The sequence below is a fragment of the Apis mellifera genome, linkage group LG15, assembly GCF_003254395.2.
Source record: "Apis mellifera strain DH4 linkage group LG15, Amel_HAv3.1, whole genome shotgun sequence".
NCBI classification, from domain to species: domain Eukaryota; kingdom Metazoa; phylum Arthropoda; class Insecta; order Hymenoptera; family Apidae; genus Apis; species Apis mellifera.
The window spans coordinates 3,440,233-3,584,411 of record NC_037652.1 but is presented as its reverse complement, the minus strand read 5'-3'; the positions used below and the strand labels follow the sequence as shown (position 1 = coordinate 3,584,411).

The 144,179-nt window shown below is 28.6% G+C and overlaps 10 protein-coding genes and 4 long non-coding RNA genes across 33 annotated transcripts in view; 6 read left to right on the top strand and 8 right to left on the bottom strand.

The window, feature by feature from the left end:
- The window catches only part of LOC726228 (protein bride of sevenless), an 8,322-nt gene extending 5,269 nt beyond the window's left edge, over positions 1–3,053 (bottom strand). Inside the window, exons 1-4 of one of the 2 annotated variants that reach the window (XM_026445520.1) lie at positions 2,655–3,052; positions 956–2,508; positions 638–766; positions 34–531 (exon numbers count right to left, since the gene is read on the bottom strand). In XM_026445520.1, coding sequence (XP_026301305.1) covers positions 34–531; positions 638–766; positions 956–1,115 — 787 coding nt within the window. In that variant the 5' untranslated portion in view covers positions 1,116–2,508; positions 2,655–3,052. Of the gene's footprint in view, positions 1–33; positions 532–637; positions 767–955 lie in introns of both variants that reach the window. The other variant, XM_026445521.1, reaches the window with a different exon arrangement.
- Positions 3,054–4,712: 1,659 nt separating this feature from the next.
- Positions 4,713–15,063, bottom strand: LOC408544 (lysyl oxidase homolog 4). Of its 3 annotated transcripts, none has more exons than XM_006560641.3 (8): positions 14,580–15,063; positions 13,244–13,444; positions 10,478–10,765; positions 9,963–10,169; positions 7,965–8,262; positions 5,879–6,007; positions 5,442–5,565; positions 4,713–5,216 (listed from the first exon to the last, which is right to left on the bottom strand). In XM_006560641.3, the coding sequence occupies exons 1-8, from the start codon at positions 14,788–14,790 to the stop codon at positions 5,094–5,096; spliced, it is 1,581 nt and encodes a 526-aa protein (XP_006560704.2). In that variant the 5' UTR covers positions 14,791–15,063; the 3' UTR covers positions 4,713–5,093. The 3 variants fall into 3 exon arrangements, with proteins under 3 accessions (XP_006560704.2, XP_392090.4, XP_016772223.2); XM_392090.6 differs by having other exon boundaries at positions 13,298–13,444; XM_016916734.2 differs by lacking the exon at positions 13,244–13,444.
- Positions 15,064–23,253: 8,190 nt separating this feature from the next.
- On the top strand, positions 23,254–44,160 carry LOC410632 (G protein-coupled receptor kinase 2). 2 transcript variants are annotated; one of them, XM_394109.6, is made up of 7 exons: positions 23,254–23,647; positions 33,726–33,821; positions 37,156–37,513; positions 38,028–38,934; positions 39,149–39,286; positions 39,601–39,729; positions 40,008–44,160. In XM_394109.6, exons 1-7 carry the CDS (start codon positions 23,596–23,598, stop codon positions 40,101–40,103), a joined length of 1,776 nt encoding a protein of 591 aa, XP_394109.3. In that variant the 5' UTR covers positions 23,254–23,595; the 3' UTR covers positions 40,104–44,160. The 2 variants fall into 2 exon arrangements, 1 of the variants encoding a protein (XP_394109.3); XR_001705752.1 differs by lacking the exon at positions 40,008–44,160 and having other exon boundaries at positions 38,028–38,938.
- On the top strand, positions 25,233–29,050 carry LOC102655028. Its single transcript, XR_408793.3, has 3 exons — positions 25,233–26,708; positions 26,784–27,877; positions 27,989–29,050. It is a non-coding gene; the product is annotated as an uncharacterized LOC102655028 (long non-coding RNA).
- Positions 44,161–49,924: 5,764 nt separating the features above from the next.
- Positions 49,925–79,690, bottom strand: LOC411772 (Y+L amino acid transporter 2). 5 transcript variants are annotated; one of them, XM_026445665.1, is made up of 14 exons: positions 79,046–79,205; positions 77,574–78,405; positions 72,278–72,378; positions 68,120–68,367; positions 66,562–66,808; positions 56,214–56,339; positions 54,272–54,410; positions 53,494–53,617; positions 52,977–53,177; positions 52,569–52,643; positions 51,675–51,834; positions 51,499–51,591; positions 51,110–51,165; positions 49,925–50,283 (listed from the first exon to the last, which is right to left on the bottom strand). In XM_026445665.1, the coding sequence occupies exons 3-14, from the start codon at positions 72,300–72,302 to the stop codon at positions 50,281–50,283; spliced, it is 1,497 nt and encodes a 498-aa protein (XP_026301450.1). In that variant the 5' UTR covers positions 72,303–72,378; positions 77,574–78,405; positions 79,046–79,205; the 3' UTR covers positions 49,925–50,280. The 5 variants fall into 5 exon arrangements, with proteins under 5 accessions (XP_026301450.1, XP_006560701.1, XP_026301448.1 ...); XM_006560638.3 differs by lacking the exon at positions 51,110–51,165 and adding an exon at positions 79,407–79,671 and having other exon boundaries at positions 50,040–50,283; positions 79,046–79,211; XM_026445663.1 differs by lacking the exon at positions 49,925–50,283 and adding an exon at positions 79,407–79,690 and having other exon boundaries at positions 50,978–51,165; positions 79,046–79,211.
- A 3,077-nt stretch (positions 79,691–82,767) lies between these two features.
- Positions 82,768–83,437, bottom strand: LOC102654909. Its single transcript, XR_003306157.1, has 2 exons — positions 83,378–83,437; positions 82,768–83,110 (listed from the first exon to the last, which is right to left on the bottom strand). It is a non-coding gene; the product is annotated as an uncharacterized LOC102654909 (long non-coding RNA).
- Positions 83,438–85,388: 1,951 nt separating this feature from the next.
- On the top strand, positions 85,389–91,492 carry LOC727591 (RRP12-like protein). Its single transcript, XM_006560635.3, has 23 exons — positions 85,389–85,686; positions 85,765–85,939; positions 86,162–86,288; positions 86,357–86,539; positions 86,637–86,796; positions 86,864–87,042; positions 87,244–87,479; positions 87,581–87,748; positions 87,831–87,939; positions 88,045–88,209; positions 88,286–88,407; positions 88,464–88,578; positions 88,650–88,886; positions 88,948–89,174; positions 89,267–89,390; positions 89,496–89,781; positions 89,868–90,025; positions 90,096–90,358; positions 90,450–90,607; positions 90,721–90,900; positions 90,974–91,093; positions 91,170–91,332; positions 91,402–91,492. The coding sequence occupies exons 1-23, from the start codon at positions 85,551–85,553 to the stop codon at positions 91,490–91,492; spliced, it is 3,882 nt and encodes a 1,293-aa protein (XP_006560698.2). The 5' UTR covers positions 85,389–85,550.
- A 501-nt stretch (positions 91,493–91,993) lies between these two features.
- Positions 91,994–93,150, bottom strand: LOC409355 (glutaredoxin 3). The gene is made up of 2 exons (XM_016916846.2): positions 92,985–93,150; positions 91,994–92,632 (listed from the first exon to the last, which is right to left on the bottom strand). The coding sequence occupies exons 1-2, from the start codon at positions 93,032–93,034 to the stop codon at positions 92,011–92,013; spliced, it is 672 nt and encodes a 223-aa protein (XP_016772335.1). The 5' UTR covers positions 93,035–93,150; the 3' UTR covers positions 91,994–92,010.
- Positions 93,151–93,925: 775 nt separating this feature from the next.
- Positions 93,926–102,783, top strand: LOC551213 (lymphocyte cytosolic protein 2). 2 transcript variants are annotated; one of them, XM_006560637.3, is made up of 9 exons: positions 93,926–94,160; positions 95,181–95,243; positions 95,950–96,008; positions 98,161–98,732; positions 98,855–99,201; positions 99,286–99,427; positions 101,525–101,698; positions 101,833–101,971; positions 102,186–102,783. In XM_006560637.3, the coding sequence occupies exons 1-9, from the start codon at positions 94,077–94,079 to the stop codon at positions 102,331–102,333; spliced, it is 1,728 nt and encodes a 575-aa protein (XP_006560700.1). In that variant the 5' UTR covers positions 93,926–94,076; the 3' UTR covers positions 102,334–102,783. The 2 variants fall into 2 exon arrangements, with proteins under 2 accessions (XP_006560700.1, XP_016772360.1); XM_016916871.2 differs by lacking the exons at positions 93,926–94,160; positions 95,181–95,243; positions 95,950–96,008 and adding an exon at positions 97,008–97,298.
- Positions 102,784–104,276: 1,493 nt separating this feature from the next.
- On the top strand, positions 104,277–109,098 carry LOC551825 (nuclear hormone receptor HR96). Of its 2 annotated transcripts, none has more exons than XM_006560098.3 (5): positions 104,277–104,876; positions 105,200–106,554; positions 106,634–106,850; positions 106,946–107,365; positions 108,913–109,098. In XM_006560098.3, the coding sequence occupies exons 1-5, from the start codon at positions 104,739–104,741 to the stop codon at positions 108,946–108,948; spliced, it is 2,166 nt and encodes a 721-aa protein (XP_006560161.1). In that variant the 5' UTR covers positions 104,277–104,738; the 3' UTR covers positions 108,949–109,098. The 2 variants fall into 2 exon arrangements, with proteins under 2 accessions (XP_006560161.1, XP_624213.3); XM_624210.6 differs by lacking the exon at positions 108,913–109,098 and adding an exon at positions 107,443–108,789 and having other exon boundaries at positions 104,281–104,876.
- Positions 109,099–109,313: 215 nt separating this feature from the next.
- Positions 109,314–112,930, bottom strand: LOC551847 (N-acetyl-D-glucosamine kinase). Of its 4 annotated transcripts, none has more exons than XM_006560099.3 (7): positions 112,780–112,930; positions 112,028–112,138; positions 110,806–110,890; positions 110,570–110,668; positions 110,188–110,440; positions 109,745–110,043; positions 109,314–109,676 (listed from the first exon to the last, which is right to left on the bottom strand). In XM_006560099.3, the coding sequence occupies exons 2-7, from the start codon at positions 112,111–112,113 to the stop codon at positions 109,335–109,337; spliced, it is 1,164 nt and encodes a 387-aa protein (XP_006560162.1). In that variant the 5' UTR covers positions 112,114–112,138; positions 112,780–112,930; the 3' UTR covers positions 109,314–109,334. The 4 variants fall into 4 exon arrangements, with proteins under 4 accessions (XP_006560162.1, XP_006560163.1, XP_006560164.1 ...); XM_006560100.3 differs by having other exon boundaries at positions 112,028–112,196; positions 112,780–112,906; XM_006560101.3 differs by lacking the exon at positions 112,780–112,930 and adding an exon at positions 112,624–112,761.
- Positions 112,931–113,319: 389 nt separating this feature from the next.
- LOC413755 (attractin) lies at positions 113,320–135,829 on the top strand. 4 transcript variants are annotated; one of them, XM_016916691.2, is made up of 13 exons: positions 113,555–113,768; positions 116,253–116,364; positions 128,399–128,746; positions 129,359–129,540; positions 130,062–130,453; positions 131,148–131,743; positions 131,873–132,356; positions 132,694–133,105; positions 133,208–133,351; positions 133,422–133,571; positions 133,657–134,044; positions 134,237–134,468; positions 134,972–135,279. In XM_016916691.2, exons 1-13 carry the CDS (start codon positions 113,702–113,704, stop codon positions 135,215–135,217), a joined length of 3,753 nt encoding a protein of 1,250 aa, XP_016772180.2. In that variant the 5' UTR covers positions 113,555–113,701; the 3' UTR covers positions 135,218–135,279. The 4 variants fall into 4 exon arrangements, with proteins under 4 accessions (XP_016772179.2, XP_006560159.2, XP_016772180.2 ...); XM_016916692.2 differs by lacking the exon at positions 116,253–116,364 and adding an exon at positions 127,617–127,724 and having other exon boundaries at positions 113,651–113,768; XM_016916690.2 differs by lacking the exon at positions 116,253–116,364 and having other exon boundaries at positions 113,320–113,768; positions 134,972–135,829.
- Positions 119,665–125,057, bottom strand: LOC100576173. Of its 4 annotated transcripts, none has more exons than XR_003306176.1 (4): positions 124,349–125,057; positions 122,521–123,140; positions 121,023–121,602; positions 119,665–120,474 (listed from the first exon to the last, which is right to left on the bottom strand). It is a non-coding gene; the product is annotated as an uncharacterized LOC100576173 (long non-coding RNA). The 4 variants fall into 4 exon arrangements; XR_003306175.1 differs by lacking the exon at positions 119,665–120,474 and having other exon boundaries at positions 120,746–121,396; positions 121,482–121,602; XR_003306174.1 differs by lacking the exon at positions 119,665–120,474 and having other exon boundaries at positions 120,746–121,602; positions 124,349–125,056.
- On the bottom strand, positions 125,147–127,294 carry LOC113219282. The gene is made up of 3 exons (XR_003306177.1): positions 126,712–127,294; positions 126,270–126,581; positions 125,147–125,633 (listed from the first exon to the last, which is right to left on the bottom strand). It is a non-coding gene; the product is annotated as an uncharacterized LOC113219282 (long non-coding RNA).
- Positions 135,830–144,179: the final 8,350 nt, after the last annotated feature.

The window sequence follows — 144,179 nt, the reverse complement described above, 5'->3', positions numbered from 1 at the left end:
ATCGATACAAAAATGTAAATAAATATATATCACCGTCCACGCTCGATCCATCGAGAGGCAACGCTATCCAAGTTTTCCTCGACTCCTCCAGCCTCTCCCCTCTCTCTATCCACTGTCTAATATCGTTCCTGCGCCCGATCACGGCGATCACCGCCTCCGCCTCGTCCCCCCCTCCGAACACCTCCAAACTGTCACCGTAATTTTTCACGCAAATACCCGCCTCCCTCGCCGTGTCCAGGAATATGTTCAACGCTGGGTCGTGGCTGGCCAACAACAGATCGACGGTCTCGAACCTGGTGCTCATGTAATGCACCATCAGGCTGATCAACGGCCTCGTCAAGTTTTGCTCCTCGTACGTGGCGATTGGCGAGACGCTGTAATTGCGCAACGGTTCCATTATCGTCGCGTACTCGGTCGGTAATAATATTCCCATGTCGTAGCGGTCCGCCCGGCAATCCGCGTCCACGGTTGTCTGCAACGCTTGTTTGTACACGGTCGTCTCGTCGAAACAAGTGTCGAAGATCTTCAAACCTTTATTAAATTGATCAAGTAGTTGTAATCTGATAGATGTATATGTATGTATGTGTATATATATATATATATATATATATATATATATATATATATATTAGTTTACCCAAGGAGAATCCAGGGATGAACTCGTGTTTGTTCAACAAATGAACCACGTATGAGGCGGTGACGACTTCTTGCAAACCGGTGTCGCTCGTCACGTTGCAATAAGGCCCGTGATTGATATTCAAGAACACTGAAAATGTATATAATATGTATAAAATTATTCCCTATATGTATATTCCCTATATATAGAAAAATTGGATTGGTTGAAATATTTGATGTTCGTTGTCGAGGAAGAAAATTTATTTACGTTCCAAGTAATTTTTCTAATAAAATAACGAGTCTCGTTACACAGTCCGTGGAATATTGGATCCTGTTTTACCTGATAGAACGGCGTCACCGGGGATCTCGAACAAACTTTTGCTTCTCGAGCACGTGCTCGGGTCGTCGAGATCGTCTTCTGTCCCTAGGACGGTGCGCAGCGCGGCAAGAAAAGTCACTAGAAACTCGGGGGACACCATGCTTCCTCGAGACAATTTCATTACACTTCCCTTCTTCGAAACGATACGAATTTCTCGCCTTCGAATCCAAACCAGAAGAAGCGTTTGATCGATAATCGTTCGTTCAAAAGTTGGGGAAAGTTGTTCTCCTAGCTCGAAGCGAGGATCGAAACGCCATTGTCGGCCAGAAATCGAAATTTCGATCAATCTATTCTCCTATTCTCTCGGATTATTCCCTCTTCCGTTATTCATGATTTCGCCTCGACTCCTCCCTCAAGAGGAGTCTTTTGAGAGTATCCTAGGGAATATCCTAGGGAAAATGGCGGCAAGGATTAGGACGATTCGATCCAACGCGATAAGGATCGAACTGTAATAACGTTTATAGTGGAACGTCGTTTCGCGATTATCACCATTTTATTGCTCCAATATTGCATATATATATATAATCAATTTATTTAGATCGATACTTTTTCTTCATCTTTCGATACGACGAGTGAGTCGATGTCACGTTTCTCGATAAATGTTATTTATTTTTTTCTTAAAAGTTTAGAATTTAGAAGAATTGGATAATACCAGGTATCGACCAGGTTTCTTGTTGTAGAATTTCGTCGTAAGTGTTCCTCCTCTTTTCAAGTTTGATAATCTCTTTTTCTTAATTGTAATCCGATTTCGTGAGAGATGTTTGGATTCGATCAAATCCTTCTTTTCGAACGAGTGGATTTTTCGATCGAACCATCCAAAAAGGCTTTGTTACTTTTCTTTTTTTTTTTCGAGATTCGATTTTATTAGAGGGAGAATGAATTGTTTATCTTTTGGTGTTTGGAGTTTTACGATGGAAGATTTATCGATCTCTGGAGGCAGGACGATACAAGTTTGATTAAGTTCTCTCTGTCGAAACTTTTGTACTTTGCTGTTTGGAACATTGGAATTCAATCAAATAAATTTATTTCTTTTCTTCTCTTTTTTTTCATTGAAATTTGACTAGTAAGTTTTCTTTTTTCTTTGAAATTTATATCCAATTAATACAATCTTTCTCCATTCTTTGTTTTATCTTATTCGACATAGAAAAATTAAAAATTTCGAATAATGAATCAAGATGATACAATTTTTGGTCTGATTCTAGCTTTATCCCTTATTTTTCCATGTTTAAGAAGATTGATCTCTGTCACAACACTGCTAATCTTTAACACGTTGCCTTAACCTTAACTCAACATTTTTCAAACTTATTCAATTATTAATTTTTTTCATCGTATAGAAACGTTTTACTCGAAAAGAATCGATTTCGAAAAAATTAATATAAAATATCTCTTCAACAAATCGACAAATTTGATTCGTACTGGATTGATACAAATAGGTTAGTTTAGTTTCCTTCTCGCAAACGACTCGCTATCGATCAACTTTCTCGTTAAAAATTTACTCCACCTGCTTATGTACCCTGTTACGATTCATAATAAGAACACTGCTATTATTACTTTACAGAAACTAAATATCAAACAAGATATTATTCAAAACCTTTAACGAGTTCCTTCCAGATATATATTATAACTACATTAATTAATTCCCATCTAAAAATAAACTCACCCAAATATGCAACTTAATAAAATCTTCTTTTACCAAAATATCCAAAATACCAGGATCCTCCATCATCGATCCAAATAAATCATTTCCACCAATTTTATATATATACATATATCTACTATCAATTGTATCGATAAAAACCACTCCAAAGACCAAACCACTCCCTCTCCAATTCTTCATCCAGCATCACGAGAAGAATCAAGATCACGTTTCTCTCATTCTTTCCCTTCTCCTCCCTTGTATACATTACTATCACTCCATCGTGGTGAGGCAAAGTTCTCGGCCGAACTACGACTGACTGGGCCTGGTTATTTTTCGGCTGCGTGCAAAAGTGTGACCGGTGGTGCGCTTTGGGGAGCAGCTGGCGCGCACTGCACACGACCAGCGGCCACCACGGAAGCCATACCGCGGGCCCTCTCTCCCCCCTCTCCCCATCTAAACGTATTACACGTTCAGTCACGTTGAGGTCTGCAGCCATTTAAGCGTGCAGCGCGTATGGCCTAATTGACAGCCGAGGCCTCTCGTTTCTTGACAGTGGCGAAGGGAGTAGGGCCTCTTTTTCTTCCCCCCTCCTTCCCTTCCCTCGATGATTCCTCGAAACAGCGAGGCCAGGAACTAGGTTATCCTCCTCCTAATTATTAATTCGATTTCAACAAGATTTATTTATCGAAATATTTTGTTTGGGATATTATCGACTGAGTTTTTGCAGATTTGAGAAATCTTTCTTATGAGAAGAGGTTTGTTTGTATAATATACTCCTAATTATTAAATTCGATTTCAACAAGATTTATTTATCGAAATTTTGTTTGGGATATTATCGACTGAGTTTTTGCAGATTTGAGAAATCTTTCTGTAAAAAGACTAGTTTGTTTGTATAATATACTCCTAATTATTAATTCGATTTCAACAAGATTTATTTATCGAAATTTTGTTTGGGATGTTATCGACTGAGTTTTTGGAGATTTGAGAAATTTTTCTGTGAAAAGACTAATTTGTTTGTATAATATACAATATTTTGTTTCATTTGAATTTTCTATAAATGAGTAATAGAAATTTTATTAATTATTCGAAATTTTGATAAAAGTCAGTTTTACAAATTATGGATATTGTAATTAATACTTTTTGAAAAGTATGTATTTTTTTATTTTTGGAAAATTGATATTGGGAGGGGGAAAAAAGAAAAAATTCGTACGATAAAAATTTTTTTATTTGCCTGTTTACAACAATTTGAGAAAATGAAAAGGAAAAATGGAAATTCTCTCTTTTGGAATTTAAAAAATGAAGAAAGGAAGAAGGAAAGTGGCTCGATCGACAATCAAGATCCCTGTTTCACGAAAGAAGCAAAACGAAATTATCAAATTATGAGCAATCGAAGGTGACGAGAGAGACAAGGTTGCTCGTTTAAAAAAAGAACTACGACCTAGTTTTAAAGGCTGTACAACCCCTTGTTTCCTCCAACGCCATTTTTCTACTCCAAATCCGATCCTCCGAGCGACGACACGAAAAACTGTTATCAAACGGAATTTTTGATCTGAAAAGAAAGAAGCACCTTCCTTCGTCTTCCCTTTAAAAAAAAAAAAATCTTCCTTACTTATTCCTTCGAGGAAAAAAAGAAAAAAAAAGAAAGAAAACAATAATCACAGTCGATCCTCTCTGACAGTGTAATAAAAATTCCGATATCGCCCTCCGGCTATTATCCATCCTGGAATTATCCCCCTCAATTAATGTATCAGTGTACAATAATTTAAAATTTAAATTTTAGACGAGAGAATCCATTCAGAAAATTAAAAAATTTTCACTCGACTCGGCAAACGACGAGTTCGCAATGCTTTTCAATCTTGCTCGACTGGTTGCGCGATCTAGGCGTCGATTTGTGTACAATGATAATGAAGTTTCGCCCGGAAATAAACTCGTTCCAATTTTATATTAAACGATGCACACATCCCATACAGCAAGCCATCTTATTCCTCGAGTATTTCATTTCAACGTTTCTCCTTTCAAGATTCAAAGTTGGTCCTGGTTTGCAGCTTCCTTCACGAAATTCTTCTTCTTCTCTCTCTCTCTCTCTCTCTCTCTCTCTCTCTCTCTCTCTCTCTCTCTCTCTCTCTCTTTCTCTATCTCTCAAATGCCTCGAATAAGATTCCACTTGATATTCGAGGATAACAAGGATCCTTGCAATCAAGAATTGCACTGTACATCTTTATTTGAATTATCACCAGATCGATTGATTTTTAACAAAAACGTATGAACATGAATTACAGTTTGTTAGAATGTTAAAATATTCTTTTTTTCTTCCTTTTAAATCGTCACAATTCTCACAAATTTATATTTCGAATCGATGGAATCGAAATTGTTGTATCGAGAGCGTGTCACTCTCTTTCTTACACACGATGACTTGACGTAACGACGGAGGAGGAGGGAGAGGAGGAGGGAGGGAGGATGTCAAGGACGACCCATGACGCAACTGTGCACAGTGGCGAACGATTCGGTGTAGAGGAGGCGGCAAATTGCCGCGTTATTGTCGAACGACATCTCGCCCACTTTCAGCTCAGGATTCACCCCGACCTGAAAAATATCGATCTCGATCAATCTCTCCTTCGAAATCGATGTCTCCGAGAGACGGAGACGGAGACAGAGGGAAGAGAATAATGGAGAATAATTATTTACAAGTTTGGAAGAAGAAATATAAGGAATCCTTCTTAATGGATCTCCCTCTTGTCTCTTTCTTGGCCGTCGATCAAAAACAAAGGTTGCTCGAAAAAAAGAAGAAGAAAGGGAGTAACACTCTACCTTGAAAATGTATTCCCCAGGGCGAAGCTCCGATATGTCCACCCACTGGCAATCGATGTTGTGCCTGTATATGTCGCTGCAATTCACGGAAATCCCTTGGTCACCGTAATTGGCGCATTTGTATCTGAAATCATGCACGCCGGTTTAATTGGCTGCCCGATTACAATCGATCGAGGATGATCTTTTACAAAGATCACGACTTTTGCAGAAAATGTACATATGTACATAATCTTTCTTAGAATCTAAGATCAAGAGAAACGTGTATAGAGATATAATAATAATTTGCAATAAGTTTCCAATTTTAGTTTCAGGTAAGATAAGACGATGTTTGAAATTGTTCGTGAAAGTTTGGAGGAATATTTGTGATATCTGCACGCAAGACACGCGTAGGAACACGGATCACTTTCACCCCTAACGAGTCCGCTAATTGCATTTACCTCGCCTCCACACCCGGCAGGCATTGATTGTCCTCCAGGCAGAAGGACGCTTTGTGCCCCTCCGCGAGCCTCGTCCCGTTCAGGTCCAACACGTCGAACGTGGCGAACACCTCCATCGAGTGGTAATGCCTGTCGTTAACAACCGTGGAATTAATGATCGAGGAAAAGAGAGAGAGAGAGAGAGAGAGAGAGTGTAAGACGATAAAATGGTTGGGAATCAGAAGGGGTGGGTATCGATTTTGGATAATAAAAATTGAGAATTCTGGAAGAAGGAGTAGAATTGTATTTATTTTGGAGAATAGTTTTGCAAAATTTAAATAATCTTAATTTACCAAAGAAATTTTAATGGTTTTTTAATACGACGTTTTCTTTTCGAATTCAATAACTTTCTATTATGAATTTTGATTGGAGAAGGAATTTTAAGAAAGTTTTTTTATATTTCGATTCTCCATTTGAGTGTATTAATTTGTCGAAGAGTTTGTTAATATTATTATTATTTAACCGACTGAATGCTCGATGATGGAATATTCGAGAGGGTGTTAATAGATTTTAATTGCATCTGCAAGAAATTATGTAAAGATATGAATTATAATTAAAAATATGATATAGTAAGAAAGCGCATAAATATTCGTCATATAAATCTCTTTCTTATTTTTCTAATAGATGTTAAATCGATTCTAATTTGGTCGAAGGAATTTTTGCAAAGGTTCGCATCTGAATTCGAATCGATTTTGGCCGACTGAGAGAACTTTTGCGTGGGTGTTAAAGGCACGAGTCTCGTAGATTCGTTGATCCAGAAGATGGCTCATAACGTATTACAAGGATCTATTTTAGCTGGAGAAATTGTCACAAGGTCTTATTTCGTGAAGCGAAGCGCAAATTTCGATCGATTTGAAGAAAAATTTAGTTATAGTTGATGGAAAAAATTTTTTTTTTACACGAATCCAAATATTTGTTAAATTAAGTTAACGAAACGATTGATAAAAAAAGAATTTTTTGATAATCCAAGATTTTATTGAGCTGATTGAGAATATTTATAGGTATTGAAAATAATTGATGATGGATTTCGATGATTTTTTTTAATGAATTTGAAAGTAATAATTTATAAAGTGACTATTTAATTTGATATTTGGAATATTGATTTCACTCGATTGGAAAATCTCGTTTCTTTTTTCGAGACTTTTTCATTAATCCAGGATGAATCATAAGTTTTTATCGAGCTTCTCAATATATTATTCGTGTGCTTGGAATCGATTTCGATGGAAATAAAGAGAAATTTATTGGAGGTAAATTGGCTCGAACGTTTTTTTCCCCCAACGTTTTTTCTGAATATTAACTTTAAATCAGTTTTAATAGCCTTTCGTAAAATTGTTAAAAAAAAGAAAATTATTAAATTAAATATTTCGAATCTTTTATATACGTATAATTTAAACATAGCGGTATAAGATAAATTTAACAAGGAATAGAGTCAAGAGAGGAAAAGCTTGTACGCAATTGATGTCGAATCATTTTCATTTTGAAGGGAACAAAGTTGAAAAGATTGAAAATCACGATAAGAAAGAGACCAGTTCAAGAAAGAAATATCAAAGATTTTTCTTGCTTAGACAGTTGGACCTTCCCATTTGATAATATTACAAAATTGTTTGTAATAATTTAACGAAACGATATCAAATTTTTAAAACTTTATAATTTTCAAATTCCAATTAGGAAGTTTAAAACTTTATTTTACAAAATTGAATAATTTCCTTTCATCTATCCATCGAACCATTCGAATAACGGTAAAAAAATAATTTCGAAAATTTCAAATTTGGAATGTCTGAAATTTAACAAGAGGAGAAAAAAAAATTTGCATTAAGAAAAACTGTCATCCTTTCTCTAAACAATTCGTTGATCGCAACTTTAACTCGTTTTAAAAAAAGAAAAATAATAACAACTTTCGTTTCATTGATCACTTTAACTCTTTTTAAAAAAAAGAAAAGAAAAAAGAAAAATAATAACAAGTTTGGTTTCATCGATCACTTTAACTCTTTTTAAAAAAAAGAAAAAAGGAAAAATAATAACAAGTTTGGTTTCATTGATCACTCACATATGGCACATGTGCCATTCCCAAAGGTGTTTTGGCACCGACGGCCGGAAGTCTGCGGTTCCTGCGTTCAAGATCCTCGCTGTGAATCGTAGGAGCCTCCTCGTCTCCAAGTGCCAATTTTCCGACTCTTTTTGAATTTTATATGCCTGCGAGGCGACGCAGTTCTCCTCCATGGCGCATTGTAACCAATACAACTGCCTGTCCTCGAGATGGGCCGTTCGCATAAGTTCTATGTGGTCGAACACTAGGTCAGGCATGTCTCGAAGACAAACTACGCTGCCCACGTTTTCCACAGGGCCTAAATCGTGAGGATTTTCACTTGGAATGAATTTTGAATTTTTTTTATATTCTTATCCTTTCCTTTTTAATCATATGCATACATTGATATAAAATTTATATCAAGTAGGAATATAATTCTAAAATCATTCTCAAAAATAAATCTTTGATTGAATATTTTTTTTTTTAATTTTTTATATTGATTCATCCAAAAAAAAGAAAAGAATAAAATTGATGTGTAAATAGAAGAGTTAATTATATTCTTCTAATTAAATATCAGAAGAGAGAATTGAAAAAATTCTCTAGCAAACAAAATTTATATTATTTAAAGAATAAAATTGATGTATAAATAGAAGAATTAATTACATTCTTATAATTAAATATGTTTCACGATTTAGAATTGAAAAAAATTCTCTAGCAAACAAAATTTATATTCCTATAATTAAATATCTTTCACGATTTAGAATTGAAAAAAATTCCCAAGCAAACAGAATTTATATTCCTATAATTAAATATCTTTCACGATTTAGAAACAAAATTTATATATTTATATTCCAGTAATTAAATATGTTTCACGATTAGAATTGAACAAAAAATTCCCTAACAAACAAAATTTATATTATTTAAAGAATAAAATTGATATATAAATAGGAGAATTAATTACATTCTTATAATTAAATATGTTTCACGATTTGAAAAAAATTCCCTAGCAAACAAAATTTATATTCCTATAATTAAATATCTTTCACGATTTAGAATTGAAAAAAATTCCCTAATAAACAAAATTTATATTCCTATAATTAAATATCTTTCACGATTTAGAAACAAAATTTATATATTTATATTCCAGTAATTAAATATGTTTCACGATTAGAATTGAACAAAAAATTCCCTAACAAACAAAATTTATATTATTTAAAGAATAAAATTGATATATAAATAGGAGAATTAATTACATTCTTATAATTAAATATGTTTCACGATTTGAAAAAAATTCCCTAGCAAACAAAATTTATATTCCTATAATTAAATATCTTTCACGATTTAGAATTGAAAAAAATTCCCTAATAAACAAAATTTATATTCCTATAATTAAATATCTTTCACGATTTAGAAACAAAATTTATATATTTATATTCCAGTAATTAAATATGTTTCACGATTAGAATTGAACAAAAAATTCCCTAACAAACAAAATTTATATTATTTAAAGAATAAAATTGATATATAAATAAAAAAATTAATTACATTCTTATAATTAAATATGTTTTATGATTTAAAATTGAAAAAAATTCCCTAGCAAACAAAATTTATATTCCTGTAATTAAATATATTTCACGATTTAGAATTAAAAAAAATTCACTAGCAAACAAAATTTATATTCCTGTAATTAAATATGTTTCACGATTTAGAATTGAAAAAAATTCCCTAACAAACAAAATTTATATTCTTATAATTAAATACGTTTCATGATTAGAATTGAACAAAAAATTCCCTAGCAAACAAATTCTTTCCATTATTCGATCCAAAAAAGAAGACAAAAATCTCAACGATATATACATATATATATAACAAAGCTGTGGCTCGTTAGTCAATCGACATTCCTCTTCCTTTTCATCGAAACCAAGAATCCGACGCATCCTCCACCCGACCGCATTTCTCATTAGTAGAACAAGCGTGTCGGTTCGTTCCAAGACCGTTCTCTCTCTCTCTCTCTCTTACCTGGACAATCGAGGAGCTTGTCGTGCAGACAATCGGTCAGACTGCTTTCGTTCCCGCGACACTGTACGCCGCTGATGGCCATGGGCGTCTTCTCCCCGCCGAAAAAGTTGGTCTGGACGGCGTCGGAGGCGTAACCAAGGCCCAATTGCCGGCAAACAACCGCGGCCTCGAACAGGGACCAACCATCGCCGCAGATGACACCCCAATCTTAAATAAAATTATCCTTTTCTTCCTCTCTTCCTCCTTCTTCCCTCTAAAATTTTTTTTTCCCCTCCTTCTCTCTCTTCTCGAACTTTGAATCGTGCGAGAACGAGATTAGAAAATATTCTTCTTATCTCTTTCCAAAGAATTTACATATTCTGTTATTTATAGAATTTTCTTTGAATCAAAGATGGATATCCCAGTCAATATTATTAATTACATCAATCTAGCTCAAAACTTGTCCAAACACGAAACGAGTTAATTCTCCAAGATCCAGGAGTTTCTTAAAAAAAAAATCTCGAATATCATCGTACCTGAATGGCCGAGCTTAACCTCCACTCTCCCTTCGCTGTGGACACGTCCCCCCGCCAGCCTTATCGCCACTCCCTGCTGATGTATATCCTTGATCCTCCGTTTCTCCGGCTTCCTCCCAGCCTTCGACCGCTCCCTGACCCCGTCCTCCGCTTCCTGTTGTTGTTGGTCGCAAATTACACCGGCCGCCTCGCCGCCCTCGCAGTCGGAAGCGCCCCATCCGTCGAACCTGCACTTGGAGAGCTCGTCCTCGCTCCCGTCGCAGTACACGTTGTCCATCCAATATCTTCCTGCAATTAAACCCTTTGAGAAACCCTGGCCTACCCTCTCTCTTGACAATTTTTCAACTTTATAAGTTCAATAATTTTTTTTTCTAATTATAATATATTATAATTATATATAAATATTTTAGATTAAATAAAAATAAATATAAATAAAAAGAAAAAATACAAATATACGTTTATATTTCTATGAAATAAATAATATATTTTAAAAAATAATTATAAATTAATTTATGTTAAATTTTTATACTGATAAATATAATTATAAATAAAATTATATGAATAAATAGGTTGTAAAAAATTAAAATTAATTTAAATAATAAATAATTATTTTAAATAAATTGTATTATAGTTTTTGAATTTATAAATTTACTCGTCAGGGGAGTTGGAAATTGGGAGAGGAGTTTTTAAGAGGGGAGAGGGAGATTGATATTGTAATCTTAAATTATACGATATAATGGGAGGAGATTGCAAGAGGAGGAATATTTAAATCGGTGTGCTGGTTTTTTCGACGACGAGAAAATAATAGGTAAAAGGTTATGTTATATCGTAATAAATTTTAGAATAAAATTTTAATTATTAATACAATGTTTAAAATATCGTTTGTTGTCGATCGATATTTCTTTGGACGGGCGAAAGTGGGAAAAAGCCCTTTCAACACCCCAATCAATAGGGTGGAATGGTTTTCACGTGACCACTAAGGCAGGGCAGTTTCGACCTCGATTAAAAGGAACAGGTGAAAGATGCTTCTTATCTACGGTTGGATACGTACGTGCTCCCTCGCATTTACACTAGATTAACTTATTGGATTATTTCGATGCGCAATGTTTCATAATAATAACACGTTGGATTCTGAGAGAAAATATGAGAATCGAGAGAGATAAATTTTTTAATTGATCGTTAATTGATCGGGCAAAATTAAAGGAATGGAATTACGAGATGATAAATTTGCTAGGATGCAAAGAATTTTTCTTTTTTTTTTTTTCCTTCGTGGAAAGACAGAGGACAGATGGATGAACGATTTGTATTTAATTGACGCTTTTTCCCACTTTTTCCCCACAAGCTTCGAAATAATCCTTTCTATTTTATTTATCAGATTGTTGCAGATGGAATGATTGAGTTTTTTTAATAATATTTCCATTTGTGTAATTTAATTGGGAATGATATTTTCTTTTTTAAATGAAATTTTAATTATTATTCGAGAAAAGTCTTCATATTTCATATTTTTATTATTAATTGTTGATTGAATATTTATATATTTGTTAAAATATATAAGGGGAAGGATCGTTTAAACAATTTTTTTTATAAATTGAAAAATTTATAAAGTTTCAACTTTTAAATTTTCAAATTACTTATTCCTTTCTTTTTTTTTAAATTAAATTTTTAGCTTTGCAATTTCCAATTCCCTTCCAAGTTGAAAGCTTTTTAAGTTCCAAAGAATAATAATGTTTTTACTTCGATTTAATAGCGAAAAAAAAGATTGCCAAAGAAAAAGTCGTTTCAGAGATAAAATACGTGATAAATGATTGTACATACAATAAACTATATATTTGAGAGAGAAGTTAGAAAATATCTATAAAATCTATAATAATAATAATCCAAATTACAAAGCAAATTTAGAAAAATTTAAGATAAAAATCTAAGGCATTCTAGATATCCATAGTTATCTACAATATTCTAAAAATCTATAAATTTAAGTTACACATGAGAAAGCTCTTCGAATCTATTCGAAAATTAACAAATTTAAAGTCATAAAATCTAGGGTATTCCAAAAATGTACGATAATAGTTTGTGTTACAAATTAAAAACTAAAAGAATTTATAAAATCTAGGATATCCTATTCACAATAATAATTAAATAATCATTTCGTGTCATACAACTTAATAATATTTAAAAATTTTAAAAATCTAAAAAATCTAGGGTACTCTAGAAATGTACGAGTTGCAATAACGATTACAATTCGTTTAAAAACTCTATTATCAATTTAAAAAATCTATAAAATCTAGGATATCCCATCCACAATAATAATTAAATAATCATTTCGTATCATACAACTTAATAATATTTAAAAAATTTTAAAATCTAAAAAATCTAGGGTACTCTAGAAATGTACGATAAGCTCGAGTTGCAATAACGATTAAAATTCGTTTAAAAACTCTATCATCAATTTAAAAAATCTATAAAATCTAGAATATTTTGTCCACAATAATAATTAAATAATCATTTTGTGTCATACAATTTAACAATATTTAAAAATTTAAAAAATCTAGGGAGATCTATAGAATCTAGGGAATTCCAAAAATGTACAATCAGACTTAATATAACGAAATTGGATTCGATTAAAAATTTAGAAAATTTAAAAGAAAGAATCTAGGGAAATAAAATCTTAGATAATTCCATTCACAATAATCAAGTTTTAAAAACGATAAATAGCAATCATTTGGGAATTGCAATCATTTCATACGCAACAACGTTTAATATTCTCACGTTTCTTTATCTCCTTCGAGAAATATCGGTTGAAACGAATAGGGAATATCTCACTTCTGGCCTGGCCAAAGTGGCCGTTCGCCGTCGGTTTAATTGCACCGTCGAAGCCTAATTGCCTGCAAACCACATTGGCCTCCAAGTAATCCCATTCGTCGTCGCACACGCTGCCCCATTTCCCGTCGTGAAGTATTTCCACGTTTCCTGCGTAACCAATCGAATTATGAGTTTGCACAAGCCGATTTTCCGGCTCCAACCGCGTGTCTTGCTAATGGCGGTATTTATGGGGTTGCCGTGATAATTGGCCATTTAAACGGTTGATCTTTCCTCCAGTGTCAATTACCTATATTTAGATTTGTACCGTTATTTTTCCTTCTCTTTGAAATTCTTTTACGATCTCTCTCTAAAAAAGTTATTCCTTTTTAGAGAGAGAGATGCCATACGATTTTTACCTTCCCTCCTTCCTCCAGACTTTCTAATTCCATGCATTTATTCCTGCCAAAATTAATAAAATATAAAAATTTTCAATAAAGATAAATTACCTAAAATACCTTCCTTTAATGTAATAATACAGAAGAAACCGACTAATAAAAAAAAAAAAAAAAGGGAAGGAATCAAAGTCTCGAAGAGAAAAATGGGTTCATCAGTTCGGAAGGAGGACGAAGAATCGGCGGAGAGATTAACCGTTTTCCGTTTTCTGCGAATAGAGAGAGAGAGAGAGAGGAGGGGGAGGGGAAAATGGACGAAACAGAATGGGGGATGTTAGGTCGGAATGTAATATCGAACGGAGGAGGGTAATAAAAATTGACATGCGAGCGTCCCTGGGACGGGTTCCATCCTGTTTTATGGCCCAATTTGACGTTGGCCGTCCCATCTCTCGCGTCTCGCGGTGCCTACGTGACGTTTCACTCACCATGACACACAGCCGTCGTCGACATAAATCATCCTCGAGTTGACCCCTTTTTAATCGCCGTTGCACTACTTATGCAAGAAATACAACTGATAAAATCGCGCAGTTTTCATGCAAGACGTCTATTAACGTTCAACGTTCAATCCTCCATGTGGAGGGGGGCCGATTTTATTTCAATCGCGCGATCCCATTGGCCGATCGCTTAGCGGGGCGCGAAATTTGAAATTTTTATTCCCGAATTTTCTTTCTCACGAACAGATTCAAGTTTTCGCGGAAAATAAATTTATACCGATTTTTCGGAAACTCTTTAAACTTGCTAAAAAATTGTTTTTCGAGAAGATTAATTTTAAAATCCTTCGAATACTTGTTGGAAGAGGAAAAAAAAAAAATGTTTCGATTTCGAAACTTGTGAAGAAGAAGAATCGTTACCTTCGTGCCCTCCATTCTCGCCGCCCACCAACTTCACGGCACCTTCCTGTTTCTTCAACTTGCGCAAATCCTTCTTCAACTTCTTCACCAACCTAGCCTTTTTCTCGCGAATCTTCTCGTCCCAAGTGTCGTTACTATTCGCCGTTGTGCGAACATCCACCATGATCGCCAAAATAATCGAAAATCCAATTATTAAAATCCTCCAATCCATCTCGTTCCCTGAGAGATTGACCGACTAAACCAACTTCATTCAAACCGACCAATCCTTCATTTCCTCTCTCTCTCTCTCTCTTTCTCACTTTTCCCTTCTTCTCTAAAAATCTTCGCGCATACTTTCAAATTTTTCAAGAAAGAAACAAGGACAGTCTTTTTCCTTTTTCCCCCCCTCGAGCGAGAAACGAGACCAGAGAGAAACGAAGTCGATGATTAAAATCGAACCGCACGTGTATTTCGTTTACCGTACCGCAGGCTACTGATGCGTGCCTCTGATCACGCGATGTAATATATTTGCTCCAGTTGTAAGACGAGCACACGCGTTCTCGAATGTTACGCGGTCGCCGCACATGGCGGATCGCTTTTTCCACCCTCCTTATCTCTCTCTCTCTCTCTCTCTCTTTCTTTTTTCGCTTCGTAAAATCCGTGGTCGAGCGATAATCCGATAACTCGAGCGCTGCCCAACCCATGCGATGGGATTACCAGATTTCGATCGACAGATCACCCTCGATCGAAGGAGGCTGCTCGTTGTTTCGATTTTCGACGATCTCCTCGACGATATGGATATATATTAATCCTTTTTGGATCTCGAAAGTTTCGAATTAAATTTTTAAACAACGGAGGGAACAGTTATTTCCTCGTTGAAATAAGTTACGAGTTAAATTGCACTGAATAAATTTCCGCAAAAGGTGTTTCAACAACGAACAAAATTAGAATTCATCCGATAATCGTGTTAAATCCGACTGCTGGTGTTAAGAAAATGGAAAAAGTTTCCTCCCAACTTTACAATTTCTATTCAATTTGAGCAATTAACTCGAGCCACGTTTTAAAATCCTTTTAAATTCTCTCTTAAAAAAAAAATATACAAATAATTTTGAATATTCGAAATTTTCGAAAGAATCTTTGTTGTCGAGAATCGTTATTTTTCGTTTAATTCCATGGCAGGTTATCGAGGGATGAGAAGCAGAAGCGCGCGCTTTTTCCCTCCCTCTCCCCTCAATCGTGGGGAGGCTCGTGTGTCCCGCGCAGCGGCAACTCGATCTCGGGAGAAAAAGATCCTCAGCTTAGAAAGCCTCTGCGGCCTGCGTGTATCCACGTGTTATTCGATACACCGGTCTCGTATGATTGACTCGTTGCACAATAGTCACTCTTTCCGATCGTTTACGAGCCGAAAAATCTCTTTTAAAAAAGAAAGAAAATTTTGTAAATAACAATTCCTATTTCTCATCGTTTATATTCATTTGTTAAATTTCCTTGACATTGCGTTCCTTCCTCGATTGTAAAAAAAAAAAAAAGGAAAGACCTTGAATAGATTGAAATTAATCCGAAAAGTCAACAGAGGTTGAAACGCAATTGAATTACAGGAATCAATGGACGTTCGAGGACGTTTTCTGATAAATTCAGAAATTTCCATCGGAGGGAAGAGAAGAGGGTCTCGCGTTCTCTGAAGATTATTGAAGGAAGCGGACCCCTTTGACTCGTCCACTTGATCATGACCTCACCGCCGAGGCGAGGAGGCTGGCGAAAAGAAGAAAAGGAGAGAAGAAATCGTATAATTCGAGTAACGAGGCAGCTTTTGACACGGTTCATTTACCGTCGCGTAACCGTGGCAAAACACGAACGAGCAATTATGAGTACGAGCTATTAGAGAGAGAGAGAGAATGGCCCAGGCCTAAATTCTTGACATACTTCCGATACCATCCGCCCAAGGGACTTAATTCGCTGGCTCGATTTCCAAATTTCCACGATACTCCTCTCTTCCAAAAGTTCACGATATTTTCACGCGAGGGGAATTCTACACTACTTGAGAAATTTCCACCGATCAACGTTTAATTAACAACTTTGCCAATTTGGCGAAACTATCACGGCCAGCTAATCATTCCATTTCACGGTTTCCTCTTCGTGTATAAAAATTAGAATTACTTTTATTTAAAATTGATTGGAAAATTATTTGAATTGAACTTCTGTAAATTTATTATTCGTTGATTATAAAATCAAATTTCCACTATTCGTATTTTTATTAAAAGAGAAATATGAACGAATCGTCATGTCGAAATAATTAGGGTAAAGTTGCATGAGATAGATTAGGAAATAATAATTGATCGAGTTCGACACCGAATAAAATATAGAGTTGTAATCATCTTTGAGAAAAATTTTTCCACTCGTGAAAAATTCCATTTTCCCTTTTTACTGGATGGAAGGATTATAAGCGGACAGAGATTTTCTTATCACGATGATAAATTACAAAATTGCAGTAGAACGAGGACCGACAGGTTGGTGCAAAAATGAAACGGTCTTTTTTTGTATCGCCGGCGACAATGGACATCGTAAATCGCGTTTCGCCACGTAATGCGCTGTATCACGGGTACACCGACCCGTCTGAATTATAGTTCTCGATGCCTTGTAACCGCAACCGCAACCATTAATGACATACGTGATTGATACTCCAGATGCATTGTTGCAAGCGTCGTCTGGTCGGACGTTGCTCACTTTTATTTAGTTTCTTTCTCTTTTTTTTTCCCCCGTCGGCCTGCCAAGGGGGTAATTTTCGAGGGCTCTGAAAGAATCGAAATTAGAGTCGGTCTGTAAAGGCGTGAAAAATACCAAGCATCTTTCTCGCCCGGTAATACATGCCGCGTCATCGCACCTTGGAGATTTCAACGGAAAGCCGATGCGTTGCTCTAGCATATTATGATTACGATCATCATTCTATGTTATTTCTTTTTCGAATCGAGTCTCGATCGGTTGCATTCACGGAGCAATCGTATTTTGAAAAGATTATAAAGACAAAGAGTAGCGCGGTAACGACGTTGATTTTCGCGCGAAATCACTTTACCGACGTGTACGCATCTGCAATGATAAATGATACAATTTTTATTTCTATTATTGTTATTGTACAACATCGTTAAATAATTCTTGATTGATCGAGTATATCGTATTATTTGTAATAATTTTGATCAATGTTTCTGTGTTTTTACAAAATATCGAGTACGAAAAATTGAAATTAACGAAACACGTGTTTAAAATTGCCGCGCGAACGATTAAATCAATATGGCGTCCACGAGGATCGCACCCGCAGTCGGTACACGAAGACGAGCCTAGGGACTCTACCACGCCCAATCGGAGTCGTCCGCGCGTCTATCTACGTCTTTGTCACACCTCCGCCGGGTGGAGGCGTCGTCCTCTGTATCCCAACCATGTCCCCTCCACCTAACCTTCTCATCCGTGGCGGTGCATCGCGGCTCGAGAAGGAGCATGCCAGTTAGTCGGTTTTTATCCAGCGGGCGGGACGGTGCGTGGCGGTCTGGTGCGAGTGGCAGCGGGTTCATACGATCGGACAGTACGAACCGTCCCTAGCTGCGTTCGTGAAACGGAAGAAAAATATCCACGGATCTTAACGGTCTCAGGGATTCGGAAAAGGCGTATCGTGCGCGCGTGTCGATCCCTGAACGATCAAGTGTGTACAAAGTCCTCGTGGCCAGGAAGGATCGAAGCTACCAGCAGAGGTGCAGCGGTCGGCCATTGCGCTTTCTTCGTGTCGCCGTTACGACCGCACGGTGCTCTGCTATCGGTGTGTGTTACATTATATCGGGTGTATCAAAACCATACGTGTTTTTCTTCTTCGCTCGGCCGGCCTACCCCCATGAAAAACATCGTAAGATCGTTTTCGCCCGTCTCGTATTTCGCGAAATGATATTGTACTGACTCGTGCCCATGACGTGCGAGACACGCTCCGTCGGTAACGGCGTCTCTCATTCCCATCTTTCTTCTTCTCTACTTTCTTCTTTTTCCTTTTTCGCATTCACGAAAATTTTAATTGTAATCACGCACCCATGTACACGTCGCATGCTATATCTTTGTCATAAATTCGTCTATTCCGAGATTTTATATATCGTTCTGCATGTGTTACCTCGTGTGACAGATTTTGAAAGCCGGCATCTCGTGATTGTTCGTACTAAAGTCACGTTTCAATCACGAGAATATTTAGGCGGGCTTCTGTGTGTCGTTTGGAATAATTCTTATCGTCCAAATATTTCCAAGTTTATAATCAACGGCCTATTCTTACTTCCTTGATCATTATGCGTTAAATCCATCTCGTTATATACTTTGTCATTAATATCATCAAACTCTTCCGTCTTTATTATTCTCTCGTGAGGAGGAACAACAATGAAAGAGAGATAGAAAAGGAAGAAAAATATACAGTAGTAATACCGACAGTGTCAAATTAAGTTGTTCGGTCGAAGTGCGGCGACGGAAAGTGTTTTCAGTCTGCGACGGACAAAGAGCCCCCTCTGTTTCTCCCTATTTGATTCTTCAATTTGATGCACGCGCACAAGAGGCATTTTGTGCACTGGGAAAACATGTGTCTGCCATTCTACAATACGTCTCGATTCGCGGGCAAAAGTTCCATCTCCCTTTCAATGAACTCGCCCGCGCTGCCATCGATGTTCATTGTCTCTTATTCAATCGCCCCTTTCATTGGCGAGTTACGAGCTTTCCGCGCCTCCTCGCGTTGTTACATCGCCGCGTGCTTTTTCATCGCATCTCGTCTCCAATTGTCTCCTTTTCTTTCGTCTTAAAACAAGGATATTGTGAAAATTCACTTGTTCTTGGGGGAGAAAAGCATTAAAATCGTTACTTTACTGTGATCTTTCCAATGGCTAGATATATAGGATTCTTGTCTGGAATGTATCGATAGTGTTGCATTGTTCGCTATTTACTTCTGCAAATTCTCTGACGCAAGCAACCATCAAATATAGGTAAACAATTTGCATCTTGACAATGGTAATTCGCGATTAAAATTTTCCATTAAATCATTTTTTTATATGTTATTATATTATTCGTAATTCGAACATAAAAAAATATATAGATATAAATCGATGACACAATTATTGTTTCTCTTTCTCAAATACAATTAAATTTTACTTAAGAAAATGTTTGTGTGTTTTTCCATTTTCTGATTTTTAAATATATAATGTGCGATAGAGAGAGATTAAATTTACATTTGAAAAAGAAAAATCTTTGTTTCCATAATTGTATATTTTCTGTATGCGTGATACGTTGTTGATAATTTTCCTTCCTATCCTTTCAAATCGTTTATACATTTTTTTTATAAATTTTTTATTTATTCTTTCCTTATTTTCCTCTTCGAAGATTTTTATCTTTCTTGAATTTTCTTTTTCTCAATTTTCTCTTTCCTCCTTGCTTTTTTTGCTTTCCTTAGTGTTACGTCTGTGATATAATCGTTACGTATAAAACGCATTACTGATTGACATGTCGTAGATGTTTTTAACAGATATCAATATTTCCCACGTATATACATGAAAGCATACATATGTATATATATATATATATATATAGATATGTGCAACGGTGCTCACCACGATTGATCGATTATTGGCAGTTTCTATTTCCACATATAATCCTTGCGAATCAATCGACAGAAAACAAATATCCCTTCGTAGCTTTGTTTCTCATATTCATAACTATATCTAAACCATACATGACGGCGACTATTTTATTCTCTTTTAACACAACGATGATTGTTTCAACGGTTGGTAAAGGAGAGTGATGAAGTAAAACGTTACGTGAATACATCGTTTTGGAAGGATATATAAAATTTGGAATAGAGAAAACTTATTATTTACGAAACGCGTGGGCAACTTCTACGTTTCACGGTTAGAAATACCAGTTTCATTCCTCGTCGTTCAGAACGATCAAGCAAGAACAATCTGTTGGATGATTAATGCGATCAAAGTTTTTCCTGAGACACCTGCATTGGGTAGTTGTGTGATATAGGACGTGTGACATCGTTTATACGAAAAGGGATATTAATATTACATCTAACTCAAATAATCAAATTGTCGACTCATCATTTAATATTAGAATTTTGTTCCAACTAAAATGTTATTTATTATATATTATTGATAATCGTGTTATTTTTCTAAAATAAATATATTTTATGTATACAGATATTATATTAAATTTGTCCGAAATTGATTAATAATAATAAATTTTAATAATAAATCAAAAAAAAAATAAAGAAACAAAAGAAAAAAATTTTAATTAATCAAAAAAGATAGGAGAAAATCAGGAAACTGATTATTTCTCTCACAATGATATTGTTATTATTATTAGTGTTTTTTTTCTCTTCGTTATCGTCATTGCTTACCGCTTCCTAATCCGGTTCTACGGTACCGGAATCGCGTCATCGAGAAAAAGCGTTTAAAACCTTTAACGATCTTCGTCGTTCCTCTTCCGCCGTCACCTTCCATCCCCCACTTCCCCCTTTTTTCGCCTGTTACTTAATTTAGAGTCCGTGTCGGGTTACCCATTCGTTAGCCGTTGCAGTTTAATAGGATTTACCGGTGTAATGCAGCAAGCCATAAGAGCCACTTTGATGAGAATCCATCTAGTTTGAATCTAATTCCACTGGAAGTCCATTCGACGACTATGATCGTGACTGGATTAGTATCGAGTAGTGTGGGGATATACAGGATATTATAATAAAGTTTGTTCTTATTTCGAATCTTTATATTCTATATTTTTACATTTTTAATATCGCATATTTTGTCTCTTCAACATACGTTGTGACGATTAACAATCAATGATTAAAGATATTATGTACGATAAATAAAAGATTTTTCAATCGTAAAAATTCTGAACATTTATATCCCAAGATTAAATTCTCGTACGAGCGAAATGTCTATTATATCCTCGATTTAAATATTTCCTTCTCTGTGTACTTACATATTTCCATTTCGTCGTGATGTACAGAAGAGACGCGTAAAGAGAAAGGATGAGAGAGATGATCGGTGGGAATCGAGCTCTGGAAAAAGTTATTAGATTACCGCGTTGGATATTACGCCGACGATGCGGTTAGTCTCGTCGTTATCTTTATCCCCGTAGCGCACCTGCTGCGCAAAGTGTTCACGCACATGTGCGCGCCTATAGTTTCGCATGCAGAACGCGCAACGGGTAAGTGCGTGTGTCTGTTGCGCGTTGTAGATAAATCGGCAGAGGCGCGAGGAGCATGGTGATTTTTTAAAATTCACTCACGCCACGCAAAGAAACGAACGACCGGCGCAGACGATCGAGATATCCTCTCGTTCCCGTCCCAAGGAAGCAGTGGCGTAGCAAACATTTTAAATAGTAATCGTCTTTCGATCGTCGTGTACAGTCGGCCATGTCTGTTCGAGAGGTTAGGAATATAATTTTGGCAGGAAACGAGGATTATTATTCTCAATATTCAATTCGTGTTGTAAATTAATAAAAATTTCCAACTTTGTTATCGTTAGCTACGCCACTGTGAACGCCCGCAAGAGTCCTTTCACACTAATAACGGCCAATCTGAAATCTCATTCTAGAATGTACATCAGGGATCGATGTAAAAGAGGAATACATTAAACGCTTCACGGAGCGGCATTCACACGAAAGGAAACTGGAAATTTACAAATAGAAAGGTATTCGTCAAAAGCACGTTATATACGCAGAACATAAAATCTCGATCCGTTTGCCAGAGCGAAGATTAAATTCGTGTTTCCGATACATGGAATTACAACGGTTTTTCTGTTATTCCATTGTACTTCGATACCGGTAATACCACTGTGAGATTCAATGGAGAGAAAGGAAGAAATCTGTGGGTGATCAGTCTTTCGACATTCACGAATCGACGATCGAAGACACGATCTGTAAAGAGGAATCTAGCGGATGCGCAGGCATCTCCCGCGCCGTCGTTAAAGTGAAAGGCGCCTTGCTATGTGCATACGAGTGTCGTGTCCGTACGTGAATCCGCAGAACACACGTGACATTTTTATGATGGCATGCTAACGTGTCACTAGGACCTGCTGTGGTAACGATTATTGGAAGCGATCGTTAGCGGTGTGTCTTGTGCACGATCCTCACTGCTATTTAAAGAGGACAGCACGAAGTATTGTCAGTTCAAAGAAAGAAAGAGACGAATAACGACGAATCATATAATAACGACATTTGTGATCACAACCACAAGTTTTTATCCTCTTAACGTGAATGCGCGTTACAATTGTGTATCATCTTCAGTCACGGGGTAAGAAAAAGAGTAAGATAGAAAGGTTACACAGCGTATAAAACAAGAACGAGCGCAGAGCATTCTGATTGTTTGATTCCGTAACTTACCGATTGCCGCATCTCCATGAAGCTTCATTTAACACGTTTCTTTTTTATGGATCGGAGAGAGTTACGATTCGAACACACGTAAATGCAACGATTGATACGGAAGAAGTTCGCTGGCACAAGTGTTTTTCGAGAAACCTGCTCCTTGACCCTGGGATTACCGTGGATCAAGGAAATCAAGATAAAGTGTGACAAGTGAAAAGTCCGGTTTCGTGTAACTCGTTTGCGTGCTTGCTATACATATATCCCGTGGCGCGCGGGAAACGTCGGCTTTTGACCGACAGAGGGGGCCAACGAACTCGAGTTCGACTCGATAGGTGGTTCCTACGGTGTCAGCGCGAAACGGCGGGACTTACGCCGGATAACCTCGAACCTCGAATTCGAGTTGAGTCGATCAAGCCGTCCAACAGCTTGTCGGCGTCCTTCCTGTTGTCCTTGGTCCTCGGTGAAGGGGGACTGATCGGCCCTGGTGGTGTCCTGGGGCCGCAGATGGGAGCTGGTCTACTGGAGCCCGACAGGGTGATCAACCCCGTGAAACGACACCAGCCGTTCCAACTTCCGCTCGAGGCCTACGCTCTTCCCCTTCTTGCTCGTCGCCCACCAGGTTTCTCCCCGTTGATTCGGCCGCATAAACTCGATCAAGCTGGAATTGATGGAGTTGGAGAACATTGTAGCAAACACTGTGTATCTCAAAGCGAGAGAAGGTAAGTGGTGTACAATTATTTGCCGTGTAGATAATTATATGTATTTAGAAATGTTATTCATATTATTTATTTGCCTCTTTCTTTCGCCATGTTTTTCTTTTCACATCGTGTGAATACTAACCTACCTTTACTACGAGCGAATAACACCTGTGATACTTGACTGGCAGTACTGTTATTACCGGAACTACTATTTGCGTATACACTATCTTTCCAATGAGGTTCTTCGTCGATTTAAGCGTCGTGTGTGTTTGCTTTTAGATGAACTTACGTTTATTTATAGCCTTCTGCAACTTTCAGGAAGCAATTCATATAAAAGTTCTATTATTCTCGATATCTAATCTTTTGTTCAACTTGGAGGTTAGCTTTTGTTAGTTTAAGTTAATAAAGAAGGATTAATCTTTTTTTATTATTCAATGTAGAAATTACAATTTTTATTCAATTAAAATCTAGTTTATTATCATTACAATTTCGATTATCGACCGGTAGATATATCAATTTCTAAAAAAGCATTACGAACATTAAAAGTTTTTGTAGTCGTATAAGAAAAAATATTGGTTAAACATCGCATTGAAAGTTACATAGATAGGGTTTCATTGTATGAAATCCACGTTCTGTATCATCAGCACAGACATTAAATTTCCGGTTCTTGCTCCATACATAACTTGTTCCACATTATCTTATGTAATTGTTTTGTTATGTTGCGATGCAATACTATTCTCTTGTACACTATGTGTTCCTTGTTGTATTAAACACCGTAATATCTTCTATGTACTATTGAAATAGCGGGCAATTATCATATGTAAATACAATCAAAAATATTTTATAACGAATAAAAGAATTATTAAATAGAACTATAAATTATTAAATAGCATAGATTTAACGATGTTAAAAATATATTTTGAAATTTTATTCGATATTAAAAGTTTATTGATATTTTATTCTAAATGAAATAAGTTTGAAATATTTTTATTGTTTAAAAGTATTAGTTCTATCTGTTGCAGTAAATTTCACATGCAGATAGATAAATTTTCATAAAGTACATTCCAAATTAAATGAGAAGATGATTCTAGGATAATAAATTCTAGGATAAAAGAATTTTTTGAAATTATTTTACATTAGGTGCTTTTAATAAATCTTTATTATTCAAATTTTTAGTGTCAGTGATATAGTAATTAATTAAAAAAAATCTTTATTTAAAAAATTCTTATTCGATGATTGAATATAAAAAATGAATTCATATTTCAAATTAACTTAACTATAATAAAAATTTCAATAAAAAATAACGATCGTTTCTTGGTCGCGAACTTTCAATAGAGCAATAAAGTAATACGCTTTCAAACTTTGAACATAAAACGTGAATAAGCAACCAAAAGAAAACGAAACAAAAATATATGGTAAAATTTTATATGAAAACTTGTTTTATTCGCGACAAACAGACCAAGCCGATGTTCCCACGGATATTTATTCGCCACACTCGAAATTACGTTACTATTAGAGAGGCTACTCCACGCTGAATAGTTTACATGCAAATGGCTTAATGGGAACTCGCGCCGGCACAGGATCCTAATTAAACTGTATACTTTACCTTATTACGTTCTTGCCCTTTGTATCGCGTGCAATAAAGTGCATCGAGGATTGACACGGGTTCACGAGCGTGCTCGCGCCCGTGCACTGTCGGTAATTGTAGATTTCATGCAGGAGCCTCGAGGCGGCGTTGTTAAGGAAGCTAAACTTTCTTTTACCTTAAAGCGTCTTACGATATCATCGCGGAATACTAATTAGACTAACACGACCGCACGAACTGATTACAAAAGTTTTCTTTTGCCGGTGTTGACGAAACTGTTTTGAACGAATTCTACACGTCTGTTTTGGATTGAGAAAGATTTTAGATTCGTGTTTGTGACAATCAAATATAGTGGAAATATTTTTGGTTAATAAGATTAGATTAGATTTTTATTGTGAAACTATTAATTGGGCGGTTATATTAGGATATATGGAATATGGAATAATATTAGTGTGGTAGAATTTATTTTTTTCTTATAGATTAAATAAATGTTTCTGATTATGGTTATATGATAAATGTGTTACCGATCAAATATGGCGGTAGAATGTTTTCGGTTAATATACATGATTAGGTTAGATTTTTATTTTATAGATATTTGCACAGCGAATTGTATTGAAGCATAATATTGATTATTATTTTATTTTAGAATTTATTTTTCGTTTTAAATTCAATAAATAAGTTTGGATAATCAATCATGATTATTAACCAAATATAGTATCATATTTGATCGTTGATTTAGATGATACGATATGTTTTTTATTTTTATCGTTATATATATTTTTATTCCATATTTTTTCTTTATTACAGTTATTCCCAGAATTAGGTTATCGTTATTTATATATTCTACTTTAAAGCCATTCGCATATCATCCATTAGTCAAATTTCCTAAAATTGATAACGCATAGCAATTTTTTAAAAGTTTCAACATGAAGTTTCTTTAAAAATTCTTCATAAATTTTTCATGTAAGATCAATATCAATTTTCGTTCATGCAATTTTATCATCGATGGGTTATTCTTCTTTTCAAATATCGTTGAAAAGAATGAAATATAGATATAATTTTTAAATTATCAAAACATTATAAATAGATTAAAAATACAAGAAGAAGAAAAACAAACTTAACGAAAGACAGAATTCTCTAACGAAACCAGAAATCATGTTTTCATTATACGAGCAACCCATCCCTTACCAAGCAAGAATCCTATCAGAATCTCGAGTCAAATTATCAAACCTCGATCCAATCCCATCAAACCTCTTTCACCGTGAAGGAATCTCCGCGAAGGGGAAGTGTGTTCCACCTTTCATCCGATTGAAATGCGATAAACCGCAGGCAAGGACGGGAATAGCGAGGATTCCATCGATTCGTTCGCGGGGAATGGGCGTGTTGCGTGGCTGCAGGCTCGAAGAAGTGGCGAATTTTAATTAGCGTAGTGCCAGCCGCTTTCTCACATCCTGTGACAAGGCTTTTTGAACGGAAAGGGAAAGAAAGAGAGAAATCGTAATTGATAGAAATAAGTGTATATTTTATAGTTGTCAATTGAATCTTGAATAACACGATTTTTTTTTGTTTTAGAATATTTTAAAAATACTACTTTCAATGTGCTACTTTCAACGTATCTATATTTTCTATCACAACAACCAATATTATAAATTATTAATGGCCAATAATAGCGTTTATATCTATCTAATTATTCATTGAAAAAATAATAATAATATAATAAAATAAAATCTCAGATTTATTACAATTACAATTTTTATCACATATATTGAATATTGAAAAAACTCACAAAAAAAAATGACATATATCTACGTCAGTGATTTGAATTCTACTTAACATTGCAAATAATGTTAATGCTAATCTTAAAATAAGGTTTTTTTTTTATCTTATATTATTCTAGATCATACAAGAAAAACGCAATAAAACTTATCAAGTTATTCTTCTTTTTAATTTTTATCATTTTACAAAAGAGCAATATTAAAACTATGGCTGGTTCAAGATTCAAGGTGTGAACCTTGATAGCCTATTATATTCATCTTTTTAACTTTGAAATATTGAACCACTCCCAGTTAATTATTGGAAAAGATGAAAAAAAAAAAGAACCATAAAATCAACAAAATGAATATTTATGCGCTTTTTATACAGATAAAGTAACAGAATGAGATTTTCGGTTAATAGCATTAGGTTATTGTCATTAAATCTTTTGAGAAATAAAATATTATAGGCAAATATACAGTATGTACAGTATGAAAGAGAAAAAGAGCTTGTTGCGTGGCCAAGGCAAAAGTAGGTAAATGGGCTCGCGTGATGCGCCAACGACGTCAATGGGCCTATAATCGCATCGTCTCACTGAACTTTATAAATATTATACATGTGTTTGTTCGTGCACGAAGGAGGAGTGGAGTGGAACGTTTGGGAGAATTACGTAAGAAATGCGCTCGGGTTAATTGCTAGCCGCGAGGGTGTCGTTTTCGCGGTACTAGTACTAATCTCTATGGGACGATGGATCGGGTTGTTGAAAATTGAGGTCAGAGAGTTGAAAAATGTAAAGATTTTGCTTTAGGGCGATTTCTTATTTTATGTGAAAAAAAAAAAAAGGAAAACGAATGATGCTATCCTGATTAGAAAGCTGATTTAAGATTTTTATAGAATTGATATCTAGGAAAGAGGTAAGAATTAAGATATTTTATATGGAGAAAAAGAGGAGTGAATAATTGATCAGAAAATTAAGTTGAAAAATTTAAATCTTTCTGAAATTAATATATCCAATGAATTTTTAGGATTTGAAAAGATTTTGTTTCAAGACTGGTTTGCTGAGATATTGAAGAAGAAAGAATAACGAGAAATGTTTGTATTTTCTTTGAAAAATTGATAAAATTTTTAAAACATTCAATTAATGGGGCAATCTTCATTTAATGAAGATTAAAGGGGGATAAGAAGAATTGCATTGTGTGGAAAACAATGGCATGTTAAAATTTATAAGTAAGAAGCATGAAAGAAGTTATTTTCCAAAGGAAATCTTGTATCTTTGTATATTGAATATAAAAGGCAATTCTTAAAATGCAAGGGAAAGTGAATTTGATGAAAATTAAATAAGATAAAAGAAATTAATATGCAGAAGATGAAAAGAAATCTGTAAGAGATTTCTATTTGGAAATTGTGAAGAAAATTGTTGTGCATGTGAAAAAGAATACATACACACAAGATACAAGGAAAAACTTTATTTTTTAAAAGAGATCTAGGGAATTTTAAGATCACAGGATGTTTATTTGATATGAAAGATGAACAAGATGTATCTACATAAATAAATTTAATAATACTGAACATAACTGCATTATGTAAAGAAAAAATAATGAGAGAAAAAAAATATAGAAAAAGTTTTTTAAAGGATTTTTAAAACTCTATAAGTATAAAATTTACCTTCAATAATTCTATTGGTAATGATCCGTTATTTGGAAGTTTCGCGTGAAACTTTTCTCCTTATTTAGACTTCTTCAAACAGAATTGGTCTCGAATTTTTTTAAATATACCGTGCAAGATATAGTGCTCATGATGATAAACTTGAAATGTGTAGTTTGAAGCAATATTGCGTGCTTCCTTTCCTATAAAAATACAAGGCCAATTAATATGTTGATAATGAATTGAAAGCTTCCTGTTGGCACCGAGTTTTAATAATTTAATTAACTTTCTAGTTACATTATTTATAATAGGAACTCGTGGAAATGGCAATTAATTTTCAAATAATACGTTTCAAGAATTTCAGATCTCTCAGAATTTACAATATACGTAATTGCAATTTTAAGAATTTGTTATAAAATAAAATAAATTCATTGTACATTGAGTCGTGGAAAAAATATATATATATTTCTTTTTTACAAAATTCATATTCACATGAATTTTTAATTCTTTTCAAAAATAAGTAGAATAAAATTTGAAATTCTTAATTTATTATTAGTTTATTAGTTCAGTATCTCAGTTTCATAATTATTGCATTGAACTCTTGATTTACAATTCTTCTTCTTTTTTATTTCATTTTTCCTATTTTTTCCGCTTTTAGTTTTATATGTTATATAAAAATGATCAGAGAGAGAGAGAGATAAATGATAAATTTCTCTGTACCGTTAGTTACAAACGTGATCTGATTGCATTTGCAGATCCGAAAAAGGACAACTATTATTTTGAAACGTCACGTCGTTCCTCGTTGACGCACGTTGAGTTGTACGAGAAATATTAAATCTAGTTATACTGTTTGCTATCATTCAATATCATTACCATTCATATCATGACCTTATACTTGACTATATTCTTTCATTTCTTTACTTTTATAATTATCTGTATCATGACCATATACTTGACTTTATTTTATATTCTTTCATTTCTTTACTTTTATAATTATCTGTATCTATATCTATATCTGTGTAAATTAAATCATTTATTCATATCATATTTCATTTACAATATTTGCAATATTATAATTCAATACTTCAATGATTCCTTCTTTTTCTTTCAATTAACCATCATTTTATAAAATTTCCAAATATTAAATTAATCTAGCAGCAATCTAGTTTCTCTTTTTGATTGTATATAAAAAAAATTGTAATATTTTTATTTTAAATCTCACAAATGTAATATTGATATGACAATAATGTGAAATTTATAATGAAATATTTAACACACCAGCTTAGCTATTATATTTATATTTACTAAATACTTATACTTATATTTTATTATTCAAAAAATAAATGATCTTTTTTATTCAAAAACTTAACATCTATCTATGAGAAAGAACTCATATTCTCAAATTCATCCTATCTATATACTCCAAGAATGAAAAAGAAAGCTTACACAATGGGATTCTCCTGATTACCATCGTTATTACACGCAATCCTCGATCTTCGCATCAATGAAATTCGCCTAAAAAAAGAAGAAATCTGTTCAAAATCATTGCTATCTATCATCGATCACAACTTCATCGCGTTCGAAACAACCGAGTTCCTCTGCTTTCTGTGGCCGCGAATGAATTTAGTTCCACTTTCATTAATTTGCAAATGTATTCCGCCGCCTGCGTTTATTAACCGCGACGTTGTAACGCGTTTACGACAGTTTCGAGATGAATGAACCGCGCTCGACCTTCCTCTCCCCTCCTCCGATTATTATTTCGTGAAATTTACTCCACCGGAAGCTTCGTTGTACCGAAAATTGAAACCAGACCGAACGTCGGAGATTACGTTATCTTTCGTTGAAGCGAGAAGATCGAGAAAAAAAAAAGGAAAAGATAACAAAGAGTTATGAAACATTGAAAATTAATAAGAAAGAATATTGAAAAACGGTGGACATTTTAAATATTGGGAGATATAAGTAAAAATATTGGAATATAAAAAAAATTTAAATACATGGAGGAAAATTAATGGAGATTCCGTTTTATTTGATTTGATATATTATTAAATTCTATATATTTTATTCCAAATACTTTATATTAATATCATCGAAGGAATGAAGATCACTTGTTACATTATTTTGCACGCGATTTAAATTTCCAACAAATGCGTAAACATTCTGAATATATATATATATTAAACATTTTTTTTTTCAATAGTTCATTTACATCACATTCCGTGGAATGTTTATTTATATTCTCGATTCGTTTGTTTACACTCTCTTGTTTCCATTATCGTTAAATAATTCGTTCATCAATTTCAATCGCGATCATGGATCTCTCGAATATCTCCTCTGCAAAATGAAAACATATTATATATATATATATATATGCATCTTTTGTTTTCAACGTTGTTTCAACTCGTTGATCAAATCGTTGTGGGAAAAGTGGGAGAGGAGGATCGTGTTATCGCTGTTTTATTGAAGCCAATAACGAGGCAAATACAATAATAATTCTGGCACGATAATGATACGGAGATAGCGAAGAAAAAAAAAACGAGGAAGACTTCTTCTTCTTCTTCTTGTCTTGCTTTATCCTTACTTTAATGGCCAACCGTGGTATAATTATATCATAGGCGATATGACTTTAACGTATAGTGAATTAATATAAATTAAAACGATGGAAGAATTGTTTCTATTATTCCCTAGATTATATTATCCCTAGATTTAATTTCCGTTGATTAAAAAAGAAAATAAATAATCGAAGAGGAAATTTTTAATGATAAAAATCTCTATTTTGACAGCAATTAATTTTTGATGAATTCCAAAATTCGAATTTTCGAATCGAAAAAGAAAAAAAAAAACAATCGTGGAAATAACACGATTGGGAGAAGAGAAATTCTCCGTCCATGGAAGTACAAGCAGCGGTCCTCTTTGATTTATCGCATAGCGTATATCTTACGAGTTCTCCGCGACTCGACTCCTCCGCTTCCGCTTCCACGTCGAGTGCATGGTCGCGGAAACACGATCACGGTTCCGGGCGCAAAAACCACCCTCGATTCAACCCAATCCTATCCCAAGCCTTTCTTCACCGAAGATCGATTCGACTTCGAATTTTCTTTCGTCGATTCCTTTTCTTCGATTGCAGGAAGAAGAGGTTCTTCCTTTCGAAAGTCGAAAGTCGATTGGAGGACGCCACGGTTGAATTATTGTCGAGAGAAGAGGATGGTTAATTTCTAGCTTCTCCCTTCAGGTTCATCGAATTATTTCTCATTCTTTTCTTTTTAAGTTTGATCACGGTAACGAAAATATTTAATTACAAGATACATTTTAATAGACGTAATTTAGATACGAATTAGAATAATTTTTTTTGATATAATAAAATATTTTATTATATTTTAATCACTTTTTTTTCATTCACTCACTTATGAATATATTTATTAGAAACAGTTTTATTATCGCGGACGAGTAAATTGAATTCATTTCCTCGAAAAGGATATTTTTTTAAATTGATTACTTAGTTATCGACTGCGTTAAATTTTTCCATTAATGAAAATTGATTTTTAATTTAAGTTACCTGTTGATTCTAATAATGATTTAATCATTTCATTTTATAAGATATGTTCTCTTGTTGATATCGTACGATTACATAATGCGTATTCATCGTTTTTTCCGAGAGAAAAAAAAAAGGATCGAAATTTTTCTCGTCGCTCCGTCGATACATTGGAAAACTATTAATTACCGACTGGTAAAACGGAATTGTGCCACTTGAATCGCGGTTTTCCACCGGAAACTCTATCTCTCGCGTATCGATTATCCGCGAAATGATTGAAAAGTGTTCGAGAATTCATCTGAATTTCATCATTCTTTATAAATATCTTTATTCTTTAAAAAAAACTTGGCAATTTTTTAAATTTAGAATCTTTATTCCAATAATATCCAGGGAATTAAAAGTATAAATATTTTATTTTATTAGTATTAAATCTTTAAATCTGATAAATTCACTTTTTCTTTTTTATTTTATTTTTCACGCTATCGATCGATCGAATAGAATTTATCGAGTAGCTGTTTACAATTTACATTTCTTCGTTATTACATTATTCTTCGTAAAATTTCATGAATAAAATATCTCGTCAAAGTTTGTTCGAGGGAACGTGAAGGAATTTCCGTCTGACGTCTATTCGCGAGATACGTAGAATTTCTACAAATTATCAACGACAGCTTCGATCTGATATCATCGTTGATATGCATATGATAGAATATGGTATATCGGCCGAAAAAGGAGGGAGGAGGAGGGAGGACTGTTCGAAATAGGACGTGTGGAGCAGGAGGGTAAAGGAGAGACGCGCGAGTGACATGGAGGGATGGAAATTTAAAAAGGTTGTGGACGTCAGAAACATAATTGCACGGTAGAGAAATTTTTCCATCGATTCCTCTTATGGACGTGGTGCCATACGTACAATATTGTCATAATTGAATCTTTTCCAATTTACAAAGGAGAGGAAAAAGATTACACAGAGAGAGATGAAAATATTATATTCTCCGATCTTAAAAAAGAAAAAATTGAAAAAAATACTATTATTATTAATTTTATTTTTATTTATCGATTTTTGCGTTTTTTTTTTCCAAGATTTCGAAATTGTTTTCCACGTTTTTTAAAGTCAAATTAGTCTAGCCAAGGTTCGCCAATTACCAACGCCTAACTTTGTAACGTTGAATCGCAGAAACGAAATCCTCTATCGCAGTTTTAATTAGCGATCGCATTGCAAGACAGGAATCGTTGCATAATTGAAACGTTTCGAGCCAGGAAAATCGCTGCTCGCCTCGCCAATTTATTTTTCCTTAACCGTGATCGTTGATAAAATAACAGTTTCCCCTAATTGTTCTGAATTATTATACCGAGATTTGTTTCGTGATTTATTGACTTATCTGATTTAAAAAAAAAAAAAATTATATCGTATATAAACATCGTATTTCAAAATTTTTAATCTTAATTTTGATAATAAATTTTTTTAATAAAATAAATAATATATATATAAATAATATATAAATAATATATATACATAAATAATATATAAATAATTTTAATAAAATTTTGATTACCATTATTATTATTATTATTCTTTCTTCTTTTTTTTTCAGGCGGTGGTGACAGCAACAAGGGTAAGAGTAAAAAATGGCGGAAGATACTCCAATTCCCGCACATTTCCCAGTGCATAGGCCTAAAAGATAAATTGGGTGAGTATCTCTCTCTCTCTCATGAATATGTTTACATTACGATAAATTCATGATTTATCGGGGCAGAATTTTTAATTGACTTGTTATCGCTGATCGTGAATTAGACTTGTATATATTATGAAATTTCTATTACGCGTTTAAAACTAAATACATATATAATATTATTGAAACTTAATTTTTTATATCTATTATATTTAAATTTATTAAAAATTTATTTATATTAAATTTATTTATTTATTATATTCTTTATAAACTTTCTATTATTTATCAGAAGTAGAATTCCACTAGAATTTTAATCAAATCAATAATTTACATGCTATCGTTTCACAACAAAATTTAAATTTCAATAATATTGTGACATCAAAAAAAAATTTGTCGATTAAATATTTAAATTTTTTTTTCACTCACTTAATCTTAATCTAATTTCTTTTTGGGACCGCCATATTGCTAAAAGTTGATTTTTGAATCGTTGCCGCCATTATTATTATATTTCTTTTTCATCAATAATTTACATGCTATCGTTTCACAACAAAATTTTTTTAAATTTCACTGTGGTATCAAAAAAAAAAAATTTGTCGATCAAATATTTAAATATCATTTAAATTTTTTTTTCATTCACTTAATCTTAATCTAATTTCTTTTTGGGACCGCCATATTGCCAAAAGTTGATTTTTGAATCGTTGCCGCCATTATTATTATATTTCTCTTTCATCAATAATTTACATGCTATCGTTTCACAACAAAATTTAAATTTCACTGTGGTATCAAAAAAAAAAAATTTGTCGATCAAATATTTAAATATCATTTAAATTTTTTTTTCACTCACTTAATCTTAATCTAATTTCTTTTTGGGACCGCCATATTGTCAAAAGCTGATTTTTGAATCGTTGCCGCCATTATTATTATATTTCTCGTTCGATCCTGCAGAAGAACTCGTAAAGTAACGAGAAGAAAATCAATGAACCCTTATTACACGAACACATTAGGTTAATTAGACCTTCATGGAGTCGGATGCTAAATGGAGTTTCGCTGTATCCTCTCCCCCTCCTCCGTTGTCTATATTCACTCGAAACGATCGGCGAACCTTCAATCCTCTTATTCTAATCCGGCAACCGATAACGATAATAAGATGACGCCGATAAGAGGGATAAACGAGCAAGATAGAGATGGATAGTTTTATATATATAGATAGAGAGAGAGAGAGAGGGGAGATCTGGAACAGACGCGCCAATTAAAATCTTTGGCTCCTCTTTGTGCGGGTTCACGAACTTTCGATCTCTCGATCGTTCCAGTTTCCATGTCTCGATTGTACAATCGTATTGTGATCGAGAGTCAAAAAAAAAATATATATACATTGCATCAAATTATAAATAATAAAATGTATATAACGTAAAGTAATTTATAAAAAAAGATAAATATTTTCTTTTAAGAAATAAATTTCAAAAATCTTTAATAATCTTTTTGAGACAACAGAAAAAGATAAATAAGTTCTTCATCGATGCAAAAATTATTATTTTATTATTTTGTATTAAACAATCAAAAATATTACTCATAAAAATGTCAACTCGTTCGATATTCAATCTCGTGTTATTTTCTTTTGTTTTTAGGAACACGATATATGTGTCGTATACTCCCCCCTCCCTCCCACATGAATCTTACGATTAATCAACGAGTAACCCTCCGGCCACCTCGCGTCGGATTATTGAATCTCGCGCGAAAAAATGTCACGACGAAGAGAGGTTTTTATGTGGGAAGATAAGAAACTGTTCTAGCCACGTTGTCGCCGGTTAATTAAGCCGTGATGAGTGGCCAAGGCGGCGAAAGTGTCTCTTTTCATGGCAGAAGTGCCGCCCCACGCTTCGAATTACATGGTCTTGAGGGGGAGAGGGGAGGGTGGGATATTACGGTTGATTGATGAGCCATGGTTGATTGATCGTGGAACAACGAGTTTCGTGGGGCGTTTTGTGATTGAAATTGGATGGATCGGTAAAGGATTTGAGGAGGGGAGGAGGGATTGCTGGAAGAGTTTCCTGGTTATTGAGCAGAAGATTTGTTGGATTAGGTGTAATCCTGTAGATTGTGGTTTCGCTGGTGTACGATATAGGGATGGATTTCATCTCTTTTTATTGGTAGATTAGGGATTTTTGTTTCTTCAAATTTACTTCTCCTGTGAAATCGATGAGTTTCTTAGGAACAATTAATTAACATTGGATTTTTATTTTTACAATGATAATGAATAATAATTGTAAAAACATATTTGATAATTAATTAAGTTACATTTAACATTAATGAATCTTAATTTATATTTATGATTTAATAATCAGCAAGTCAATTTAAATATCATGCTTAATATGTTATGATATTTTAATACATTATAATATGATATATATAACCATTGAGAAATAATTGCAGTAAAAAATTATTTACTTTAGTTAAGAATAATTTAATCGATAAATATATATATATATTTTTTTTCTTTAAAAATTAAAAAAGTATCATTACAAAAAGTTAATCAGTTTGTAAAGATACTCGCATATATTTCTAGTAACATTAAATTCCCTAAAATTAATCGACCGCGAAATCGATACATCGATACTTCGCGAGGAATCGAAGTGAATTCAGTCAGGTCCAATCCGTTGGAGCAAAATGGCGGGATTTCAGAGCTGTCGATAATCATCGAATTCGCGTCAAAATTGGCCATGGATTATCACGCGTTAAGAATATTCTGCACAACTCGATTAATCCCACGCGGATTCGAGATGCGCCGTTTCATAATTGAGAACCGAAGGGAGCCCGTCGAGTGCTCGTAAAGAAATTAACGCGAAGTGTAATTGAGTGATTGATGCTTGAGAAACCGTTTAGATTCGCCGTTCGCTTCCGACTGATTATAGACATTGTTTCATGAAGTATGATAAAAAAGAATTTTTTTTTTAACAAAAGTGCTTTATTCTTATCTTTCCAAGATGTTCGTACGTAAATTTATATATATATAAAATATATATATGAAAGAGGTGATGGAAAGCGTTTCAAATTTAAATGAATAAATTATATACAAATATGTGACTTATAATATGGAAATGAAATATAATGTTATTTAATATATCTTTCATAATATAGACAAATATAATAAAGATTTAAATTTCTTCCTTGAAGAAATTGTAACAAACAAACAAAGAAAGAAAAATTGAAAATTGAAATTTCTATTACAGAATATATATTTACATTTATTAAATTAAATTTGTTTTAATTCCAGCATCTCGATTATGAGATACTTTGTATTCCTTTCCAAAGAAGGTGGAAAAGAATTATTAATTAATCTGTTTCATTGGTGCAGATATCAGGTACAGCTATGTGGTGGATCAGCAACCGATTGGTAGGCTGTTGTTCAGGCAATTCTGCCAGGACAAGAAACCGTCCTACCATCGGTACAATCTCTTTCTGGACGCCATCGAGAAATACGAGATCGAGATGGATGAGAATCGGACTGAGCTGGCCAAGGACCTGTTCGAGCAATACCTGAAGAGAGAGGGCTCAGAGGTCGTCGACATCCTAAACGATTCTTTGATCGCCCAGTGTGAGGAGAGGCTCAGCACTGGCGGCAAGGAGCTCTTTGTGGAGATCGCGCAGACCGTGAAAAACTTCCTCGCCGGCGAACCTTTTTCAGCTTTCCAAACCAGCTTTTATTTCTATAGGTAATTTAACTCAAACTGAAGTTTTTTTTTTTCTTTTGAAAGACGCTTGGTTTTTCGTTGAGATTTATTCATTTGAAGAATTATTTTTTTATTTCAGAGATTCAGCAGAATATTATTTTCCATTAAACATTAAAGTATGATTTATTTCTAATGTTTTATTATAATATTTAAATGAAATGTATGAATAATGAAAAATTATCAGTTTAAATATTTCAATTTTAATATAACTTTAGATGAAAAAAAAATAGTAATTTATTGCTAACAGTGATTTATCAAAAGTTAAATTAATAATTTGTATGAATAATTATTGAACATAATATGATATATTAAAATAACCATTCCAATCTTCTTCCATTTAAAGTTCTAATGAAATCTGTCAATCATCTTTATCTCGCCGACAAAGCATCCCATTAAAAGTTCTCTAATCGGCAAATATTTGTCTGCAATACTATTGTAGTGTTTCATCAAATATGCCATTTCGCATGATCCTAACGATCACTCTCTCTTTCCTCAGGTATCTTCAATGGAAATGGCTGGAGGCCCAACCAGTCACGTACAAGACCTTCCGTATGTACAGAGTGCTGGGAAAGGGTGGGTTTGGCGAGGTATGCGCTTGTCAAGTACGAGCAACAGGAAAAATGTATGCGTGCAAGAAGCTGGAAAAGAAACGGATCAAAAAACGGAAGGGAGAGGCGATGGTGCTCATAGAGAAGAATATATTGCAAAAGATCAACTCGAAATTCGTCGTGTCCCTGGCGTATGCCTATGAGACCAAGGATGCGTTGTGTCTAGTTCTGACAATTATGAACGGTGGAGACTTGAAGTTTCACATTTATAACATGGGCGGTGAGCCTGGTTTCGACATCAATCGTGCCAGGTTCTATGCAGCCGAGGTGGTCTGTGGCCTGGAGCATTTGCATTTGCAAGGAATAGTTTACAGAGATTGTAAACCAGAAAATATTCTGCTGGATGATCATGGCCATGTAAGAATATCTGATCTTGGCCTGGCTGTGGAGATCACGGAGGGCGACATGGTGACGGGAAGGGTTGGTACAGTTGGGTATATGGCGCCAGAAGTGATTGACAACGAGAAGTATACATTTTCACCCGATTGGTTCAGTTTTGGATGCCTTCTGTACGAGATGATAGAGGGTCAAGCTCCGTTTCGTGCAAGAAAGGAAAAGGTGAAGCGGGAAGAAGTGGACAGGAGGGTGAAAGAAGATCAAGAAAGGTATTCTGCCAAGTTTACCGAGGAGGCGAAGAGTTTGTGTCAGCAATTATTGAAAAAGAGCCCGAAGAACAGACTGGGTTGCAAGTGCGGTAGACACGGCGCCAAGGAAGTAAAGTTGCATAACTTCTTTCAGTGTTTAAACTGGAAGAGGGTCGAGGCCGGTATGTGGGAACCACCGTTTGTGCCGGATGTGAGTAGGTGTCGTTCAAATTTTAATTTGCCTTTTATACTTTCCTTATTTGGGAATAATGGCATTTCTTATTATAAAAATAATTATTATGATGTAAAATCATAAAATTATTAAGCAAATATAATCAACTTTGTAATGAATAATTATTAAAAATAAGTTAAAAATATCAAAATTTTATATACACACTTTATACATTTACTTATGTTATTTACAGCCTCATGCGGTGTATGCTAAAGATGTATTGGACATTGAGCAATTCTCTACAGTGAAAGGTGTCAATTTGGATGCCACTGATGATACCTTCTATAGCAAATTCAATACTGGTAGCGTGTCTATTCCATGGCAGAATGAGGTAAATCTTTTAACTTAATACTTTCAGTATTTATATCAGTTTTCAGAGAGAGAAAGAAAGAAATAGGGGGGAGAAGGACATCTTGATATGGTTATAGTATTGAAATGTATTGCTTCTCTGCTTACATCGAAAAATATAGTGCACCAAAAGTGTTCCTTGTACGTCATAGGCAGCCTGCTATCATTCCAGTGAACCAGTTTTAGCATTTAAAGCAATCTATATTGCTGCAGTTGCGTTTATCATAAAGATTTATGTTTCGTTCGATCAAAGAGATTCTATTTTCTGCGCAGTAAAACTGGCCCTCTTTGTTCCAGATGATAGAGACTGAGTGTTTTAAGGAACTGAACGTGTTAGGTCCTAACAACACACCTACTCCTGATCTCTTGATCAATCATCCACCACCAAATAACGAAAATAGAGGCTGCTTTCCATTTCGAAGACAGGTGAATCTTTTTCTTTTATTTTAGTTTGTATATTTATTAGAACACTTAGATATTTAAACTATAAAAAGAAATTAAAAAAAGAAATATTATCCATTTCATAATTAACAAACTAGATAGTTTATTTTATAAATTAGAATTCGAATAATCAATTAAGGTAATAAAAATAATAGATGTTTTATAAAATTTTTGAATTCTTATATTATTTGTAATATATTAAAATTATTTAATCAATTAATCATAATCATAATGATTTATTTCTTTTTTTTTTTTAACTTTAGAAAAAGCAAAGTGCTCGTACAAGACAGATACCATTATCAGAGTGTCATCTACTGGAGTTGTCGCAGAGCCAAAACTCGGAGATGCCAGCCAGCTGATCCAAGGTGAACACAAATAGTGTAAATCAACCGACATCGTCGTCTATGCGACGTCGTCGTTGCGGACGACGTCGACGAGCTCTCAGATGCTGCCCAAAGCTACTTTGAAACAGGAAAAACAATAATAAAAGATGATGCCTGAGTGAGCTCTGCAACTTTGGCGCCGATTTTTGGTGTGCTATCTTATGAGATTCACACTCATCGATAAAAGGGCTAGCTGAGAAGAGGCACTTTCAGCATTACAAGCACATGACACATGTTTTCTCAGGTTTCTCGGAGCAAGAAGCGACGAATACGTTGATACTTGCGAGAATGATATGTTCAAATACGTTTGTAATAAGAGTAACATAGAAGCAGCGCCTCGTAATCTTAAAAATCCAAGAGAAATGTTGCTCTTGTTGCAAAGGAGAATAGTGGATGCAACTACGTATTAGTTATTACATCGAAATATGGAATTCTTTATGAATGAAATTGATTCGTAAAGTATATTTATTTTTGCGTGTGCAGCGCTTGATATTTATTTTTTATCGGATGAAAATGCAATAGTAGGTATTTATGGAAAATGACGTTTGGATATTTAACTCTCATTACGTATTATCTCATTATATATGTTTTACATCACTGAACGGTATTCTTTATTCAATTGGTCTATGTACACTTAATGCACATGAATGCGAGCGTGATTTCGAGCATTCACACGTTGGCATGTATGCAATGTTCGCGTAAATATGTTTACGAATGGCGCAATTACATATCGGTAATTGGGGTCGCGTGCATATAATTTTGTATGTGTACTTAGAACAGTCGATAGGCGCGTGCACATGCGATAATGATAGTAAGAATGTTATTAACGGATAAAGAAAATATACGCGTGAAAATTGCAATATGATAAAAATATACTGTGAAAAAAAAATGCTCCGATGGAACCGAAAAAAATTTTCTTTCGTTTCTTGGAGCAAGTTCCAGAGGCATTCTAATTTTTTAACTAATTTTTTAGTTGAAATTAATAATATTCGCTGCTTAAAATAATCACAGGGTCGCTTGTGTTAGAATAATGTGACTAAAGATATTTTTTTTTTTTTTTACTATTATATTACTTTTAAAGATATTCCTAGTATTTAATTTTTTTTTTTTTTTTTTTTTTGAGTACACGATCCTCTGATTATTTTTAGTATAGAAAAACTATATAATTTAAAATTCAATCAAAATTTATTTATAATCAGTGTGTTCTTTCTTGATTCTTGACAATCTTCCAATTTCATTTTGGAATGTACATTGCATTGCTCAAAGTAGTCATTGAATCCTATACTCAAATTATATCTTGAAAACTCCAGATTATGATATAAATTACAATTTAAGTTCATTATTTTGTGAGCAGTGTAATCGTCGACTGCCTAATTAGTTCAATTTTCTTCTCAAATGAAACTCGAACCGAGTAGATGCATTTAAGGAGCGTTTAAAAGTCTGTGTTTTGATACTTTTACTTTTTGACGGATGTTTGCGTGTATATATATATAATTCTTTTTAAGTACGAATGGTTTTCAACGAGGAGAAACCCGTCCTGAGATACGCACAAATTGATATGCGATTCAATTTTCTTTTTTACAAATGATTCAGTTCATAATATGTTAAAACATATTCTTTAATCGAATATTTCCAAGACCTTTTTAAGAAAAAAAGTCGATGAATCGCACAGATAACAAAGCATACGAATGCTATCAAACGCATACACTAAGATTTATTTATATAATAATGTTGAGGAGAATTTGTTATGCTATTGAAAAGAAAAATTGGCTATAAGTATGTAAACGAGAACATGAGGCTGATAGCGAACCAAGAAAAAGTAATCTCTTTCAAGATTATTGATAAATCGTTGCAATTACGTGGCTCGTTTTATTAGTCTTTGATTCTTGTTTTTTTTTCTCTTTTTTTTTCTTTTTTTTTTTCCTTTTTTTTTTATAAATATTGTATTATACATAAGGCCGAGATAAATTATGAATGGACTGATAAGTAATTAATTTTTATGGATTTGTATATGTATGCATACATATATATATATATTTGTATGTATATATGATATATAATTTCAATTTGATATAATTATTTTAGATAATGATAATTTATGTATTTTTTATTGAATAATTTGTTCATAAAGCATTTACTTAGCAGCCCATTCACTAGAAATATTTATATATTATTTAGGATAAACAAATGTGTATGTCTCAGCGGTACCGATTTAGTAATTTAAAAAAAAAAAATGTATTATTAATTAATCCACGAATAACGGTGCGACCTCCTATTGATCATATCTATCATTCAACTCGATTCGTTCGATAAACGATATTTTCGATAATTCGATAAATCGATTTTCATATCGATTTCATAAGTTGAGAAAAAAATCGATAACAAAAATGTTTATTGGTCGAATCGCGAGTTTATAATCGCTCACAGTGCAACACCGTGTCTCTCGTACAAATTGCGGTAGAATTTTCATTATTTAACCATCTACGACAATATCGAGAATCATTTAATCTTATTTCCAGATTATTTCGACGACGTAAAGTGAAAAAGATCGCACGATATGTGATGAATTATGGTGATGTTCAAAAAATTACCAAACGACCAGATTGAAGGTTAGATTAATTTTCGAATTGTCGAGATGGTTCCAAATTAGTTACGTAATTTTGCATTACTCTTAATATCGTAAGTTAGCATGTAAACAATTAATAATTACCGGGGAAAAAGAATATCGTATAAGCAAAAGTACCGGTAGTTCGATCTCCATTCGTGGGATATCATCGTATCGTCCAGATATTTCCGATTATAAAAGGAATCTCTCAGTGCTTTCAACTGTGATTATGTCTGATGTCCTCCATTTATTAATTTATTAACCTTTTTGCGAGCTACCGGGCGTTCGAGGAAAAAGATCGATCGTGTCTAACAAGTAAAGACGACGTTACTCGTACGTATCAAAACAGACAAAGAAATATTCTCGTATATAAGTACCTCGAATTCTGACAGACAATTGCCGTAGAATCTCGTTTAATGTCCGTCAGATAATGTTTTTTTTTTTTTTTAGAAGATATATATCTTCGTTTATTCGCCAGTTTTTTTTTCTTTTTTTTTTACATCGTGTATAAATTATATTAAAAATTTAATATTTTTCTTCTTTTCCTTTTTCTTTTTAATCATTTTTCTATATCATATTATATTGATGAGAACAGGGAACGAGATGTTCTTTTATTGGTCAATTATAGAGAAGGAAAGTGATGAGGCAAATATTAAATCATTCCACTTTTTCGTGCAAATGTATATTGCTGTTTCATTTTTCGTTTATGATGATTTAAGTGCAAGAGTAGAAGTTGGACATTCTGAGAGACGTTTATAGTTATTAAATTGCATAGGAATAACTAACTAGTTATAAAATCTAATTAGCTCTCTATATTTTTACTTATAACTATATTAGTTTCCAGCGTATAAATAATACGTTGGTTTAATTGTTTCTATTAATTGAACGAAATTTTTATTTTTTTTTTTTTTCAGAACAAATTTAAATGAAAATTCACATTTTTTTTTTTTAATAAAAAATATTATTTTACACGATGATTGCCAAATCGCTTATTGTTATTCCTTTGTAATTGGTGCAATGACTATATGATGACTCTTGTCATCGGAGAATGATAATTGCATTTCCCCGAAAAGGAGCCTCTCGATAAAAAAAGAGTCAGCAATGCAGAGGCTCCGTGCAAGCACGTGAAAGTTCTCCTTTGTACATAATATATTACGATAGCGATATTAAACGATAGCTATATAATTCTATATAGGAATAGGAAGCGACTAATTAGTAGTAGATATGCGTGTTTGTATAGGTGCAAGAAAGAAATAAGCGTTAGCAAAGAAGAAACCTCTCCCCATTGTTATGGGGAATTTTTCCCGAGACGGCGGAAATATCCGCGTGAGATTATCATTGTATTTATATCGTATACCTTCTTCCACACTCCTTTTTATCCGCTGCCACGTGCAACTGCGTAAAATAAAAGACTAAAATGCAATGGAATGACGTGTATAGATATAATGTTTTTCGCCATGGAATTCTCGAAACGGATTTCCTATGAAGTGAGTGAAATAGAGGTTGAAAAATAGTATTTGAAATAAATTAATTTCTTTATCTTTTTTTTTTTTATGCAAAATAAAATATTGATTTTTATACGATTTAATAATAATGATTATATTTTTAATGTGTTATATTTTTAATTTTCTTAATTTGCAACTATATGGAAGAAATTAATATAAATGATTTATTTTAGATGATAATTTATTTGATTTGATTATTACTTTTATACCGTTTATTACAAATACTATTACCTCCAGATTTGCGTGAATCCTCGTTGGATCGAGGCCAGTTTAAAAAAGCAACTTAGCTGTTTAGATTATGCGATTTAATTTCCCACATTTTTTGCCTGCGTCTCATCGACGATATCTTCCGTTTCTTTTTGTGAATTTTTTTTTTTCATTTAGTGTCTCGATTCTAATGAATCGTATATCGCTCAAAAGTATTTTTTGATAAATTAAATTATTGTCAAAAAAAAAAAAGAAAGAGATAATAATCTTATGTTGTTTCGATGAAAGTTCATGGAATTATACGAATCTTCTTGATCTTTAAGGAGACTAAATTTGATGTTCGATGGCAATTCTAATGGATAAAATATAAAAACGGCACTATTAAAAAAAAAATGGCACTATCTTTTTAAAACGAGTTGTGCAATTAAATTAAAATAACTTTTTGACTAATTTTAATGCAAAATTATGATTCTCTTTTTGAAAACAAATAATATTAAAAGTATTAACCGAAATCGTCTTTTTTTTTTTTTATACTTTCATTCTTCTTGTTGGTCTCTAATAAAATTGATGTATCTGATTGAAACAGGAAGAAGCAAATTTTTGTTCCTTTTGACGCGTCGACGAAACCAAATGAAATTTTTCTTTTGTAATCTATATGTTGTACAACTATTGTGGACAAAGCTATAAATATTATAAATATATATATATATTGTATATAAGTTATAAATATGTAAGCTTTATGTATTTATAACTTATATGGTTTATACATACAAATATAGACGCGCATATAACCAAAATCTTTTTACTTATTTGAAACCCATTATTAAAATTATTCCCAAGTGAAAATATACTTCATATACGCATATTTTCAAGACCTTTCATCATGATCACAAGTGTATTCCTTTTATTTTTTTTTCTTTTTGTCAAAAAAATGTTTCTGATATTTTTTGCAACATTTAATATTTTTATATTACATTTACATTCATCAATTCATTTATTTTGTACTCATAAAATTTTTTTCAACATTTTTTTATTGCAGAAGCTCATTAACCATATCTTTTTATTTTTTTGTACGATATCATTGTTTTTTCTTTTTCACAAAGCTGATATTATTTATTTTAACAAGAAATTATGTTACAGGATGAAAGGGATTGGCGGAAGTAACACACGTATTATACAATATAATATATTGTCACAATTTGCTTGTCTCATAAGATCTCCAATTTCCATTTTCTCGTTTAGATCCTAAGCTACTGCCAGATTTTTCACACTTTTTTCTTTCTTTCTTTTCTTAATCATCTCAACAAGAATTCATATATTTTATATATTCGCAAACGTGATTGCAATGTTTTCATTTTTTTAATATCACTCTCTAAGCAATCTTTCATTTACTTTCATCTTTATCAATAATCATTTTAATCATAATTTATAATTCTTTTTTTTTTCTTTTTTTACAGAAGATTTCTTGATTTTTAAGAATTAACTTATGACCCTTTAACATCCACATTCTCTTTTCACAATTCTATTTAGCCTCTACGTTGTTATATTATTATTATATGTACAATATAAAAATAATACAACCTTTCTTTTTTATTTAAATATTTAATCTCGATTTTCAAGATTTTGGAGATTCAAATGAAAACAACGCAATCACGAGAGAATAAATTGTTTTAAACATCGTTTTCTCTTCCTCGCAAGCTATTTCAAATTCACACGCTGGTATTTTTCAACATAAAAATAATACAAATATATTCGAATTCTGGCGAATGTTTGTTCCACTCTTTATTTTCTTCGTTTCGTTATTTTTCTTTATCTTACTTACTGCTGACTAATTAATTAATAAATGCTTATTGTCACGTGTGTCTGAGTGGCCATCGACGCTTGTAAAAAAATACAATTCCTTTTCTAAACTATAACTTATTTAAAAAATTGCTATCGCTAGTGTCAGTCATAGCACTGGTTCTCCCTTTCTTCTTCTTTCAAAATTTTTTTTAAAATATAATTTACAATCGTTATAATCAAACCAATTAAATTAATTGATCGATTCAGAATTGAATCTTTGAAAAAAAAATTATATTAAATGATACACTTAAGTGTAATTAATTAAAAATTTGTGATTGTTAAAAGTTTCGATTTTCCCTGTTTATTCAAATTTTTTTTTTGAAAGAGATTCACCTAGCTTTTCTACAACTATTCTTGGTTTATTAAATACTCTGATCCAGATCCAAGAGATTCAGATCCAACATCAGAAATACTGAAATGTCGAGGATTGACTAGGCCACGCGTCGACAGACACCCTGATGAGTTTTCATGCAGATTTGCTGTGATCGTCGAAAAATGTATCCCGTAAAAAAAAAGAAAAAAACGCATAGATAAATCACGGGAAACTAAATTTAATCGAATACATCAACGATTCGTTTTTCTATGCAACTAACATTCTTCAATGGAAATATTTATATTATAGAAATTAAAAAATATTGGAAAAAAAAATTATTGTCCAAATCAGTCATACTTTTTTCAATCATCAATTTAATTTTTTATATACGAGAATATTTTCTATTTGTTCGATTATTATAAATAAAAAATAAATTTGTTCAAAAAATTTGTATTGAGCATTAGACATCATTTTAGATGTCACCAGATATATTTTTTGGAAAAAAGACTTGAGATAACCGAATCGTCGAGTTTTGGTAAAATTAAATTACTTTAAAATCTTATGCGTGGACGCAGCAAGACGTTTCTTTCATTAGGCGAGTTTTTAGTTTCCAAGAGAACACTTTTTTTTTTTTTAGAAAAAATTTGGTCCTAGAATAATTTTTTGTTACAGATATGTTGAAATTTTATCATTTCTCGCATTGTTCCTTTTTTTTTCAAATAATTATCTTAATTAAAAATTTCATTCTTGGATTTTTGTTCATTAAAAAATTGTAAAAACTATCAAAATTTGTAAATATTTTCAGAAGATAAATAAAATCACTGGTCATATATTCTTTCTTCATTTCTTTAAAAAAAAAAAATTAAAAACTGTTGAATATTGAAAAAAAATGCAACGACATGATAACTTTTTTTAGACCAGCAAAAAGCAATATGTATATATAAGAAACAATTTATTATAATTATCTAAAATGTCACTTTTTTTTTTTTGGATATGTTAAAATACTAAAATAAGTTATAATCGTTGCATTTTTAAATTTTATCCGTGAAGAAAGAAATTTTCCTAAATTTTACTTGAAATGTCCGCGCGTCGTTTTCAAAGGATTAATATTTACAAAAATAAAAATGCTCATGTGCACATGCACATGATACATAAAAAATCACAATACACAAACAATGACGTTCATGAATGATGGAAGATGTGATAAAGCATTAAGTAGTTTGACTAAATGAGACTCGTTAATTGGACAGGACAATCTTACGAGCTATCTGATTAGTTTCTTCTTTCAATATTTTGTCTGATGTTTAATAAAGACTAAAAGAAAGTTTTGCGACATCTATATTCTGCAATTTTTTCGTTGTACCAACGGTTAAATATAAGCAGAATCGTCAATCCTCAACTGGCTGAGGTCTCTTTCATTTTAATTAATTCAATTCATTATTTCTTTTTTTTTTTTTGTCTTTTTACAAATCAATTTTTTTATAGTACGTTTCATGTTTCGAGGTAAATTAAAGATAAAATAATACAAAATAGTAAATAATTATTATAATATATAGATGGAAGAAATGCAGTGGAATTACTATTGAATTATATAATATTTAATAAAGCAAATTGATTATACGTATATTTTGTATTATATTTTATAAATTATTATATTATATTTCATATAGTAGTAGATTTGTAACATCCTTATTTACTATATTTCTTCCATCAAGTACAAAAAATAAACTTTCATTTATGGAATAAATGTCACATTTTGTACATATTTCTAATATTAACTAACGTAATACAATATATGCAATAATACAATTATATATATCTACACATAAGATTTTAAAAACTTTATTTTGAGCCTATCCTACCAGTTGAAGATTAAAACTCACATTATATCTAATACAATCTTTCACAATTCTTTACAAAGAACATCTCTTGTACATTCATACTGCATGCATTCATTATATATATATAAAAAAAGAAACAGGAAATAAAAGGAATGATTAAAAACATATGAATTCTAGGTGATTAAATAAAAACTTTCTTAAGGATTTCAATTTACGCTTAAAAAAGTATAAAAACCCTAAAATTCGTATGCTCGTAAGTTTGCTCTGTTCTTTAAACAGATGCAAAACTAGATTTTCGATTAAACACGTGATCTAATAAAAGTAAATTAAAAGGAATTCATATAGTCAGAGTAACTCGAGTGGTTGTCTGGTTTTCTTATGAATCGAAATTTTGCTCGTAAAATTAGAGCTTCATAAATCTATGATGTGTTTATAATGTACTTACAATGTACGCGCCAACAATAGTGGCAGTAAAACATGATTATTATATTATGCGATCGAGTGCCAGCGCGTTAAAATATTCCCATCCTTCGTTTCACTATTCTTTTTTTTTTTTTTTTTTTTTTTTTAATTAAAAAATATAATTGTGAATGAATATAAAACTATATAATTAATTCTTTGTAGTCCAACATAGAATTGTCTTTCATATTTTGTTTTATCTTTTATTCTTTTTCTAATTTTAATATCTTATGTAATTATAATATGCATAAAATAGATAATAGACACATATAATAATAAAAATAATTTGGAACAAATTGATATCTATTATTTGGACTACAAAGAATTAATGTCTTTAAATATTTATAGGAAGTGAAAAGAAGAAAAATAAATAATTATAGTCAAAGATGAATTAAAACTACTATTCAGTAATGTGAGACTTGAAACGAAGGCTGGAATTACAAAAAATGAAGATGATACAATGTGCAATGAAACGGTATATAATAACAATAAAATGTCTCTTTCAAATCGTATCCACGTTTTCAATGAAGGAGTAAATCATATTTCTTTCTGACAATTATTTGTCAGTGCTTTTTTATGTTAAAATACAACATTGTGGTCATTAGTTATTTATAATGTTATACCACCTTCCTTGGAAACGCGTCAATGATAAATTACCGCGGAAATCTTCATACCAATTTAGCAAAGATGACAACCAGACGAGAGAACCAGTCTTTGAGATTATTTATTAAAAGGCGTCCTGATTTGATATGGCTGCCTCTAGTCAGGACACTTTTCTATGCTCAGAGAAACAAATATTACTTAAATTGATATCAGAGTTTAAAATATAATTTATATAATTAGTAATATTGGAATGTATTTATTCTGAAATTTATATCTTTTTTATTAAATCTGTCACAAATTTGAGAATTTATTGTAGAATTTATATTAATCTAAATTCTATAATACATAATTTTTAAAACATGATTTTTCACTATACTTTTTAAAAAACTTCACTTTCTTTTTAAATAATCAAAAGTATCATCATAGAATAAAATAATAAATATATAAAAAATTGATATCAAATTCTTTTTTATAAAAAAAATATTTTTCATAAAATATTAATAAAAAATAAATATTTAATGTAATTATATATTCAATTATATATGAACTTGGAAGTCTTATTTCAAATTCTACATAGATTTCTCAAATTTTTTTCTCCAGATAAATATGAAAAAATATTTTTGAAAGAAAGAACACTGCTCTCTGAGCAGTGTTTGGTTCTCTTGGAATAAGAAGTCATCGTTGTGAAGACTGAGGATCCGTTCTAGATGCGGTTAAACCTGAGCGGGTTTCGACTTGCCAACGACCAGTATTATTTTCTGCAGGAACTTTGTGATGCTTACTGAAAACAACAATTATAAATATTTAGTTTTTTAATTCATATTAAATTGTGCGTTCTAGAAAAAGATGGTTAGTAAAAAATCCTAATTTTCATGTGGTGTCGTCAAATATTGAAATAATTTTAATTTTCTTTTCTTAAATTCAATAATTTTTATTTTCAAGAATTTCAAGTTATTGTTTTAAATAAGGGATAATTTAAGATTAATTCAAAATTGAATTTGTAACTTAATAGATTTCAAAATCAATTGATTGACGACACTACAACCGAAAAATTAAAAAAAATCTGCAGTCGGACTTCGTTATATGACCAATTTCATAATCAATAATTAGTCATAATTAGTAACAATACTCTGTATAAGAGTACGAGTAGTGTGCGTGATACTGATTATATGAGTGCACATGCAAACATAAAAGAGAATAATGTTGAGCAAACTTAGACGAAATACGATTTAAAAAATTCTGCTGAGAATTTCAACATTTGAAGAAAACCAATATTATGAAGATTTATTATTAAAAAAGAAAAAAATATTGATAAAGTATCTTTTTTTTAAACAATTAAATATTGATTATGAAAATTATGAATATGAAAATTATATAACTAATATACACTAAAAAACTACGTAAGATGATAAGACTGATATTTAATAATATGTACATTACTCATAAAAATTATACTTGTAAAATAAAATAATAATAATAATAAACATGCATGATAATTGAGGAAACAATAAGCTTAGGCGAAACGATGTTAAAAATTAACAAATGTTAAACATGCGTGACATGAAGAGAATTAAATTATGTCAAAGTGTATTTTTTCTTTTTTGAACCTTAGTCTTTGGTCCGACGACTACCATCATCTTCTGCAATGTTTTGGTAACGGCGCCTGCGGGAATAGATTGCAATTAAACAGAAACGGAACAAAAAATCCTATTTTTTTTTTTTTCAATAACTTAACATAAAGGTAACTTAGGAAGAACTATAAAAACTCAACTATAATTACATAAACTAATTCAATTTATCAAAATGACCAATTGGATATTTTTCTTTGTTAATAGAACCATAGACTACGCATAAAAAGATCTATCATCAGTGCTAATATAAAAAGAATTGTGTGTATATAAAAATCTTTGATGATCTTAAAATACAAAATAAGATATTAGGTATCTTATTTGTAATGGAATTTTTTCTCCTATAAATTTATTTAACTTATACTTACCGACTCCTTTCTGGAAGAATTTTGGTTTATTTTTCCACGCGATAAATATAAAATATACAGGTATGGATGATAAGATCATCAAGCAGCCATATCCTAAAAGAAATAAAATTTATTTTAAATTAAATGTATTCATCGAATAAAGTAATTATAAAAAAATATATCCAGATGAAATATACCTGTTTCCACAGGACTGGCATACATGGGTACAATTGTTACAAAAAGGGTTGCGAGGATGTAGATTATGGGGAAGAAGAGATTCACTTTGATAGGTCTAGACAAATTCGGCTGAGACCATCTCAACCATGGTAGGCACAAAACAGAGACACCTATACTTAACTGTAATAAAAGAAATATATAAGTCCATTTTTTAAATATTTTTTTTAAATGAAATTCAAAATATTTTAATATCATCAATTTTTTACAATTCTTTTATCCTATTGTATTTTTTCTTACTTTTCTAGCTTCATTAAATTTTTGTTTGCATTTCAATTTTTATAATCATAAGAATTAAAACAGAGAATGATAACAAAAGGATTACGTTTTAGCAAATGAATGAACAAAATAAATGTGTTTATAAGTATTTTAAAGCAACAGTCAGGCGATACGACAAGGTGAGCATATTTTATATCCCGCTATAAAGTCGGACAATACTGTCAATTATACTGAGCAGTATGAGCCAATTAGAAAATTGTCACTCGTCCGGTTGTTAATAATTTTCGCTTTGTAGCGAGACAGGTATTAGTGTTCTACATGTGGCCTATGTTCAATGCAATTTCTTGGAATATAATGAGAAACAATTACGATTTTATTAGAATTGTTGCGAACGGCTTCGTATTATTGTTTCAATAATCATTAGAATAAAAATATTTTGTGTCAAAATGACATGATGAAGTTTCTTGAAGAGATCTTAATAATTTCTTTTTGATATAATAATATTCTTTCATTTTTTTGTCCAAAATAAATATGAAGTTTATTTTTATAAGAAATGGATCATTATATAAAATAAATAACATTATATAGAATAAAATAAAATGAAATTTGTTCCTTAATTTTTTATAAATCTTACATACCCAAGTAGCAAAGCCAACATAATTGATGAGGGCAAAAATGTCTGAAGAACAAAGATATAGCATTGACAACAAAGTCTGCAACAGATTAAACAAGATTATTGATAAGTTTCTTCAATCTTACTAGATTATTGTCAATATTTTTAAAAAATCTCATTTCTCTCAGAAGATAAAAAAAATATTTTTAATTAAAAAATTTAAATATTTTTCTATGTAATTTAAAAATCATTATCTTTGGTGTCTAATAGTTTTAATAAAATGTAAAAAAAGAATACAAAAATAAAATTCTTAATCAAATATATAAAGAAGAATAAACAAAAATTTATTATTATATTTTTATTAAATAATGATTATCATATTTGTCTCAGAAATTTTTCTCTAATTTAAAAAATAATAGAAAAAATGATATACCATGCAAAGAACAGCTGGAGTAGGTGTGAGCCTCGAAATTTGAATCATTGTCAATATTTCAGGCATTTGACCCTCGCAAGCGCCAGCATAAAAAAGTCTGGAGGAAGTAAGAAGAATTCCATTTACTGCACCAAACGTGGAAAGAGCGACAAACACTGGTATCGTCCAAGCAAACATTCCGAATAAACGATTCGCAAAGGTCTGAAAAAGATAAATGAATAAATAAAATTTTATTTTACAATTCTTCCTTCTTTTTATTTCATTGCAATAAAGAATTAGTTTTTTTATTAATAATTTTTTAATTTTTTGTTCTCACTTTTTTAAGTAATACAATATTATTTATAAAATACATTAATTTTTCTTCTCTGACATTATTTGAAATTAATTTATTATATAAATAAAATAATCATAATTTTTTTTCTCTAAATTATTGTTTAAATTTTTATATATATATATATTATAGTATATAATAATGAAGTAGGAATTTACTTTCATTCTACTTTTTGTATAAACTTACAACAGCGACGGCTTCACTACCAAGAACTTCCACCGGACTCAGTGTCGTATAAAATGCCATGTTTGCAAAAACATAGACCGTGGTAACAAGGACACACGAGATTGCAATGGCCTTTGGTAAATTCCTGAAAAGAAAAAACAAGAAAATATAAAAAAATCCAAAAATCATTTTCAATTAATTGATCATGAGAATCGAAAATATTTAATTTTGGGCAACATAGGATAAAAGTTTTCAATTTAATCTCATGTGCAAATCGATTAAGACTCCCTGTTTCAATTAATTAACACCAGATTGTTGCAATAGCATCTATTAATTATTGCATGAAACTGTGATCGAGATTTTTAAATACTGAAATAATTGTTTGGATGAATCTATTGTTTAGTGTTGATTTCTGTAAAAAAATAAAGAAGTTAGTTTAATAAATTAAAATCTTTGTAATATGAATAATAGAAATATATACTGTAAATAAAATATTATATCTTGAAAAAGATTTTTCTTAAAAAAGAAAAAAATCATTCTGCATAAGAAATCAATAAATGTAATTTTCTTTCCAATTTTTCTATATTTTATAATTTAAAAATAATTGAAAAATATATTTATCTATTTTAATTAAATTTGTCAATCATTTTGTAATTTATTTCCAGTATCATACTATATATGTATATATCATTATATTTCCTCAAATAAATTGCAAAATTATTTTTTAATCATTGTTAGTTTTTAGCAGAGATTGCTTTTTTTTTTAAGCATTTAACGAAATGACTTATCAGCCACTTACTTTACAGGATCCTTCAATTCCTCAATGATGAAATTCAAGTAGTTCCAGCCGTTATAAGCGAACAATCCCGAATAAAAGCTAAGTGCTATCGATGTCACTTCTGTCTTCGTGTTGTCGAACGTAAAATATTCTGTATGCCCTATGAAATACGAATAAAATTGATCAATCATCATTCAATCATCAATTGATGAATATTATTCTATAATATATATCCATATTCCATTTGAATACAAAAAAAAAAAAAATATTTTTTCATATTGCTTTTGACAATTAAACAATTTAGGAATTTAAAATATATTTTTAAATAAAAATAAAAAAAAAATTGTAAAGCTATTTTGGTAAATTTAGACAAAATTACCAAATTTTATTTGTGAATATTTTTACACTTTATATTATAATTTATTTTATCAATAGTTATCACGATTAATTTTTCTATTCACTTGCTTTGAATCACTCATCATATTGTAACCTATCGAAAGAAAAAGTTTCTCACGTCGATAATACTCAATCATATGTAAATACATGTATATGTACTGTCCATTCGAACGCAATGAATAAGTCAATTTAAAACGAATCCTTGTACGCACCTCGAATTGCCCGCGTCTTTAACCCACCTTTTTGATTGGGTAAATTGTCTCGTCCGGCAAGTGAAAAGACACCTAACACGGTTTTATACACTAGTCTCTTAAGGGTTGGCGTAGGTGGTGAAACATTAACGCGAACTTCCTCGTTCTTGCTTAAGAAATTGCCAACACGTTATTGCCTTTAATGGCGAGAAAACAATGCAGATCCTCGACATTGACTTAACTTTTTACTCTCGACAAATTCTTGCTATTAAATTAAAATGATTAAAAACTGAAGATACAATTTTTTAGATTACTTATTTTTAGTTAATTATGGAATTATTTTTAATCAATATAATTTTTATTAATATATTGCAAATTTTTTGAATGATGAATAATTGTTATAATTTTATTTAATATTTTTACAAAAAAAAACTTTGAATTAATTTATTTGCAATAAATTACTATTTAAAAAAAAATATTACATTAATTTTAAGAATAAAAAAATTAAATTATAATTCTCAAATTATATTCTTTCCTATAAATCTGATTTGAACGTCTTTTCATTTACAAAATCTTCTACTAGTAATTTTTATTTCTTTCTAAAAATAAGATTCTTCATTGATTTTTGTGTAAAAAGAATTCTTCTCTAAAAGAAACCAAGCGACCGTTTAAATTTAGTTACGATCACAATTTTTATTTCTTTCTAAAAATATAATTCTCTCCTCCGCTAATAGTTGGGTTTATCTATCTCAAAAAAAATTTTTCTAATAATCATTTATCTTTTCTGAAAAAATAAATTTTCATTTCTTTCTAAAAATAAAATTTTATTAATCTGTAGAAAAAATATTCTAGATAAAAAATCAACAATCATTGCATTCTTTTTTATTTTTATAATATTATTTATAATTAATCTTCATGAAAACAAAAATCGTGAAAAATTCGAGTCAAGTCTTCCTCTGAAAAAGAGATCGACAATGCTAACCTTTCCAACTTTTTTTCTTTCCAACAATATTTCCAACGTTAAAAATCCATGAAATATCGATCCAGTTTCGAACGAATAGCTGGAAGGAATTCTTGGTTTCATATTTTCTTGCCAGGTTTAGAAAGAATGACGAGACAAAAATCGAACGTATATAAATTCCAATGATCGAGCACAAAAGAAACTCAATTTACGCGCGAGAGAAAGTCGATCTGATGCAATGGCATCGGTTTGTTTCTTTCGCATAAATATAGCCGAAACAAGGGATTGAGTAATAATGACGTGTGGTAACAAAGAAAAATTGCCTTCGTTTTTATTGTGTCAAATTACGAAAGTTAGTCTTAAATTATGGATAAATAAAAAATTATAAAAATTGAATTTATAACGATAAACTTACCGGTGAATAATTGATAAGCTCCAGTGAAGATGATGATGAAAAGCGCGAGTAATTTTGCATATGTAAAGATGTCTTGCACTCTTGTCGCCCATTTTACGTCCCAGCAATTAATAAACGCCAGAATACCTGGAAAATAAATATTTAGAGAAAATTAATAAAATCTATAGATACTACTAATAATATTAATGATGTAATAAAAAGATAGTAAAAATTTAGTTTTAGAAATTATTTTTAATCTTATTTAAAAATAAAAATAAATCTTTTTATTCCATAAAAAAAATTACCCCAATATGGCTGCGAATTTATAACCTTTGATCAGCTTTTTATGTTTGTTAATAAATCGAATTAAACTATATTAATATTATGACTTTTTGAGATGTGAATGCATAAAATGATGACACGTGATTAATTGTTTATCAAAGAAACTTTTACAATTATTATAATTGTTAAAAGGTTACCAAATATTAATGAACACGAGATTATACAAAACACGTATAACAAGTTCCGTTTCTTAGCGATTGGAGATCGAGATTGCAATCGAGCTATTGCAATCGAATTTTTATTAGGTTAGTTTGCTACTGTTATCGATAGCTCTGAATATACATGAATATATATATATATATATATATTCAAATATAATATTACTTCTATTATTTTATATTATATTGAATAGAATAAATTTAAGTAAGATTTAAATAATTTAATTATAATTTTGTTAAATATAATTTTACTAATAGTTATATATTGTAATATATATATATAATATGTTAATATATTCGTGACGTACATCTTTCAAAAATTAATGCTAGAATAAAATAAACAAATGTAGTGTACGAAAATATAGATTGATAATTATTTATTTATAAATAATTTAAATTAAATGAAGCAAAACAAACTATTGCACTCATTTTATTTAATATAAATTTACATTGCTTAATTTAGTACGTAAGCCTTAACCTATATTTTTATATATTATATTACGTATTTATTTTAATTTTTAAAATCGATTCTCTAAAGATTGACAAAATATATATAAATATATTATATATGTGTAAGTATAACAAAAGTTTTATTTTTTAAAACATTTAAAACTATTGCCTAAAACTATTTAATTAATTTATTCTAAAAATATTATAAATATTTTTTAATCATTACCTTATCGATTTTGATATTTCTCTTTATTTTTTGCTTTAATTCCTTTAATATATGTATTTTTATAATATGAAATATCTATAATAATAACAATTCTCATTTTCAATATGTATCGTCCTCGAAAAGTACGTATCGATAATATTGAAGGTTAATAAATAACTTTTTTTTTTATACCTGTTTGATCATTATCATTCTTCATAATTATGCAGTTATTGAATTGTTTATTTATTTAGAAAATTACTCCAGATAAATCGATAACATTACTATGAAATAGAATTTTACTTGATGCATACATTAGTGTAATGTATTCAGATTAATTGGCATCAGTCTAACCAACCATGACAGTGTCAGGGATGAAATCAGCCATGAATATTATAGATCTACTTTTTGATAAATAAAAAAAAAAACTAGTACTTTAGACTGATCAGATACAATATGATAATCCTTAAAATTATGTAAATATCTCATTTGTCATATAGATTCTTTTTCATTAAAAATGATATGCTATATTTATCTTTTTATTTTAATCTGTTTACTTCTTTTCAATGTTTTAGAGTTAAAATTGAGAATTTAAAAAATGTTTAATTAATGTTTATTTTGTATGTATAAAAATGTTATTAATAAATGTTTAATTTGTTAGATAAATTGCTTTTTTTGTATTTAATTATTCTTGTTTTTTCTTATTTATCTTATCTTATCTTTATTTTTATTTTTTTAAAAATTCAAAATTTTTATATATTTTTGTATAATGTATTTTTTAAAAAAATTATTTTTTATAATTTTTTCTAATTTTATTATTTTGTAAAATTTAATCTATTTAAATTAATTTAAATTTGAATTTAAAAATATGTATGTAAAAATATTTTATTTATTCAAGAACAAAGTTACATATTATCTAAAATGATAATGTGATAATATGATAATTGATAGAAATTGTTTAATAGCAGTAATTCTTCTTGACTGAAAGGATAGGATAATTTACTTTTATATAATAGTCAATGCATTTCCAGTGTCATGGCCTCGAGGGTCAAAATTCTGATGCAATCAGTTACAGGTCTTACGTTTTCAACGTGTACGAACCTCCTTTCTTATACTGAACTTGATAAATTCTCATTAATATTAAACATGTTTCTTTTCAAATTTTTTAAATATCTAATTTTAAATATTTTTTTATCAAATTCAATTCTATAAATTTCTAAGATGAAAAAAATAAATGAATAAATGAAATATTTTTCTAATACCTTTTCAAACTTTTCCTGATTGTCTTAAATTAAATATTTAAATAATCTTTTGAAAAAAATCTAAATCTAGATTAATCTCCAATAATATCTATTAATTAAAATGGCTAGAAAAATAATATTTCAATGAATTTTTCTGCAAGTCAATGAATATTTTAACTTTCAATCTTTGATTGAATCAGTGGATAGGCAGTAAGTTTTGAAATAGGAACGAAAGGAAGGTCATTGATCGCAATGGTGAAAATTAGGTGTATAAATGCGAAAAAGATTCCGCAATTTGATTCTTGCAATTTGAGACCGGACTCCTCGTCCTTGATGGATTCGTTAGCGAAAAAAAATAAGAAATGCAGACTGATGCAACATCTCGAAGAATATCGCGAGACTTTCCGCCCTGTTCCCCTTCGTCTCCGACTATTCTTTCTTTGTATTGCATTCGCCAGTGCTGTCCTCCATGATTCTAGTCCCTCGTATTGCTCTGATTATTGCATTTTTTTGTTTATAATGAAATATAAATAGAAATATAAATATAGAATTTATAATTAAAAATTAATTATTCTTGAGATGATAATAAAACTAAAAGAATTTTGTAAATTAAAATTGTATAACGTAGTAATAATTATTCAATTATTTCATTAAAATTTGATTGTTTAATCATTAAAATTGGATTAAAGTTAGAGAAGGAATTTGTAAATTAACGAGATTATAACAATATAACAATTTAACTTGATTATTTAACTATTTTTGAAATTAAGAAAGAAGTTTTGAGTTTAAAGTTTTATAATGAATATACTAATTCAGGATAATCAAATTAGAATAAAAAAATTATACATACTATATAGATTTATAAGATAATTTTGCATACTATGACTGTCAACATATGTAAATTAATTCTTGCAAATTTGCTAATAGTCCCTTTTAACTCCCCTATTCTTTCCATCATTAAATCAATGAATCAACCATTATGAATCATTTACTTTCCAACAATTATCAAATCAACTTGTAGAATATTGGTCAAACAGCTCATATCAAAGTAAAGTTTAATAATCAAAATAGATCAATAATATGTAATAATATCATATGATAACAATTTTAACTTCTATGCGGTTTACAATATTGAATCAAATTTTTCCCTTACTATTACAACTAATAGCAAATATCAATTACCATCTCAAACACCAAAAGTTACTAAATCACTCTGTACCAATATAATATCTCCATTGTGTAAAATATAGTACAGAATAAAACAATAATTCCAAAGAAGGAAGATAAGATCTAGCTACTTCGGTGCAAAGTCTCTCTACACATCACTGGTCTTCCACTTCTTCCGTCTGTCCGTTCTCTTCGCGTCTCGGTTCCTCTTGGCTCTCCCCGGGAGTCCCCTTTCGGTGCATTATGCTGTTGCGGCTGCCAGTTGACACGTTATTAGAAGATTACGTTTAATCGCAATGAGACGTGATTGCTAGCACAACCTTTTCACTCGATACTACTATCGTCTGGTCTTTGGCGACGATCGAATCGTCCGCTTCCACTGGACGATATATCGAACCTCCGAGTATGTATGTATGGTGTCAATGCCTCCGTTTCATGACGCTATTAACTTTTTCTGCGACTTAACAAGTAGCAGGAAACGCGGTGCGTTTTACGTCTTTCTACCGTAATTGTGTAGGGAATAAAAAATAACGTCTAAGGGAAAAAATGTAAAGAGATTTTCTTCTAATTATTTGGTGTGCTTGATAATTGCATGCATTGCAATATGAAAGATAAATTTTAATGATCATAATCTCTGATAGAAATAATTTTTGTTTCTGTTCTGTAATTACTTATATAGGAAATATTGATATACTTCTACTGTGAATTTGAGGTTATAATACTTACTTTCATTTTGAAAATAAAGATTTGCGTAAATATAAGATTAGAATTGCAGAGATATGTTTTCTTGATGACTATAATTTGTCAGTGTGGAACGTGGAAGCAAATGTTTCTATGAGTAATTGCACATTAGACCGACTAGATTTCCCTTGGACTTAATTATTGATCTTCATCACTAGAGTTCCATTCTAAGAATTAATTTTCCTCTGCACTACACGTACTTGAAACGTATGATCGGGCATAATCTTGATGAAACAATGATGAAAATCAGGTTAATTATCGTGACAAGAATTCTTCTACATATGTATATTTATAAAATTTATACTTCTTAAAAATATAGGCTTCAATTAAAATTGAAAAAAAAAAAATCCTTTTTAAATATTGATATCAATGTATCATTTAAATAAAAATATGCTTCTTATAATTATATATCTTCAAAAGAAGATTAAAAGAAAAGAAAAGAAATTAATTTTGTAAAATACTTGCATTATAGATATTCTTTTCTGTCTTTCCATTCTTTTTCAATATTTACATCTTTTAAATAAAATCTCCGCTAAACAATCTGCTAAAAAAAAATAAAAAACATTAAAAAGAGAAATGAATCTTTCTTGAAACAAAAGAGAAAGAAAAGATTAAATAAAATCCTCAGGTTATCTTTGCTCTATTCTTTTCATTATTTGAATTTGAAATTCCTGCAACCAGTCTGTAAAAAATAAAATAATATAGAAGAAAAAAAAAAAGAAAACAAAACAAACAAAAGTAGATAAAAATCTATTTCGATGGAAAGAAATCACCACAAAGGGCAGAACGAACACACAAGAAACATAAAGCTTTCAAAGAATTCATTCACTGTAAAGTCGATAACAAAAGCCACCGTTCGTTTTCCTCAGGTACTCGGAAATTAAACGAAACTCGTTTCCTTTGAAACCTCGAGACTTTCGCGCGCTATCGGGAAATCCTTTTCAAGTTCCGCGACATTTAACGTGTTATTACGTTCAACGTGGAACAGGCGCGATTCCGGCGCAAGTTACTTCCGGCCTCCAGGAAATTATCGTACGACCATCTATAATTAACGATTGATCGACAAGATGAATTGAAAAAAAATATAAGAAGATTGCATTGGAGATAGGATTAAGCGATTATTGACCAGCTGATAATTGTGCGGATTGGCAAATAAATTCTTCTTCATAATGAAAAGATAGTGAATTGTAAGTTGATAATTTGATTCAATATTTGAAATTGTTATTTTGATATATTTAATATTGTTCAGATGAAATATTGAGATATTAATATTTGAGTATTATAATAATGCGAATTTTAAGATTGATATTAATATTAATGAAACTATTAATAATTGTATTGATATTGATATTTATGAAGAAATTGATAACGATAGTAATTGTGCATGTTATAATGCATGTTAAGGTTATAAATATGATTGATAGTATTAGAATCATGTAATTATTTGATATTAGTTGTGCTGTTAAATTTATGGCTATTCTACTTCACAGATAAGTAACATTTCTTACTGATAGTATTTTCAGAGAATAATATCTTTAATGTGATTTATAATACAATTAATTTTGTGTAATTTATATGTAAATGGTGTACAAATTAAATAGAAAATTTAAAGAATAAAAAGTTGATACTCAAAATATTAATTGAAGCATGTTTTTTAAGTTATAAAGAATTTAATTTTACATTAGATGAAAGAAAACAGACAGAGTGTAATCAATTATTTGTTAAAAATAATTCAAATTAAAAATACTATATATATAATAAAATCTATAAAATAAATCAAAATTTCTAACCTCAAACATTCTATTAAATAAAAAAAGTGGCAAAAATATCTGTAAATAATAAGATCTATAAAATAAACCAAAATTTCTAACCTCAAACATTCTATTAAATAAAAAAAATGACAAAAATATCTGTAAATAACAAAATCTATAAAATAAACAAAAATTTCTAACCTCAAACATTCTATTAAATAAAAAAAATGGCAAAAATTAATTATTCAATAGAAATTTTATCAAAATGAATATATCTTAATTAAAATTCCGCCGAAGTTAAAAACTTCCTAACCTCTACTACTTTATTAAACAAACAAAAACGAAAAAAGTAAATTAACAAGAATGAAAATACACTTAATTTAAATTCCACCATGATTAAACATAAGCAACAAATTTTTTAACCTCAAATATTCTATTAAGATAAAAGAAGAAATGAAAGAAAATTAATGATAAATTAATCATTAAAAAGAATTTTGTCAACTGAATATACGTACAAAATTTCTTCATGATGAAATCAAACCCTTCTAATCTCGAATATTCCCTCATAATTGATCCTTATTATCCTTATTACACACGCAAAAAACTAGCTAAATAATTATTCCAAGAGATAAGGACATTGTGAAACCTCGACAATCGAATCAGCCTCGATTCTAGTACCTTTCGCTGCGCAATGAGTGGGAAGCATGTTTCACTAACAAAGTCGTGTATATTTTTCCTTTAAACGCAATCTAATGCGGTTTCTTTTTTCGGAACGTTTTATCCCCAGAAAGAGAAGGAGGGAGAAGGAAATATTTTTTTTCGGGCACGTGTTGGACACGTTTTTGTAAAATGATACATAAGATAGAAATCTAAAGGAGGAAGACACCAGCGACCACAGGAACTCGATATCTTCTCTGCGGTATTTCATTTGAAAGGATTCCCCGAAAAATATATACTTTTTCCGCCTTTATCATCAATAATGTGATTTATTTTTTTTTATTCATGGATCAGAAAATGAAATTGTTGATTTTTCTCGATGATACTTTTTTTTTATCGATGGATGATAAGTTACGCGTTTTATATTTGTTATTACCATGCTTAAAGACAAAGAAATTTTATATTTTATATCTCATATAATTAATAAAAATATTCATTTCACATGCAAAAATTTGAAAAATGCAGTAAATGCAAAATAGTCGTAATTTATACATGACTATCTTAAATAAAAAAAAAAAAAAAATTTCATAAATATTAATAAAGCGGGACGCGTGGTGGCGCGTACGTGGTGTAAAAGAATTGCAAAATATTTGAAAAATAAAGACGTTGGAAAGGAAAAATAGAAAACAATCGTAAAATCAATTAAATACCTATCAAGTACTCATGCATATATGCATGTCACAATTTTACATCTTATTAATCACACGAAGAATTTTCTATCAAAGAATTTCTCCATCGAGTATTATGTAATCATCCATATACATATTATTAAAATATTACGTCTTAATCATATCGTGACAATCAACTAGTTTTAAGATTAACTTTCACGCTTAGTATTAAAAAAAAAAAAAAAAAAATATGTTATATATCCAATAAAAATTTTATAAAAGATAATAATATCATAACATTTATAAAGGAATAATTATTTTTTGAAATAATTGTGAAATTCTTTTCATTCTCTAAATAAAAATTTACATGAAACTATATTAAACTATATACTATTATATACTGCATGATTAAATAATATATTCAATGGAGAAATTTTTATAAAATTTATAAAAACGATTAATGGAAAAATTCGATCAAAGTAATTGCATACATTATAAACTGATTTCTGGAATTGGAAATCACCATGGGCACGGCATTGAACACGGAAATTCCATCTGGCACGATTCTCGAAAGCGTTCTCTCCGGTTTAATGATTGCTCCGGAGGAAGGAGATCACTCGAGATTATTCCTATTGTAATTCGAAAAAACATTAAGTGTTCACGGAATGTTTCTTATGTAGTACATGATACCGGCATGCAACGTTTTGTCTCATTATTACACATGCTACACTTGCTCGTTAAAAAAAGGAAACAACGGTCTCGAAGGCCGATCATTACTCGATCGTCGTAAATTCCAGCACGAACCGGAATTTTTTCAATTCGATCGATTAATCAATCAATGATTTAATCCTTTCATAATCAAAATATTATATTTATCTTGACTCGTTTCATCACTAATGTTAAGATTACTTCTCATGACTTATAATACCTCTTTGAATAACTGTTTAAAAAAGATTTTCACAAGATTAAGATTTAATTTTTTTTGGTGCATGTAATACATTTAAAAGTAAATCAATAGATGTAAAAATTTAATCATAATCTGTATGATGAATAGTATTAAAATGATTTTATGATTATTATAATACATTACAAAAAAAATACAATTTATATTTCTGGAATAAATTATTATATTAATAATTATATAAATTAATTATCTTCAAATATTTTGAAGATAAGTATAATGACAATATAATGTTATTTTTATTAGTACTTAGCATTATTTGCATTCAAGCAATCATTTTGATGCAACTTTGATAAAGTTAAATCTTAACTTAATTCAATTTATTATTGTACATGCATAATAAATCATAGAAAATTGTTAAAAAGTAACTTAAGATTTATATAAGAGTAATAAAAATTAATGCTTATCTAACAGATATTCTGAAAAGTTTCTATATCATTATTAATACATAAAAATCGATATAAAAAAAAAACTCTTACTTTTAATTCAAAAATATCCGATTATACTCCATTAATTCAAAAGCAAGGAACCATGATTTCCCCAGAGTATTCATTAAACCGGAAGAACAACATTCATCAGGTCTCCAAGGAACATCCGTCTATTTAAGAGAAAACAGGAAAGTAGACGATTTCAAGGATGGAAATTAAAGGAATTACAAATAACGAGACGCAGTATTATCTTTGAAAACTTTCTGAAGGACGTCACAATAAGAAACGATTCAATTCTTCTCTGGTAAAAAAAAAATGATTAAGAATGAAGATATAATCTTATGGACCATTAGAATATCATCGATCTCTGTGAACAAAAGGATTCTAGAGGGATCGGGAATATTTTCATTCTTGGTATTGGATCCTTGAAGAACGTGTTCGAAGAATGCACTTACATTGAAATTTCTCTCTAGATTCTTTAAGCTTCATAGATCTTTTTGAGAAATTAAAATACCTGAGAAATATTTCCAATGTTATTCATATTTAATTTCGATTGGTTAAATATATTTTCAAAGAAATTTACAAGAAGTTTTGTAAAAAATTATAAAGAAAATTCTAATATAAATTTGGTGAAGAAAAGTTTCATGATATATGATAGTAATTGATTTTATAAAATATAATAAAGTAACTTTTTCAAGCTTGATAAATACCTTTCCAATCATTTGAATTGCATTGCAATTGCACACAAAGAAGTATGTAAAAACAAATTTATCACATTCGAAGCTTTTACAAGGAATAAACGATTGAAATTGATAAAGATGAATCCGATGAAAAGGAGTTAAAAGTCGGCTAGAAAGATGAATAACGATAAAGCAGTGAAAGTAATTCGATTAATTATGGTTGGTGGTTATGAATGACGATGAAACGAGTATCCAATTGCGTGCACTGGTGGTATGGTGCTCTTGGAACGAAGAAAATCCGACAGTCCAATTAGAAGGCCCCACTATTCTGAGGGGAGAGAATCTTCTGATAGAACGAATCACATCGATTAAACGACCAAGGTTGGCCAAGAGTTTAATTTCCGTGAGAATAAACAAACCTAATTTCTTCTTGTGGATTTAACTTCTTCTATTGAGGGTCAATTTTCAGCAGATGTAATTGATTGCATTGGATTATTTTCTTTTTACTTCTTATTTTTCTTATGCTTTTTAAAATATTTCACCTACCTTTTTAAGTATATAATCAACAAAGTAATTTATAAAATTGTTGATTGAAATAAAAATAAAAATTTTTCAACAAATTCATTCCTAATATTCAAATTCTCTTCAAAAGAAATAATTCATTTAATAATAAAATGAATTATCTTGAAATATCTCAAAGTCTAAGAATAAAAATTATTTGATCTTAATTTTTAACTTAAAATTTAACTTTCTTTTCCAATGTATGAAACATAAATATAAGATTAATAAATAAATTTTAAAATAATTATAAATTCTTATTCGCTTAATTAATCAATTCATTCAAGGCTTAATAATAGCAATTAAATATCATTAGAAATGATTATTATTTTTAATATTTAAAAAAAAAAGAATGATTTACTCACAGATGCAACAGGCTGCAAGTATTCTCGTAGCATCATCTGGTGGAGCACAATCTGGAAACACAGGCTTCAGCACATAAACGCTGAAAGTCAAGGCCACGATGGCCTGACTGCAAGGCCGCACTATCATACATTCAACCCAGAGCCTGATGAATGCGAGGAAAGGTCCGAAAGTTTCCATAATATATGCGTAATCGGCGCCTGACTTCCTGATCATGCATCCAAGTTCCGCGTAACAGTAAGCCCCTACCTGTCGTGCAATAAATGAATAAACATATATTGTATATTACAATGATATTTAAAATTGTAAAGAAAAATATGATTAGGAGCGTAACAAAATTATAGGTAAATTTTATTCCAATTATAATATATATTTAATACAGTAAGTATAAAAAGTATTTACATATCATTTATTATAATATATATTAATAATACATATTAATAATTGAATATATTATATTTTATTTAATTTAATAATGTTTTTATAATTATAAGAATTTGATAACATGGAAATGAAATTTAGATGAAAAAAAGCTTGATTAAGTAGAAAGTAAAGAAAGTAAAGATGCAAATACTTTTTATGACATATGTAAAAAATTGTAAAAAGTTTTATCATGTATAACATGTTTACATATGTGTAATTCACGTGTCGAATCATTTTATTCGGATTAATTTTAAAATTATAGGAAGTTTAAATTATAGGAAGTTAAAAGTAGAAAGAGAAAGTGAATGTTTGTAAAAAAGATTCTATTGAAAGAGTGAGTTATTTTATGATGTTATTGAACTGAATCTTCAATGTCTTTCACTTTTTTTTATCATCATTTTATTTTTAATATATCAGAATCAATATTATAATTTATCATAAATATGTAAAAACTTCATCTCTAAGTCATGATCAATCCATTAACATATCAATTAAATTTCTTCTGGAATAAACTAAAATATATAGAACTATGATCTTAGATGATTAATTAAAAGATGATTAAGATAATTCAATATAGTATTTCAATCTCAAAATATTATTTATTTTCAAACATCTCATAATTAATCTATAAAATGTGACTTAAATGGTTAAAATATTAAATAATATAAAAATATATTAACAGATTTAAAAATTTTAAATATGTTAAAAATAATTTTAAAAAATTCTTTTCACAATTTCACTTATAGGAAAATCAAAAATAACAGAATAAAATCATCATTCTAATTATTCTGTCAAAAATAAATCCATAATTTCAGAATAAAATTAAATTGAAATATAATATAAAAAATTACTTATAAAAAAAGTTTAAAAAGCTCAGAAGCTCAAAAAACAAGCGTTGTTGTTTCAATCTCTTTAAAATTCAAAGCTTCTTTCAATCCATATATCCAAGATTTAATTTCCAATATATTTTTTTCTCCATATTTTATATTTCCAATTTTCTTTCAAAGAAAATCCAAGATTTAAATTTCAAATAGTAGTTTTTAGAGAAGTTCTTAATCTTCTTTTATTCCATCTATAAAGTGAAGAATTCTTGAGAAGCGAGCTATCGATTGGAAAGAGAGGAATGGTAGAACGCACCGTGGAGAAAATACCGGAAGCTGTCCACACCAAAAGACTCGCGTTCACGCTTCCCGTGTACTTGAGAACACCAGTTGGGCTAACGAATATGCCAGAACCAATAATGGAGCCGACGATCACGGTGATTCCATTCAACAAAGACATTTTTGCCTCGAGCTTGATCTCATCGTTGCCTTTGTCTGTACTTGGAACCGGGTCGTATGGCCCTTTCTCGCCATCCTTGATACTTCCCGATTTCGACATCCTTCCTGCAAATAAGGAACCAATAAAGGGTTAATTTATTTTATTTTTATGGAAATTTTATGCATATATAATTCTTTCTTCGTTGATTAAAATTTTTTAATTGTATTTCTATGCATTTGTATGATTAAATGTTCAAGAAATTCAAAGTTTTATCCATTTTTTTTTCTTATTCTTAATTATTTATTAAATAAGATCATTTCTAAATCTCTAAAAATTCATATGAGCTTTCCAATTTTGCTTATTAGGCAAAAAATATATAAAACTTTAAATATTACAATATAGAAATTAAGAAAATAATAGATAAGAAGATGTTTTTTTTAACTAAAAAGAACAGAATTTATAATTTTATTTATAAGATTGTATTCTTATTATAATTATAATATAACATCAATTTAAATATAAATAAGCCAAAAAATTTCATTATACAAATTTATAAATAATTATAAAAATAAAAATAATGCAATAAAAAACTTTAAAGTCTTTTCTAACTTTTTTGAAGGTTTATTATTAATATCATTAAAATATTGAAAAACTATAAAAAAATTCTATGTAAAACTTCTATATTCTATTATATCATCTATCCTATTCGAATTTCGATCATTCAATGAAAGAAAAATTCCAACTGTTTCTCTATTTTTATCAACCATTCTCTTGAAATAAAAAAAAACACCTGTTGATCAAATTTGATAATGTGAAACAAGCATCGTAACCGTGAAATATCGTAACCAAGAGAGTGAATTTTTATTCCCAATTCATTAGATAAAAAGCATGAAGAAAAAGAATTGGAAAAATCTCAACTCATTGCTACTCTAGTTGCCACTAGAATTTCCATCCAGTTTTATTTTCTTTGCTCTGAATAATGCATTTGATACGAAGTAAGTTACTGTGGCTTTTACTTTGTAATCCAAATAACCAATTCATCTTTTCGACTTTCCACGTGAAAAGATACTTATCAGCTAGAAGAAAAAATATATAAATAAATGAATAACTTCTTTATCTTTTGAATAGAAAATATATCACATAGTTTTATTAATTTTATTAATTTTATTTGATAAATATTTTGAAATATCTTTTTAAAATTTATATATATATATATATATATATATATATATATATATATTATATATATTTATTATGCAATATATATTATACAATATATATTGATTCATAAACTTTTTCATTTTCAATGTGTTGCTTTTTTCAATGTTATTATAATAATAACATAAGTTAATTATGTTTTCTGAGATACAAATTAGTTAGAAATAAATAAATGCCATCAATAATTGTTTTAATTAACAGGAAATGTTAACTGAAACAATAAAAAATAAATTAATTTTTCCTGTCATTATACTTATTTAATTGATTATTTTATTGAAATTTATCTAACTTAGTGCATATGAAATATTGTTTTTTCTTATTTTTTAAATTTAAATTTTCACAAATGGAATAAAATTAATTAGTAAACAATATTAAAATTCAACAAAATTAAAATTTAAAATTTGAGAAATTTTTCAATGTAGTTACAGTTCTATTTAAACATTTTTTTAAGGAAATGTATTCAAAAATAATCTAAATGAAACTAATCTAAATAAAAAAAATATTTTTATTTTTTTCCTTATCCATGATCTATTCAATGTATCATTTATTTATTTTTATAATATTTTTTTTAAAAATCTTATTTACATATTGTATTTTTTACTTTTATTTAATATATTTGATTTATGATATATTTTTTTTTCTTTAATATAATTATAAGAAGAGAAAATTGAATATTTTACAATGATAATTTAAAAAAAATTCCACTTGTAAAAATTATAATTTTAAATAAAATATACCAATATTAAAATATTGTATTTGCATGATTAATCAATTACAGGCATGAATAGATTGTTATCAAACAGGATCAGTTTCTCAGCGAACAGCACATAAAACGTGACTTTTGCCAGCTGATCATGTCATAATTATTTTTTTTTTTTTTTCTTTTTTTTTTTTTGTAATAGAAACACTCCTTCGCGAATATGGAATTAGCCAATGATATCTATGAACGTTAACACATACCTTTCTATCATCTGGTTGATTTTTATAATATCATTTATGAGCTAAATTCCAAAAATTTCCGGAATATTTAATATTAATTGAAAGATTATACAAACTTTATGATTCTGGATGATGATGGAAATATATTTTATTGAATTTTTTAAAATTTTCTTCGATATCATTTTTATTTTAAATAATTTTTTTTTTATGTAATTGAAAAAAATGAATTTTTTTTCAATCTAATATTTGGTACTATTTGGTATTATATTCAATATATATCATTTATTATATATGTAATTATCATATTATACTTCGTAACACAATTGTGCAATTTTTAATTAGCATGATCATATATGTAAAAAATTTCTGGCAACCTCTAATAAATATGTTTTCATCTTCTTCATCTAAAAAAAGCCAAAGAATAAATATAATTACTAAAATGAAATAAAATTATTTATAATATCAAACTTTTATATTATACAACATATTATAGAACATACAACAACAACATACATAAACATTATCCCAAAATTAAATTAAATATCACGCTATTTGTACTATTGAAGAATCATAAATGTCAATTTTCTATAATTCCATAATATCATTTTAATTTTAGAGAAAATTGTAACATTTTTTTCATTTATGAAACAGAAAATTAAAATTTCTTAACAAATCCAAAAATTATTTACATTATACAAATTTAATCTCGCACATCATTTCTTACAATAATAAAATTAAAAATGAAAACGAACGTTAAATTCGTTGATTGAGAAAAATGTACGTTTAAATTTATTGATTGATTAATTTATTTTCATATATCTCACCTTTATCGAATTACATCCAAGATTCAATTATAAATATACATTGATCAATATATATTTTTTGACTAATATTATTTAAAGTAGACAAAATACTATGCAATATACTTAAATTATAAAAACTGAACGCTTCTCATATATTAATTTTATTCTCGAATCGATATCGATCGACCAATCGCGTTCGCGAACGTCGATACACACCTTTCTATTACCTCGACGAAGGTAACAAACCAGTTCTTAACCCGGTATCTGCTTAACCCGCGCTATTTATCATTTTTAAATTAGCAATTTAACTGTATTACGAATTTCCTAATTATCTTTGTAATTATAAATAATGTAAGTAATATTTCAGTAAAAATTAATTTTATCTCACTTTTTCTTTTTTTCATTTGCATTTTATGATGTTCTTTATGATTTATTTTAATTTTTCAAAATGATTGAATATTAAATTTTTAATTAAACAATTGTAAGAAACTTTTTTATAAAAATCAATTTTAATCTTTTGAATTGAATTCTGATTAATAACTATAGTTACTAAATTTTCTTTATAAGCTATGTAAAAATATGTATGTATGAGCAAAAAATATATAAATATCGATAAGGGGGGAAAAACAAGACGAAGAAAAACATCGAAATCAACACATGTTGTCATTTTTATACATAAATAACTAAGATATTTACGTTCTATCACAGATTTCATCGGTAAATCACATTAATTCTCCTGCTGACAATGACGCTATGCAAGTCAATCAATCACAAGTCTCGAAAAAAAATTTCTGTCTCTTGACAAATAGTCACGAAAAGAAATATGTTAATCATTAACGAAGAAAATAATTTTAAACAGATAAATAATTTTATTAATCTAAATTAGAATCTTTTTCTAATATTATGAAATTTCACAATCACAAAAAGAAATATAACAAAATGAATTCTAATTTACAAATTTTTAAATTAGTGTTAATCCAAACATAACCTCTGGTACTGATTTGTTTCATTTTTACTTTAAATAATAAAGAGCAAAAACTATCGATAAAATACGAAATTAATCCATTTGACATACCAAAGGTTCCATATGTGTTTCGCATCTTGCTTCTCTGTTGATCCACAAAATCCTTTCTTATTGGATATGCATGGACGAGCTGATGGAAACCGACCTTTACACTATGGGTCAATAAACGAGAAATATACACACGTGATTGAATGAAATAGGCAAGATCAACGTAAATCGTCAGCAAAGCGGGATGGAAAAGAAACGAATAATAAGATAACGCGTATATGAGAAGATATCGTATGTACTATCGACAAGGAAATGGTTGGAATCGATAGTCGATCCTGCTGCGCTCGCCATTTACACGGACGATCGAAAGGCGAATTGTAATTGCATCTATATGACCGCAACGCGCAATTCATAACCTAACCACAAAAAGAATCGATTTATCGACTTACAGTTTTTTATTTTTTAAAATTTTCTACATTGATTCATCAATAGTTTATCAATTAAAAAGAAAAGTTTAAGAATTTGTTATAACGATGTATTATTTTGTGTGTCACTTTGTTAATTACATTGAAAATAGTTACATCGATATTTTTGATATCGATGATAATATAGAATAATTTCTATATTAAAATATCGAAATATCGTATCGAAATGTAATCGATAAGTTCGTAATGTGAAATTTTCAAAGTAATTATTAATAATAAAGTGCATAAAAGTCATGTCATAGAGACTTTATAATAAATTATAATATAATATCAATGATTATAATTGATTAAATATAATTATATAACTAATTAAACAATTTATTATGTAATCAGTTATATTTATTATAAAAAAATTATAATCATTGATATTGAGAATTACATAATTGTAGTTTATGATATAATGATTAAATATTTTATAATGAAAAATTACAAATGAATTGTTATAATTAATTAGGATAATTTAGACAATATTCAATAATCTAGTGTAAATATTATGTGTATATATTTCTAAAACTGAGTACGGTTAGAATTAAGTGTCAAATTATGTTATGTAATAAATCATAAAAAGAAACAAATCGATTTGAGAATTATATTAAATTTCGGTCAGTAGTGAATTGAAAACATCATATTAAAAAACAATGATTTACTAATAATGATTATACCATTAAATATTCAATAATATATAATACTTTACTTTAATAACAAGATATAAAAAATCCCATATCATAAAATCCAGAAAGATATAAAAAATTTCACTTTGAACTTTCTCTCTATATTTACTTTTTTCTTCCTCGTATATGTATTTTGCTGCTTTATCTGTCAATGTATGTAAATATAGATAAATAGCTTGTTTGTATTGGAACAAGTGTCAACTACTTGTTGAATCATAAAGTTATAACGTAATCGATATCCTTTAGGATATTTATAGTATAAAAACAAATCACAACAAATGAAAATTGCTTAAAGCTTACGATTATTCTTAATAATTATATATTTTATCTTGAAATGACGTTATTATTAGAATTTCTTTTATTGTTTGTGCATTTCTTGTATTGTTTTTATCATTTGATGATTGCTTCTACGAATACAAATAAGGAAAAGAAAGAGATGATTAAAAATCTTGAATAAGTTAATTACATAATTGTATTGTGTCTTGTATCTGCATGTCTTAAGAAATCTCGTGAGAAGATACAGGTGATACTGCTCTTGATAAACGATGCCATATATATTATGTGTTTATCTATATATTATATTAAATGTTTATTCAAAATAATTAAAACTGTGTTTCTTTCACAGGATTAAGCATACACAGTATTCTTATACAATTATATGATAATTACTACTATTATAGAAATTTTCTTATGTTATAAGAAAATTTAATTCACACATAGCTAATAAATCTAAAAATTTTCAAGAATATTTTATTTTAAGATAGGGAATTATTTACTTTATTTTTTTTTTGATTTTTTAAAAATTAACGTGCCATTTTTAAACATACTAAAATATCAATCATCAGAAATTGATTTCATAATTTTATTTTCTAGCCCCTAATGAAAAGAAACTCACAAGTATCCCTTTTAATTCAACCTTCTAACAGTCTGACACTTGTACTGCTTCAAGCCTGTCGTTGAACTACACATATATATACACATTGATATATACACATAACAGTCAATTGTATTACACATTTGATGCTCTCTATTCGGCTGTATATATGGATGAAAAATTTGTTTCGAATTTGTCCATAATCGATCTAGAAATTATTTTTTTTATATATTCATCGATTTCAATGTTTATCATACAATATATAATATAATAATATATAACAATTTTATATTAGTTATATTAAAAGGGATTCTAAAACTATGAGTAATATTTTGTTGCTATAATTTTTTACTCGAAATTTATTATTTTTTCAAAACATATAATATCACATATTTAATATATATAATTATGAAATTTAAAGTGACCTTCATGTTTTGATAAGAAATAAAAAAACAAAATTAATTACTATATTTTATATTTAAATGACTCAACATGAAATTATGAAAATATTTTTTTGATAAATTTATATTTACAAGTTAATATATGTATAATGATAAAATGTAATGTAATGAATGAAAAAATATACAAAAACATTTTTAATCTTTTATAGATAAATAAATAAATGAAGTTTTTTATATATCTTTTTAAATCAAATTTTTATTTTTATTGAAAATTTGAATATTTGACTTATATATGACTTATATAACAAATAATTTTATATGATAAAGATATTAACAAGATATTAATATAGATAGAGATGAAAGAAATAATCTTGAAATATAATTATGAAATATTTTTTATAAAATGAAATGAAGTTTTATAAATAGATTTCTATTTTAATCTATTAAATAATAATAGGTAGATGATAGATTTAAATTTTAAAGAAATTTTTAATTATTATTTTGAATTAATATTGTTTTATTATAAAGAATTAAAAATTTGAGAAGCAAATAAAAAAAACGTCCCGCTCAAGTCAGAATAGTATCATCATGCACGTGCATTCGAAAAGAATCTCCAACGAGTTTGGAGATTCTTGAAACTTTCGTAGAATATTACGTCAGTTTTTATTGATCTTATACCGACAACCATAACCCTGTTATTCCGTGTAACGGGAATGTCTTTAAAAAAGTTAACTACTAAGAGATAACTACATCATATCAATCCCTTTGCGCGACACGATAATTATTATTAAAAAAATTCCGTTCCTTTCCAAGCATTCAACATTTGAAACCAAAGTCAATACGGAATATATAAACATAACAGAAAAATCTATGAAATATCAAAACTGATTGATATGGATTATGAAATTTATCAATTTATTATTATGATTAATGATAATCATTAATATACTTGTCATTAATTTTTTATTTTTTTAAATTTATCAAGTTTAAGTTTAATTCATTACTATTTTTATATAATCTGTAATCTTTTAATATATCAGATATGAATAAACATTAATAAATATTATATCAGATAATTTATTTTAAATTTTATTTCTAAATTTTAATATTTCTTTTAAGTAAACAATCTATATTTTAATATAATAAATGTGGAAATTTTATCATTTTTGTATTCTTTAATTTATAATATTTTATTTTGTTCAAGTTAGTACATTCTTTTAAAATTTCAAAATTTGTATAGATAATATTTGTAAACCTATGATTAAGAGATCTCAGGTATCAGATTGTATGTTTACCATCGACCCTACATAGGTACCTGTCAGAAATGGTAACTAAACGTGTTCGAATCACATTGGGGATGTGTTATCGATCCGTTTGCAGGTCGATTGTTGTGATAAGGGACGAGGAGTATTTTGTAATATTATATCACCCAACACGATCGCTTGATAATATATTTAGCTCGAAAATCTAATTTTTATAATTAACAACGGACATTTATCGCTATCTTTTGTAAATTATTAATTACGATCGTGAACAAAAGCTTCAAAATGAAAGTTGAATGAATTTGAAACGATATTCTATAATGAAAATAACACAGCATATAAAGCTCAAACAGCTATTAATAAAAAATCATGATTATTTATATAATTATATAATTACATATAACTTATATGTTATAATTACATATAAGTTAATATTACACGTTAATTATTATTGAATATTAATTATTATATATTATTATTATATTATTATTAATTATTATAATTATTAAAATTATAATTCAGACGTATAATATAATAACTATGTATATGAAAAATAGTATTATTTTCAATGAAATCTTTAAATAATCAGTTGTAGATGAAAAAATTTCTTGATATACCATTTTGGAGAAAATAATTTATATTTTTGTCACGTCTGCGAGAAATGAAACGTGGGCCAAATAATAGCGCATAATTTGAATAAGAAAATATTAAAAAGAAAAAATAAGTAAAAAAAATTTTTAATAAAAAATAAATAATATATAGCTAGTATTAAAATATAAACGAAATGATGCTATACGATTACTATAAGATATATACCTGGATGAAAAGTTGTTAATCTTGTGGTCTGATATTTGATAATTTATATACAAAATACTTATTAAAATTATTATTAAAAATATATAAATAATTTTAAAATAAATATTTGAATAAATTATATAAATTAAGTTCAAGAAATATTATAAATTTGATTTTTATAAAAGAATTATACGTAATATGAAAAAAGAAAATTAATACAATATTTATAGAGTGCGCTAACCGATGATGGAAGAAAAGGCCAGTTTCCACTAGCGTGAATGTAGCGGCGTGGCGGGCGAAAAAATCAATAGACCACGTGGGTCGCCGACCGGGTTTTCCGAACCCAGTTTTCATCCTACGTTCTTATCACGCCACAGAATCTGACGTCAAACAAAGGATCTTGCGATTCAGCGAAAAAAAAAGGGATCATTGCCAAAGAACTAGCGACATCTCTGCAAAGAGGGTTGTTTTCATTCAACCGACCACTATATCCGAATGTTTTCCATCATAGCTTTTACATTAATCACAGAAACTGTCGTAATATTTTATAAAAGAACATTGATAAGTTATTTTTGAAAAAAACTCAAAAGATTCCAGTCAATAAACTCTTCAATTTCATTAATTTTCTTAAGAAATAATATATTATTTCTTGACTCCTCAATGGCGTCAGTAGCCATAACACAACTTGCATAATACAGTTCGTAACATTATCGACTAATCTAACGAGATTACTCAACGATTACTCAACTTTTATATATTTACAGTGATTCGCATTGAATTTCTGAGTTTTCATTCAATATTCATCACGTTTGTACAACTCTCCATATATATATTAAACATCAACAATAAAAATTTATTGAAAATTACTTACCGAATATTCAGATGTATTCGGAGGAAACTATTTAACCCCTTGAAGATGTCTATGTGTTTCCAAATATCACTGGTCACTAATGTCTATCTTCTATTGGCGCGTCATAGAGAAAAATCATCGGGAAAAATAAATGTCCGGTGTGAACGAGATGATCACATTCAGAGCATCGTTCTTTCCTATATTTTTAGTTCCTGTTCTGGTTAATTGACGACTCTCAGGTAATCTAATCGTCGATGCCGGGAACCGAGGGCGGATGTGAACGAACACGATGTAGCACGACGAGGATGAGAGGAGCCACGAAACGTACGGCACACTGGTCGAGCTCTGAATGACTGTCGTCCAACGTTCGTTCTGTTCGTGGGCTTCGAACATTATAACATACAGCAACGAGGGCCGGCGCATGTCGTCTGCCCTCTCCCTTTCTCTCTCTCTGCCTCTCTTTTTCTGTCTCTCTTTCCCCATAGTGGTTCTGTGTGCTCGCGTATGGCGCGTGTATCGCAGCTTCATGTGTACACGGAACACGAGTATGAACCACGCTATGCCACCCTAAGCTCTATCGACCAGTCTATCTATCGGTCGTTCCTTTCTGACAATTATTATCTTGAATGTTGCCGAAGACGATTTCGCGGCAAGTAACTGGCGACGTCTTTTGCGTTTAAAATGAATGGTAAATGGTTATTATATGTTATATGAATATTGATTGAATAGTAGTCCAGTGCGAAGGGTTCAAATGTTACTAGTCCTTTACTGATGAATGAGTTTTTCTTCTGAAAAACTTGAAAATCGTTTGCTTGGAAAATAAAACTTTTGCAGCCTGATTTATAGTAATTATCTGAAATAAAATAAACTGAATTAGTATTATATTGAAGATTCAGTAGATTATTGAATTAAGAAATAATTTATTAGATTTTAAAAAATTGAATTAAAATTTATAGAAATTGAAATTGAAAACACATTAAAATAAAAATATATTTTAATTCTAATATTGAATTGACGCTATATACATGACGTACATATATATGAATAAAAAATTAAATATTTAAATATTCAAGAAAAAACTATTTACTGTTGCTATCACTTAATACATAAATCATTCATTTTTAATAAGCGTTAATATTAACTCATCAGTATAATTTTTTGCTTATGTCACATTAAGAATGATAAGAATTCATATATATTATGATTAAAATTTATATATGTATGACTTTTAAACAAATATCCATGTTATATATAATTTTATTAATTTAAATTACAATTATAGAAAACTATTCAATATGACCATGTTCTATAATTTTTAAGATCTCAGACATCAGCTATGTATTTTATAAAATTATATAAAATTTATTTTCAACTAATATTATATATATATATATTGAAATGAAAAATATATATATTGAAATGAAAAAAAATCTTATATCATTAAAATCAAATAAACACATTGATATACCAGAATACGTGCTCCAGAGGCTTACCAGTCGAACTTCAATGCTTCACACGTCTATTATGTGGTACGTAAAAGTGGTACACCTGCACGATACCACGCCAATCAGTATCGACCGCTTTATCGACTATTAACCGTGGTATATGCTCACGTGCGAGCATGTGGTAAATTTACATTCTCAACCGCTCGTAAAATACCTTATGTCAGATACAGTAGGCAATAATTTACAAGATAATGCTGTCTGTTAATTCATGCGTCATAATTACTATGTTTTTTTTTATTTAAATTTAAAATTTATTCGGCAAATATATATCAATATGGTTAATTATAGAGAGCGATTCATATAATAAAAAACGTTAAGTAAATTTCAAATATTATTTAATTGCTATTACCTTTTCTTCGAATATCATAAGTGATAAAAGTAATTATATTTTGGAAGATGTAATGCTGTTTGCGGGATGAAAAATCGAAGATCGATCGAAATTGCATCGACCAATGGCATCAGCGTTCCATCCACCGACGAGTAATCAAATTACGCTTTGTCGTGGTCGAGCAATCCTGTTTTTGCTTGTCATGTAATTAAACTGCGTCATTGAACGTGTCAGGTTTATAAAATTTCGATAATCAACTTTAAACGTTCTCCATTGATAGATCATGAATTACAGTTTCTTGATCCAGATTTCTGATTAAAATTGTTATAATAAGAATTTTTTTGTATTTTTGTTTCGATATTATTATTATTATGATTTTCCAATTATTCTCTTCAATATTTGTGAAATAATTATATGTATACATATTAAGCAATAAATAAATTTGTTACTTATTAATTTCATTATTTTAATTTAATTATTTATGATAAGTAAATGATTTTCATTTATTAAATTGCTATATATATATATATATTAGCTAGAAATAATAATATATCTAATGAATATTTTAACTTACTTTAATAGAATACATGTGATTTAATATTCAACGATGAGTCGAAATGAAAAATTTTTATGAATGATTTTACAAATATCTGAATGTTTTAGAATCGTGACAATCTGCGAATCAGTTTCATTTACTTTGAGACAGAGAGAGAAAATAATAGATGAAACAATATTAATGCAATCTAGGATAATGATTTCCTTGAAAAAGAGAGGGAAGCACCCGTCATCGTTATGAAGCAAGACGTGCTTTCCCAAGATTTTTCTTACAAACTCGTGTTTCTTCTTTTCCTCTACTATATGTACTCAAACTGTCATCCCTGGAAATATCGTTCAATTAATATTAATTGCAGAAATAATATGAATCACGATTGATTCATCATAATTTTATTGGTGCTAATTAACATGTGCATAGAATAGATTGTAAAAAAAGTATTGAATTGAAATTCTTATTTATAAATGTAAATATTTTTAAAATCATACTTCATTATCATTTCAAAATCATAAAATATTACGATATTGTTTCCATTTTTATATTATTCTATTCAAAAAGCTTATAAAATTTTTTCCTCTCGTTTTTCTTTCTCATTCTCTTCATTGCTTTGATAATTTTTTTAATAACTGTGCCAAAACACAAAAACAGATTTTAGAACTAAAATTGAAGAAATGATAAAATTGCGAATTATATAAAAACAAATTATATTGATATTGAATTTATCTTAAAATTAAACAATATTTATTATGCATTAATATATTATAGGAAAAGAATTATATAAAAACTTCCTGACTTCCGTAAACTAGATTTTTCTTTTATGATTATTAATGTTTCATGATGAAAACTGCGTCACGTAGAATAGTTAATTGACAATTCTATGACAAGAGAACATCGTACAAAAGAGGCACCTGGTTCAAACTGGAAGGGATTTTCAAGGGAGTAATTCATCGTATTTCTATACCAGACAATCTTGCACCCCTTTAGACAAGGTTCCTCTTGCTTTGTCTAACTTCTGAAGTCCTTAGAATAGATCCAGCTGCTGGATCTTTTGTGCCCTCGACAAGTTTTCGCGCTCTAACTGAACACACGTGCAACCTTGAGTTTTATTCTTTATTTTGTTTTTTTGTTTGTTTTATTGTTTTATCGAAATTTGTGTCTTGAAGTGTTTCTCCTATTAATGAATTAATGAATTTAATAATTATCCTTTTAATGTGACAATTATTCTTTTCAATTTATTCAATTCTATGTTCAATATATAATTTTAAATAGATTAAATAAAATTTAAAAATTGTATCTTAAGATATTTATATTTTTCAAAGGCATTATTGTCTATCTTTTATAAAATCTTTTATAGAATCATTATCTTAATTAATTTATGTTTCTTAAAATTGAAAGACTAATAATTTTTTGTTCTTGTAAAAATTATTTTGAAATCCATATACAGAATTTTTTTAGAAATTTTAATACTTTATACTTTCAAATAAAATTTAATAAATAAATCAATGTGTAAGTATATTTTTTTCACATGTATTAGTTTTACATATATTTATGTTTAATAGTTTAAATCTTATAAAATCTTATGCAAAATACATTATATATCTAATAACTATATAATATAATTACTATAAAGCTAACTTTCAGATACTCAACCATTGTTCCTTTGGTAAATATACGATTTCATTAACGACAAGCATGAGAGGATTACTAAGTGTAATTGAAGGAACAAGATTATGCAACTTACAGATATATCGTCTGTACGTCATATAAGGATTAATGATCTTTGATCAAATTTTCTTTGCGGTGAAGATTCATTCTCTTCTAAATAATTTCGATCTCTTGGATTTATTAATCCTCTACAAAAGTTTATCTTTTTTCCATTTTAGAATCAAAACAATATCATTCGTTATATATTTTTTTTATTATAAGCTATTTTCTTTTTCACCTGAAAAGTTAATATTAATTATATTTCATAATATTAGGCTATTATATTTTTGCAAATTATAATTATAATTATATATATGTAAAAAATAATAAAATAAAAATATAATAATTATATAAATATAAAAATTAAAACAATTTTCGAATATTTAATCAATTCGAATGATAAATATTGTAATTAATTAATAAATCAAGCGAAAAAATAATAAGATATTGTCTAGTTTAAGGAAAAATAAAATAGAATAATAAAACCATGAATAAATTTCTTTAAGAATTTAATTAAACTAAATAACTAAAAAAAAAAAAAATATTTTTAACAATGTAGTAATAAAATTCTAAAATTAAATTTTTCATTGGATAAAATCTTTAAAATAAGAAATTGAAAATTCATTATAGTAAGAGATCATAGTAACTGATGATAAAATTACTTCTAATTAATGAATTAGTTTTATAAGTTCTGAATTGAAATTGTTCTATGGCAAGATTATTTTAAAAAACTAGTAATTATTATAAAAATTTCGTATAACACATTCATTAGTTAAATAACTAAATTTTCATTAGTTAAATATTTTCTATGAAACTTATTTTTATATTACAAAATGTTGAAGCTTTTTTTAAAATTTTATATTCCATTCTAATTTCTACCATAATATAAATAATTAATTCAAACATATAAAAATTAAAAAATTATTTCTCTATTAATTTTTATTAAATTTTATTGCAAATTTTAACAAAATCTAAATTTATAAAATATCTTCTCACAAATTTATTAAAATTTCAGAAAAAAATGTTTGAAGAAAGTCATATTTTTTTTATTATTGCTATTATTATAAATTTTTTAACGAGAATTTATCATTTAAAAAGACTAACAAAAATTGAACAAGAAGAAATACCGCGAATTTAATGGCATGTTTCTTGCGTAGGTTGTATATGACGTCACAGAATCAATATGCCATTCTGAGCTCACTATCTACGTCACCAATGATACTTTGCCTCTTGATCGTATTCAACTACTAGAAACAAGCGTACTATGTTACCATCACCTGAACTTATTCCTCTAATGCAATTTATCAAGTACTGAGTGTTGTAAAACGGGCGAAAGACATTGAATTAGTTGAGAAACGAGATTGCTCCTTTCTATCTTAATTTTACTCCTATTCAATTGTAAATCCCTAAGAAGTTGCAAATGTAACTTCGAGTAATCAAAAAGTAAAAGTGATTCTTTGAATAAATTCTGTAAAAAATTTGAAAATATATAATTTCTATTATTTATAAATTATCTAATTATTATATTTATTAATTTCGGAAACAAAATTAAAGAAGATTGATATTTTGAAAATATATTATGAAAATAATATAGTGATAAATGTATTCTTTTAAATTCTCAAAAAAATAGAATTCTTTGTCTTGAATTTCACAATAAATTTTTAACGAATTAACAATAATTATCTTTGCATTCTTTATTTCAATAGAGCATTAATCTTTTATTTATATTGTTTACCTGATAATTTCAATTATAATCTGTCATACAAATTTAATTCCCAAAAATATTCCAATAAATCTCACTGAAATAAAAAAAAAATTTATTAAAACTTCACTTTAAACTAATTTAATTAATTTATTTGATCTAAATTAGAATTATTAGGTTAGAATTATTAAAATTACTTTAATTTATTTGATTTCGTTATATTTAGAAAATTTAAATCAATTATAATAATTTAAAATCAATTTTAATGCAATTTTAGAATTTTTGAACAACAAAAATAAAATATCTAGATTTGTTATTCATAATGATTATTGTGATTTTAATTGCCGCTGATGAAGCGTATAATTAACACGGCAAATAGCTATAGATTTCGAGAAACGTTTATACAATTTGTAAAATAGTCAATTGTTGTTGACCACCAATTTTTCAATTTAAATAAAGCTTGTCTAGACAATTCATCAAATAATAATGTTAATAAGAATATTTTATTCTATTGTGAACAAACCATTTTATTTCATATTTTGTTCAATGAATAACGTAGGATGAAATTGTTAGTTGGAAGCGAAAAATATATCTTCATTGTGTGAGGCCAAAAATTTGTATTTCCATCGTAATTTGTATCGTAAATGAAATTTTACTCTGGGAAGAAACAAAAATTCTCGATTTAAATTATTCTCTATATTCATTGATACTTATCGAATCATAAAAATAACATTTCTATTTCAATCCTTCCATCTTGATCATTCGTTTAATATAATACTATCTACAATAGGTTTTCGAGATATCGATTATTGCGATTCGAAAAGATAAATCGAGAATTGTTTCAAATCGTTTGATTTTATTAAAATCAATCGATTAAAGTAAAATTGATCTGTTTTGAAAAAATCTTTGTTTAATAAAAAGTCTATAAATATATCTTAATTTATGTATATATGTATTTATAATATATCTATAATATAATATAATTAATTAATCTATGCTTTTACTTTTTATTTTATATTGAATGTTTTGAATTTTTTAAATAAAAAAATTTAAACCCTATATTAAATTTTTTATAATATTATATAAATTTTTTTGCACAAAATTTCAGAATTTACGCTGAAAATTGTATCTTCAGATAAGACAGATCTTCCATTCCAATATTATAAATATTGGAAAACTGTATTATAATAACGACATCAAAAAATTACCAATTAAAAAAACATAAGAAAAGAAATCATGAAGAAATAACAAAATCTTTATGCAATTGTCGTATGATATTCATAAAGAGGATTAGAAAACAATTGAAAGAGAGAAAGGATTTTATTTTAATCTCCATATTCAAATAATTAAATAAAAAAAATTTTATTAGAATAAAAAAATTTTTTTTTGTTTATATTGATTTTTATTGTAATTTAATCTTTGATTTCTATTTCAATTCATATTTTATTCCAATTTAATTTCCATATAGTTATTAAATATCTAATATTGAAAAAGTTAAATCCTTCATCGACAAATTCATTCTTTCCGTTATTCTCTTGAAAGAAATTATATCATGACAAAGAATAATGAGCATTGTTGAAGAATTATAATTTATTAATGAAAGATGTAAAAAAATTTGGTTATCAATTTCACTACACAAAGATTATATTTCTTTATGGTATCGTCATGCTAATGATGTATAGGAAATCGCACATTTCAAAGTTCTGACATTATATCATATGCTATCTTAATATTCTTTTTAATAAATACTATATGTTTAATGATTTCTTTATAAAAATAGAATTACTTACGTCTGTTTCTGCAAAAAACTGATGGATGATATATTGATATATAGTTGATAATAAAATTGCAATTAAATGTAATAACAGAAAGTTATTTTCTATCTTTTTAAGATTCTATAAATTTAATTTGGACTATAGTTTCTTAAAATTCATTCGTATCTTAATAATTATATACAAATTCAATTAAAAATAGCAAAATAATATTTACATATAAGAATTCTTATGGCCGATAATAGTCATTTACCGCCATCTTTTGACAAATAATAGAATTCATTTCTGATGTTGCCAATGCCATTTCTTTGTGTGTACAAGCACGTGCAATATGAGGATAACCTCACTTTTTAATTAATGTGAATAAAAACAATAAAAAAACAATTTATACGTGTGAATTAAAAAATTTTGAAATATTATTTAAAAATAAAGAAATGGGGAAATTCGGGCCACGATTAGGTAGCCGGAAGAATGCAAAACGATGGTCAAAAGGTCAAAGTTCCAGTTCTAATCCTGAAACTAAAAAACATCGAGAACAAGCAACATGTTTATTTTTTAAAGATCCTACAGGTATTTATTAAGAGTCAAAAATTACAATTTTTTAAAATTTATTTTTCTCAATTTTATATCATTTAATTTTAATTTTAGGAAAACCTGGTATAACAAAAGAAGATTTACAAAAACACAATGCTATTCAAGGAATTGAGCCTCAATTTGAGAAACTTGGTCTTGACGAAGAAAGCAATTGGGAAAGTACTACAGAAAATACTGCAGATACATTTGCTACTAATTATAGTAATTGTTCAAATGTATCATTTAGTAGGTAAATAGTTAATTGTTTTTAAAGAAGCATTACATATATATTTATATATTTATATATATATATATATATATATATATATATATATATTTATAAATATTCATAAAATTTGAAAGATATTAAAGAAATAACAATTTTTATATATATATATATATATATATATATATATATATTTATAAATATTCATAAAATTTGAAAGATATTAAAGAAATAACAATTTTGCAGATTTTTAAATCATTTTCAATCAAATTCAGTATTGCATAAAGAAATGTTAGCTGTATTATCTGCCGTTGCAGAAGTTATAAAACAGAATGGTGGAAATGAATCTTCTACAGAATATTTTGCTGCATTGGTATATATTAATATATAAATTGATTTAAAAAAGAGATGTGAAATAATAAATAATTATTAATATTTTAGATGAGCACTTTGGAAGCAATTGAATCAGAAACATCAATTGCAGCTACATTATCATTATTAGGCATGGGTTTAAAAACTGTACCAAAAAATGTCTTAAATATTCAATTTGGAGCTGCAAGTAAAATTTTCTTAGATATTCTTGTCAAACATGCAACATCAGATGAGTTTTTGATACTTCGACATGTAAATTTTTAATTAAATAATTCAATATTATAATATTATATATGTATACTATATATTATATATATTATTATAATATATATTATTTATTGTTTTACAGTGTATTCATTGTTTATGTTTGTTGCTTCGAGTATTAGAACCAGCTGCATGGTCTAATTCATCTACAATACAAGTATTAGAGTCTGTTTTATCATTTGTTGTATATTGTAAACCAAAAGTAAGGAAATCAGCACAACATGGAATTTGTGCCATATTAAAAGGTTAAATAAAATATACATAAATAACATAAATAAATTTTGATAAATTTTAATATTATGATAATTATAGGAAGTGATATCATGAAAGCTGATAATCCACCACAATATCATCCAGCTACACCATATATTGCAAAATTTTGCATTAGCCAATTACAACTTGATTCCGAATCCAGTGGAATTACAAATGTTCTTCATATTCTCACGTTATTGAAAGATATTTTCCATCATTTACCTACAAATTATGTGAAGGTATTTATTAATATGTTCTGAAATCTATAAAACCTAGAATATTAAATTAATGTAAAATTATTAATTTCATTTTTTACGGGTTTTTTCATCTATCTCTAAGTATTTCATTAAACATCATTGAACAATGTTCTTGTTTAACAAAGTATAATAAAATAAAATTTTTTATTTATATTATGCAATTAAATATTTTCATTTTTTCAGATAATTAGTGAATCTTTATTGACACTTATGACATTAAAAAATGTATTAGTAACGTCATGTTGTTTACAAGCCTTTCATGGTTTGTTTGTTTCTCGACCACCAAAAACTATTCTTTCAACACAAATAAATGGACAAATTATTACTGCTCTTTATGATTATCAACCTCCATCAAGTGATACACAACCAACTTTAGCATGGCTGACTGTTATGCAAGAAGCACATTTAAATTTAGCCAAGTATAAATAATCATTTTATTTGAATTTCTGTATTTTAAATTTTATTGAAAAAATAATTATTAATTAATTAATCTTATTTATTTTTTATTTTTAATTTTCAGCATTTCTTTGAATTTATGTGCAGTTCTTCTTCCGAGATTATTTGAAAAATGTATGCAATTATGGCTTTCGGATAAATCAAAAATTATAGCTGGCTCTTCAAATACAGTAAAATTATTATTACAGGATTGTATTGGTAAAATGTGTGAAAATGAAGAAACAGTAAAAAAGTAAAATTAAATTAGAATATTTTATTTTTAATGTGCAAATTTTATTAATATTTTATTGTTTCTAATTTATATTCTATTTTAGTTTTAAAGATACTATTGACCAAATAATTTTTATGATGTATAATGCATTGGGTTATCAATATTTGGAAGCATGGTATCACATTCTTCATTTAATAGCCTTACTTTTCCAGGTAGTTACAACATTTATTTTCTCTTCTTTTTTATTTTTTTATTCTTTATTTGTAATTTTTATTATGTATATATATATATAAAAGTAAATGTTTTTTTTATTATAGATAGTTGGAAAACCAAAAAGTAAACAATTAATGGATATATTAAAAAGATTAGCTGATTTACGTGATTCTTATAATTTTGCATCAAAAAATGATGCTGAATATGCTATTGGAGCTGCAATAAGAACTCTAGGACCAGAAGCAGTATTAAATTTGATTCCATTGAAAGCGAGTAATCTCATATTATCTCAAATACATAAAATTATTATTTTATAAGTATATAATATAAATTTTTTTCTTATAGGCATCGGATAATGTAATTAATTTAAAAAGAACTTGGTTACTACCATTATTGAAGGATTGTGTAATAGGTGGATCACTTACTTTCTTCACAGAAACATTATTACCTCTTGTTTCATTTTGCGAGTAAGTATTTTAAGTTATTATATATATAATAAAATGTTAATTCTAATTAATTCTAGAAAAAAAGCGATCGAACCTATAGGAGGAAAAACTTACGAGTTTCTCATTTGCCAAATCTGGGCTATTTTACCAAGTATATGCAACAATGCCACTGATGTAAAAGAAAATTTTAAGGTATGTATCATATATGTACATACAAAAATGTAATTTAAATGTAGTTAGTTATATAATTTTTTTTTTTTTAGAATATTGCTCGATTATTAGGAACAACTTTCAATGAGAAAAAAGAATTAAGAATGTCAATAATGAGTGCCTTACGAAGGTTAATAATGAAAGCAGTTGAAGATGATGATAAAGAAGATATATCTGAATTAGCTAGATTTGCAAAGAATTATTTACCATTGTTTTTAAATTTATATACTACTAAACCAAACGGAACTGATGAAGAAGGACAACGTTTCGCAACATTTGATACAATGAAGGTATAATATTTGAATATAGAATACAATGTTCTTTGAAGAAATTAATTTTTTACAATTATAGGTATATCTTACAATTACAAATAAGGACTTAATACATGAATTATTTGATCGAGCATTATCTAGATTAAAAGAACTTAATACTGACGATTTTTTCAAAGAAAGTGTTCATGATATAATAAGATTACTTGTTGAATATACTGATATTGATAGATTAAAAACTTTTTATGATATATGCATATTATCTATTAAAGAAAGTTCAAATATTAAAGAACAAAAAAAAGCATATAGGTAAAATCTTTTTTTAAATATCTATAATTAAATATTTTATGTAATATTTTCACGAAAGAAAAATTTCACAATTTTATTATTCTTATTTTTAGATTTTTGGAAGAAATATGTGGCAGTGAAAAAGAAACGTGCAAAGAATTTGTAAGTCAATATAGACGTGAAATACAAAAATTATTAATATCCTCAGCCACTGAAGTTGCAAAACCAAGCAGAGGAGTAAATATTGATTTTTTTTTAACTTTATTAATACATAAATTTTATAAATGTTATTAATTTTAAAAGATTAATGTGATAAAACAAAATGTATTTTGTTTTAATCAGGCTCGAATAAGATGTTTAATTCATCTTATCAAAATTCATCCACAATTAGAAAAAACTAAATTCTTAGAAGCCATTGTTCCTGAAACAGTAGTGTATTTAAAGGATATAAATTTAAAATGTCGAACATCTGCGTACCAACTATTAAACGCTATTGCCGAGAAATTTTTAGAAAATCCTACACATCTTAAAGATTATGTTAATATGCTAATAGTTGGTTTAGGTGGTGTACAAAAGTATTGTGCTGCATCTATACTAGCACTTGCCTCTATTACTTATCATTATAATGGTATAATTTATTTAAAATTAATATTAAAATAAATATTTTGAATAAAATAAATAACATTCATAAATAATATTATAATATCATAACAGGATCTTTGGGTGTAGATACAATCAAAGAAATTTTAGAACATACATGTAAACTTGTTACATGTCCTACAAGAGAAATTGTAGAAGCAGCATTATCATACATTAAAGTTTATATTACTGTGATGCCATCTCCTATTGTTGCTTCGACTTTAACTAAATTGGTGAGTAAAAATATAAGTAAATAACTTGAAAATTTAATTAATTTAATTAAACGAATTGATTTAATTATAGATGGATGCTATATGTGGAATGACTGATGATTGTCATAGACATTTTCGACAAAAAGTACGGGATATTTTAGTAAAATTATTGAGAAAATACGGAATGGATACAATTTCTGTCATGATTCCAGTCTCGAACACGATATTGCATAAAAGATTGAAAAATATGAATAGAATTGAAGAAGCAAAGAAAAAAAAGAAAGAGATGAAAAAATCAAATCAAGAAGAAATCAATGAAGATAATGAATTTAATGCAAAAAGAAGACCAAAAAGGTAATTTTAAATTTTTGAATTTTTTATTGAAAATTATATTTTTCTCAAATTAAATTGTTATAATTTTTAATCTTTAATTTTTAAAATATAGTATAGAGGATATATTGGCGGATAGTGAAGATGAATTCGAAGAAATGGAAAATAAAGAACCAAAGAAAAAAAATAGAACATTGAGAAAGGAAGTTTGGATTCAAGAAAATGAAGAAATTGTTGATCTCGTAGATCCTGCGGCTGCTCGAAATATATCAAGTGAGTGTATTTATAAAATTTAATTAATTAAGATTACTATATAATATTAATATAACATAATATAATATATAATATTAATAATTATAATTAACTATATAAAATAATGTTTTCAGCAACACAACCTAGAGCCTTAAATTCTAAAACAATTGCAAAGCCAAAAGATCGTGGATTTAAAACTGCATCAGATGGACGTCTTATTATCACACTAGATAATGAAAAAGCCGATGAAACCGAAATTAATAAGAAAAAGAAATCTCCATTATTATTGCATAGCGATTCAGAAAATGATTATGGTAAAAAAATATAATTATATAAGAACATAAAATAATCCAAAATTAAACGAACACAATCAATTTATGTTTTCAGAAGAAAGCAATGATGATGCTGAATCAGTAATTACATTACCAACAATGAATAGAAAACGTAAATTTAGTGAAAATAATGATAACATTAGTGTAAGGAGTGGATCCACATTAAAATATCGAGGTAATACGATTATAATCTAAGACATTTTTTAATTTTAACCTATGACTTATAATAATTAAAATTTTATTATTCATAGCGGGAGGATCTGGAATACATCGGCAATTGAAAAAAGCAAAAATGGAACATTATATTCCAGGAGCAGAATATAAAGCACCAAAAGCTAGAGGTGATATTAAAAAGAAAGGCAAACCAGATCCATATGCTTATGTACCTCTATCAAGAGCAGCATTAAATAAAAGGTAAATAAAAATATTTAAAATCTCTATCCAAATCTTATCATTAGAATAATTTTTATTTTTCATTTTCAGGAAAAAGAAAAAAAATATATCTAAATTTCAGAATATTATTAAAGGAGCAAAAAAAGGTGCAAAAACTGGAATGAAAAATAGAAAAAATTAGAATTTACTTGTCAGTATATATTGCTATAATATAATCAATAATAAATAATAATACTTATATAAATAATTCATGATTTTAATGTTTTTATTAAATAATAATAATAATAATAATATATATATATATATATATATATAAGCTGTATTACATGAAAAAATTTTATTAACTAAGATCGAATTAAAATATTTTCAACATCAAAATGAATTCATAACAAAGTTAGAAAATTTTTATAATATTATTTATATAATCTATTTATTAATAATTAGGGTTTTACAAAGAAATTTTTGTATAAAGATTATTTAATTTATTATATATTTCAATATAGCAAATATTGAAATTCTTACAACTGATAGAAAATAATTTAAAAATAATTATATTAAAATAGTGACTGATTTTGCTTTCTGAAAAAAAATAATTAATACATAATCTATATTAAAAATGCTACAATTAAACATTTTCATTCATCCTAAAAGTATTTATATATTTTTATCAATAAAAACTCACATTTTCTTTAACTCTTATTAACTCTTCTTAGGCAACATATTTTCTAACTCTCCAGATTCACTCATTTCCTTTATAATATCTAATCCTCCAATAAGTTCTCCATTTATATACAACTGAGGATATGTAGGCCAATCACTAAATTTTTTAAGTCCTTCTCTAACATCATTATCTTGTAAAATATCAAATGATTGATAGTCTGCTTTATAAGAATCTAAAATGGAAACTATTGTTCTAGAAAATCCACAACGTGGATTTATTGGAGATCCTTTCATGAATAGCATACAAGGTGCTTGATTTATTAACTTTTTTAATCTTTCTTCAAGATTTTCTTTTGGTTTATATGTTTCAATTGAAATGGAATCTTTTTTGGACAACTGATGTTTGATTTTGTCTGCTATAGCAGAAGGGTTGGCTCCATCGACTCTATCGAGTATAGTATCGTTTCTTGTGAAAATAATTGTTGGTACTGCACTGATACCAGCTTTTAAAGATACATCAGGAATTTTTTCAGCTTCGATTTTAGCAAATTTAACTTCTTTATACTCGGTTAGTTTGCTCATTTCTTCGATCACATCATTTATCTGCGAACATTGATCAGCCCATGGCGCGTAGAAATGAATAACAGAAAGATCTTGTGACCTGACATAATAACAAACAAACATGAACTTAAAAATACATTTCCTAAGTAATAATAACATGTCTATAAACAATATAATAATATATAACATAATTTTGCTATTTTATCATGAAACTATATCGAAAAAAATTCGTGACTTCTGAACCTTTTATATCGAATGAAAAGAATATTAAACATTTACATTTTTACTTATATCAATATATTGCATCATTTAAAAACAAAAGATAAATATTTTTCTGATTATGAAATAGTAATTTTAAAATATAAATTTTGTTTTTTTCATAATAATATTAAGGAAGAAAAATGGAATAGGTTATGTTATTTCTAGAATTGTATAAACTTATATTTACTCACTTAACATAATTCTCGTATTCTTGCTGAGAATTAAGATTAGTGACAGACATTCTGTCACGTTCTTTCTATTTTTGATAAATACGCAAGAATATTAAAAATAAATATCTTACAAGCACATCCACTCACCACGGTAGCGTCTACGCGACTTTCAATATTGTTCTCATGGAGGTTTTATATTCACAATTGCAAAACTTCTGCTTCTGCGCAGAAGTTTGCCAATCCACTACATGCTGCAATAGAATAATTTGATTTTAATAAAGTGTTTTTATAATATAAAAATAATATTAATGTATCACTTATTATTATTAATTGTTCTTTGTTACTCCACGATTAAAAATGAAAATGAATCTTATTTTATTTAATTTGATACCTTTATTAAATAAATTATATATAATATTTTTATTCAAATCTTTTAACAAAGAAGTACTCGTTATTTATAAAGCTAAATAAAAAATCTGACTGAAAACAAAAAGCTATAATTTAAATAAAAATGGCGCGAAATAAGAAATTTATCGCACAATGTAAATTCGACTTTAGATTTATGGTTCTCAATTATGATCTTAAAATATTTTAAAAGATTTTAAAATTTCTAAATTTTTGAAATTCTAAAATTATTTTTAAACAAAATAAAATAGAAAATATTTAATACAAAACAAATATTTTTCTTTTATATATTTTTTTTAATTGTAATTATCTTTTTAAAAAAGCTTTAAAATAATATTATAATGAATTTAAAATGTTATTTTAAACTTTAATAAATTTTAATAATTATAATTTTACAATCATTAATTAATTACTGAAATGTCAAAGAAAAACTTATGTAAATTGAGAATCACTGGTACTAGATTGTGTCAGATAAAACAGGTGCACTAAAAGAAAGTGGCCAATCGGAGTGTCGATGGGTAGTTCGTCATACAAAGCATATAAGACAGTCGTCATTGAACGGGGGAGGGGGAGGAGGAGGTAAGGAAAGAAAATACGAAGCAGCAAGGGCTGTCAAGATACCTCGCCCACAAAAAGCAGATGCAGATGCGACCGGACGGTGAACACGTGCGACGCTTTTTTGTGACGGACGCATGAACACGCGGTGCAATGTTCAAAAAGTTGTCGCGAAGCGACGCCCTTGAGAATATATCCAATTGGAGCACCAATGATGTGTTGTGCCTGCTTCGAAAGGTGAGTAAACTTTGATTCAAAGTGATCTTTGGCATTGTCAGCAACAAATTTCTAAAGCGAACGAATCAAAATCTCAAATGATTTTTTAAATCATATGAAAACACTGAATATTTTCTTTTTCGAATTTTTATATTTACTTTAACAATTGAGATATTTATGATATGTATATTAAATTCTATCATTTATAAATTCATTGAAATAAATTCATTTCATAATAAATAATAAAAGAAAAATGTAAATAAATTATTTATATAAATATACTATAGATAAAAAAATCAATAAGTATAAGTTATCCTTTTTTGACGTTGTTCGTGATACCTCAGAATGATTTAGTACTTTGCAAACTGTCAAATTGCATGACAGAATATTGAAACTTACACATGAGATACAAATAATGTCTCATATGTATATTTTTAATTAGTACAAAATAAATAAGTTGTACCATATTGTACTTTTTTTTTCATGTTTTAAATCGTGGGACTAGAATATTAAAACCATTGAAATGTGTGAACAAGATTGAGCCGATGAATGTATACCGACTGAGTATACCGTTTGAGAGCATTTAAATTCTAATTCAAAATTATACTATCGAAATAAAATATCAAATAGAATAATATAATTATAAAATAAAATGCAATAATACAATTTTTAATAGTAAGAATCATTATTTAAATAATCTTAAAATCACAGAAACAACTGCTATTTATCATTCAATTTTATATAATAGATCCTCAAATGATAAAACTTTAGCGCGATTTTATTTCACACTATAAAATTAATATAGTCGAAAAATTTGTCACAAATTTAATTTTTGCAAAATATCAATATTAATCAATTTAATATATAATTATATTACTCAATTTAAACTGATATAACAAAATATAAAGGAAAAGGAACGTGTATCTATTCATTCTCCACTTTGTTATCCTAATAACGTAAATATTTGTACAAGATATAGTATATATGCATGTTATCAGTAATGCACATCCTGTTTGATCGAACGAGTTTTTTCTTTTACAGAACGGTCTGGATGAATGTTGTAAAGCCATTGCAAAACGACAGATCGATGGTGACGAATTATTGGTGAGTAAATCTGTCTGTTAGATCTGATATCAATCGTCATCATGACTTTTCCCCTATTTTGTTCGTATTTCGCTAATTAATGTATCATCTATGAATATATATAATAATATATATTTATAAATACATTGATAATTATAATATATTATATGGATTGATGATAAAACGTTTATGAAAATAACTCTATATGTTATAAATTAAATTCTAAAAAAATAATTATTAATCTATTATTTTTTTAGAAAATTATTTTTAAAGAAAAATCACTGCAAAAACTTTCATTGAAATATCTATATAAGAGTAACAACCTTATCTTGAAATGAGCATAAATTCTAAAAAGTAATTATTAATTAAAATTTTTTTATACTTGGTAAAAATGTAAACAGAAAGAAATTAAGAAAAGAAATTATTAGAAATTTTTTTCGTTGAGATTAAAAAAAAAAAATCCTTGATATTAAAAAGAATAACCAAAGACTTGTCACTTTCACTAATTAATTGAATAAAAGTAAAGTTTGAACATTGGGCATTATTCGCATGCTGCCAAGTCACACACAATGCAAAGAGAAACAAATTTCTAATCGGTTGAAATAAATAGAAAACGTGGGGATAATGCAATGAGCAAGTTTCATTCATAATTCGTGTCGTTACATATTTCGTTTCCAACTGGCGTGTGCTCTCTTATGTTCTTCTTAATTAATTGTAATTATTCCAGCACTTGACGGAAGGGAAACTGGCGCTGTGGAAGAGTGACCTCACGCGTCCACTGATATGGTAAGAGAACGAAATATCAGACATGTCTCGTTTCTTCGTAAAATGTGGTAGAACAAAGTGGACCCGTTCTTATGACCAAATAGAATGTTGATGTTCGTTTCACAGCTAACGGTTCTTACATCTCCTTGAGACATTCCTTTGAATCGTGATCGCTGAATAATTATCCATACACACTTAAGCATGTATTTCCATAATTTTCAAAAGTATACTGTTCGGAATAATTAAAGTATTATCCGACTGAATGAATTTATTACTCAATTAGATCTTAAATATAGCATGTATCTTCAGCATTGTATTGCTATATTTTAAAATTGATGATTAGAAATCAAGAAGTGATCTTACATTTTACATTTTTTTTAATAGGAAGTACTATGTTTTGAAGTAACTTAAAAAAAAAAACTTACACGTTTTACATTCTTTAATTATTTATAAAGTAATAAAATTAATAATTTATCTAGTTATTTAATTTTAAATGCATAGGTCAAGTTTTTGTTACAAAAATAGAAAAATGACTTTACAATGTTTTAGTTACTTTTATAATAATATGTCTTTGTAATATAAATTTTTGAGAAGTGTTTACATTCTTTAATTATTTACAAAGTAATAAAATTAATAATTTATCTAGTTATTTAATTTTAAATACACAGGTCAAGTTTTTGTTACAAAAATAGAAAGATGAAAATAGAAAAATGACTTTACAATGTTTTAGTTACTTTTATAGCAATAATATGTCTTTTAATATAAATATAAATTTTTGAGAAATGTTTGTTACAAAAGATATAGATAGAAAAATAAACTAATAAAACAAAGATAAGATAATATGACCTAAAAATTATACTATTATCCCTTTGTTGTTTCTTCATAGATATTATTTTTAGAATTTTCTATTTGATAATTCTTGAAACTTTTATTATCAAAAAAAAATCATTCTTCATTAACAAATACCATGTTTTAAAATTCCAAAAGAAAATACACTTTTCAATGAGAATATAAATCTGAACAATAGCCAGGTGGCACAGCGCTATGTTCTACTTCTATCCTATTGTTGAACTCCATGCTAGTAGAGGAATTGTATCGACATCAGAGACCGTACATATATAGAGAAGACGAATTGTTTGCATTCTATTGATATTACAACAGCTATTCCATCCTACCATTCTAAGCGTCGCGGTGGCTTAAACCGGTGAAAAATTTGGCGAGCGATGATGCTATAGAAAGCGTCGCCGGACGCAGTATGCATACCAAGAGGAAGGTTCAATGGCTTGACTGGTGAAATCAAAATATGCTGTGGTTAGTATTTCCGAAGGCCATGCCAAGACCGAGTGGCCCCCGGTTATACAAACCGGTGCAATAAGTGCGTAATTCTATCGTGTGGGATGTCCTCACGATCATTCAATATCGCTACTGACGCCACGAAATTTATCGTCTCCTTTTATTAAGGAAATTCCACTTGACAACAAACGCGACTGTTAATGCGACGACATTAGTATGCTATTTGTAATTAGACGATAATTCTTTTCTAGAGAATTCGAAAGTTAAATATTAAAAATGAACGAAATTTCTTAAATACTTAATTAAACGTATATAAATTAAACAATTAATATTAAAATTGAGATAAATACAGATAACATTTGTGAAAAATTTATAGAATGATATGTAATATAAGATATAAAAAATATCCAAAAGTGTGGAATATAAAAATAAAATAATAGAGATTATTAGATTATTATAGTAAGAAAATTCTTTTATGAAATATTTTATGTACAATATATAAAGTAAAAGATATATGTTATTGTTTAAATATTTTTTAAATTCAATAACTTAAAAAATTTGTATTAATTTAAAAAATGTAAAAAAATTCATTTAATTTAGAATTAGTATCTGTAAATAATGAAACTCCTTTGAGTTTTAATATTATGCTACATGGAGTATAAAATAAATAAATCCTTCACTTTCTTTTCTATAATTGTGTTTATAAAAATTTATACAAATATTCATATTCCAATGATATTAATAAGAGAAATGAAAAATGTTTATCTAATTTTAAATAAAATTATTTTTTAAATGGATTAATTTAATGATCATTTTTTATTATAATTAATTTCTTTGAATAGAGTATCAACTACAAATTTTTATTCGTTAATTTTTTTAGGAATCTTTGGACATTCGTAGAGGAAGTGAGAAAAACACCAGAAAAGTTTGTGGAAGAAAAGATTCTTGAATCTCAATCGAACGAAGATCATCTAAGCGACACCGGCTCCTGGGGGACCGACTTCGAGGATGAAACAAACGAGGAGAATACTTTATCAGAAAGTCAGAGAATTTCCGGATCGAATTATGAATCTAAAAACAATCAGAAAGTTCTAGAGAACAATGCAGATCTTAAGCAGAAAGATGTACAAACAGAGAAAGTATCGAAGCAAGAGGAAGAAGAGACTTATGTGAATTGTGGCCTAACGATTGACGAGAATACATATGCGAATTGTCAGGAAACTGTGCCATTGAAGAATGCGTCCAGATTGCATAATCAAGGGGAAAAATCGTTGGCCGAACAACTTAAGGAACAATTGCAATTTATAAATACCAAAAAACCAATAATGGGGCCAAAACCTGAATTGTTGCAAACGAAAAATGTAGAGGTTTCAGCATTAAATCGTACTCAACCTCGGAAATCGTTTCTTCACAATACAAAAACCAAATCGAATAATCTTGCTCAAACGCAAAGTTAGTAAATTAGAAATGATTAAAAAGATTATATTTATTTATGTGTATTCTGTAAAAATATTTTTGAATATTATTTTTTTTTTTTCCTTTTAACATATAATAGAATAATTCGAATATTTCAGAAAGAATGACGGTACCTCCTCCACCACAACCAATAAAAAATAAAGATCAAATGGTGATTATCGAGAAATCGAACAAAGATCAAACAAAGCCTCCTGCAACGCTCAGAAATCTCGATCTGGTTGCCAATTTGCCCACAAAGACGGAAGAAAGCGAAGACGAATACGAGTCATTCGACGAACAAATAATTGAACAAAATCAAAAGAAAAATATGCTGAGAGTGGACAGCAAGCAATCATTGACCAGCGGCCATCAGAGTTCTGTGGAAAGTGTTTATCAACCGCCAAGTGTTACAAGTTATGAAGAAGAAGAAGAACATTATGATATTTATGAATCGATCACGGAAACGGTAAGTTTTTAAAATATACATTTTTCATTTTACAGTAATAATATTTAATGAAAAGTTGAATTAATAAGTGAATTATTTTTACAGCCAGACGATAATGGATATTATTTAAATCCTATTCAGAGGCCGGCTAATATGAAAACACCCCCACCATTGCCAGCCAAGCCTCCTCAATCATCGGCTACCCCCTCTCCAACTCCCTCTCGAACAGATATAGAAAAATTAAAAGGTATATATAATTTTGATTCTTTTTTTTCTAATTTCTCTTTAGTTATTTTACGTGTGTGTGAAATAAAACAACAAATATTATGAAAAATTCCCATCATATGATAAAACTGTCTTTCATACGTCAGCATGAATATTAAAATGAAAAAAAAAGAAATTAAACCGAGGTCGTTGAAGATAGTCAGTGGTGCAACGTGTTACGATGTACGAGATAAAAAGTGCAGGCTGCATTAAATTGGTGGAATAAAAAGCTTTCAGTGTCCCAACTTCTCATAAACATGTGCGTGGCAAATGGCCAACCACCAATGGTTCTGCATCAACCTGATGCACATTGCAATTGCAGTCAGTCATGGATGAACTATCGTTCACACAATTCTCTTTATTTCAAGTAATAGTAATAGTATATCTATATATTTCAAACGAAATTTAATAATTAACATTCGAATAAATAGTGATAATAATTTACTAATGAAGATACATAATAAGAGATATTGAATTAAAAAATAAAATTCTGAATAACTCTAATAACTCTAATAACGGGAAAAAGTGCAGTTAATTAAACAAATGAAATAATGTTTCGAAGAGATTACAATTTTCCAAAAACTGATTAAATACAAAACTACGTATCTTTCTGATTCTTATCAAAAACGGAAGAGGAAATAGTGGGATGGAATGTGTTCCTGCTTCTATCTGAGATTGAGCAAACAGCTCGTGGGAGGTTTAGGTGCTCGTCTCGCCGATGAAGTTTCCGATATGATAGTAAGGATCAAACGAGGACTTTCACGATGTTATTACATTCAACCACCTGAGCCACCAGGTAGAATCTCTTACGAAGCGAATTTTTTGCCTACCATATCGTTTACATTTTCTTTTACATTTTCTGCGTAGTGTTATATTTTAAATTTGAATTATAAAATTATCAAATAATTTCAATAATTTCAATAAATGCTTATCAAGCGTTTCTTCATAAATTTTCCTATCTTTAAACTAAAAATAATTATCTAATTTTTCGATAAATATATACCATATGTTTTATCTTAAATTGGAAATACGTAAAAACTTAAAATAATCTCAAAATGCGTACAAATCGGTCGATATATATTTTTAAGCTTTGAGGAGACAACGTGACCCATGCTGAGGGACCAACGGATGGCCGAGTCTTGTAGTTTATTCGACTAATTCTTCTTCTTTAAATGCCAGTCTGTGTAGTGATTTCATAGAGTACAGATCGTTTGAATTTTTTCTTAAAGTTTTTCTTTTTTTTTTTTTTTTGATAATTTTTAATCTTGCAAGAAATTTACTTTAATAATAATCTTCGAATGGTTAGACCAATGCAAAATTTGTTTAATTATTATTTATTAATTTACAATAAAAAGTCTATATGAATAATAACAATTTTAAAATTTGCTGTTCAGTGTTTCATCATAAGTAATTTAAAATGCTGTATTAGATTTTATAATATCTTTAGATATTATCTAGAACGCAATTTCATTTTTAATATGGAAGATATATGAATTATTGAAACCAGTTATCCTTGAAAGAATAGATTTCAATCTCATTAATTTAAAGTAATTTATTAAGCGAGATTATTCTATTAAGCAATATATTATTCTTCTACAGTTCTGTTTTTATATTCTATTCAAAATTAGATTCATTCATTACATCAAATAGACAACAATAGAAAGTTTTATTTTTGAAACAAGACCACATTCAAATTTCCAGATGATGAATGAAAAAAGATTTGACGATATATTGGTGCATATTCTTTTGATAAACGCGTGAAAAATTTCAAATAGTTTATTTCTGAGTGAAACGTGAAGATCTTCTGAAAATGGCTACTATAATTGGAGATCCAAAAAGAAACGTGTCCTTAAACACTGCGATTCGCCGTCAGGCAAGTCTTTCAGAATGTCTGACTCAGGCAACTCTTACCCAAGCTCGTCTGAATTTAGCAAGTTAGTGATAAAACTTATGAATTTTCAAAATTTTCATAAATAAATAAAATTTCTGCTTTCGATAGATTTAAATAAAATAAAATGATTATTAGAGTCTGATTAGAGAGATATAATTGAGAGAGATTAATGTTTTGTATTGTTTTCAGAGAGATCTCCTGAAAAAAAATCGGCTACATTACCTCATTCTAACAGTAATACTTCTCTATCGTCGGAAAGAGCTACGAGACCATTACCACCGCCTCCTGAGAGACAATCTTACATTGACAAACCTTGGTTCCACAACGTTACCAGAGAGCAAGCAACAACTCTTATTAAAGAACGTGAGTTTTTTTGTAGCGAACTAGGATAAATTATCATTAAACTTTGGCAATGGGCAAATTTATCTATATTCTTATTCTTAATTTTTGTTATCCGATTATATTAATATTGTATCAATTTATCATTATTTTTTTAGAAAGTACTTACGGTAACTCACAAGACGGATACTTCCTTCTGAGACCATCCACGACAAACGTGAATAACCCTTTGGCTTTGGTCCTTTGGTACAGGGATAGAGTATATAATGTTCCAGTCAGGAAAAGGCCTGACAATAGGTAAGCAAGTTTTCCACACTGATATCTTTTGTCCGTACATATCTTTGCTAGGTACTGGACTTATTCTATAGAAATAAAAAATTAAAATAATGAAATATCTTTAAAAAACTTTATTAAAAGAATTTTTATGAGAGAAAAGTAAGAATTGATAAAAAAAATTAAAAATAAATTATGAGAACAAAGTCGAGAATTATTTGTATTATTTCTTGAATAGGTATGCATTAGGTTCTGCAAAAGTAAATGAGCAATCGTTTTCTAATGTGGAGGAGATCGTGATGTTTTATACAAGAGAAGAATTAGTTCTTCATAGCGGTGGCGTGGAAATGGGAAGCACAAAATTAACGGATACTCCGCCTAAATAAGTTTTTGAAAGTTTTCACAAACCAGCTTATGCAATACAAACACTGCCTATTTAAGAATTTCTAAAAAAAATTTGCATGTATTTATTCAATAAGTGCCTTTTGTACATGATGATAAATCAATTTCGCATATTTTTTAAAGTTGGAATGCATTTATATATATGAATTGTAACATTCGCGTGAGTATGTTTAGTATTTAAACAAAAAAAGAAAACAGATCTCTTATAAAATTGCGTGCATATTTTTTTAATACAGAATTTTTTAGAATATATATAGAACATATATAAATAGTATTTTTGCTATAATGTTAAATTTAAAATTGAAATTTTAAAGCATTTTAAGAGCATAAAATTTTAAAAATTTTAAGAGCATTGATGTATTGTAGATATTATTTTTGTATTGGAAAGAAAAGTCACTTTGTGCACATAATAAAATAAATATAATTTACATTTTTGTATACTTGTGTTCTAGATTAGATAATTTGGAAGAATTTATAAATATGAAATTGTATTAGATAAACAATGATGTATATTACAAATTTGTAAATAAGAAATTTTTTATTTCAAAAATAAAATTTCAAAATATAGATAATTATCTCTATTATTATCGATCAACTGTTATAAAACTGTTTAATTATAAAAATTGATTATGTAAATAAGAATTATATAATTTGTATCACTATATACAAAGTGACTTTGTATAATTGTGACAGATGTAGATATATTTCAAAACATGTATTAAATATTCGTACATGTTAACTGAAATTAAATATACTGAAATCAATATACCTAACATAAAAAAAAAATCAAGATCGTTTCAAGGTCACTTTTTAAAAAGAATGAAATCAAAAATATTAAATGAAGGGTTAAGATCTAATTTAATAATATTTTACAATATTTAACTTTGATGCGATAACAAAATTTAATTAATTAGATTTAATTAAATTTAATTAAATATAATTAATATCAATTACTTATTAAATTATTGAGTGCCATATTTAAAATGATCTTGAAACGTTTCTTTTTATTTTTAAAAATAATTTTTTTCAATTTGATGTATTCTCTTTATATGTGGATTAATAAGAATCAACTTTTAGATTGTAATTTATGCATTTATATTTTGCCATTCTTATTGTGAAAATAAAAAAATGATAAATTTGAAGAAAACAAAATTTTTTTATTGAAATTTTGTTCAATTTTTTTTCAATTTTTAATAGAGTTTTATGAATGAGTTTAATAAAAATATATATATATGAAACTAATTAATTTTTTATATTGTTCTTTGTTTATCAATATTAATACGATTAATAAATTCGAAATGATGAAACTATATTTTATCCAATCTATTTATCTTGAATTACATTCGATTGATAACGATAACACAAATTAAGTAAACATTCGTGTAATCAAGTTTTTTATTTTCTAAATCTAGCAGTTAGTTACATATTAAGTAATTATAGTTCTATTATTGTGTAAATTTATTTTCGAAATTAATCTCAAATTGACCTTAATATATATAGTAATTTCATATAATAAAACTACGTGTTCTTGTGCGCGTGAACTTTGAACTCAGAACGACTGCAACACAATTAAAGAGATCATAATACTAGGCGATTTATGCATTTGAATGCAATATTGAATTTTCATTCATTTTACTGCAATATTTAAATATTCAAATAAATACAAATTGCTCTTTAAATATGTTTCGAAATTATATATTATAATTTAATAATTTATACAAAAAATAATGAAAGTTATCATGAAAAATTTGACGCATCAATATATTACAATAAATTACATTTATATAATATAATAACATTATAATTTACTTACAATAATACATAATTATATTTTATAGTGTTTTAAATATTAAATTTATTGACTTTTTATTATTATCGATCAAAGATAAATTAATATAAATTATCAAACACTAAGGAAAATACAATTCGAATGGCGTATTTTAGGCGGGAATTTATAAATTTTTGATCTATAAGAAATATATTTCAAAAATTCCCTAGTTCTTTCAATCTAGTTACTTTCATGACGTCAGTCGCTATCGTCGACAATGATGTGGTAGGAGAATGTAGTAGTGAAAGACATGACAGGTTGTGCGCACTACCCCGTTAACTGCTTGTAACTAAATGCCAATTGAGCAGTCCATTTAGCCCATCACTTAAAGCTTTTCAAGAGGTCTTCTATATCTCACGAATCTGGGACGTTGAATAAAAAAATGCTACTTGTTTTGTAAAAATTGCGATGAAATCATTGTATTTTGTTTCATCAATTCCGCGAACTGTGCGATAAAAACAATGCTGACATGAATCAGTTTTTACAAAAGTATAATTTTAAGCGGCAATAATGATGCGTTAAATAAAGTGTCGATCACTCGAGAAATTGTTCAAGGAAGCAATGGAAGATGAACAGCCAGCAAGAGAGACGAATAAGATTTGCGGTGTATGTGGCGATCGCGCACTCGGTTATAACTTCAACGCGGTTTCGTGTGAAAGTTGCAAAGCTTTCTTCCGACGGAATGCTTTGAAAAACAAGGTGATTAATTTGATAGTTCTCCTGCACATTTTTCACGAATCATTTTTAATGCAAAATTGCAATAATATTAATTCTCATTGGATATTTAATGAATGTATTTATGAATATAATAAATTAATATCTATTTTGTTGTTTCTTTTAATTCAAATTAAATATTATAATAAGATGGCGTAATAGATAGATAAAAATTTGATTTCAATTAAATAATAACAAGCAAAATGATAGGACAATAGAAAAGAAATTAGTATTTATATTATAGTTGAAAAATTTCCTAATTAATAAAATACTTTTTCTTAATTTATTCATTTAAAATTTTTTCACAGGATTTTCGATGTCCATTTACTGAGAATTGTAATATTACTCCAGTCACTAGACGATTCTGTCAAAAATGTCGTTTGGATAAATGCTTTAGCATAGGCATGAGAAAGGAATATATTATGTCTGAAGAAGATAAAGTATTAAAACGACAAAAAATAGAACAAAATCGTGCAAAAAAAAGACCAATTTTAGAGAATACAAAACCATCAAAAATTAAAAAAAATTTAGATGATTGTAATTTTGATGATACTTCTATGTCAATTAATTCAGTTGCATCAACTGCATCAGACACATATTTCTGGGAGTCTGATAGAAAGTATACAGACTTAGATGCAAATAGACAAACTGTAACAGAAAGTTTAAGTCCAGTAACAGCTGCAAGTGTTCCAAGTCCTTCTAGTCCACCAGAAAATGGAGTTATAAGTGGGTCAAAAACATTAGACATGATGAAAGACTCTTCTCATAATTCTAACTTTGAAAATTATGATCATTCTTCTTTACCTCAAGAAGAAAATGAAGTTGATGTAGAAAAACTGAGAATGAATTCAAATTCTCCTTCTCAAAATCAGGAAAGATTTGATAAAATTAAACCTTCTTATAATTTAGAAAAGGATAAAAAATCAATTATAAGTTCAAAAAAGTTTAATCAAAATATATTAGACTTAAATTCTGAATTTACTTCTACTAATCATGAATCTATGAAATATTCTCCTGAATTTGATAATACATCTTGTTATAATAAGTTTGATTCTAGCCCTATACAGAGTTCTCAATATGTTGAACATACAACACATTATAAAAAAACGAATATAGATATGAATTCAGAAATCCATATAGAAATTTCTTCAGAAGAAGCAGTATCTAGTCAAAAACAAAATAAGGAAACATATCCAAAGGAAGATAATTTTGTTAGTAATAAATTCCCACAAGAATCTACTTTGATCGCGAAACTCGTTAATAATTCGAGTTTTATTACGAAAATATTTCAAAATGAAGAATTACTTTTAAAGATTATGTCAGATCCTGTTGTTATTAGCAAATTAGAGGCAGATCCTCAAATTTCACAATTTTTTAAAAAAAATGGAATCATTGCAGATAAAGAAGTTTCATCTGAAAAAGAAATAAATATTCATTTGAAAGATGATGTGAAACTAAATACAAACAATAATTCCAACCAAAATATATTTAAACCAATATTAAAAGTTAAACAGAGACAAATAGAAAATCCAATTTTAACTGATTTAATTACAAGTTCGAGTCAAGAAGAATGTATAAAAATACAACGTGATGAATCTAGTAGTTCTGAATGGAATAGAAATCTATCTGATGTCACAAGAGATGTGCTTCAAGATGTACAAAGGTATAATCAAAATTTACATTTGTTTAGAAGATTTGAAAAATTATTTTAAAATGTCATCTATGGATTATATTACTTTTAGAATACCAATTGCTGCGAATTCCATTGAATCTATTCTTTGTGAAGCAATTAAATTAGAATTTTCAGCATATTCTACTCTTGGTGGTATGGAGACTAGAAAAATATTAAATGATGCTGAAAGAGCAAAGTTAAATGAATTAATAGTAGCCAATAAAGCATTATTAGCTCCTTTAGACGAAGATATAACAAATTTAATTGGAGAAGATTGTAAATTTAAGGTAATATTTATTTTTAAAATGGTTTAATAATTAATTAATAATGGTTTAAAAATATTTTTAGATGGTTAACATATTTTTGATAAATTCTATTTCAGAATAATTTTGGTCAATCCGATCCAGCTCTATTAGATGTTGTGAATCTTACTGCCATAGCTATTAGACGCTTAATAAAAATGGCGAAAAAAATAAATGCGTTTAAAAATATGTGTCAAGAAGATCAAATAGCTCTTTTAAAAGGAGGATGTACAGAAATGATGATTTTAAGATCAGCACTTAATTATGATATTGAGAAAGATATGTGGTGGATACCACATAGTCAAGAAAGTATGTCTAATATAAAAGTAGATGTATTAAAAGAAGCAAAAGGAAATCTTTATGCAGAACATGCAAGGTTTATTAGAAGTTTTGATCCAAGATGGAGAGATGAGAATATAATTTTAATTTTAAGTGCAATTGCTTTATTTACACCTGATAGACCAAAAGTGGTGCATAATGATGTAATTAAATTAGAACAAGTAAGTTTAATACTTTTTTTTGTTAATGTTATAATGTTATCTGTTATATAATTTTTAATAACATATTTTTTTTATAGAATTCTTATTATTACTTGCTTAGACGCTATCTAGAAAGTGTTTATTCCGGATGTGAAGCCAAATCCATGTTTTTAAAATTAATTCAGAAAATTTCCGATCTTCATAGATTAAACAACGAAGTTGTTGGAGTATATCTTAATTTAAATCCGTCGAGGGTAGAGCCACTTCTTATAGAGATATTTGATTTGAAACATTGATCGAACGTGTTCAATATAATGAATAGATATTAAATTTAAAATGTTTTCAATTAGTATTTCTCTAAATAGCAAAAATAAAACCATCATGAATTTATGTCAATAGATCGCATGTTCGTACAAGTAATATATAGCAATAATATTGAAGAGAGAAATGTTAAAATATGAATTCAGAATTTGTGATTGGAAATATACAAGTATATATGTAGGTTAATGTACATAAAATTATATGAACAATATTATCGTCAAAAGTTTATTCGTATCAGAATATCGGTATAGAATTACATATATTAAGATATCTATATCGATTTACAGTAATGTTCTGTTAACATCAAAGTATTTCGATTTATATAATATTATCAATATAAAATTATAAAACAAATATAATGCTATCAAATCTGTAATAAATTTAGATTTCTATCTTCTTCCATATTTAAATCACATCAATAAAATAAATATAATAGATGTGAAATAGAAAAGAATTATATTTCAAGGTTTGAAACTATAAATTATTATTTTAATTGCTAAAATGAATTTTTAATTTTTTTTTTTAAATACTTTTGATTAAACTAAACGGCCGATACAAATTTACTAATTTGAGTTTATTAATTTAAAAATTTAAAAATTAATAAGTTCTTTTTAATCGATATTAACGGAACATTATTTTAATTAATTTCTGATAGAATGTAAAAAATTATTGTAATTAAAGAAACTTTTATTTTTATGTAAAATATTAATATCACCAACGATTGTCTAACCGTAAAGATAGTTTTCAGAGATAGTTCGAAGTATAAAGGTATTTCGTCATTTCACGTCATTTTTTCGAGGATAAATATATTTGTTCATATATTAACGAAGGTACCTTAAATTGTTAAATCTAGAGAAAATATTTGTTACATTGAAATACCAAGTTCTACATTCATGTTTAACAAATTTATAAATATAAAAGAAAAATATTTCTTTATTTCGAAATTAAAAAATTATGTTGATAAACATGAATTCAGTACTTGGTAAATAAAAATTGAAAAAATCAATACAAGCAAGAAAATGCAAGATACAAATTGTGTAATGTGTATTCACGTTACAAATATTAGTATGTAAGTAATAAATTGTGATATCGAGTCAAAATATATTTTTCAGATACTTGTTATATATGACTTTAAATATATTATTTCATTCCTTTTACTATTATATTATTTATAATTAATTTTGTATTTTATAGATTATATACGATTTAAAAATAAGTACCTTTTTTAAATTAGCCGTCACTTTCAGGCCAATAACCAAATAATCGCAGGATTACAATTATGATGAGGCAACAAGAGGTAAGAAACAATGCGAAGCTGACGAGAAGAAGGAACAAATATCCCACTATTCTAAGGATGGATAGAAACAAGTAAACTACCCAATCCCAGATTGTTTTCAATATCATTTTATGTATCACTTAAAATTTATCAAAAAGAAAATAAAAGAGACAACAGGATAATCGATATTTCATATCCGATATGCTATAGTGGTGACAGAATCTTTATCAACGAATTAATCAAATGAGAATGTCAATTGTTATACATGCATAAATATAACGAACGATAAATTTATTGCAATTTCTTTATATTTGTTGCTATTGAAAATATTCTATAAGAGATATATGTATAAAATGTAAGTATAAAATGTAATCATCGCTGTTATTTGTTCTTTTATTTATAATTCCTATTCGCAACGCTACAAAGAATGTATTGGGGATTTTCAATTTCTATTATATCTTTTGGTACGTCAAGTTTTACATAATTATCGCGCTTATAGTGATAAAACGTTTCAATGTTATCTTCATATGATTTCGTGAATATCCAATTGATTTTTTCAGCTGCAAGATAACAAGCACCCAACGCAGATGTTACTTTTAAACGAATCAAAGTCAATTCATCCAAAACTTGAGATTCATGGATTTCATCTATAAAAGCATCCTTCATAAAATTCCATGATTTCCAGACTGATCCGACGCAAATAATCTTTAATCCTCCGTGAGCTAATTTCAGGTCCTAGAAAAAATCATTTCTTATTCAAACAAAATATATATTTAATTTATAAATTTTAACACATTACTCACATTATGCGCCTTCTTCGCTAGAGCTATAACGTGTTTTGCAAGATATTTTCCATTTTCTTGAAGAATGTGTAAACAAAGCAGATCTTTTTTTTCACAACCTATCACAATTTCCTTAGCAAATTTAGCGAAATTGGTTTTATCAAACTCATTATAAAAATGTGGTAGCATCTCTTTTCTATCCGTTGCATTAAAATAATATCTCATAGCTGGCCATACATAGTTTATAGGTTTAGGTGCTTTAGCTAAGTCATCTATATCATCGAATACATATTTACAGGCTCTATGCGCGATCCAGAAAGCTAAAAATTTATTTTTATAACAATTATAAAATTTATTATGATAAAAATAATTAAAATCAGTTAATATTATAATCTCGGCCAGATATATCAATCACTTAAGGTCATTTCCTTTTATAACAAATCAAATAATCTCCTATCACTTACCACTGCCTTCGTCCCCTATGAAATATCCCCATCCGCCGCATGTTGTCGTTGTTCCATCTAAATTGACCAACAAGGCATTCGAACCGGTACCAGCAATTAAAACTATTCCACCGTTTTCTAAAGCTGTTCTAAGACTACCTATAGTATCTGAATTGATATAATAAGTTTTAGCAGCATTTGGATATTTCTGTTGCATCGTTTCTACAAGCACACGATTCGTTTTTTCTTCTTCGCATCCGCTCAGAGTAAGACCCTATTCATTTAATCGATTTTTTTAATTCAATTTGTCGATGATAACAATCCTTATCATGTATACGATCATAAAAACGAATTAGTCATTGATACTATTCATTCGAATTGCAATATTTTTTTTAATATTTACCAAGCTATCTAAAGGAATTGTTTCAGACATTTCTATATTCTGTTTTCCTATTTCCACCATAGCGTTGATTCTGGCACTTGTTTCTTCCATTCCAAGAACCTGGATAAAGAAATACATAAAATATAAAAAATAATTAAATAATATGTAATAAAAAAAATAAGAAAATAAATAATGGTAAGTATAAGAAATTAATGGAGGGAGAATATATGATGATTGTTAAAATGTTCGATTAATACCCAATGATTAGTGCTCGGTCCTTTGACTTCCGTCAACAATTTTCCTTTTCCATCGATGATGACTAGCGTAGATTCAGTAGCTCCTCTAAAAATAAAAATTTACTAAATTTATTAATAAATTTATTTTGTGTTACTATGTCAATTTATTAATACATTGCTTCATGGTTCAATCAATCTTTATTTTCAATTGTTATTCATAGTGTTAAATATAATAGCACACATGGAGCAGATGAAGTTTAAGAAATATGATATATATGTTTAAGAACAGAATATAATACGTAGATTGTTACAATCACTTAAAATAACCATAGAATTAAACTGTAAATTGATTTCATACATGTTCCAATTATATCGAGAAGCATATCAAATGAAATTGAATATTTTATAATGATTATATATAAAAATAAAAAATATAAAAAGAAATATTTTTATAATTTATAAAATTAGATAAGAGATATAAAATGTATAATAAATAATATTAATTTTTTATTTTATGTTCAAATAAAGCAAATTCGCAAATAATTATAAAATGATTTAATATATCATACATTATATATACTTACTGATAATGATACACGAGTCATAAATATATAATTTTCCATATTTTTTTTTAAATATAAAGAAAGAACAAATTTTACTTTAAAATATAAATATTTCATTTATAAGTTTATTTATTTCGATAAACATTGATAAACATAAAACTTTTTCAAATTTCAATAAATTTTGATAATGAATTTGATATCGAAAATATTTTTTCACTATTTATAAAACCATAATAATATTTATACAAAGAAAAATTGTAAATCAAAAAAATGAAGATTTGTATCAATGATTTAAATTTCGAAATCAAAAATAGATCGTTACATAACTTTTCTACATTTATTATTTCAAAAATTAAATTATTAATAAATCTTTTTTTAAAAATAAATATTTTAATATAATTTTAAATAAATATTTAGATATATGAATTCTGAATGTACATTTTAAAATCAAATTTTATATGACGATATGATGCTATATATATAATGCTATACGATAACACAGATAATGTATTTTAATTGGATTTTATCAATATACATTAATGAGGAAAGAATTTACTAATTAAAATTGTTATTGAATTGGTATTACAACTATAATTTAATTTGTTAGAAATTTACTAAAATTTTCATGATTTAAAAAATATCAAATAGACAAAGATAAAAAATTTTTTAAAATCTCTTACCCCTCGATGCCTCCGATTCTTATTTCTTCAGGATATTCTGGTAACTCTATTACCGGTGGCTTAATTACTTCGTCCTCGTCTAACATTCTTTGTCTTTGTTTTCTTAATTCCCTACGAAGTTCATTTTCATCAATCTTTTTTTTCTTCGCCCTCTTTCTTTTCCCTCTTCCTGTCATTTTTTTGATGAGATGATTTCAAATTTTATTTCATAATTTTTTCTATTATTTTTTCTTTTAAGAAAAGGATCCAGGAATTTGAGGATGGGATTTAAACAGGCATATTTATCTGATAATGTATGAACAAAAAATATAAATTTAAACATTTTATCATAAGAATAAACTGAAAAAGAAAATGATAAATTCTTTAGATAAAATAGATAGATAGAATAGATAGAATAGATAAAATAGTCAAAAATATATTTCTACTTTCTAAAATAAAATAAAAAATTCTAAATATTTAAATTTTAAAATTTATAGATAAAAAAAACTTAATATTTAAAATATTGTAAGTATAAACTTAACGATATAAATGCGTAAATAACATAATCATGATATATATTATGATATATATTAAATTTCTGTATTGTATCAACTTACAATAAAGATTTAACGATTTAGAGTATGATTAAATAAACATATGTCGAGTAATTATTAAAAATGTTGAAAATTTATAGATGGCAATCTCACGTGATACAAAAATTTTGAAATGGAGAAATGTAAAAAGTACTATAACTGTTAGTGACGAATGTTTACCTATAACTAGAAAATCGCTATGCTAGCAGAAGTTGCCTTTGTTACTACTGTTGCGTTGTTCACGTTACATACAACTTAAATACATTCACTACAATGAAATTTCATGAAATGTTAGAGAAAAGTAGGGATTTGAGACCTAACATTAACTGAAAAATTATTGGATGATCAACGAGTCGATAATCGACTGGTCTGACATCGATAAAAAACTTTGAGAACTAAATAAATTTCTTACTTTCTTATCGATAAAATTTCATAAAAAAAAATCATATCTTAAATAAAAGTTCTATAAATTATTTATAAATCATCTATTTTTATCAAAATAATAGATGATTTATAAATAATATTAATATATGATATTTAATTTTTAGAAATTATACTTTTAAGAAGTTTAAATTACACAGACAGAATTCTCCAATCATACGCACATTGACCTACTAGCGACATCTGCCAGTAATCGTTGAAATTAATACCAAAAATATTTTTAGAGTGTGCTCTCTATATGAAAGTCTGATTAGTATTATAGTTCATGGTTGCGACACCGTGAGAGCCGCGCGGTGGCGACCGCACTCTCAAGTTCGGCAGCGCGCAGCGAGTTGCATCGAAACGCGAGCGAGAAGGTGTCCATATGTATTTCGTCCGGTGCGTCGCCGTCGGCCATTGTCTCTGACATGGAAGCCTATCAAAATGGCAGAAGTCGTGCAGATGTTTTTGTTCCTATATAAATCGAAGTATCGTCGGAAAGGGCAGTGCCGTGAGGTGGTACGAGATCAGTGCGGTGTAATTGCGGTGCCGTGGCCAATACTGTGGGCGGCGCTGATTTGTTGGGTGGTGCACGTAACTGCGGCTGCCTCCTCCTCCTCATCGTCGCTGACGACGGATACGACCTGCGACACGGACAGTTGCGTCAACGGAGACTGTGTCAATGGCACTTGCGTGTGCCACGAGGGTTGGCAGGGTTCGGCGTGTCAATTTTGCGGTGGAAAAGTCAAGTGAGTAAGATAGAATGCGTGAGCACATCTTTCTTATATTATTCGAGTCCCATTTATTTTCGATAGGAATTTTTTATTACATGAATTATAATGTAAATGTGTTTTTTTACAAAGAATCGATAGCAATAATATCCATAAAATTATACGGCTGAAGACACAAATAGGCTAACTGTACATTTTGTCGAACGTGCAACGGTATTGACGGCTTTTTAGGTCGACTTGATTTTTTAGCAGATTGATTGTCTTTCTTCAAATCTTTTTTTCGAGGAGATATGTAAATAAACGGAAGAGAACGTGCGTATGCGCGCCTTCCTTGAATTTAATTGCTGTATGCGCGTCTCATGGCCTTTCATAAGAAGGGGAACGGGGAGTGTTCGGTCATTGTCTGCGGCACTGGTTGACAATGAAGAGCCAAGTAATCAGGACATTGGTAAATCTAACGATAACACTGACCGCGGAAATTAGTCCGGTTAGCTTTAGGTTCGATGCATTTCGCGATTTAATTTACCGGAGATTAGATTTTATATCGATCGATCGCTACGGCTTTAAACTTGGCAGGGAAATTACGGTTTCCGCCACTGTCAAGGCTGGTTTGCTTTTTCACGCGCGCTTAACGTAATAATCCCCCTTCTTATTAACGACGACGGAATGTTCATCCAAAACCATCGAATTCTGCATTCTAGAATGCTTGTGCAATATTTATTCTAGAATTGCACGTAGGCACTTGAGAACACTCGGCATCCCTGGTGTTGAGCAATTGCGGTGAAATCTAATGCGAATGTCGTTATGGAACTCTCTCTTTGTCGCATTTTGTATTTTGATTCATTGTGTTGAGATATATAATAAAAAGTTAGCTGTGGCTAAGATTTGAACAACGAAATGTTAAGTTTCTATGAAATGTATTACAAATAACTTGATTGAGTAGTTGTCCTTTGTTTTTTATGCATTATTTTACATGCATTATATTTTTTATTAAGAATTTTCATCATGATATCATATTGAGATATATAAGCTGATTGATTAATTAACATTCACAATAACTAAGTAAAATAAAAGAATGATAATGTTGCTTTCCAAAGTTTCATCAATATTGGTTGAATAGTTGATCAACACTTTCGCTAAACATTAATTTCTAAAGATTCATCTACGCATGCATGATTATATTTTACAAATGAATACTATATATTACATTCGCGTGCTTTCATAAACGCATTACACACACATACACAGTAAACATGATGTACTTGTAGAAAGTTTGAAGTCAGATATCTGATCGCTTCGTAGCGATGTTTTAACGACGCAAATTGATCGGACTTAACCTGGATTCAACTAAAGGATGCCGTTTCAAAATTTCATCGTACTCGTGAATAATTGGCGCTGGAAATAACCGCGCCTCCGGGGCCATGTAAACGTGAACTTCTACAGACACGAAACAAAACAGTGAAAAGAAAGGGGGCGTTCTTAACCACGAAAACAACCATGCATGCTTGGTACATCGTTGCATCTATTTATTCATTACTCTATGCTTGTCATGGATTAACGAGATGAAAATGCTTGACGATATAACACACAAAATGGTCTATTATCGTTCTTATTCTCTACAAACATGTGATCGTAACACATATTTGCAATGTCTTGAAGAATTTATCGTTTCAAATTTGTTGTGTATCAAGTATACTTGCGTATATGTATGTAACGCATTGGAAAAATCAACCTTCTTTTTAAACATATTAAAGCATTTTTTATAATGTTGCTCATCTAAAAAACATGGTCCATACAATAATCAATGACCAATAATGCGATTATGTTAATTTTTTAATCAGTTCATCTCTTTTCTATTATTATATTACTCGTTTTAATTTAAATTGCGCGCGCTAATTATGAGAGACATGCGTGCTTTTGTTTTGACAGCAGTTCACACTGTGCGAATGGTTAAACACTTATTAAACACTTGTTAAACAATCAATATAATTCACATCATGTAACAATTTTTCTTAATTAATTTATCGTTAATCAAAAAATTCCTAAGCTTTAATTTTGTTGAATGGAATTCTAAAAATTTTTTACATTATTTTTTACATTATCAAATATAGAATAACAAAAATATTTCATTCAGGCAAGATTTGGTTCATTTTTAACAGTATCAATTAGTTAATATTAATTTCTCCTTTTTTTTTATCATAAGTTTCTTTTTTTTGCTTGCAAAACGACTTTTTACAAGATCGTTACGGTTATTTATAGAAAATTTTTAATTTCAATTTTAAAATTTTTAATATTTCAATATTTTATCAATGATTTTTGAAAGATAGTGATCAAGTGTCTCTTACTGAATGGGAAAATTGATTATTATGGTTAATTATAGAATGTCTTGTTTGGAGGGAGGTTAAGAAACAATATGTTAATACGACTAAACTTCGATCCGCTCTAATATCGAAGTATTATCATAATATCTCGTGAAGATAGAACGAATATAGAACATTTCAGGTAACCCGGGTACACACGTTACAAGAACGCGAAACAACGGCGGTAAACGAGCCGACACGGGAGATTCTTCAAGCGGAAACAAGGGAAGAGAAGGCGGTCTCGAAGGGCCGAGGTGAGAAACAAAGTTCCTCGCCGTCTCTTAACAATGGAGAAACGATTTCGGTACAATATCGTGTAATATTGTACATACACAGATAATACCAGAACACGAACATAAACAGACGATAATATATCATTTTATAGCTCGCAGAAATTTCGTTTTCATTGAAAATTCATTGGAAAATTCTTTTTTCTTCTATGATTATCTAATAATCCAGGTAATCCATGTATAATATTTAATAATTCATTTGATAAATATTGAAAATTTGTAATTTAATTTTGTTTTCAGTCTTTATATTGTTGCCTAATAAAATTGTTACCTAATATTTGTTAATGTTTTTATTAATATCAATTAGTATTTCTTACAGAAATCTATGGTTCAATAATCGTGAAAAATTGATTGTTAAAATCGATTTTCATTTCTATTTTGGAACCAGAATCACGTGTAATTAAACTTGAGAATGTATTTAATAACTGGTTGAAAATTCAAATCAAAATTGAATAATATTTAATGAAAATAAATATGATTGAAATATATAATTATCAATTACAATTAAATTAAATTTTTATTTAATTTATATATGTAATCGTAATTAAATTAATTATACAATCGATATTTCGATTAATTATTAAAATTCTCTTTCAGGAATTAATATCCGAATAAGATATTAGATATTTTATTTTAATTAAATTTCGATAAAAAATTGATTAATAATTGACGATTAATATTTTTACGAATGATCGATGATTCATCATTTGATTAAATCGATCATGATTTTTGGTAATCAATTTTTTTTAGTCATAAATATTAATCGATCAATCAAAAAAAAAAATTTAATGGATTATTAGATTGATATCGAATGTTGTTTTTCATTTTCTTTCTTTTTCTTGATCGAAACAGTTTTCGTTAAAATATAATTCTCTCTGATAATTGTGAACCTAAACTATATAAAATCTACAAAAAACTATCTGATCTTTGCAATTACTTTAATAATCCATGATATAATTTTTCATATTTGTTCATAGAAATAATAAAAAGAAATAATAAAAATGATGAAATATCGAACGATATAAGAACAATTCTGGATTCTCTTATAAACTTTAATAATATTCATTAAATTCCTATAAATAAATGAATCTCTCGTGAATGCTCATTAATCCAGAGTATTAAGAGATCCAATTCGCTTGGAATAGTAATTAACACCGAATGGATGTAATTAATCTCGTAATAAGGTATGTTCTAGTACAATCTTATGCATTCATTGGTTATCGATTCAGTTGGCGAAATGAATGATATCAAATTGCAGAGTACAAACGGACTGTTGTGGCTGATGGTAAACGTTATCAACAGTAATTAATACACAGTATAGGAAGATTAGTACGATTATGATAAAACAGTGTTCTGTTCGATAATCGTTGACCACAACAATTGGATTCTCTTATTTAGAGACCATAAATAATCTGGCATTTTATAAATTATATACAGATTTAAATATTACTTAAACGAGGAATCTAAAAAATTTATGTAAACTTGTAAAATTAAATCTGTAAATAGAGGAATAGAATTTAAAACTAGAAATTATTATTTTTTTTTTATGAAAAGTAATTTTACTATATTTAAATTTTATTATTCAATATATTTTTCTTTTCTTCTTCTCAATCATCCTGGTGATTATTTTTATCCCTATTGATTCATCTCAAATCTCTTGTAAAGCATTGTTTTTAATAACATTCTGGTTATATAGTTGATGGACTTTGATTTTAGAATCATTTGAATACGAGATTATGAGAAGTAAAAGTGATTATTGCACTTTGAATGTTTTCAATTGCATTGATAATTATTTCATTTCGAATAAGATTATTAAATGTTGCGCAACGAAAAATCACTAACTAAATCACGCAACACACAGTGTTGCGTATATGTGTTTTATAAAAACTTGAATTTATATAATAGGGGACGATATATAGAAAATTGTGACACGTGAGTTTTTTTTTTTTTTTTCTTTCTTGCTGTGCAAACGCGAAACTTATTACTTGCACGCATGTTAAATGAAACAATACCCGTAGGTGGCATTGTGTTTTCAAAATCACATCGACAAACAGGCGGTTGTACAAGTTTCTTGGTACATTAGAAAAACGAGATTCGACGTATTAGAAATTTTCTCTTCTATGAGCCTGTAGCCTGTTTCAAACTTCTCCCAGTTCAATCCAGAAGCACAAAGTAGATACCGGTGTATGTTCCAGAGGCCAAGTAATAGTCTAGGGAAATTGGAAAGCGTTCTAAATGCCACCCGGTCCATAAACTCCTCCTCCTCCTTCTCCTCCTCCTCCTCCTTCTCCTCCTCCTCCTCTTCGTCCTCTGCATTCGTGCATACGTTTAATCCGGTTGAATATCAAATATTCAAGTCGTTTATTATACGACAAATACATTGATATAATCTAACATTCTATTCTAATATGATACCAGATCAAAATCAATATCTAATTTATTATTTTTCAAAATTTATAAACATAAATAATTAATTCAATAATTTAGCATCTAAAAAAAAAAAAATTATTAAATCGTACGTACAATACTCGTTTTAATTCGTTTTATCTCTCAATTTCAAATGAGACAATTTCCTCCGTGCCAAAATTCAATCGATATTCAACTTAAAAATTCACGAAATTTATAATTTCAAATCGTATTAAAAGTATCCATTATTCGATCTTAATATATACTTTATATTATAATCTGACGTCTGATTGAAAGTCCTCCCATCCGCTTTGATTCCAATCTCAATCCATCGAATTTTAAACGGCTCTCGCCACACAGGGTCATCCCGTTTCGATCTCGTTGAAACGAAGCTACCTGGCGGCGCGTGGACAAAAACCGGCAGGACAACCGGAGAAGAATTTCGACCACCAGTTCCAGTTCCCAGGGCGGAGATCCGATCTAGAAAAATGGCGTAAAAATTTCCCTCCCAGAATGAAAATTGCCGTACTTCTACGTCTTCCACGTCCAACCTTTCGAGAACCGGAGGTGCAATCAGCGGCACCGTGCCGGTTTCCCGCTAGGTTTTATCCCTTCTATCCTATCATTGAATTATGAAGGATAAAACTTTATATAATACCTATTAACGATGATATGGAGAGAGAGAGAATCGTGCAAGTTGGATTAATATCGATTTTTTTTACAATCTATCATTCTCTTTCCATTTTGAAAATCACTTGAGATTTTATTTATCATCACGTAGATATCATGATTTTTTATTCGAAATAAAAATTGCAAATTCTGAAACGTTACTTTAAATGATTTATTTATCAAGAGTTTGAAATAATAATAGAAATTAAATAACGAATATTATTAGTATAAGTATATTTTGAGAGTGGGTCGAAAAATCATTCCTTATTTTTAAGCAGTGAAGGCAGATAATCTAAATATTGAATAAATAAATAAAATTATTGAATAAAGTAAACAGAATTATCGAAAAATCGAACTTGAACCGTTTATCGATCCGAGCTACTATGCAAATACTGAGAAATATTGAATGAAGTTAATATAATCGTGGAGAACCACGAGAAAATAAATATTGAGCTTATTTGCTCGGTGGTTAAATTAACCAGTTATCGCGATCCAAATAAATAATATTTAGTTATCGAAATAAACGAATGTTCTAATATTAATTGTAATTTCAACATCGAAAATAGAATAGAGAACGGTTCTGTTATCAGAAGAAATAATCGTGTCTTCGTAGACACGAATAACAAACTTATGCGAATAACATGTGGAATGGTAATAATCAAGCTCGCCACATTTTTTTTTTTAGCCGATCGATTACAAAATTTAATGGCCAATTATATAGTTATCTAGAAATAAACATTTCGTATAAAAATGTAAACAAAATGTGGAAATTGTTTACGACATTGTTTGATTTAACGTTGATTAATTCGTACTTTACACAATTTTCTTCCGTGTAAGAGTTACTTGATTGAATCAATGTCATTGATTTCTGTAGGACAGCGAAAAGACCAGGATTTATTTCACGATAGGATTGTAAACTAAATTGATCGATAAGAATTTTTACCTTATTTGGTTTTTGGTTTTATCTAGATCTATTTAGATGCCGGGTAATTTCGTATTCTGCTGCAAGAAATTGTTAAATTAATTAAAAATGGTGTAATTTAAATGGAAGATTAGTAAAAACGAAGGAAAACAAAATTCTATGCATGCACAAGTGGCATTTCCTTTCATTTCTTTAAATTATAAAGTTATTTGTTTTATCTGACAAACATATTTATTGATACAGTTATTTTTCTATGTTAATGATATTAGTTAATCAAAAAAATTTTTCATAAATTTAAATAATATTAATAAAAAATAAAATTATAATGTTTATCAAAATATCTATTATAGTTATTTTTATTTAAATTAAAAAGGGAACCATGTCATAAAAATAAAATTCAATTCTAATACTTATTACATACTTATCATTAACCTCAATAGAAATCTTTAAAGATTGAATTATTAAATTATGCAAATCTTCATTCCTGATGCTTGTATTACTTAATTTACTATTCCAACAGCGTAATTATATCAGTTTAAAATAGAAAAAAAAAAGCGAACAAAGTTTCATCGCATAGCATTACACTTCTCCTTAGTACCGTAAGTCTCATAAAAATCCAACCAACCGTAGTTCCAGAATCACGCTCTATTTTCTCGTAAATCTCAAGCACTCTTCAGAAGATGTTCTCCTTCGTCTTCTTCGTCTTCTTCGTCTTCTTCTTCTTCTTCTTCTTTCAAGTGGTTCCCTTTATGGTTCGCGCCAATGCTCCATCCTAAATATCCATCGTTGTTCCTTTTTATCTTGTTTGCCCGTTTTCTTCTCTTAATTTCCATCGTGCCACGAGTTGACGTTAAAATTTTTTTTACACCCCTTTACGAAGAATCTTGCGCGCGCATCTTTCATTACGAATTCTTCCTGCGCTTCTTAGTCATCTGCCAGTTCAGTAAATTGCATTGGCCCTTGAACGAGCATGGCATTTCGTAGACATTGGAAATTATTCTTTAATTTACGAGTTAGCAGGTGAACGAACTTTGTCTTTTAGCACTATTAGATTTAATAAGATAGAATAGTGGAATATTCTAACCTTTTCAAAGATAAATTCAATATCAATAATATGTGAATGATTTATCCATAGTAGTGTATTCACATTTAAATTGAAAAATTCAATTTTTTTTTTTAATAAAAATAAAATCATGGACATAGAACTGCAAAAAATTAAGATATTTATTATATTTAATCAAAAGTAGGAAAAAATTGGGTGATTATTCAAAGTAAAGTTTATAAAAATAAATATTAGATTAATATTTATGACTTAATAATTGGATCTGTTAATAATATTAGAAATAAAAAATTTTTTTTCTAATGAAACTTCACTCAAGTTGAATTATAAATATTATTAATAATTTATATTTACTACTGTAGATGCATTCAATCATAATAAATTAAATCGTTTTTCTTGAATGACTTCTTTATAAAATTATTTTATCATATATAAATATAACTTCTAAAATGAGGCAAAAGATGAAATAGAAAAAATATCAGATGATTAATGATAATATTATAAAATACTTAAAAATGATTGATCGCAGAACACTGATGTTTTTAATATTAAATAATATTGTTACAATGAATTCTTTATTCTTGTTTCATTTGATTGATAATTAGAAAAATTAAAAAAAAAATCATTAATAGAAAAAAATTATAATTTGTTATAATTGTTAAACATTTATTTTAAAAAGAATTGAAAAAAATTAATTAAAAAATTAAATTAGAATAGATTGCTTGAAGAAATGAATAATTTAAGATTTGTGTTAAATATTTATTAAATGATTGATGAAATATGGAACATTTTAACGGTTACATATTCTAGAAGATTCTATAAGTCATTTCTTATTATACTGCAAAATTTATTATTAACATTTATTATTTAAATTTATTATTGACATTATATTATATATGTACAAAATTTCCTCAATGATTCATAATTTATATTTAACCTACACTATCATTCTAATTATTCAAATTATCCAAATATTACATCTTGCTGAATCTTCAAATATAGATATTTATATACCATATTTACAAATAGATCTAATTTAAAAAAGAGAACACTATAAACTCACCTGATACCTTAAACAACGCATTAAGCCAATTAAGTACAAGTCAAACAAAAAGAAAAACCCTTCTCTTCGTTTTCTCTTGAAGATTGTAATACTGTTGGAATTATCTGATTGATGATTAAAGTCAAGAAAAGGTAATTGATTTCCTCAATTGGTAAACAATATGTCGAACGAGAAAAGAGAAGGTTTCTTACTTGTATATCCCACGAAAGAGAAAAATAGCAAAACGTCCAGGTCGTAAATTCTCCATTGTGTCGTTGCATCCCTCGTCGACATTCCCTTACTCTAATTTACCGCGTTTCTTTTAATAGCCATAGAGTCCTTTGCTTCCTCCATCGTTTGGCTTCGCATAAAGGCCAAGCTACGCCGCGCTGTGGCGCGTCGGTCGTCGAACCTCCTCCGTGACTCATCCGGCGCCTTCTCGTTATTGAAAGAATATTATTTCGTGCTAATGAGAAACATATACAAACCAGTGGAAGCAGATGTAGACGAATCTTGTCGTTGTATAGAATTAATTGTCGCAAATTATGCGACTTGTATAAATCCTATCGCGTGAAATTTTTTTTTCACGAGAACCTCTGGCCTTTTCATATATTTTGTCTAAATTTGCTTATGAAGAAAATCTGGAAAATTTAAAAATGCAAAAATATGTAAATTTTGTATATGAGAAATTTATAAAATATTGAAAGTTATAATATTCATAATAATATTTGGTTGAAATAAGTCGTATTTCTAAAATTCATTTTTTTTAATAGTATTAATGAAAATATTATGAATATGTATATATAAATTTATATGTTCATATAAATTGAAATTTAAAGTAAATTTGAATTTCATCTCGTGTTTGCGAATTATTTTACGGAAAAATCTATAAAAAAATCGAAATCAAAATTTCATTCCAAAATTTTTTATCGGAGAAATCATGATTATAATTATAAAAATTATAAAAATCCAAATAAAAGATATGAATTTAAGAATTATAAAAATTTTAAGAATTTTATGTTCATAAAAATTTTTTTAATTTTATAAATGAATTTTAGAATGATTATTAACCGCGTAGGTGGATAATCTGTGAGAAATCGTTGCGCAATTAACGCGAGACGAATTAATTGCTGTCGGCGAAGCGAACAATGCTTTCTAAAGATTGCGTTGTGAACAGATTGTTGAATACTTGTTTGCAAAGATATTTTAATGTATTATTATTATTATGAATTAAATCGATAATATTATTAAATTATTTGTATAATCATTTGTAATATCAGACAGACATATTCTGTCTAAATTCATAAATCTAATTGTATTTTAAGCGACAATTTATAAAGTCAAATAAAATTATTATTATAAATACAAATAAATGACGAATAAAATAATATTTCAAAATAATTATTATTTTGCTTTCATCGTTGAAATAATATGTAAATATATTATAAAAATTAAAGATAAACAAAAAAGAAATCTCTGAAACTATTGAAAGAAAATAATTTGACAATAATTGAAATCAGAATTCAATAATTTAAATTGATACGTAAGAAATGAACAGAAACAGTAGAATTAATGCAATATTGTTAACCTTTTGAAGAAGGATGGAATGATAAAATGCTCTTTCGCACGAAGTGTGTCGATTTTTAACTTGACATTTTCTTGAATGATAAATGTGTGGATTAAAAAAATATTTCTCGCAATAAAATAAGAATCGATTGAACAATTTTATTGGCCTGTAAAACTTCATAAAATTTATTAGCTTATTTCATAAATTTTATATTTCTAGACATAATTAATTATTTTCCCTTTCAACCAATATCACATTAAAATTTTTATTTCTTTTACTTACTAGAGAAATATAAAAGTACTGAATAAAAATGAATCTTTCATATTCCTTCTCAGGGTTTTTTTGAATATTTCAAAGTTTTATTTGAATATATATATATATATATATATATATTTTTAATCAAAGATTCATCTTCGATCCTCCAGTTTTCCATCCGATTTCTAATTCTTTATGGAAAAATGCAATTATGCAAAAATAAAATTATATATAATCCTGGCATCTTGCCTGTAACACGTGTTAGTATCGTAAATCACTGATAAGAATTTATATAAAGCAAAAAGCTTACGCATCGATTCTGACACATTTCATATTTTTTTTTTTTTTATCTCCTCTTTTCTTTTTTTTTTTAATCCTGTTTTTGCATTGTGGAAGTCATTATTGTTATTCGTCGAATGTCATTGATGACAATGCGCATCCGTTTTCAGGACGGGATCGTTCACATAAATGCGTTCCCAGTATCAATTTCAACGCACTTTTACGGATAAAGTCGTATGTTTTTCACAACGTCAATAATTCTTTGTCTTTTTCCAATGTCGACGACATTACAAGCATCATGCATAATCATAGCCGAGAAAATGTGTTTTAATAGATGCTTGCTTTATTCTAATTTTATGTGACTATCATTTTACTTTAGATGGTGCTTTATGATTAAATATTTTATTTAAAATAAAAAATAAAAACTTGAGATATATTATTTTAATTTTAAAAATAAAAATTGTTATTGAGAAAGAAATGTTAATTTTTAATATTATTTATTCAAGAAGAAAAATAATTTTTAAGTAATTTTTGTTACTTTCAAAATAAAATAACAATAATTTGAATAAGATTATCTTAGAGAAATTTGGATAGAATTGAGAATTAAATTAAATAAAATATTTGAAATCATATAAATATTATGGTTATTACATTAATATTCAATGGACGAATTATTTGTTACAAATATTTCACACTTACTTTCAAAATATCCCACGATTCATGCTCAGGATTTTAATGAATCGAATGACATGATACATTCATGAAGAGTGAATCGAAACAGGAAGCAGGAAGTCTATCATGGTCATGATTCTTTATTCTTTGAAATTATTATTCTTCAAGTGTAGATCTTTAGTATAATCCATCTTTTTTCAATATCTCTTACTCATGCAAATGTAGAAATGAATTCGTCACCCGGGGTGTTTGTACGTTTACCTCGTTAAAGCTTCTCGCGAAACTCGTAGGTTCCTTTTCTAGTTCTCGACTTCCGGTATCTTTAAGACACTCATTAGTACGGGGCAAAATTCATGTTGGGCTAAAAACGAGGAAAGCTAAAAATTTTTTGGTCAGGTTTTTCTAACTCTTTGTTAATTTTATAAAAATTATATTTTATTTATTTTTAATTAAATGAAATTATAAGATTGAATTTAAGAATTTAATTTAAAAGAAGAAATTTAAAAAAAGAATTTAATACATTCTTTTTTTATCATAAATAAATATAATTTTTGAAACAGTAATGAGATTAGACTGAATAATCAAATAATAATCTTAATATAATAAAAGATAATTTTTTTAAATAAATAAAATAAAAGGAAAGAATTTTGCTTTTATCTAATCTATTAATTAATAATATTGCTGAATTAAAAAATTACAAATTATAGGTTATAAACATGTTTTATAAACATGTTTATAAATACTTGTAAAATTTTATTTATATTAAATCTTATAACTTCTAAAATCTTATAATTTAATTGTGTAAAATAAAAAAATATATTAATGCGAGTTTCTTCTCTAATTTCAAAAAAATATAATCAATTTCATTCATATCGCAAAATTCTGATTCATATCCCAATATATGAGATTAAATTTTTTTTAATTTTCTACATTATCGTATCATAATCTCTAATCAATAAAGAACCATAAAAAGTATCAATTGTTCAATTGTAATCACATTTAATCCTTCATCGATTTAATCTTTTAATCTTGTATAATTCTTTCCTCATGACCTCGGTCGTCCATTTATCGCATTCGATTTCACATCTTTATTTCATCTCCATATTCCAATGTTATCGTTATCATGATTATGGATCATTTATATCCTCGGTCTCAAAGAATATCGAAATTGAATTGTGCAGAGATGAGACTTAGAACAAAATATATCTTGTTTCGAAATTATTTCAACAATAATAGATCGATTATGTTTCATGGTTGTCTTGTTTCAAAAAAATCGTTTAGATAATCGATTTTAGAATCGTTTGAATATCTATTCACAAGTACAGAATTAGAATTTTAATCGAAATTTGCAATTTCTAGATAATGTAATTAAATATTAAATCTCAATAAATTTTAATGAATAATTGATTTAAATAAATAAATTACATTAAAAAACTTACAGTTATTTAATTTCGTGGGGTAGTATAATATATATTATAAGTATTAGAATACTGGTGCCATCTTGCGTGGTAATTTACTAACTAATAATATTAAAGAATTCATGAGTTGAGCAAATTATAGGTTATAAACACAATTTTATACATTTTTAAAGTTGAAAAGAGTGATTATTTTTTTATTAAATAATTTCTTCATCTATCCAAAAATTATAATAAAACTTTTCTGAAAACTTTTTTACTGTTTTATTAATAAAATTTTTTATCAATGATAAATTCACAGATAAAATTTTTTCGTCATTAGAGAATTAATTAGGTAAAGATAATTTCAAGTTGATTTTCACTAATTAAGCGCTTTATAAACGTATTCGTAATTTTTATAGTCGATTTTTGTTCGTTTCAAAGGATTGAAACGATATTAGTTCGCTTTATAAAGTCACTACGAAACCGACCTAGTTTGAAACTTTAAGACAGATGTTGCAGGGTAACCAATGAAACTGCTTTAAAGTACAATAATCCTAGGACATTGTTTTCTTGAGGTTAATGTTTTTTGGAAAATGTAACAAAATATCATTGTAAATATCATTTATATAATATAGTTTTTTTTGAAATTGTTAATAATTATTCTTAAATTACTGAAAATTAATTTTATATATCCTAGATTTAGAATTCCCCATACAGAAATTAATATATTGAAAATGGAATTGTATAATTTTTTAAATAAAGTGTGTAACAAGCAAAATAGAAAAATAATTTTAAAAATAAATAAATAGTTCTTAAAAATTCAAATTTTAAAATATTACATCAAATTCTTGAGATAGTATTTAAAAATTAATTAATTAAATATATATTATTTAAATATATAATATTTAAATTATTAAATTATATAAAAGGAAAAATTTTTTTCACAGAAATTCTGAGTTCTTAAATCTAAAAAAAAAAAGAAAAGAGAAAAAAGAAAAAGCCATGCATAAACAAGAAAATGGGTCACAGAGAAAATAACATCACAGAAATATCAGGAAAGTACTGGAAAAAATTCTTCAATTCAAAAATTTTAAAATCCAATTATCTTAACTAAAATTACCATATAAGTATCTATATATTTTTCATATCATTAATAGACTATAGATATTCATGCATTTATGGAAAATTTTAATATGCAAAAATATACAGAATATATAATATGCAAATATATGTAAAATATTCACAAAATATTATATTTATTACATAAAATAAATAGTAAAAAATGCATATAATATGCATAAATATATAATATTAAATACTCACTATAATATTCAATAGCAAAAAAAATCTATATTTAATATAAAATATAGATAATATATATTATTCATATAATTTATTAAATGAAAATTTTCATTTTATTATTCTATTATATTTAATTTTTTTTATTTATCATTACAAGATTTTTAATTGAAAATGTTATATGAATTTAATATCAACGAATTCAATTATTAGATTATTAGCGATACTTTTAGCAAGTGTTTAAACTTTTATTCATTATCACAAATATGAATTTGCATAAATATCTGTATAATATTGATCAAAAGATTTGAATTTATCGTGGTATATTTTATCAACTTCATCTCTTTATCATTGATGTCGATAATAATCTATCATGCTTCCATCTTGAACAACTGTAGAATTGATGAAAGGATTTCGTTATCGTTTACAGACTGACGGAGCCGACGGGAAACATCCACGACGGTATCGGGAATTACACGGCGGACGTAAAGTGTTCCTGGCTAATCGAGAGCAGCCCAAACTCCACGATACGGATGCACGTAGAGCAATTCGCAACGGAATGCGGTTGGGATCATATGTACATTTACGACGGTGACAGCGTCGAAGCGCCGTTGCTTGCCGTCTTCTCTGGATTGATGCACAAAGATGGCTACCACATACGTCGTGTTCCGGAAGTGATCGCGCGTTCCGGAAGCGCGCTCCTTCACTTCTACTCGGATGTCGCTTATAACATGAGCGGTTTCAATATTAGCTATAAGATCAATGCCTGTCCCAGCAGGTGAATTTTCATTGTTTATTCATTATAGAAAATTAATTTTTTTTATAATGACCTTATTAGGATTAGAAAAATTGTTTATAAAATTATTGCTTAAAATGTAAAAAAGCATTAATTGAAAAAAATATATTTCTATATAATAATTAATAATTATTTGATAATTTTAAAAAGAAAAAAAATTTCTTTTCTCCACTTAAAAATTATTTGAAGTTTATATATAAATCTTCAACATGGAACACTCTCACATTTAGTTTTATTTGGTACTAAAATTGTTTTTATTTCTAATTCATCAAAGCGCAAAAGAAATCCTTTTACATTAAAAAATAATAATAAACGGTGATAAGATATTTTTAAATTGAAGATTAACTACATTTTGATGTATTGTTAAATAAAAAATAATTATCTAAAATAGTCCTTCATTTGTTTTTTTTGCATTGATCATTTTTTTGTAATGACATTTGTCTAAATTCAATCAAGCAAACATTTAATCTATCCTTGTGTCTATATACGATAAGAGTATATTTACCATTGCGTTTAGGATCAATATGTGATAGCTTCTTAGAAAGATTTGTGTAATCTATTTTTCTCTGTATACATATTTTTCGATATTCACAGGTATTCGCACATCGACTGTTCTGGACACGGGGTTTGCATTGATGGTGTATGTACATGTGATGCTACATGGACTGGTGAAGCCTGTGAGATTCAAGTTTGCCCAAACAACTGTTCCCATAGTCATGGACAGGGCGAATGTAATCGGGAGAGTCATCATTGTGATTGTGTGCATGGCTTCAAGGGTGAGATTTTCTATCAAAAAAAGTTAGCTAATGTATTTTGGAATACTTGATTTATTGTGTTCTATATTTTTATGAACGTTTCTAAGAGAATTGGATAATTATGTATAATATTATGATTTTTTTTCGCTTATGGAAAAAAATATAATTAGTTAATTATTTTTGATTTATGAATAGATTGCTTAGCTCATGATGGAAGAGTGTAATGATAATGGCAATAATGTAGTAATTGTATAATTTAATATAATGAAGAAATAATATAGTACATTTTGATATTTATAATTTTAAAAAAGAAATGGAAAGAATTTTAATATATGTATAATGATCCAATTAATTTCTACTATCTTCTTTTTAAAAATCAAATGATTTAATCTGTAATTCAATTATTAATCAATCTGTATAAATTATTATATAAATATACAATTATATAATTATATATCATTTAATACATATTTAATTATAAAATTATACACTTACTATTATTACATATTGTATATTATTTATTAACTTTATATTTTTTTCAGGCTCTGATTGCAGCCAAAGAAGCGACCGTGGATTCTGGGAGAGCGTATTCTATACTGACTTCTCACCTGAAGGCTCGGCTAGTCATTGCTCTATCGTTTGGAAAGATTCTTTATATATAGTTGGTGGTGAAAGCTTTCATCGCGCCAAAATGATTTACGTGTACGATTTCAATGGAAATGTTTGGGAGACACCTCATGTCGAAGGGAAGGTTCCTCAACCTCGATACGCTCATTCGTGTATACTTTTCGGTGACAAAATATTTATGTATGGCGGTGTACTGCCGAATTCTACGGTAACAAATGAAATCTGGGCATTTGATGTATCGGCGAAAGTATGGGAGAATGTAACTGTACACGACAACAGCAACAAAACTATGCGTGGTCCTTTAAAGGTGATTTGATAATTTCCTTCATGAATTTTATATCTAAAATTTCTTAAATTTCTATAATATTTTGAGTTAGCTTTAAGTATGTATATACAATTAATTTTTATTTTTTAAATTGGAATTTTTCTCACTTAAAATTATATTAATATAATTATCATAATTAGTACATCTAATTTATATTTTTTGATTTTTACTAATTTTATTTGATTTTTAATTTGTTTATAATATTTTGATTGTTTTTATATTCCTCTTTTCACTTTTAATTTTTTTCCACAAAAATAATATATATTTAAATATTTCAAAGAATTTTATCCTATTCTTATAGTTTTTTAATCTATTAAAAATAAATAGTTAAATTTTTTTTAAACTTTATTAAATAGATGAAAGAAAAAAGTGAAGAAAAAAATATTAAATCATTGGAATATACATCATTGGAATTTTCTTGCATAACTTAACTACTGTTAAGAAAACAGAATTCTATTATGAAATGTTGCAATCTTGGTTCTTAATAGACTAATGTTGCAATTGATGTTAATCAAATATTTTTTCTCATAGAATATTATGTATGCATTTATTCTCATAGAATATTATGTATGCATAATGAATATCTTAGCATACTCTAATAATATTTTTCTAGCAATATATTAAATATATTAAGCTATGTTGAATGTACGTGTTTTTAATGCGTTATTTTACACAGGTAGCTGGACATTCTGCAACCCTGGTAAATCATGGAAGAAAAGAAAAAATGGTGGTAATATTCGGATATTCGCCTCAATATGGTTACTTGAATGAAATTCAAGAATATTATTTGGGCACACGTGAATGGCAAATCGTAGACACAATTGGATTCCCTGTGAAAGGTGGTTACGGGCATAGCTCCGCCTATGATGCATTGACAAATCTCATTTATGTATATGGAGGATACGTATCAGAATCTCAGACCACACAGGTCTTAACTAGTCGATTGTACTCTTACGATCCTAATTTTCGTCAATGGACATTGCTTACGGCTGCCCCATCAGCTCGTTTCTTTCACACAGCTGTGTTCATTTCTGGTGGTTTGATGATCGTCTTTGGCGGTAATATGCATAACGATACGCAACATTCGGATGGAACGAGATGTTATTCGGCTGATACGATCGCATATGATGTCACTTGTGATTCCTGGCATCAATTTCCTATGCCCAAAGAGATGACCGACCTGCCCAGGTATGGACACAGTGCAACTGTGTTTGAAAAATCAATGTACATCTATGGGGGATTCGATGGACAAATGTTGTCTGATATGACAAGGTAGAATATTTATACAGTACGTCTATCATATATTAGTTATTAATTATAAATAATGCAGTGATAGAGAAATTTGTACGCATTTCAATTAATTCAGAATAAGAATAACAATTTATTTATTATATTTATTAGGTATACTCCAGGAAATTGTGAGCACTTAACAAATCAGAATCATTGTTTAAATGCAAGGACAGGTGTGAAGTGCGTGTGGGACAAAAGAGAAAATCGATGTATACAGATCACCAAGATATCTCGACACGTGCTTCTTAACGATGACATGCATGACGGAATTTATATGAGATGTCTGGACGATACTCCGCCTCGCGGGATGACATCTCACAAGGAATTATGCAAGCTGCTTACGGATTGTGTGGCTTGCGTACAAACATCATATAATTGCATATGGTGCGGTAAGAGTTGCTCGCACGAGATTTGCCGAGACAACGCTAATGCACCTCCGACCAAGGCTATCAGCGATCTAGAACAGTGTGATGCTCACACAGCCATTAAATGTTTGCAGTTGCATACGTGCCATGCGTGTTCTAGTAATCCACATTGCATCTGGTCTTGGTCAAATGGACCTGATCGATGTAAACCATATTCGAAAGCTCGAGAAGTAAGTATTTGAGTAACAAAAATTATTGTTCGCTATATTTGCTACAATTATAGTAAATTCGATGGTGGTTTAAGTCTTATTATTCGCATTTATAATCACATAGATAAAATGAAAAGAATATGTTATAGTTTGGTAGAATCACTTTTCTATCTTTTTTCTGTAATCATAGATATTCATTAAAGAATTTTGCATATATAGTGATTTATTAGATGGTAGATTTTAGTTGTTTTGCAAGGTTAGTAAACAATCAATTTGTTACCAACTATGCTTTGAATATATATTTATACATGTATGTAAAATATATGAAGAAAATGAATTTATATACAAATATTTACAGCAAGTGACCATTTTAAACGGAACTATTCAAGCACAAAGATTGTCCATAGATTCTTGTCGCAGTCCATGCGTGGACTATACTTCCTGTAAAAATTGCACAGAATCAGATTGTATTTGGTGTCAAAATGAGAAAAGATGTGTGGACAAGAATGCATATCCTGCAAGCTTCCCTTATGGACAATGTCGTGAATGGACAACGGTTGATTCAAAATGCCATCCCACGGAAACGGGAAAGGAATGGTGCACGTTTTATTCATCTTGTTCAGCGTGTCGATCTGATCCTGGATGTGGATGGTGTGATGACGGTTCTGGGACAGGAAAAGGATTATGTTTGCCAGGTGGAGCTCGTGGTCCAAGCACTAAAAGCTTGGACACTTGCTCAATCGAACGATGGTATTTTACAAAATGTCCTAGTAAGTGCATTATGATCAAATAATAAAATTGATTGTGATGATTTAAAGATGATTGCACAATATGTGTAAGCATGTACAATTCTCTTTATATTATAATTTTAGCTTGTCAATGCAATGGTCACAGCAAGTGTCTTTCGAATAGCAGCATATGCATTCAACCATGTGGAAATTTGACTTATGGACCTCATTGCGATAAATGTATTCCTGGTTACTATGGAAATCCATTAAATGGAGCCACTTGTCAACGTAAATTCATTCTATCCTATCTAATATAATTTTTTCGAATAGATTCTTAAATTATATTTTCTTGTTACAGCATGTTTTTGTAATAATCAAGGCACTCAATGTACTAGTGAAACGGGTAAATGTTTCTGTACAACGAAAGGCATTATTGGAGATCATTGTGAACGATGTGACGTGTCTAGTCTTTATCATGGAGATCCTACTAATAAAGGATCTTGTTTTTGTAAGTCTTTTTTTTTAATATTTCTCTTTTTTCATTCATTTAATATTTTCAAAGATACAGATTTCAATTTAAAATTCTTTTACAGACGATTTGGCTATTGATTATCAATTTACATTCAATTTAAGTAAAAAAGAGGACCGTCAATACAGAGCGATTAATTTCAAGAATTCTCCGCCAAAACCTGATATTGATGCAGAGTTTTCCATTACCTGTTCCGTTCTGGCTAAAATGAACATCACGGTGAAAAGAGCAAACACACCGGAAATGCCAGTCATTCTTGGCGCAAATTGCACGACCAGCATGTATAAACATCGTTTTATTAAAGATGGTTATGGTTTTGGTAGTGAGAACAATAATACATTGACCACATTCTATGTATATGTGTACGACTTCCAACCGCCGGTGTGGATTCAAATTTCTTTTTCACAATATTCCAAACTCAACTTGCAGCAATTCTTTATAACATTTTGCACGTGAGTATTTGAAACTTGATGTCAAAATAAACTAAATATGTAAGTGAATGTATTGATTATCTGTGTTATGTGTAGAAATTAATAACAAGATCAACGACATTGTGATTTTGTTCATTATTTTTTTTTTTTTTTCAAAATTTCCTACGTTTTTGTGTTGTCCTAAGCCTCAGGCAGTATTTACTTGTAAACTAGAGATTACATGCCTAGGTGCTTCCTCGCTCTACTATTGGTGGCTGCTGTTCTTTGGAAAATCAAGCAAAAATATGATATGTACAGAAGAAGACAGAGATTGTTTGTAGAAATGGAACAAATGGCCAGTAGAGCATTTAGCCAAGTTTTGGTAGAAATCGAGAGGCGGGACATCGATAATTCTGATTCGGAGCGAAGTGAATCCGAATTAGTAAATTGCCGCAAAAAGAAAAAGGTTAATATTTAATTATTTAGCTATAAAAAAATATTATATATAAAAAAATCATATATACAAAATATATACCAAATATATACAATAACAAAGTCAATAAAAAATATTACATATATTATTACATATATTACATTATATACATATATATATATAATTATAGATAAATATTTATAAAATAAAATTATTAAAATCTATTTCAACCGATAGAATTCTTAAAAAAAAAAAGAAAAAAAAAGAATATCACGACGAAAATTTAAATAAAGGCGCCACTAGCGCCATTGATTTCGATATTATTTGCGATTTTCGATTTTTCGATATTGCTTGCGATTCTCGATTTTTCGATATTGCTTGCGATTCTCGTTCCTTCATTTCAAATTTGTCGTGAACTTCGGTGGACGCGGACGCGTTGTCGGGAATTTATCGCGTGTGTCGGGAATTTTGTGAATAATAAATCGTGTGTGTGTGATTTAGTGTTATGTGATTTTTTTTTGTGAATATTTTTGTAGGATGCCCCTAGTCCGATCGCATTGGAGCCCTGTTGCGGTAACAGAGCAGCGGTCCTGTCGTTGCTAGTCAGACTGCCTACTGGTGGTGAACCGTACACTCCGGCTGGTCAGAGCGCCGGTTTAGCCGTAGCATCTGCGTTAGTTACACTGGGTAGCCCGCGGAGGCCATCTCAGGAATTGACGACGAAAGAGCCGACAAAAACACGAAAGTCTGCCAGCCAACATCCAGATTCCACTTGCATTTAGCGATAAGGGCGTGAAAATAGAGACACCTTAAACATAAACTACGCCGTGGGTGACTATGAGCCTTAGATATATTTCTGTGATCTTGCCTTAGCGAATGGGCAGGACTGTTCAACAGTTAAAACTCTTCGAACTCTGATCGAGTGAAGTGTGTAATACATTATTATTACAATTTTTTTTTTTTTTTCGTTTTCGTTTTCGTTCGTTCCGCGATAAATATTCGTTTCGTTTCGTAAAATCAATTGGTGAAACTGTAATAACAAATTCGACTTCCCGAGGAACATATTTCCGAAGAGAATTGCATCCCATCATATTCAAAGGGTCAGCTAAGTGATTTGAATGTACATGTTGGATTTTCGATGCGAAATGGGGATCAGCCATTTTTCGTTCAACCAATTTTTGGTAAGTACACGAATTATTTGCGTGTAGCGATAACACGCTTGGCTGATTTGAGATTTTTTTTATCATTTTATTTCTTTCGTCTCTACGTGACAATGTACAGTTGTATATAGATCTGTTATACGATTTATTTCTTTCGTTTAGTCATTGCGATCGAACGGAATCGAGTTCGTTCTGCAATTATCAAAGTGTCTTTGAAAAGGGCTATAAAAAAAACCGAATGTTGTTCTTTATTCGAGAAATGAATTTCGCGCGTAATAAAATTGATACGTGCTGCTCTCTGTACGAATTTCAATGAATTCGGGCGAGAGGTCGCTAAAAATTGGCGGGTGATTCAAATATTTGGAAAATTCGATTTGCCAGATGCTGTTCGAACTTAATTTTCGTTCTTCGTTTTGTAAACTTGTGTAAATACATGTATGGTTGTATATCCGAAATGAAAATCACGATACAGACGAACTGTACAGATATAAATTCGATTTCGAAAGAGAAAGAAAGATAGCAAAGTGAGGAATATATAATTTTTTTTGTGTATTCATATCTAATAAGCGGTAAAGATTTAATTCTAAATTAAAGGAAATGAATAGGGGTGAATCGTTGATATTTTGAATATCGTATCATCTTTGTATAATCTTCGTATTCTATATATCTATTGTGCCAAAGCATTTTTTGATATTGGGGTATCATCATTAAAAAAAAAATATCAAAATATCATTGGTGTAGATACGAATTTTTATCAACAATTCAATCTGTTTGAAAAGAATTAAAAAACGGTGAAACATGAAAGTCAATTTCTTTCACTTATCTCTATTCATTTCCATAGAAAAAAGGGTTCGCTATACGATCGAAAAATATAAAACAGAAATGAGTTATTCTCATCTGAAGATTTTTTTTTAAATACGACATAATAATTTCTATCGTGTAGCGTTCCATCTAATTTTAATGTATAACGAACTTAGAAAAGAAAAAAAAAACAAAAAAAAAAAAGAAAAGAAGGATGTGGACGTTGCAATAAACTGAAAGAATCGCGGTAATTCTTCGGTCGACGATATGGTTTTCGTTTTGCTACAAAGATGGCGGTGCTGGTTGTTTCACGTACCAAGCCTAACCTCAAAATGTCTAAACGGGCAAGATAAAAGACAAACGAACGTATATGTTATGTGGCTGTGGTTTATTTTTTCATTTATATTATCGTTCATTTATATTAGCAATATATATAAATTTCTTATATTTTTGCGTGGCCAATAAAAGATAGCTGCTTCCGTTCTGAAATTTAGAATGATCTCACGTTCTTACTTCCTGTTCTGAATATGGAGGCAGCTCTTAATCTCACGTGTTCCATAAAGCAAATAAAATATAGAAAAGAAGAGAAACCGTTTTATATCGTAGCAAAACAGTTTCTTAGAACTTAAAACCTCCAGCACTTGCATAGCATACGGACAGAATATTCGCGTATAAGTGTCGTCTAATTTTAATTCCTGTAAAAATCGAATTTTTTTAATGTGTATTTTACCATAATGTTCAAAATTGGAGGGCCGACTGCTTATTAGTCCACTTTACTGAGATAAGAAATAAGAGAAAAATGCTGATTATGATATTTTATATTTAATTATCTATTATAGAATATTTTATTCAATTTTTTTTGTTACCTATTACAATTAGCTTCCAATGCTCAAGTTTATTCTGTATGAGTAGACGATCCTCCAATCCTGTGCATGGTATAAGACTCGAGTACATTAAGAGTATCGTTTTAGCTTAAGTTTTTGGTCATAAAGGATGAGAATGATATAGATTTTTTTTTTTTAAATCATTGTATAGCACGGATCAAGTGCAATGTATTTTGTTTTACCATGTATAATACTCATCAATGTTTCTTTCATTCTCTCTACTGTACTCGGAGTCTCTTTTTGTGAGGGTGCAACCAGATGCTAGTCAATGCGGTTGTACGTGATTTAAATTGACAAAGTTACCCACCATTCTTCAAAGTTGCTTTTATCACTTTGTTAAGAGGAAAAGAACTATTTATTCTTATTCTTTGATTATGCTCTGGTTGCATTCATTTAGAGCATAGTGTATATTTTATATTATTATCGTAAAGATAATTTAATTTTTTTTTTTTATACAAATGTTTTATTTTTGTTTGTTTTTTTTTAAATGGAATAATAGGAGCGCGTATCCTCTCCTCCAGTTCTTGTTTTGAAATCAAACTTTTTATTATTTTTTTGTGCAAAAATTTATAATTGTACATATACAAGTATAAATAATGTTACGTTATATTTAAAGAAAATAGGATTATATTCGATATATTGCTCAACTTTTGAGTAGATTTCTTCTTAAATTGCGCTTAATAATTTCTACTTTATTGATTTTTTTTCTTTCGTACCTAGGGATATTTAGATTTTGTGTTCATTCGAGGGAAAAAGTATTTAAAATATTAAAAAAAAAAAAAAAAAAAAATGAAAGGAATTAGATTATATTTGGGACACATTGTTAAGGAAGGACGATGCTTAGATTGACGAGTATTTCTCATTCTTGTTCTCTTCTTTTTTTTTTTTCTTATTCCATGTGTATTTATCGAATGTCTTGATACTGCCATTTAACTTTTATGATCTATTTGTCTTCGAATTCAAAACGATTAGGATCCACCCATTTAATCGTTAAAACTTCTTGCTGCTTGAATTCCATTACATATATGAAGTAATATTAGAAAGTAGAAATTTCGCTTAAGGAAACAGTGTCCAAAAAGCTTTGCCAGAATTTGGTGCCAACTCCCATTATTATTTCAATCTTATCATTTATTCTTCGTAACATCTTGGCTCCTCGTTAACACCGAGTTTCTTGGCAAATGCTTCTGTGCTCGAAAATTTTCTTTGTACCCTTAGGAAACGATGTCAAGATGGTTATTAACATTTTTTTAATAAATTTTTAGAGATTTTTAATTAAAATATTCTAAATTATTTGTGGTCATGTTCGAATTTAATCTTCAATAAATATGATTAGAGACAGGAGAAATTTTATCATTCCTTTTTTTTTTTTTTTGCTTGTTCAATAAATAGTGCAATTGTCAAAAAATTGAATTAAAAAATATTATGGAGAGTGAAAAAGATTTTTTCTTGAAATGAAAAAATAAAAATTAAATAATTTGAATTCAAATTTATTTTAATCATAGAGATAATTAATTAAAAATTGAGAAATATATTCATGGTGAGGCATGATCTTGAAAATTTGACTGATTTCAGTTAGGCTATAGCTTCCATAAGTGGAATACTTAGTTTTCAGGCAGCAATGGAGTTAACTAGGCCCTAAACTAAGATATCGTACACCATTGTTGTTCATATATTAATTGTGTCAGGATTATGGATGATTTTAAAATTTATATTTTGTCTCATAATGATCCATAGATTTTATTGTGATTAATCCATGCTCCTGTGAATTATAGAATTAATTCTTAATTACTATGATTCCAAAATATCCCAATAACAAAATTAATTCTGAATTTATGAATTACATATTACAAAGTTGATTCTAATTAATCAATTGTAAGATAACATCATGTGTTATTTAAAAATTATACAATTATACAATTAACAATTATAGTTTAACAGATTGCAGATGTTAATGCAATGGTATTAGAAATTTAAAAATTTTAAAAAGATTTATATAAGATATAAGATATATCATTAATGTAATATTTATAATAATCTAATATATGGAACAGCTTCTTATATAAATTTCATTTTTTTTCAAATATGAACATCTTCAATCTAGTAAACATTAGGGATACTCTAACATCTTAGTAGTTAAGAATTAAATACAACCTCAATAAAAAGACAAAGATGAATAAACGTTGAAAGATAGAGAAAGAAATCATGAAATAGTAATGATTAAAGTTCAATCAACTTTCAGTCATATAATCCACATAAAATATTAAGTTTCTTAGGTGGTTAGCATAGTCATTTATATTGGAAATATGCAGCTTAATTACGGTGTTTCCCAAATGTCTTCGAATTATTTGTAAATTTCATAGAGCAAACATAGAGGCATCGCCATCATTGACGTCTCATGTTGATCCTCGGCCAAAGGAAACGTGCAGTTTTAATGTTTAACGTTTGTAGAAATATCGAATATAAATATTCGAATATTAATTCAGGGGAATCGTTGTATCAAAAATCATTGGTTTTTGATACGTTCATTGTGGAATTTCGAGGGGATAAGATCTGTGTCTAGGGCCTAGATCAAGGTGGATTTTTTTAATCCTAAAAATTCTAAGATCTATGGGATTTTCAGGATCTTTTACGATCTCTAGAAGTTTTAGATTTCGAAGATTTTTGGATCTTTAGAGTTTTTAAAATCTAGGATTTTTAGGATCTCTAGGATCTCGATAACTTTTAGAATCTTCAGGATTTGGATGAACCTTTATGATTTCTAGAACCTGTAAAATATTAAGGATTTTTTAAGATTTCTAGATATTTTAGAATCTTTAAAGATTTCTTAGATTTCTAGGAATTTTAGAAAGAAGAATCATTTAGGATCATAAGAAATATTCAGGAACTTTAAGATTTCTAGAATCTCAAAGATTTCTCTAATTAAAGTATCCCTAGATTTTCGATGATCGCTAAGACTTTTAAGATTTAAAAAAATTTCTAGGCTTTTTAAAATTTTTAAAACAATTAGTCAAAGATCTCGAACAATAAGACTTATAGGAATTCCAAGATCTCTGAAATTTATATGATCTTTACAATCTGTAAAATTTTTTTAAATTCTCTTAGAATTTTTTATTTATTTTATATTAGAAAAATGAGAGAATCTAACATTTCTATAATAATATTTAATGATTCTCAAAAATTCTTTGGATTTTGAAGGAATCTTTAAGATTTTTAAAATCTGAAATACTTTTTTACTTATATTTCGCATTTTTGCAAAATTTAGGATCTCTAAAATTTTAATGATCTTCGCAGAAAATTTAGAATCGTAAAGATTTTTTTGGAATCTTTAAAATTTTGAAAAATTTCTAAAATTTCCTTAAGATCTTTGGAATTTTTATAAGTTCCAGAACTTCTAGGATCTGTAAGATTTTTATGATCTCAAGAATCTTGGGAAAAGAAATATCTAGCTAGCCCATTTTAGGCCCTTGAGAATACGCCGCGACACACATAGACACGACTGCTCGTCCATCAACAGAAACAGGACAAAAAGATTTTATTATTCGATTAATTTTTTTTCTTTTTTTCCTCTTCTGTTTTGAAATTATCGACGAGATTGATTGATTGAATTTTTTTTATTAATTCGTAACTCGCGTGGCGTAGCCAGATCATCGTATCTGGCGATTTAACGTTTAAGAAATACTTAACGTAATCTATAAGTAGGTAGGTATATTATAATAAACGAGTATAGCTTGCAACAACAACAATTTTTCTAGGACACAATCGAAAATATTTATTTTTATTCAATCGTAAGCGTAAGGGTAACTCTTTGATAAAACGATAAAAAAAAAAAATAAAATAAAATAAAATAAAAAGAAATAAAATGAAATGAAATGAAATGAAATAAAATAAAATAAAATGATTGAAGGAAAAAATGGTGAAATATTAATTATTAAAATACAACGGGGGAGAGAGAGAGAGAGAGAGAGAGAGAGAGAATGTAAGAGAGAGAGAGAGAGTATGTGATGAAATTGTATGTGAAGCGAGAGTCAAAAGTGAGAGTACACATTTTGAAGACAAAGAATTTATTTGATAAATCTTACATATTGTATAAATTTGAAAAGATAAAAACAATTTATAATAAATATATAAATTAATAATGTAAAAAACATAAATATTCCTAATGTATCATATTTGAGATTGTATGATACCTTATGTAATAATAATTATATTATACAATATAATAATTTGTATACATATATAAAACGAGTTTGATTATATTTATCAACGATATATATATAAAAATTATTATATATTTTTAGCAAATAGTTTTTACCAAACAATTTTATAATTTAATAAATATCATTTTTTCCAAATGTACTATTACACTTTTCACTCTTCAACAATACACGTTTCTCGGATCTCTTTCTTTCTCTCTCTATCTCTCTCTCTCTCTTTCTTTCGTGTACAATTCCTTTTAAAATACAAGTACTACATACCATAAACACAATACAAACATACACCCACATTTTCAAACACATGTGCTCCCATTTGTGCGTGATAATGATAATTAACCCGGTGATAATCGTGTGCAGGATGTTATCACTGCCTTGTTGTCATACTTCTCATTAACGCCATCTGTTAGACGAGAAAGGAAACAATTGTCAGGGTTCACGGTCTTTCTTCTCGCGTTTCAAGTGGAAATGACCCGTCACTGGCCCGACTTGGGAATTCGTTCTTCGAATAAGATTCTAAAGATACACGACGGTGTGCTAAATACTTTGCTGTCGCGTTTTTAAATACCGGTGATCGTGAAATATATTTACGTACCGTCCTCTCTAGGTTGAAGGCGAGTAGATTTTTTTTTTCTTTTTCAGTATCGTATTATAAATTGATATTGAACAGATAATAATAATAATAATAATTTCATTTAATATTACAAAATATTGAAATATACTCAAAATTTTTTTATTTTTAATACTAGATGGGTCGTTATATAATTTATTTAGAATTTATAAATTTTAAAAAATATAAAAGACACGTATTGCATTATGTTTACTTTTAGTGAGAAAATTCGTAGTTTTCGCTGATAAAAAATAAATTTTTGAAAATTAATTTCAACAAATGTATTTTTCTGCTAGAAATTTCAAATTGTGAAATTACGAAAACTATGGTATGGTATAGGAAAAAGAATAAAATGTGATTGTATTGTATCATGCTAAACGAGACAGACATTGTTTAAATAAAATTGATATACACAAAGTTTTTTTCATTCTTAGAAAAATCAAATAAAATTATTTATCCAACAATATCTAACATCCATTACAACGCGTAATATGTAATATTCATTGAATATTTATTTCTCAAACAATTGTCTCAATTCTCCATTTTTTAATTCTTATTTCTTTCATTTCAATCTCAATTATTCCCATTATTATAGGCCTCTCAAATTTTTATTCATTCCTCCTCTTTCTTCCTCTTCTAATTATATTTATAACCTCCATAACTCGTAATCAACTCGTTTGCACATTAATCTCAATCATTCCCCTTGTTATATCTTCTCTATGGACCAACATAGACCAAATTCCTCGATTCAAAATAAATTTTTATAAGCCTTCCTCCCGCTTCATTTCGCTTTTAATCGCCGATCATCCCTCTTCCATTCCATCCAAACATTTACATTTTCGCCATTTCCATCCCACCGTTTCATCGTGAAACAAGGGGACGTAAACACGTTTCCAGGGGCGTCCAAATCCTCCAGGTTGGGACAAAGGGTATTTTTAATAAAATGTCGACATCAAACGACGTAGGGAGTGGTGCGGTTCAGGTGGGACAGGATATTAAGCCATCCGCGACGGAATTGCGAGGTGGAGGGGATGAGAGGGGAGGAGGAGGAGGAGGACGATGCAGTCTCTGGACGAGACGGCTTATACTTCCTGTCCTGCTCCTTCCCTCCCTTTCATCTTGGAGACAGTTTTCATCCCGCAAATGGACGTGTAGTATCTTCGACCAAGGATCGACGAATCAAATTAACCGTTGGAAATAAAAGAGGGTGGCTCCATTAAATGGAACCGAGATTTGAATTTGGAGTTTGGATCCATGGAAATTTTCTTCTTTTACGATCTTTTTTTTTTTCAAAGTTTTGTTACACAATTTAATTTATTTTGTATCATTTCGAGATATTTTCTTGCGCTGGTTTCATTTTAAAATTTTGAAATGATAAATGGTTCAGCTGATCTTCTCTGTATTTTTTTGATGATTTTTTTCAAGTTTTATTCTTCTCGTCTATAATTCTTATTTCTTCAAGATGCTGATAATCATTTTTAAAATTTTTGTTTGAAGATTTCATTTTATTCGGTTTTAAATGTTTCTAGAAATTTCTAGGGGAAAACCGATTTTGCAGATCCAGGGAATTTTATATTTCGAATATTAGACAATTTATATATTTTTTTTAATATAACATATATAATAAGAATATAACAAAAATATCGATTGGAACTTGCTTAATAAAAATATAAATTAATTTACATTACTTAAAACTTAATAAACACTCTTCGACTGATATTTTTACTTTTCTGTTTATTTTCACTTTAGAATCTTCCAAACGAAATATAAAACTAACATTTTATACATTTATCAGTATTTAAGTCCATCAATCAAGTCAAACATTCTTAAACGAGAATAAAAAGAATCAAAAAGTAGATGTTGACCGAAAGATTACTCGAAAAATTAGCAAGAAACGAGGAAGCGAGTTTGTCCAATAAAACGAAATCCTCCTATTCAAATATTTTCTTTTCCCTAAAAAAAGAAAAAGAAAGAAAGAAAGAGCAACCGCTAGATGCTGAACAAGCGATATCCGGAAACTCGTTTTTCACGAAGTGGAAAGGTTAGGTTAGGAATCGACACGCCGATTTTTCTGCAAA

Bases quoted from the DNA above. Each gene is read 5' to 3' on its own strand.
- LOC408544 (XM_006560641.3), bottom strand. From the start codon at position 14,790: ATGGATTGGAGGATTTTAATAATTGGATTTTCGATTATTTTGGCGATC. The intron at 13,445-14,579 runs GTAACGATTCTT...TTGGTTACGCAG, and splicing joins CGAGAATGGAGGGCACGAAG to GAAACGTGGAAATACTTCAC. The intron at 6,008-7,964 runs GTGAGTGATCAA...TGTTAACGACAG, and splicing joins GAATGGCACATGTGCCATAT to GCATTACCACTCGATGGAGG.
- LOC410632 (XM_394109.6), top strand. From the start codon at position 23,596: ATGGAGTTGGAGAACATTGTAGCAAACACTGTGTATCTCAAAGCGAGA. The intron at 33,822-37,155 runs GTGAGTATCTCT...TCATTGGTGCAG, and splicing joins AGGCCTAAAAGATAAATTGG to ATATCAGGTACAGCTATGTG. The intron at 37,514-38,027 runs GTAATTTAACTC...CTCTTTCCTCAG, and splicing joins ACCAGCTTTTATTTCTATAG to GTATCTTCAATGGAAATGGC.
- LOC411772 (XM_026445663.1), bottom strand. From the start codon at position 72,302: ATGCGAAACACATATGGAACCTTTG. The intron at 68,368-72,277 runs GTATGTCAAATG...CCTTATTTGCAG, and splicing joins AAACACATATGGAACCTTTG to GAAGGATGTCGAAATCGGGA. The intron at 51,592-51,674 runs GTATATTTCATC...TATTTCTTTTAG, and splicing joins TGCCAGTCCTGTGGAAACAG to GATATGGCTGCTTGATGATC.
- LOC727591 (XM_006560635.3), top strand. From the start codon at position 85,551: ATGGGGAAATTCGGGCCACGATTAGGTAGCCGGAAGAATGCAAAACGA. The intron at 87,043-87,243 runs GTATTTATTAAT...TCATTTTTTCAG, and splicing joins TACCTACAAATTATGTGAAG to ATAATTAGTGAATCTTTATT. The intron at 90,359-90,449 runs GTAATTTTAAAT...TTTAAAATATAG, and splicing joins GCAAAAAGAAGACCAAAAAG to TATAGAGGATATATTGGCGG.
- LOC409355 (XM_016916846.2), bottom strand. From the start codon at position 93,034: ATGTCTGTCACTAATCTTAATTCTCAGCAAGAATACGAGAATTATGTT. The intron at 92,633-92,984 runs GTGAGTAAATAT...TTATTATGTCAG, and splicing joins GAATACGAGAATTATGTTAA to GTCACAAGATCTTTCTGTTA.
- LOC551213 (XM_006560637.3), top strand. From the start codon at position 94,077: ATGTTCAAAAAGTTGTCGCGAAGCGACGCCCTTGAGAATATATCCAAT. The intron at 94,161-95,180 runs GTGAGTAAACTT...TTTCTTTTACAG, and splicing joins TGTTGTGCCTGCTTCGAAAG to AACGGTCTGGATGAATGTTG. The intron at 98,733-98,854 runs GTTAGTAAATTA...CGAATATTTCAG, and splicing joins TAATCTTGCTCAAACGCAAA to AAAGAATGACGGTACCTCCT.
- LOC551825 (XM_624210.6), top strand. From the start codon at position 104,739: ATGGAAGATGAACAGCCAGCAAGAGAGACGAATAAGATTTGCGGTGTA. The intron at 106,555-106,633 runs GTATAATCAAAA...TATTACTTTTAG, and splicing joins GTGCTTCAAGATGTACAAAG to AATACCAATTGCTGCGAATT. The intron at 106,851-106,945 runs GTAATATTTATT...ATTCTATTTCAG, and splicing joins GAGAAGATTGTAAATTTAAG to AATAATTTTGGTCAATCCGA.
- LOC551847 (XM_016916694.2), bottom strand. From the start codon at position 112,203: ATGACAGGAAGAGGGAAAAGAAAGAGGGCGAAGAAAAAAAAGATTGAT. The intron at 110,669-110,805 runs GTATTAATCGAA...TTCTTTATCCAG, and splicing joins GACCGAGCACTAATCATTGG to GTTCTTGGAATGGAAGAAAC. The intron at 110,044-110,187 runs GTAAGTGATAGG...ATAAATTTTTAG, and splicing joins CATAGGGGACGAAGGCAGTG to CTTTCTGGATCGCGCATAGA.
- LOC413755 (XM_016916690.2), top strand. From the start codon at position 113,464: ATGGCAGAAGTCGTGCAGATGTTTTTGTTCCTATATAAATCGAAGTAT. The intron at 129,541-130,061 runs GTGAGATTTTCT...TATTTTTTTCAG, and splicing joins TTGTGTGCATGGCTTCAAGG to GCTCTGATTGCAGCCAAAGA. The intron at 133,572-133,656 runs GTAAGTCTTTTT...ATTCTTTTACAG, and splicing joins TAATAAAGGATCTTGTTTTT to ACGATTTGGCTATTGATTAT.